Source organism: Nerophis ophidion, linkage group LG28, assembly GCF_033978795.1.
Source record: "Nerophis ophidion isolate RoL-2023_Sa linkage group LG28, RoL_Noph_v1.0, whole genome shotgun sequence".
Classification (NCBI taxonomy): Eukaryota; Metazoa; Chordata; class Actinopteri; order Syngnathiformes; family Syngnathidae; genus Nerophis; species Nerophis ophidion.
In genome coordinates, this window is record NC_084638.1 from 22,168,053 (window position 1) to 22,290,552 (window position 122,500).

At 40.2% G+C, this 122,500-nt stretch overlaps 2 protein-coding genes and 1 pseudogene across 2 annotated transcripts in view; 2 read left to right on the forward strand and 1 right to left on the reverse strand.

Annotated features, from left to right (window-relative positions):
- Positions 1-300, reverse strand: part of LOC133545191 (LIM/homeobox protein Lhx8-like) — a 21,555-nt gene extending 21,255 nt beyond the window's left edge. The window contains exon 1 of the mRNA XM_061890567.1: positions 233-300. Within this exon, the coding sequence (XP_061746551.1) occupies positions 233-259 (27 nt within the window). The 5' untranslated portion in view covers positions 260-300. The remainder of the gene's footprint in view (positions 1-232) is intronic.
- A 25,854-nt stretch (positions 301-26,154) lies between these two features.
- Positions 26,155-27,962, forward strand: LOC133544935 (general transcription factor II-I repeat domain-containing protein 2-like; annotated as a pseudogene).
- Positions 27,963-32,202: 4,240 nt separating this feature from the next.
- On the forward strand, positions 32,203-101,492 carry LOC133544887 (uncharacterized). The gene is made up of 6 exons (XM_061890116.1): positions 32,203-32,336; positions 69,077-69,276; positions 82,170-82,256; positions 85,372-85,449; positions 89,762-89,998; positions 94,651-101,492. The coding sequence occupies exons 2-6, from the start codon at positions 69,087-69,089 to the stop codon at positions 95,826-95,828; spliced, it is 1,770 nt and encodes a 589-aa protein (XP_061746100.1). The 5' UTR covers positions 32,203-32,336; positions 69,077-69,086; the 3' UTR covers positions 95,829-101,492.
- Positions 101,493-122,500: the final 21,008 nt, after the last annotated feature.

Consider the following 122,500-nt stretch of genomic DNA (forward strand, 5'->3'; position numbering starts at 1 on the left):
ATACATACTGTATATATATATATATATATATATATATACAGATCTGTATATATATATATATATATATATATATATATATATATATATATATATATATATATAGATATATATATATATATATCTATATATATATATATATATATATATATATATATATATATATATATCTATATATATATATATATATATATATATATATATATATATACATATATGATGGATGTTGACTTACCGCGCTGCAGGAGATAGACTTTTGCATTTTGCAGGATGGTAGACGACAACTCCGATGGTTTTGTTGTTCTCTCATTCCAGTTTGTGTCAACCCACTCTTAGAACTCAGTTACGCCTCATCTTAAAGCTCCGCCCACCTCCCTTCATTAACATTCAACAACCACCTTCTCCGATGTACATTACTAAAATACGCAAACTAACATAGATATGCTAACATATGACATTTAGATATTATTTATTTGTTCATATGTATATATCTGTAACATTATACATATATGTAAATATATATAAATACATATATATATATATATATATATATATATATATATATATATATATATATATATATATATATATATATATATATATATATATATATATATATATATGTGTATGTATATATATCCATCCATCCATCCATCTATCTTCTTCCGCTTATCCGAGGTCGGGTCGCGGGGGCAACAGCCTAAGCAGGGAGACCCAGACTTCCCTTTCCCCAGCCCCTTTGTCTAGCTCTTCCTGAGGGATCCCGAGGCGTTCTCAGGCCAGCCGGGAGACATAGTCTTCCCAACGTGTCCTGGGTCTCCCCTGTGGCCTCCTACCGGTTGGACGTGCCCTAAACACCTCCCTAGGGAGGCGTTCGGGCGGCATCCTGACCAGATGCCCGAACCACCTCATCTGGCTCCTCTCGATGTGGAGGAGCAGTGGCTTTACTTTGAGTTCCTCCCGGATGGCAGAGCTTCTCACCCTATCTCTAAGAGAGAGCCCCGCCACACGGCGGAGGAAACTCATTTCAGCCGCTTGTACCTGTGATCTTATCCTTTCGGTCATGACCCAAAGCTCATGACCATAGGTGAGGATGGGAACGTAGATCGACCGGTAAATTGAGAGCTTTGCCTTCCGGCTCAGCTCCTTCTTCACCACAACGGATCGGTACAACGTCCGCATTACTGAAGACGCCGCACCGATCCGCCTATCAATCTAACGATCAACTCTTCCCCCACTCGTGAACAAGACTCCTAGGTACTTGAACTCCTCCACTTGGGGCAGGGTCTCCTCCCCAACCCGGAGATGGCATTCCACTCATTTCCGGGCGAGAACCATGGACTCGGACTTGGAGGTGCTGATTCTCATTGCGGTCGCTTCACACTCGGCTGCGAACCAATCCAGTGAGAGATGAAGATTCCGGTCAGATGAAGCCATCAGGACCACATCATCTGCAAAAAGCAGAGACCTAATCCTGCGGTCACCAAACCGGAACCCCTCGACGCCCTGACTGCGCCTAGAAATTCTGTCCACAAAAGTTATGAACAGAATCGGTGACAAAGGACAGCCTTGGCGGTGCCCAACCCTCACTGGAAATGTGTTCGACTTACTGCCGGCAATGCGGACCAAGCTCTGGCACTGATCGTACAGGGAGCGGACCGCCACAATAAGACAGGCCGATACCCCATACTCTCTGAGCACTACCCACAAGACTTCCCGAGGAACATGGTCGAATGCCTTCTCCAAGTCCACAAAGCACATGTAGACTGGTTGGGCAAACTCCCATGCACCCTCAAGAACCCTGCCGAGAGTATAGAGCTGGTCCACAGTTCCACGACCAGAACGAAAACCACACTGTTCCTCCTGAATCCGAGGTTCGACTATCCGGCGTAGCCTCCTCTCCAGTACACCTGAATAAACCTTACCGGGAAGACTGAGGAGTGTGATCCCACGATAGTTGGAACACACCCTCCGGTCCCCCTTCTTAAAGAGAGGAACCACCACCCCGGTCTGCCAATCCAGACGTACCGCCCCCGATGTCCACGCGATGCTGCAGAGTCTTGTCAACCAAGACAGCCCCACAGCATTCAGAGCCTTGAGGAATTCCGGGCGGACCTCATCCACCCCTGGGGCCTTGCCACCAAGGAGCTTTTTAACTACCTCAGCGACCTCAGCCCCAGAAATAGGAGAGTCCACCACAGATTCCCCAGGCACTGCTTCCTCATAGGAAGACGTGTTGGTGGGATTGAGAAGGTCTTCGAAGTATTCCTTCCACCTATCCACAACATCCGCAGTTGAGATCAGCAGAACACCATCCGCACCATACACGGTGTTGATAGTGCACTGCTTCCCCTTCCTGAGGCGGCGGACGGTGGTCCAGAATCGCTTCGAAGCCGTCCGGAAGTCGTTTTCCATGGATTCCCCGAACTCCTCCCATGTCCGAGTTTTTGCCTCCGCGACCGCTGAAGCTGCACACCGCTTGGCCTGTCGGTACCTGTCCACTGCCTCCGGAGTCCTATGAGCCAAAAGGACCCGATAGGATTCCTTCTTCAGTTGGTGTCTTCAGTTGGTGTCCACCAAGGGGTTTTAGGATTTCCGCCCCGACAATCACCAACTACCTTGCGGCCACAGCTCCGATCAGCCGCCTCGACAATAGAGGTGCGGAACATGGTCCACTCGGACTCAATGTCCAGCACCTCCCTCGTGACATGTTCAAAGTTCTTCCGGAGGTGGGAATTGAAACTTTCTCTGACAGGAGACTCTGCCAGACGATCCCAGCAGACCCTCACAATGCGTTTGGGCCTCCCAGGTCTGTCCGGCATCCTCCCCCACCATCGCAGCCAACTCACTACCAGGTGGTGTTCGGTAGAAAGCTCCGCCCCTCTCTTCACCCGAGTGTCCAAAACATAAGGCCGCAAATCCGATGACACAACTAGAAAGTCGATCATGGAACTGCGGCCTAGGGTGTCCTGGTGCCAAGTGCACATATGGACACCCTTATGTTTGAACATGGTGTTTGTTATGGACAAACTGTGACGAGCACAAAAGTCCAATAACAAAACACCACTCGGGTTCAGATCCGGGCGGCCATTCTTCCCAATCACGCCTCTCCAGGTTTCACTGTCGTTGCCAACGTGAGCGATGAAGTCCCCCAGTAGGACCCAAAAAGGGTGGGTACTCTGAACTGCTGTTTGGTGCATAAGCACAAACAACAGTCAGGACCCGTCCCCCCACCCGAAGGTGGAGGGAGGCTACCCTTTCGTCCACCGGGTTGAACTCCAACGTGCAGGCTTTGAGCCGGGGGGCAACAAGAATTGACACCCCAGCCCGTCGCCTCTCACTGCCGGCAACGCCAGAGTGGAAGAGGGTCCAGTCCCTCTCGAGAGAAGTGGTTCCAGAGCCCTTGCTGTGCGTCGAAGTGAGTCCGACTATATCCAGCCGGAATTTCTCGACTTTGCGCACTAGCTCAGACTCTTTCCCCCCCAGTGACGTGACGTTCCACGTCCCAAGAGCTAGCTTCTGTAGCCGAGAATCGGACCGCCAAGTGCCCTGCCTTCGGCTGCCGCCCAGCTCACATCACACCCGACCTCTATGGCCCCTGCTATGGGTGGTGAGCCCATTGGAGGGGTGACCCACGTTGCCTCTTCGGGCTGTGCTCGGCCAGGCCCCCATGGGAACAGGCCCGGCCACCAGGCGCTAGCCATCGTGCCCCACCTCTGGGCCTGGCTCCAGAGGGAGGCCCCGGTGACCCGCGTCCGGGCGAGGGAAATCTGGGTCCATGTTTTTTCTTCTTCATAGAGGTCTTCGAGCTGCTCTTTGTCTGATCCCTCACTTAAAACCTGTTTGCCTTGGGAGACCCTACCAGGGGGCATAAAGCCCCCGGACAACATAGCTCCTAGGATCATTGGGACACGCAAACTCCTCTACCACGATAAGGTGGCAGCTCAGAGAGGAGTATGTATATATATATATATATATATATATATATATATATATATATATATATATGTAAATATATATATATATATATATATATATATATATATATATATATATATATATACATCCATCCATTTCCTACCGCTTATTCCCTTTTGAGGTCACGGAGGGCGCTGGTGACTATCTCAGCTTCAATCGGCGGAAGGCGGGTTTACACCCTGGACAAGTCGTTACCTCATCGCAGGGCCAACACAGATATACAGACAACATTCACACTCACATTCACACACTAGGGCCGATGAGGTGGCAACTTATCCAGGGTGTACCCCGCCTTCTGCCCTAATGCAGCTGAGATAGGCTCCAGTACCCCCCGTGACCTCAAAAGGGACAAGCGGTAGAAAATGGATGGATGGAGATATATTTATTTGTATATATATATATATATATATATATATATATATATATATATATATATATATATATGAGCCTATATGCCTATATATATATATACATGAATATTTATGATATATATATATATATATATATATATATATATATATATATATATATATATATATATATATATATATGTGTGCGTATGTGTGTGTATGTATGTATGTATGTACGTATGTATATATATAGCCAACAAATTTCATATAAAGTTGCCAGAATATGAATATGATCTCAATGGTCAGACATTGATGTCCGCACTCAAGTGATTTTTAAGAATCTGCTGCAAAAATGTGAGTCCCTCACAAGTTGTTTGAACTGAACTCGCGGGCCACCAGTTGAAAAGCCCATATGAAGAAAAAGAAAGAACCGAAGAAGGAACCTTAAGAAACACCACTAGTATATACTGCATGAGAAGTATACAAGCTCCAACAACAGCTTTCTTATGTAATTCACATTACGGTAAACAACTGCCAAAAAGAAGAGGACATAAAGGGGTGCCCTGAGGAATGCCTCAATTATGTAAATCACAAGTTTGGTTAGATTTTAAAGCAAGGATCTGCCAGTGTGTTTCCGCTTGTCCAAGCTCCTCTATACCACAGGAGCACTCAGGTAATTTTAGGAATCTCCCCGGTTTTCAAATGAACCTGTGGTGTCAATCCCATGATGGATTTGACCCAGGGCCGCCAGTTGAATAATATTGCACTATAGTTTATTCATTATATTCTGTTCGAAATAAACTCAACTTGGCTAAACCAAGACAAACAATTTGGAACAATACGTTAGCGACTTAGCGTCCTGACCAGTGATAATATCAATTGACATGTGGAGGGCCGGAAAACTCCGGGCTGGTGGGGAGATCCTGCCCCAAGTGGAGGAGTTCTTGTACCTCGGAGTCTAGTTTGCGAGGGAGGGAAGAATGGATCGTGAGATCGACAGGAAGATCGGTGCGGCGTCTGCAGTGATGAGGACCCTGAGTGGGTCCGTTGTGGTGAAGAAGGAGCTTAGCCAGAAGGCAAAGCTTTCAACTTACTAGTCGATCTAGGTTCCTGGCCTCAAATATGGTTCTGAGCTTTGAGCCATGCCCGAAAGGACAAGAACAGGTATGAATTTCCTCCATTGGGAGATAGAGAAGCTCTGTTGTTCGGGAGGAGCTCAGATAAAGTGGTTCGGACATCTGGTTGGGATGCCCTGCGGACGCCTCCTTTGGGTGGTGTTTCGGGCACATCAGACTAGTAGGAGACCATTGAGAAGACCCAGGACACGTTGGGGAGACTATGTCTCCCAGCTGGCCTGGGAACGCCTTGGAGCTGGACGAAGTGGTAGAGAGGGAAGTCTGGGCTTCTCTGCTTAGGCTGCTGCCCCTGCGACACGAACTTGGATCAGCAGAAGATGATGGATGGATGTAGGAAGCCTTCATTGAAAACCTTATACTACTCAAATCTCATGGGCCAGAGACGCTGGTCAGCCAGCATGAGAGTGCGGGGCACGGTGGGGTTCATTTGAATTTTAGAAGACAGTGACCCAAAAGAGCTGTTTTCGTAAGTGCGCTAAAAGTGGATTAAAAGCGTAATTTCAACCCTTTTTTATCTTTCTTAATGTGTTCCGCTAAGGATTTGTTTGTCCGTTTGATTGTTTGACTCCATTGTCACGTCATTCAACAGAACCATTATCTCCTGGTGCGTGTCGTGTCCCTGGCTCTGGTCCACTTCCTGCTCCCTTAGCTTTTGAGGAAGCCTTCTGCCCATTACGAGGGTTGGTCGTACACTCTTTTGAAGTTACACGCTAGCGACTGTTAGCAACCAGAACTTTTCAAGGAGTTAGTCCCTTAGCCCAACCGGTCTTCAAGACAGTCATGTCAATATGCATACTAATAATGGCGGTTGGGAAAAGAGCCCGAATAGTCAAGAACTTCAAAGTAGGGCTCTTTTTGGTTTGTCCACACAGAAAATGACATAGTAGGTTTTATGTTTTATTAAAAAATAAGACAACACCAACTTGTTGCATGGGTTTAGTAACACTACTGCCAGCACCTCAACAACTCACACAGTGTTTTTGTTTTGTTTTGTTTTTTTACAGATAAATAAATAAAAACAATAAATAAAGTAATTAATGAATACATAAATTAATAAATGTGTTAATCAATAAACCCAATGAATGAATAAACACATCAATACATATAATAATAAATGAACAAATACATGAATAATATAGTTAATTAATAAAAACAATCATCAAATAATTAATAAATGATTTAATCAATTAATGTATTTATTAACAAAACAATGGATGTATACACAAATGAGCACATGAAAAAATAATGAATAGATAAATGAATACATTTAATGTATTAGTTCATTATTATTTAGTGTTTTTAAACCAAATAATACATAGACAAATTAATAAAAAAACACATGAATAAATACAGGAATACATGAATACATGAATTATATAATACACGGATGAATGAATGAATGGAGAGTTAATTGATGAAAACAATAAATAAGTAATCAAATGAGTAAATAAATAAATGTATTAATTAGTTAATTTGTAAAAACAATGGATAAATAAATACATGAATGAATACATTAATGAATTTTTTTTTTAAATAAATAAATGAATTAAATAGTTAATTACAAAAACAATGACTAAATGAAAAATCAATAAATAAATCAATAAATAAACAATATCATGTTTGCAACAGTATTTCAATTAATAAAAACAATTATATAAAAATATGGCATGACAGAAAAAAAAGGACAACCGACAGGCTTAATGCAACAGCCTTAATTGTAAGTAATTAACTCAGGGGTGCCCAAAGTCGGGACCAGGAGCAAAATTTTGCCCTCGGAGTCCCTTGATATGGCCCGCCAAAGGATGACTTCCCAAGTTTAACACACACATACTGACTTCTTTCAAGCTCACTAGGGACATCCCCATTAAATATTAATATGGGATATTAGTCTGATACCAGCATTGGATGATATCAACTAGCATCTAAAATGTGCGATACAAGCAGTCCTGCAGTTTGTTTACTTGTGTGTGATATCATGTACAAGACAAGCAATCCTGCAGCGGATTTACTGGTGTGTGATATCACGTGCCATAAAAGCAGTCCTGCTGCATGTTTACTTGTGTGTGCTATCATGTGCGATACAAGCAGTCCTGCATCGTGTTTATTTGTGCAAAGTTGAACAGTTAACATCTAAATGTTCTCCAATAAGACGATGACTTCTGTTTTGTTTGATTCCCCGTTTTACTGCCGCGTTACAGACACCGTTTGGAAACATTCAAGGTATGTAAATAAACATTCACAAAATATTTCTGTGTAAACAACTCATTTTAAAACGTATATATCTGCCGCTTATAGTCCAGTGCGGCTTATATGTGGAACAATGTTTCCTTCTAAAATTTACAGGGTCCGGTTTATATAGTCTGGAATATGGTTCTTTGATCATTCTAATTATGTATTGTTACTGTTTTTCCCCCATGTTTACACTGTGCAGTGTTCACTATCCTTATAGGGCAAAACAAGTGTGTGATTACTGCGGTCAAAGGTAAATAGTACATCATAAGTCAGTTATTGTGGGCTTGGCTTCCTCTCTTCAACCACAAACATCCAACTATTTGACAAACATTTCATTGTTTTGGTTGTTTTGAAGCTTGGTCGTGACATTGTGTGTACTGCTAATCATTTAAATGAACATTTATTAAAGTGCCGGCACAAAGGATCTTGGGATATACACGGCTAAATAAGGATCATTTTCAAGAACACTTTGAGCTAATGCAGTGGTTCTCAATTATCGAATGTTACCCCCCAACCCCCACTCGCTACACTCCCCCCCCCCCCCCCCCTCCACCTGTCCCTTGTTACTATAAATAGCATATTTTCTCACAAAATTGCTTAAGTACACCTCTGCATGACATTGTATCTTTATTAACATTAAAGAAAACAAATATACAAAATATATAAAGGTACACTTGCAACAAATAATAACTTTGTTAACATTGTTTATTTAGTCTGTAACAGAAAATATTTATTCTTCCGGTAATCTGAAGTCATTTCATGTGTTTAATAAGGACCCAATCCAAACAACCTTTCTCACTCGTGACATAACAAAACAATTTATATACATGTAATTACCTACATACATATCCATGTAGCTATATATATATATATATATATATATATATATATATATATATATATATGTATATATATATCCATCCATTTTCTACCTCTTATTACCTTTTGGGGTCACGGGGGGCGCTGGCGTCTATCTCAGCTACAATCGGGCGCAAGGCGGAGTACACCCTGGACAAGTCGCCAACTCATCGCAGGGCCAATACAGATAGAGAGACAACATTCACACTCACATTCACACACTAGGGCCAATTTAATGTTGCCAATCAACCTATCCCAAGGTGCATGTCTTTGGAAGTGGGAGGAAGCCGGAGTTCCCGGAGGGAACCCACGCATTCACGGGGAGGACATGCAAATTCCACACAGAAAGATCCCGAGCCCGGTATTGTACCCAGGACTACTCAGGACCTTGGTATTGTGAGGCAGACGCACTAACTCCTCTGTCGCGGTGCTGCCCCTACATACACATTATATATATATATATATATATATATATATATATATATATATATATTTATATATATATATGAGTGGATATACATACATACACACATATATATATGTGTGTAAGTATATCCACTATATATATATAATTTTTTGTCCCACTGTATGTATATGTATATATATATATATATATATATATATATATATATATATACACATATATATGTATATATATATGTGTGTGTATATATATATATATATATATATATACATACATATATATAATATTATATATATATTTATATATATACATACATATATATACATACATATATAATATTATATGTATATATATATGTATATATATATGAGTGGATATACATACATACACACACACATATATATATATATACACACATATATATATATATATATATATATATATATATATATATTTCAATGAATTCTCAGAGTTCTTTGCTGATCTAGTGACACACGCCGATAATATAATCATGATGGGGGACTTTAATATCCATATGAATACCCCATTGGACCCACCGTGCGTAGCGCTCCAGACTATAATTGATAGCTGTGGTCTCACACAAATAATAAATGAACCCACGCATCGCAACGGTAATACGATAGACCTAGTGCTTGCCAGGGGTATCACCGTTTCCAAAGTTACGATACTCCCGTATACTAATGTATTGTCCGATCATTACCTTATAAAATTCGAGGTTCAGACGCATGTTCGTCAAACTAATAATAATAATAACTGCTATAGCAGCCGCAACATTAATACGGCCACAACGACAACTCTTGCTGACCTACTGCCCTCGGTAATGGCACCATTCCCAAATTATGTGGGCTCTATTGATAACCTCACTAACAACTTTAACGACGCCCTGCGCGAAACCATTGATAACATAGCACCGCTAAAGTTAAAAAAGGCTCCAAAAAAGCGCACCCCGTGGTTTACAGAAGAAACTAGAGCTCAGAAATTATTATGTAGAAAGCTGGAACGCAAATGGCGCACGACTAAACTTGAGGTGCACCATCAAGCATGGAGTGATGGTTTAATAACTTATAAACGCATGCTTACCTTAGCTAAAGCTAAATATTACTCAAATCTCAGCCACCGTAATAAAAACGATCCTAAATTTTTGTTTAGTACGGTAGCATCGCTAACCCAACAAGGGACCCCTTCCAGTAGCTCAACCCACTCAGCTGATGACTTTATGCAATTCTTTAGTAAGAAAATTGAAGTTATTAGAAAGGAGATTAAAGACAATGCGTCCCAGCTACAACGGGGTTCTATTAACACTGACACGATGGTATATACGGCGGATACTGCCCTCCAAAATAGTTTCTCTCGTTTTGAGGAAATAACATTAGAGGAATTGTTACAACGTGTAAATGGAATAAAACAAACAACATGTTTACTTGACCCTCTTCCTGGGAAACTGATCAAGGAGTTCTTTGTATTATTAGGTCCATCAGTGCTAAATATTATAAACTTATCACTCTCCTCGGGCACTGTTCCCTTAGCATTCAAAAAAGCGGTTATTCATCCTCTTCTTAAAAGACCTAACGTCGATCCTGACCTCATGGTAAACTACCGACCGGTGTCTCACCTTCCCTTTATTTCAAAAATCCTCGAAAAAATTGTTGCGGAGCAGTTAAATGAACACTTAGGGTCTAACAATCTATGTGAAACCTTTCAATCCGGTTTCAGGGCAAATCACTCCACGGAGACAGCCCTCGCAAAAATGACTAATGATCTATTGCTAACGATGGATTCTGATGCGTCATCTATGTTGCTGCTCCTCGATCTTAGCGCTGCTTTCGATACCGTCGATCATAATATTTTATTAGAACGTATCAAAACACGAATTGGTATGTCAGACTTAGCCCTGTCTTGGTTTAACTCTTATCTTACTGATAGGATGCAATGTGTCTCCCATAACAATGTGACCTCGGACTACGTTAAGGTAACGTGTGGAGTTCCCCAGGGTTCGGTCCTTGGCCCTGCACTCTTCAGCATCTACATGCTGCCGCTAGGTGACATCATACGCAAATACGGTGTTAGCTTTCACTGTTATGCTGATGACACCCAACTCTACATGCCCCTAAAGCTGACCAACACGCCGGATTGTAGTCAGCTGGAGGCGTGTCTTAATGAAATTAAACAATGGATGTGGTCCTGATGGCTTTATCCGGCCAGGATTTTTATTTTTGTTGTCCTGTCCAGCTTCTCAGGCTAATCATATAGTTTATCATATTTCCTTGAATAGGTGTAATATGTAATATACACCTGCCTTGAATTACTGCCGGGTCAAATTCGCTCCCCAAATTTATAAGCGCATGCTTACTTTTACCGCTGGGTCAAATTTGTGACGTAACGGGTGACGCTTCCCCCCGCTGCCATTTTCAAAATGATGGAGGAGTTTATTTTTGCTTTTACTATGTGTAAACCAGGGGTGTTGTTCCACAGTCATACAGATCACACTGATGGTTGTGATATAAAACAACTTTAACACTCTTACAAAAATGCGCCACACTCTGTGAACTCACACCAAACAAGAATAACAAACACATTTCGGTAGAACATTGGCTCTGTAACACATTATAAACACAACATAAGAATTACCCAAAATGCCATGCATCCAAGACTCTTGGCTATATTATACACCCCCGCTAGCACCAAACCCTGTCACTTCTTCATGAAAGAAGTGAAACATAAACAGAATGTAAACTAAAAGCGATAGACAAAGCTAGGTATACGGGCAAACCTGTGAGATGCACGAGCCAAACTGGAGAGTTTGCAAGGGACGAGAATAGGATGCATGCAATGAGCAACAGCAGTAACCACAAAGTTCCGGCGCTCACAGGCCGTCAGCACCAAGGGTATATAGGCCACTCTAATCAACCTCAGGTGTGGGTGTTTGCCCAGCACCCGCTGCACGCCATACTGTGGACGAGAGGGAGAGTAAATATGGTGTGCAAAATATATACAGAAAAGAGCAAGGAAAATACATCTTACCACAGTCACGGTCATTCAATGTTGGTTTCCGGCCATGCTGCTTACGTGGAGTGATTTCTCGAGATTCTCTGAACCTTTTGATGATATTATGGACCGTAGATGTTGAAATCCATAAATTTCTTGCAATTGCACTTTGAGAAACGTTGTTCTTAAACTCTTTGACTATTTGCTCACGCAGTTGTGGACTAAGGGGTGTACCTCGCCCCATCCTTTCTTCTGAAAGACTGAGCATTTTTTGGGAAGCTATTTTTAATACCCAATCATGGTACCCACCTGTTCCAATTACCCTACACACCTGTGGGATGTTCCAAATAAGTGTTTGATGAGCATTCCCCAACTTTATCAGTATTTATTGCCACCTTTCCCGACTTCTTTGTCACATGTTGCTGTCATCAAATTCTAAAGTTAATGATTATTTGCGGAAAAAAAAAAAGTTGATCAATTTTAACATCAAATATGTTGTCTTTGTAGCATATTCAACTGAATATGGGTTGAAAATGATTTGCAAATCATTGTATCCCGTTTATATTTACATCTAACACAATTTCCCAACTCATATGGAAATGGGGTTTGTATATATATATATATATATATATATATATACATATATATATATATATATATATATATATATATATACATATATATATATATATATATATATATATATATATATATATATATATATATATATATATATATATATATATATATATATATATCACCTCCGCTCCTCCACCATGTTTACCTCCGCTCGTTTCCCAGAATAACCTGTCACTCCACAGCCACTGTTTGCAAACTTCCTCCAATAGCGTGACTGCGCTGTGTCGGGGGCGGGAGCTCAATTAAAACAGGATAGAAGGAGGAAAACAAGATGTGACTGAGAGGTGGTTTTCACAAAGGACAGGAAACTGGGAGACATGTCGAAGAGAACCACATTGAAGTTCCACATGCATTTTAAAAGCCAGAAGAAATACAGGAAGGCGACGTTAAGGGAGAAAAAAAAGGAGAAAATGAAAACATCAAGATATTCCTCCATTACCTTTGAAATGTGTCCCTGGACATGTGAGCGATTACGTATGTCAACAATGTGCGTGCATTGATGGACAACCTGCTGAAAGCTTGCTGGAACAAAAGTGGCTCCAAACTTTTGTGTCTACTGACAGAAAGTTGGATATCAAAGTTTAATTTAGTCATCTTAGCTCCTCAACTACATGACTAATGATTCTATTCTACTGATCAGTATAATATCTGGAGCTGAATCAGTCAATACCGTTTAAGATGCCCGTTTTTCATGCACCGGGTTTTTTTTTTAGCAGTATTGCTAAATGCTACCAAACTATGAATAATAATAAAGCAACCTGCTTTTTGACAACGTTTTTGCAATGTTGTGCATTACCTAGTAAAGGGAAGTTGCTATTTTCTTTTCTATGTTTTAATGCAGTAAATAAACACTACCAGGAGTCAGCTAACAATGCAGGTAATGGAAATGTGATCTATTCCGCCTAAAAATCCCTCTATAGAACGTCCAACAACGTTTTATTTACATTTAAATTAAATTAAATTTACACTTTCACCAAGTGTATACTTTTAATTTCTAGTCAAAATATGTAAACAAACTTGATACAAGTCCCATATCCCTGTCATTCTTTAGTGAGACATAAAACCTTGTTTTTCGGCAATAGACCGGGTGTTCTTCAAACTTTTTGACTTGAGGGCAGTGTTGGGCTAAAATAATTTGGCTAGGAGCCGCAAGCCGACTGGAATTTATGGACATGCATTGAATTTATGCAACAATTTATATATTTACATATCCATCCATCCATCCATCCATCCATCCATCCATTTTTCTACCGCTTTTGGGGTCACGGGGGGCGCTGGTGCCTATCTCAGCTACAATCGGGTGGAAGGCGTTATACACCCTGGACAAGTTGCCAACATACATACATACATACACACATATATATATATATATATCCATCCATCCATCCATTTTCTACCGCTTATTCCCTTTCAGGGTCGCGGGGGGCGCTGGCGCCTATCTCAGCTACAATTGGGCGGAAGGCAGGGTACACCCTGGACAAGTTGCCAACATACATACATACATACACATATATATATATATATATATATATATATATATACATATATATATATATATATATATATATATATATATATGGTCTACAAGTTTTAAAAGCTGAGCGATAAACAGATCCAGCATGTAGCAGTATTGCTAAATGGTACCAAACTATGAATAAACATTTTTAAAAATCCCTTACTGTACAATGTCTGCTCTGCCTGTGATCCTGACTGATGGGATGTTTATAACTTTCAGCATAAAACTTGTGTTCCCTGTTTAGTCGATGAATTCATCACAACTCTCACGATGTCTTTGGGATCTTAGTTGAGCATCAAAAGTGACCAACTTCTCAGCTTTTGGCCATGACTTTCTACTAAACTAGTAAGATGTATGATTTATAAACTAGCACAAACTTTGACCAACTCACAGGTGTTGCAGCAGCTCAGAATGTCCATTGCTATAGTGCATTACCTTGTGATCCAATTGTTACTAAAAGTAGTTCCTCTGCAACTACTCGGTTAATACGCAGGTCATGACATGTAAATGGAGTGTGTTGGCGGTTTTTGGAGAAAACTTGATATATAAAATATGTGTGTGTGTATATATATATAAAATACAGTATATATATGTATATATATACGTATATATATATATACCAAATATATATGTATATATATACATATATATATACCAAACGTATCATAAGTGAGACAACAGTATTTTTTTCCCTAAGAGGCCTGACGTATCAGATCAGATGCATTACACGTATAATCCACATGAGGGCAGTAATTGACATAACAGAATGATCCCACAAGATTGCCGCAAAGATGAAACCAGAGACACCTGAATTTTGAAAAGAAACTTAGCCAAATATGAAGAGGATAAGGTAAAAAAAAAGTTTTTTTCCTTACTGACACATCAGTATGAACAGATAATCTGTTGTTGCAATGTGAAATTACTTAATATTTTATCATATATTTTATGTTAAGACTGTTTTGAAAATTTGGTCCTGTGATGAGGTGACGACTTGTCCAGGGTGTACTCCGCCTTCCGCCCGATTGTAGCTGAGATAGGCACCAGCGCCCCCCGCGATCCCAAAGGGAATAAGCGGTAGGAAATGGATGGATGGATGGATGGACATCATTGGTTGGTTGGGACATTATTCACAATCCAATGTTGACTATTGAGGATTCGCACCTACTTTGTGGACGCCGTCTGCTCCACATTCCTAGTAAGTGTTTTTGCTGTGTTCCAGAATTTTGTTTCCTTCATAGTCTGTCTGTTCAGAGCATTTCCCTGTTACCCTCGCTTTTTTTTTTGTTTTATCAATAAATACCCTATTTTTTTTTACTGCAAGTTGCCACCTCGTTTGTCTGCATTTTAAAATCACTATAACCTCCGGCGTCTTCCTCTACGCCATGGGTGTCAAACTCTGACCCGCGGGCCATATTTGGCCCGCCGTGTAATTTGATTTGGCCCTTGAGGTAATATCAAATTAAGATTAGAGCTGGCCCGCCGGTATTATACAGCGGCGATGCCTCTGTAACACTGCATTCACCGCTGAGTCTCACTATTTTCCCGGGAGACTCCCAAAGTTCAGTGCACCTCCCGAAAATCTCCCGGGGCAACCATTCGTCTGAATTTCTCCCGATTTCCACCCGGACAACAATATCGGGGACGTGCCCTAAAGGCACTGCTTATAGCGTACGTTTTTTCCGCCATACAAACAACGTGCCGGCCCAGTCACATAAAATTTGCGATTTTAACATACACCAGTGAATTCAAGGCATACTTGATTAACTGAGGGTGGCCGTATAAACAACTTTAACACTTTTACAAATATGTTCCACACTGTGAAGCCACCCCAAACAAGAATTACAAACACATCTCGGGAGAACATCCGCACCGTAGCACAACATAAACTCAACAGAAGAAATACCCAGAACCCATTGCAGCACTAACTCTTCCGGGACGCTACAATATATATCCCTGCCACCACCAAACCCTGCTCCCCCATATTTTATTTAAATTTTATCTGATATGCCATTGATATTTTTTAATCATTATTATTATAATTTGAAACTTGATTTTGCATGTGACTATAAAGTTATATAAGCCTTGCTTGTTTAATACTCAATGCGAAACTTGTTTGGGTCCCTATTAAAAGTTTAATTTGTTCAACCTTGGCCCGCGGCTTTGTTCAGTTTTAAATTTTGGCCCACTCTGTATTTGAGTTTGACACCCCTGTTCTACGCATTGCTTGATAAAAACATGATTAAATAAAAATCCAGCTTGTCTGATTTTCTTTCATATTTTTCTAAAACTGTATCTTGAAAAACAAAAACTTATTTTTATTAATCCATCCATCCATCCATTTTCTACCGCTTATTCCCTTTCGGGGTTGCGGGGGGCGCTGGCGCCTATCTCAGCTACAATCGGGCGGAAGGCAGGGTACACCCTGGACAAGTCGCCACCTCATCGCAGGGCCAACACAGATAGACAGACAACATTCACACTCACATTCACACACTAGGGCCAATTTAGTGTTGCCAATCAACCTATCCCCAGGTGCATGTCTTTGGAAGTGGGAGGAAGCCGGAGTACCCAGAGGGAACCCACGCATTCACGGGGAGAACATGCAAACTCCACACGGAAAGATCCCGAGCCTGGATTTGAACCCAGGACTGCAGGAACTTCGTATTGTGAGGCAGACGCACTAACCCCTCTGCCACCGTGAAGCCCCCATTTTTTAGTACTGATAATACAATATAATATTTTAGTACTGATATTATATATTTTAAAATGTGTTTGATTTCTACAAAAGGTAATATCAGATTAATGGTATAATATTTACTATGTATTTTCAGGACAAGACCGTATGTTTACATTTCCTTTTGTAGAATTGATATGCTAACTGAAATATTTCTACAAGACAGGAAACATGATGGCTTGTAATATTCGATGCATTGAGTTGTTAAAAGGTTTTTTTGTGTGTTTATTGCTGCTGCAAGTTAATAATAAAATGTGCAAATACAAAGAATTTACAACAAACTTTGAATTATTGCGAGTGCAACTGTACATGTAATTAGTAGTATTTGTGTGTACATTGACAAGATAGTCCCACTAAAATAATGCAGTTCATGACAGTCCCCTTGTGGACAGTTGGTGCTCTTGCAACATTGTGGACTCCAACCTGGGCTAAATACGTCTTCCTTTTGCATCTCCGTGATTTTGTGCTCATTCTTCTGGTTCTCCTTTACAAAAATGCCAGTCAGGCGCTCTCGCCAGCCAACCCTCTTGTTTACCCAGCATGCTTTGTGGCGGGAAGATGTGGGTGTCGTTTTGGAACGAGAGAGGCAGATTTGGGTTTAGAATGTGTGTGACTTTTTATTTTTGTTTAGCACTGTGAGTGGAGATGAGAACTGATTACATTTTTCTAGTTCTGATTCCACTTTCAATTATGCTTAATGATTTGTTTCTTTGTTGGTTGTCTTATTGATTCTTATTTTGGGAAAAAAAAGAACAGGTGTCTTGATTGAACCTTTTTTAATTTAGAGGTAACATAACCAAGCAGACAGAAGACATTGATACAACATTGAGAACTTGTTGAATTAGGTCCTGACATTGAGCAACTCAAACATAACGTTGAAACAACATGCTTTTTGACAACGTTTAATCAATGTTGTGTTCTGACGTTGATTTGACCTTTGAAATTTGGTCATTTTCCAACCAATATTCTTTAGCACAAATATAACGCTGAAACAACATGCTTTTTGACGTTTATTCAATGTTGGGTTCTGACGTTGATTTCACCATTGAATTCTAAGTAATTTTTCAACCAATATTTTACAACACAAATACAATGTTGAAACAACCTGCTTTTTGACAACGTTTTTGCAATGTTGATTTCTGACATTGATTTGACCATTGAAGTTTGGTCATTTCCCAACCAATATTCTTCAACACAAATACAACGTTGAAACAACATGCTTTTGGACGTATATTCAATGTCGGGTTCTGATGTGGATTTGACCATTGAATTTTAAGTCATTTTTCAATTAGTATTCTATAACACAAATGCAACATTGTAACAACATGCTTTTTGACAACGTTTTTGCAATGTGGATTGCTGACATTGATTTGACCATTGAATTTTGGTCATTTCCCAACTAATATTCTACAACACAAATACAACTTTGAAACGGCATGCTTTTTGAAGTTTATTTAATGTCAGGTTCTAACGTTGATTTGACCATTGAAATTTGTTCATTTTCCAACCAACATTCTGCAACACAAATGCAACGTTGAAACAGCATGCTTTTTGACGTTTATTCAATGTCAGGTTTTAACGTTGATTTGACCATTGAAATTTGTTCATTTTCCAACCAATATTCTGCAACACAAATGCAACGTTGAAACAGCATTCTTTTTGATGTTTATTCAATCCCAAGTTCTAACGTTGATTTGACCATTGAAATGTGTTCATTTTCCAACCAATATTCTGCAACACAAATGCAACGTTGAAACAGCATGCTTTTTGACATTTATTCAATGTCAGGTTCCAATGTTGATTTGACCATTGAAATTTGTTCGTTTCCCAACCAATATTCCACAAGACAAATGCAACATTTAAACAACATGCTTTTTGACGACGTTTCATCAATGTCGGGCTCTGTCGTTGATTTCACCGTTGAATTTTGCTCATTTTCCAACCAATATTCTACAACAAAAATACAATGTTGAAACAACAGGATTTTTGATAATGTTTAATCAATGTTGGGCTCGAACGTCGATTTGACTGTTGAATTTTGGTCATTTCCCAACCAATATTCGATAACACAAATACAACGTTCGAAACATCATGATTTTTGACAACATTGATTTGACCATTGAAAATATCGTTGTACATCAACTTTGATTCAGTTTACAAATACAACTATTTTTGCAACATTGTTTCAAAGTACATGTATGTTTAATCAACATTATATCAATGTCTTGTGCCTGCTGGGAACCTTACAAATTCAACAATGAGGTCTTAAGAGACACAGCATAGAAAAAAAAAACTTTTTTTGAAAATTAATATTGTTTGTCGTCTCCCAAGTTAATTTAAAGGTGAAACCAAAGAAACTAGAATACCGTGCAAAGGTCTGTTTAGATTTAGAAACTAATATAATGCCGGCTCATAACTTGCAACACAACATATTTCAAGGCTTCCTTAGATTTTGTTTTGATGTACATGGTTTACCGAATTGAAAATCTCAGAAAATGTGGTGTTTTCAAAAACTGAAGGCCATGATTCTGAAAATAACAATAAATAATGAACATACCTCAGTTTGCACGTAATTAGTTCATAACAAATTTTACTATTTTTACTTTTTGAAGTTGAATTGCCAAAATTAATGAACTATTGCACAATATTCAATTTGTGTTTTGTTTCCGTTGTATAATTAAAACTGGTTGGAGGAAAAAATGCAACTTTTTTCTGACTACAATTGAACATTCACCTACCAAAAATTAGGAGCACTGTGGCAAATGGGCATGAGCCTTTGACCAGACCAATGAGAAGCTTAATGTAGATGTGAAGTGGAGATATTACTGCCAGTCTCGAAGCCAGTCGTAATCCGCCTCTCGTCATGTTTATCTAAATGAAAAGGCATTGATTTCAATTTAACAGGTGATAACAGCTTTGACAATGAGGCAAATGGCGCGAACATGATAGGCGGAGTTAATTAGTACCTTGTGATGCTTGGGTTGCATGATGGCGATATTTGGCATGTTCCCAGAAATGCAGACAACCCGAGGAAGGTAGTGTGCAGGTAAAAATAAGTTTAATCCAGTGATCAAAAATAAACAAAAGATGAGTGCCGCTTGAAAGGGCATGGAATCATAGGGAAGGCTATGCCATACCAAACTACAACTTACAGGCTACAAAACAACATAACAGAATGCTGGAGCACAGCAAAGACGTACATGCAGAGAAGTGCGGCAGGAGAAGCGTCTACATGGATAAACATTCATTAAGTCCCGACTAGCACCAACATTTGCATTTGCATATCACATTGCAGGTAAAAATGAGCACTTTGTACTATGTACTTTGTGCGTATGCGTTGGCACACACACAAAGTACTTACAAACAGAAACGGTGTGGGGACAGAAAAGGGAGAATGGGCACATTTTGGCTGAAAAACTACAGATAAAGAAGCTTTAAACACTGAAGCACAGCTGTGCAAGAGGTGCTTAGTTCTTGCTCTTGTCCACTCACAGTCTGATGTATTTGAGCTACTTTTAAATTACTAATCCACACCTCCACTGTGACAAATAACATTTCTTACTAGTATTATCCCTGCAGGATGAGGAATAGCTAACTATGCTTCACTCCAAACCGTAGGAGGATACAATAGCTAACCGCGAACACCAAGCTAGCGCTCCTGAATGTAAAAAAAATGCCAAAGGTGGGTCGACACAGACATCGACTGTAGGGATACCAAATACAAGAGTCGTATATAGTTGATACTACAATAATTACATCTATATTTTTTATTATTACAAAATCTTTTGTAATTTTTCATTGTTTATAAAGTCAGGAAATACTTCCCTGGATGCGGGAGAACATTAAGTATGACAAATGTATGAACCTGTAACTCCTTGAATCCGTATGTGTCTTTTGAGAGGATTGCGCCCCGCTATTTGAGAAGCCAAACCTGACATGACTTCCGATTTTATTTCTATTTTCTAACGAAAAACCCTCTATTTTTCACCCCCCTCAGTTAGGCATTCGGGTCCTGTGCCTCCTCCTCTTGCTTTAACCCAGACACCCCCTGCACAGCCTCAGCCCAAATCCCCCTAAAAGGTCCACACTCGCCCCTCTAAATCTCCTTTGATTTAGCTCCACCCCCTGGATTGTTCATCATCTCTGACTGTCAGTGAAGCCTCCAATCCTCCCCTGGAAAACTTTCCAGACTTTATTTCAGATAAACCGTAGGAAACGTCTTGGGACTTTTCCGTAATATAGATGTTTTGTAGATGTTTTTACATGTGTTTTTGGACATGTACTGTATTTGCCACGTATTACTGTGCCAATCCCGATGCTAAGCTCCAGCACTGCAGGGGTGTGTTCCTTATGTAGGTCATTATCACACAGATGAGGACCACTGGAAACTCCTCTGGATTGGTTCACAGATCTCTGGCATCTGCTGTGTGGCCTAATTCATACACTGTATAAATTGACATGATGTTTGTGCACACATGCAGTTACAGTAAATGTTACCTTAGTAAATCAGTATGATGTCACTGCATTGAGAGACATATGCTCCTCGACCAGGGGGCCCAAAATTTTCCCACTGAGGGCCACACACTGACAAGTCAAAGGATGCGGGTATTATTTTGGTAGTTTAAAACCTTCAAAACCATCCATCCATCTTCTTTTTGCTTATCCGAGGTCGGGTCGCGGAGGCAGTTGCCTAAGCAGGGAAGCCCAGACTTTTCTTCCCTCAGCCACTTCATCCAGCTCTTCCCTGGGGATCCCGAGGCATTCCCAGGCCAGCCGGGAGACATAGTCTTCCCAACGTGTCCTGGGTCTTCCTCGTGGCCTCCTACCAGTTGGACGTGCCCTAAACACCTCCCTAGGGAGGCGTTCGGGTGGCATCCTGACCAGGTGCCCGAACCACATCATCTGTCTCCTCTCGGTGTGGAGGAGCAGCGGCTTTACTTTGAGCTCCCCCCGGATGGCAGAGCTTCTCACTCTATCTCTAAGGGAGAGCCCCGCCAACCAACAGAGGAAACTCATTTCGGCCGGTTGTACCCGTGATCTTGTCCTTTCGGTCATAACCCAAAGCTCATGACCATAGGTGAGGATGGGAATGTAGATCGACCGGTAAATTGAGAGCTTTGCCTTCCGGCTCAGCTCATTTTCACCACAACGGATCGATACAACGTCCGCATTACTGAAGATGCCACACCGATCCGCCTGTCAATCTCACGATCCACTCTTCCCTCACTCGTGAACAAGACTCCGAGGTACTTGAACTCCTCCACTTGGGGCAGGGTCTCCTCCCCAACACAGAGATGGCCCTCCACCCTTTTCTGGACGAGAACCATGGACTCGGACTTGGAGGTGCTGATTCTCATCCCGGTCACTTCACACTCGGCCTGGAACCGATCCAGTGAGAGCTGAAGATCCTGGCCAGATGAAGCCATCAGGACCACATCATCTGCAAAAAGCAGAGACCTAATTCTGCAGCCACCAAACTGGATCACCTCAACGCCTTGACTGCGCTTAGAAATTCTGTCCATAAAAGTTCTGAACAGAATCGGTGACAAAGGGCAGCCTTGGCGGAGTCCAACCCTCACTGGAAATGTTTCCGACTTACTGCCGGCAATGCTGAACAAACAGAGAGCGAACAGCCACAATCAGACAGTTCGATACCCCATACTGTCTGAGCACTCCCCACAGGACTTCCCGAGGGACACGGTCGAATGCCTTCTCCAAGTTCACAAAGCACATGTAAACTGGTTGGGCAAACTCCCATGCACCCTCAAGGATCCTGCCAAGAGTAAAGAGCTGGTCCACAGTTCCACGACCAGAACGAAAACCACACTGTTCCTCCTGAATCAGAGGTTCGACTATCCTGTGTAGCATCCTCTCCAGTACACCTGAATAAACCTTACCGGGAAGGCTGAGGAGTGTGATCCCACAATAGTTGGAACACACCCTCCGGTCCCCCTTCTTAAAGAGAGGAACCACCACCCTGGTCTGCCAATCCAGAGGTACGGCCCCCGATGTCCATACGATGCTGCAGAGTCTTGTCAACCAAAACAGTCCCACAGCATCCAGAACCTTAAAGAACTCAGGGCGGATCTTATCCACCCCTGGGGCCTTGCCACCGAGGACCTTTTTAACTACCTCAGCAACGTCAGGCCCAGAAAAAGGAGAGTCACCACAGAATTCCCCAGGCAGTGCTTCCTCATTGGAAGACGTGTTAGTGGGATTGAGGAGGTCTTCAAAGTATTCCCTCCACCGATCCACAACATCCGCAGTCCAGGTCGGCAGAACACCATCTGCACCATACATTGCTTCCCCTTTCTGAGGCGGCGGATGGTCGTCCAGAATCGCTTCAAAGCCGTTCGGAAGTTGTTTTCCATGGCTTCCCCAAATTTCTCCCATGTCCAAGTTTTTCCTTTCACGACCGCTGAAGCTGCACACCGCTTGGCCTGTCAGTACCTGTCCACTGTCTCCGGAGTCCTATGAGCCAAAAGGACCCGATAGGGCGGGGGGTACTAGGATGACGGGGGATGCAAAACAATAACAGTGCAATACTTTTTCATAACATGGTCACTACTGCCTAGTTTCTCTTGTTATATTCTTATTTTACTGTTATATTTTTATTCACATTGTTGCTTTTTATTTTCATTCTTATTGTAAAATTTTTTATTTTGTTTCCATTTAAAACCCCATTGTTTACTTTTTACTTTTTAAATTGATCTCAACTCTGTACACTACTGCTGGAATCTTAATTTTCCTGAAAGAACTCTCCTGAAGGAATCAATAAAGTACTATACATCTATCTATTAGAGATGCGCGGATATACAATTATATCATCCGCCACCGCATCACTAGAGTCATCATCCACCCACACCATTTTATCAAAGCCAAAGTGGCCGTCCGTTGTTATATATCAACCCCACCCCCACCCCAAGACCCTCCCGACCCCCCCGTACGTCGGTAAGGTGGGTGGGGTTGGGGGCGCGGGGGTGTAAAATATATTCAGGAAGAATCATGCATGCAAAGGATTCTGGGTATTTGTTGTGTTGCATTTATGTTGTGTTACTGTGAGGATGTTCTCCCAAAATGTTTGTCATTCTTGTTTCGTGTGGCTTCACAGCGTGGCGCATATTAGTAAGAGTGTTAAAATTGTTTATATCACAACCATCAGTGTACTCTGTATCACCCAGTATGCCTTTCAATCTTGTATGTGTTGCTAGAATGCGAAGCATTTTGAACATGTTGTAGAAAGCGTCTAAGGCGATGGCTTCATAGCACGCCCTTGATCTCGTTGTCTAGATGTCCACCAGCAGATTTTCGTGAGAATATTTGAGGATCCTTTTGACTTCTTTACTTTATAACACGGGCCAAAATGGCTCTTGGAATGTTAAAGGCTACAGATTCCTGAACCATGTATATTAAATATTTCTGTATGGTTGTATGTATATACACATGGAAGTATATACATAAAAAACTGTATTTTCCTTTTGAAGAAAATATGTTCATACTTGGTTAATAACCAGGTCATGAGATGTTAATGGAGTGTTGTGCGCGGTTTTTTGGGGGAAGCTTTATGGGTGGAATAGGTGACACCTATTAACTAAATTATTAGCTAATAAGAAACTAATGCACAAGTAATGTTTCTTTTTAATCATTTTCTAATGTACAAACATGAAAAGACATATGTGTTTTAATTGTGAATGATAGGCAAAATCCAAAAAATCTGTGTGCCATAACACCATCTTTTGTAAGATGTTCTAGATATATTTGGAATACATACAATCCAAGAGAAAGATCTGTTTGAACAAAGGTCATAAATAGCAAATTTATTTTCTCAGGCTCTACTAGCAATCCACTTAGAACTATTCATGGACTATTAGATATTTATGAATCTATTGCAAGAATGTGGGAGATTTAAAGGATTCAACACAAGTTCAGCCAATTATTCCAAAAAAACATGTGAGAACTTGACAAAAAAAGGACTGTCGTTTGGGTGGATTGGTACAATGTTGGCCTTGACTTTACTAACTTTGTGGACAATAAACAACATTCAGTGTACCAGTGTACCATTGTAACTCATGGTTTTGACTTTTATTTATTCACATCAATGCATTATGGGTTCACAGCGACCAGCTTTGTACACATCTACAATCTGGGTATGTCTTTTACACAGTACCATTAGTCAAAGTAGCCTTGGATATAGCTGTCACTAATTACTGCCCACCTTGGTTCCCCCTAATCCCCTGAAGTCCCTAAGAGTCTACCCATGCCACGTCCAAAAGCTCTATCAGCAATAATAGTATGACCTTATACTTTTAATTCACAATAGCCTATTAAAAAATGGCGAAGAAAATTGCTTCAAAGAGATTCCTTCCGGAATTGTGGCACATCAGAGTGGATTCGCCTATAGACTAACTCCCTGTCAACAATACACAACTGCCTCTAGAGCATGGGTGTCAAACTCTGGCCCGCGGCCCGCCGAGTAATTTCATTTGGCCCTTGAGGCAATATCAAATTAACATTAGAGATGGCCCGCCGGATTTATACAGAGGCGGTGCCGCTGTAACACCGCATTCACCGCTAACATATTTGTCAACCCTCCCAATTTCTCTTGAGACTCATCTATTTTGATGATGTGCCTTATAGGCATTGTCTTTAGTGTCCTGTCCAAACCCAGTCCCAAAATATATGCCGCTTTTAAACACACCTAAGCGCACACGCACGGCTGCAAGACATACTTAGTCCACAGCCATACAGATCATACTGACGGTGGCCATAAAACATTTTTTGATACCGTTTCAATTATGCGCCACACTGTGAACCCACACCAAACAAGAATGGCAAACACATTTTGGGAGAACACCCGCACCTTAACACAACATAAACACAACATAAACACAACAGAACAAATACCCAGAACCCTTTGCAGTACTAACTCTTCCGGGATGCTACAATATACACTATACCACCAACACCCCCCGCACCCCCTACCCCAACCCCACCCACCTCAACCCCCCCCACCTACCACCTCAACCCGCCGCGCGCGCCCCCATCTCCCGAATTTGGAGGTCTCAATGTTGGCAAGTGTGCTAATACTACAAATCCCATAATGCTCTGCGGCTGTTTTGGCGTGCCAGCCATGCTCTCTCCTCTGGGTCAGTAGCGATCCGCGTTCTTGCACCACGCTTCGGCTGAAAGCTAGCCGGCTCACCCCGCCTCCCCGTGCCTCTCTCCCAGACGTGCTGCGGCCTCATTCTACAACTGTCAGTGTCACCGTGTTACCCCTACCAAAAATGGCGAAAAGGAAGAGCGAAAACAGAACTTTTCTGGACAGATGGGAGACATAATATCTGTTTGTATATGTAAAAGACAGACCTGTTTGTCTCGTTTGTGGAGCCAACATGTCGGTAACTAAGGAGTACAACATTAGGCGACACTATGAAACGAAACACCACGACGAGTACAAGGAACTGGACACGACTCAAAGGAGCCAGAAAATAGAGGAGATGAAAAGAGGTTTGCTTTCACAACAGTATATGTTCAAAAAAGCCACAGCACAAAATGAGGCTGCTGTAAAGGCAAGTTATATTGCGGCAAAAGAAATCGCCAAATCAACCCGACCCTTTAATGAGGGAGAGTTTGATAAAAAGTGCATGCTGAAAGTTTATGACCAAGTGTGCCCAGAAAAAAAGCAGGCATTTTCAAACGCAAGCCTGTGCAGGAACACAATAGTTGAGCACACATGTGATCTTGTCACCAATCTGCATGACCAGGTGATGGAAAAGGGAAAATATTTTGTTTCTTTTTCCCTTGCTGTGGACGAGAGCACTGACGCGTCTGATACTGTGCAGCTGTCAGTCTTCATCCGCGGTATCGACTCAAATATGTGTGTTACGGGGGAGCTTTTGGGATTTAAATCCATGCATGGCACAACCACAGGGAAGGAAATATTTGAGGAGGTTTGCAAATCTGTAACTGAAATAAACCTGCCGTGGGATAAACTCGTGGGATCAACCACTGATGGTGCGCCAGCGATGAGTGGTAAAAAGAATGGACTGGTGGGCAGGATTTGTGAAAAGATGCTGGAAGAGAACTGTGCAGTCATACATACACACATACATACATAACTCTGCATCATACATCAAGAGTCACTGTGTGCTAAAGCCCTAAAGATGAAACATGTCATGACCACAACAACAAAAGTTGTTAACTTTATATGAGCCAAAGGTCTGAATCACCGCCAGTTTATTTCTTTTCTGGACGATTTGGTTCGAAACAGACAGACATACCGTATCACACAGAGGTGAGATGGTTGAGCCGCGGAAAAGTATTAGACAGATTTCGAGCTGCGTGAAGAAATATGTCAGTTTCTGCAAAGCAAAGGGAAGGGAAGGACATGGCAGACCTCCGGGAGCAAAAGTTTCTGTGTGAGCTGGCCTTTCTGTGTGACATCTCAAGGCATCTTGATGCGCTGAACCTGCAGCTGCAGGGGCGGGGCCGCATCATCACAGATATGTACTTGTCAGTGAGAGCTTTTAAAACTAAACTCTGCCTGTCAACTGCTGCAAGGAAACCTTGGCCATTTCCCCTGCTGCCAAACCATAAAAACGCAGCTCTCTACCGCTGTGTCCGCACATTTTGGTGAAAAACTCAGTGTACTCGGCGTTGAGTTTAGCCGGCGATTTGGCGACTTTGATGGTCAGAAGTGTAAATTTGAACTGCTTAGTAATCCGTTTGCAGTTGACGTGGAAAAAGCACCAATTAACCTCCAAATGGAGCTGATTTGAACTCCAGTGTTATAACACGCTGAAGTCAAAGTATGATGCAGTTGGCGCCACACACTTGCCACAACTCATCCCTGACACAATGTCTCAGCTCCGCACCCAAGCTGCTCACTTGCTCTCCATGTTCGGCAGCACGTATCTATGTGAGCAACTTTAGTCCTCAATGAAGATGACGAAAACGTCTCAGGATACGTCTCACTGATGAACACCTTCTGTCAATAGTGAAGGTGGCCTCAGCTCAAAGCCTGAGCCCCGACATTAATAAACTAGCATCGAAGAAAAAAGGCCAGGTATCTGGCTTGGGCACATCAGATTAGATCAGTGTGTTGCAAACTCAGCAGTAAAAAGGTCTGAATGGTTGATTTATTCATTATTTTAATTTCAAATTTATTAGTCTGTGGATAAAGTTCATGTTGATATTTACTTCAGAAGGCTGCAAATCGAAAATAGGCATTACATGTTTTATTTAAATTGTATATAATATGCCATTGATGTTTTTTTGTTTGTTTTTTGAAAGTTGATTTTGCACTATTAAGTTATATAAGCGTTGCTTGTTCCATATTCAGTGTCAAAGCAAATCAGTGTGGAGGTTTAGGATAGGCAAATATAAACTTTGGCCTATTCCTTTTTCGGTCATTCTTTTTCTTTTCTTTTTGTGTGTAAATGTGTATCTGTACTGTCAAACTGGTCACACAAAATGGTTGATGGTTGATTATATGACCGAAATAAACTTATTTCATTCATTCATTCATTCATTGCTTTTTCCATATTCAGTGTTAAAGCAAATCAGTGTAGCAAACAGAGCAATAATTAATGTTTTATTCATGCACTTTCTCTTGCTACTTCAAGGCTTGAATGTTTGATTCAATCATTATTATTTTATTTTCAAATACATTATTAGCCTGTGGAAAACATTTATTTTGATATTTACCTCAGAAGGCTGCACACAGAAAAGAAACATTCCATTTTTATTTACATTTTATTTGATATGCCATTGATAGTTTTTAATTATTATAATTATTATTTGTAACTCAATTTTGCATTTCACTATAAAGTTATATACAGCTTACTTTTTCAATAATCAACATTAGGGCCCCCATTGTAAGGTTAATTTATTTATCCTTGGCCCACAGTTTTGTTCATTTTAAATTTTGGCCTACTCTGTATTTGAGTTTGACACCCTTGCTCTCCCAGTATCACCAACTTGTGCATAGCAGTTCAAGCTATGTTAAATTATACTTTTACTAATTGCTCACCTTTCCAAAAGTACATAGCGGGTGGAAAAGTTAATTAGATCACATTTCATCCCTAAGCTAGAGTTGTTACCAAACAGGGAGCTCACTATTCAAGGTACCATTGTAACTCATGGTTTCAACTTGTATTTATTCTTAGCACTGCATTATGGGTTTGCAACGGCCATTTTTTAGCTTTTTACTTCTCTGCAAACTGGGTATGACTTTTACATGGTACCATGATTTAAAGTAGCCTTGCTCATGTAACATCTGACAGCCCTATCGGTTTAGAAGTATGACTCAAAATTGGTGATCTAAACTAACCTGTTAAACAAAAAAGTTATGCAAATTTACCTGCAAATTTATCTGCAAAATTACTGCTATCGGATTATGTTCCAGAACCATAGCACACCAAAGGGGTTTAGCCTGCATGGTAACTTCTCATAAACAACAATTGAATGTTTATGGAGGTACTATTGTAACTCATGGTTTAGACTTGTATTTATTTGTTGCCATGCATTGTGTGTTTACAGAGGCCATCTTATTGATCAATCTATTAAGAGAGGGTTAAGGTTATGATTCCAGCTGTCCCTCAACCCCTGAGGGTCTGCAACTGTCACATCTGGTAGCCCTTCTAGCAGGATTATTATGACAATATACTATTAATCTCTAACAGCCTATTAAATAACAGTGAATGAATTTACATCTGGGAGAAGCTGTAACAGAACCACAGAACACCAGAGAGGGTTGGCGCACATGCCAACTTCCTGTAACAACCGTATGAATGCTTTATACAAGGTTAAGCTAATCTACAAGTAGCAATTCAAATCTAACTATTCGCAACCAACAAAATATTATGTATCTTTTTACAGGGGTGTTTACAATACACACCATTCAGCCAGAGCCAGAGCCATTACTAATCAGCGTACCATTGTAACTCATGGTTTCAACTTTTATTTTAGTTTTAAATAAAATAATAATAATAATACAATTAAAGTGCAAATGAAAATGCAGCATCACCACTTTGGTCATAATTGTTGCGCTTAAGAAACTACTCTATGACTTTAGCTCCAGACTTCTTCTGGTTGTTTGGTATTGTCATTACTGTCACAAGTGGTGGAAAAGTGTGTCACAACCCAGTATCGCCTATTTGGACCAAAGTTGAAAAAGCGATATTTTTTGCCACCCCTATACAAACCCCGTTTCCATATGAGTTGGGAAATTGTGTTAGATGTAAATATAAACGGAATACAATGATTTGCAAATCCTTTTCAAACCATATTCAATTGAAGGCACTACAAAGATGTACATATTTGATGTTCAAACTCATAAACTTTATTTTTTTTTGCAAATAATAATTTACTTGGAATTTCATGGCTGCAACATGTGCCAAAGTAGTTGGGAAAGGGCATGTTCACCACTGTGTTACATCATCTTTTCTTTTAACAACACTCAATAAATGTTTGGGAACTGAGGAAAACTAATTGTAGAAGCTTTGAAAGTGGAATTCTTTCCCATTCTTGTTTTATGTAGAGCTTCAGTCGTTCAACAGTCATATTTTACGCTTAATATCCGCCACACATTTATGATGGGAAACAGGTTTGGACTGCAGGCGGGTCAGGAAAGTACCCGCACTCTTTTTTTATGAAGCCACGCTTTTGTAACACGTGCTGAATGTGGCTTGGCATTGTCTTGCTGAAATAAACAGGCGCGTCCATGAAAAAGACAGCGCTTAGATGGCAGTATATGTTGTTCCAAAAGCTGTATGTACCTTTCAGCATTAATGGTGCCTTCACAGATGTGTAAGTTACCCATCCCTTGGGCACTAATGCACCCCCATACCATCACAGATCCTGGCTTTTGAACTTTGCGCCGATAACAGTCTGGATGGTTCGCTTCCCCTTTGGTCCGGATGACACGATGTCGAATATTTCCAAAAATAATTTGAAATGTGGACTCGTCAGACCACAGAACACTTTTCCACTTCAGTCCATCTTAAATGATCTCGGGCCTAGAGAAGCAGGCGGCTTTTCTGGATGTTGTTGATAAATGGCGTTCACTTTGCATAGTAGAGCTTTAACTTGCACTTACAGATGTAGCGACAAACTGTATTTAGTGACAGCGGTTTTCTGAAGTGTTCCTGAGCCCATGTGGTGATATCCTTTAGAGATAGATGTCGGTTTTTGTTACAGTGCCGTCTGAGGGATCGAAGGTCACGGTCATTCAATGTTGGTTTCCAGCCATGCCGCTTACGTGGAGTGATTTCTCCAGATTCTCTGAACCTTTTGTTGATATTATGGACCGTAGATGTTGAAATTCCTAAATTTCTTGCAAATGCACTTTGAGAATCGGTTTTCTTAAACTGTTTGACTGTTTGCTCACGCAGTTGTGGACAAAGGGTTGAACCTCGCCCCATCCTTTCTTGTGAAAGACTAAGCATTTTTTGGGAAGCTGTTTTTATACCCAATCATGGCACCCGCCTGTTCCCAATTAGCCTGCACACCTGTGGGATGTTCCCAATAAGTGTTTGATGAGCATTCCTCAACTTTATCAGTATTTATTGCCACCTTTCCCAACTTCTTTGTCATGTGTTGCTGGCATTGATTGATTGATTGATACTTTTATTAGTAGATTGCACAGTTCAGTACATACTCCGTACAATTGACCACTAAATGGTAACACCCGAATAAGTTTTTCAACTTGTTTAAGTCGGGGTCCACGTTAATCAATTCATGGCATCAAATTCTAAAGTTAATGATTATTTGTAAAAAAAATGTTTATCAGTTTGAACACCAAATATGTTGTCTTTGTAGCATATTCAACTGAATATGGGTTGGAAATGATTTGCAAATCCATGTGTTCTGTTTACAGTATATTTACATCTAACACAATTTCCCAACTAATATGGAAATGGGTTTGTAGGATGCCTTTACGGCCCCTAAATTGGCCCGGGCCATCCATCCATCCATCCATTTTCTACCGCTTGTCCCTTTCAGGGTCACAGGGGGGTCGCTGGAGCCTATCTCAGCTGTACCCGGGTGGAAGGGGTACAGCTGAGATACTTCTTACAATTAAAGCGACTTCTTGAACAGGTGCGATAGAAAATGGATGGTTGGACAAAAATGCATGAGAATTTTTTATAATTTGAACGGTTTTTTTAACACTGTGATTACCGGCGGATTACTCAGTCATCAGAAGAGCCGCATCTGGCTCTAGAGCCATAGGTTCCCTACCCCTGCTTTAAAGAGTATGTCTAATATTAACAAAAGCATATTTCTGTGCTCTGTCTCTGATTGGCCCAGCGGCTGACGGTGGGCGGGGCCGACTCCTGAGTTCTGACACCAGCTTTTTTTTCTTATTTTATATGGGCGAGCAGAGAGAAAGGTGGAGACATATTAATCGCACACTGACTGGCGAGACAAGCACTCAATCCACGAGACAGCGACACACATCTGCACCGTGAGTGATTTTAAAAACACGAATTTGGACAATTTTTTGGGTGTTGTCACGCGCATCGTTGACCGTCCTCCCGCCGCACCAACCTATATTGAGTGATGCAATGTCTATTGTGCGGCACTCCGGTACGTCGGTGCGCACATGTGCATTACGATGCATTTATGTCCGGTGGACGACGTGCAACATATCATTGCAGTGCATATCGGTATGGTGGGCGTGTGGGAGCGGAATAGGGCCGGGGGGCCGCAGAGATCCATGGATTCGTGCTTCTTTGTTACAGTGATGCTGCAATCGCGATTTTTGCCCGGGGAAAAAAAAATCACAAACGACCTGTGCTGACATTTAACTGTGAGACATGTCGTCATGCCGGCACGATGTATGAGACGACGGTTTCATCAAGGTGGGCTCGGAGGCCTTCTTATATAAAGCCTAGTTTTCCTACCGAATGCAGCCGGTAAAGAGTTCCGTCATAAGCACGGCTGTTGTTACATCGCGATATCCCTCCAAGCACACAGAGGATTAGTGGATGTGAGCATTGTTCTGCCTGGGCCCAGTTCTGTCCAGTGGTGTCTCCTTTTGGACTAATGTTTGCTTGGGAATGTCAAAATGTGTGGGAGATGACTACTGTTTATGTGTAAAAACAGCATTTTGTGTGCAGGGATGCAACCATTACGCAGTCTGAATGTGTCAGTATAGGCTGAGTAATATCACGGTGTCAAAGTTGTTGCTTACGAAACAGAAATTAATCTACGACATTCTCCATTTTTCTGCCACGCCCCCGCTCCAGGGAACATAATTTTTTTCCACACCCAACCCCCGAAGTGAATGTTTATTTATTGACAATATTCTCCAGACTATATATATAAGCCACACCCACAATATTTCTGAATAATGATTTTCTTCCATATATTAGCCGCACCAACCTATAAACCGCAGTTATCAACGTTGCAAAATTAGTTATTATGCAGAAATATTTTGTACATTTTTATTTATATACCTTAATTGTTTCCAAATAGTGTCTGTAAGACAGCAGTAAAATGGCTGATCAAACAAAACAGAAGTCTTCATCATGCACCCAATCGCTGCGCAAGCTAGCTTTCCAATCTGCTAAACGCACCCAATAACTACACGGTGATGTTTTGGTAAATTTACTGAGGAATTTGTGAAACTGAAACAATATAAAAAGAATGCAGTTGTAAGTTGATTACACTAACACAGACACTAAACATGATAGCATATTAGCTAATGTTAACGACACTAGCTTCATTACATTACGATGGCTCGTACAAATATGCATTAAAGCACCTCTATAGACATCACACATGCGACATTTTAGTAAGTAAGAGTTGTTTTAGTTGTATTGTAAAACATACAAACGTTTGGAGTGATGCATGAGTGATGATATGGACGGCTGAAAGACTTCTACTTTCGTCGGAAAATACTGAATGGAAGGACACAGCAGCACCTGCAGTGAGCAAACTCGTCCAAAAAATGGCACCATAGCACATACATTTACACAATATTTAAGTGTCTTTGTTTTTTTTTATTTATTTTTTTTAAACTTTTTGTATTGTAGCAGTCAGCAAAGAAAAATCCACTAATGACCAGCACCGTCTTATAAGCCGCAGGGTGCAAAGTGTAGGAAAAAAGTAGAGGCTTATAGTCCAGAATTTACGGCAAATGTGTCAAGATACTAGGATAGAAATGCAATTTGGTAGTCAGAATCTCAGACAGGAACATTTGTAAAATATTTTACTAAGCCCAAAACTTTGTGACAGTATTTAAAGTAAGAATTAAGTGCACATTTTCAAAATGTGCACTTAATGTAGTAAGGTAATGTAGTAGACACACTCATGAAAAACTTAACTTAGAGCACCATTTAAATCTGCATTGCCTGTTCTTTAATTTAAACAAACAACCTTGTTTGCCTTTTCAGATGACAATGCTGATCTGTTTTTTTTTGGTACAATGCGACCCCAGCTTATTGTGATTATGTATTCAGGTCCAATGTTCTCCAATATGCACAATAAATTCACATTCAGCCAGTAGATGCAACTTGATGCTCTGTTTAGTACAGTTGGTTTATCTTTATACCCTCATTGTATCCATTAAACCAGTGGTTCTCAACCTTTTTTCAGTGATGTACCCCATGTGAACATTTTTTTAATTCAAGTACCCCCTAATCGGAGCAAAGCATTTTTGGTTGAAAAAAAAGAGATAAAGAAGTAAAATACAGCACTGTCATCAATTTCTGATTTATTAAATTGTATAACAGTGCAAAATATTGCTCATTTGTAGTGGTATTTCTTGAACTATTTGAAAAAAAAAAAAGATATAAAAAAACTAAAAACTAGTTGAAAAATAAACAAGTGATTCAATTATGAATAAAGATTTCTACACATAGAAGTAATCATAAACTTATTTTCACTGTCTTCGAAACCACTATCCATTTCCCTGTGACGTCATACAGGGCTGCCAATACAAACAACATGGCGGTTACCACAGCAAGATATAGCGACATTAGCTTGGATTCAGACTCGGATTTCAGCGGCTTAAGCGATTCAACAGATCACGCATGTATTGAAACAGATGGTCGGAGTATGGAGGCAGATAGCGAAAACGAAATTGAAGAAGAAATTGAAGCTATTGAGCGAATAGCTATTGACGCTATTCGGCCATAGCGTGGGTGTACCTAATGAAGTGGCCCATAGCATGGCTGCCTTATTAGCATCGCCGGTAAAATGTGCAGACCAAACGATCAGGACTTTCGCATCTTGTGACACTGAAGCAACTTAAATCTGTCGATTGGTAAGTGTTTGTTTCGCATTAAATGTGGGTATTTAGTTTCAAATGTACATACAGCTAGCGTAAATAGCATGTTAGCATCGGTTAGCGTAGCATGTTCGCATCGATTAGCTGGCAGTCATGCCGTGACCAAATATGTCTGATTAGCACATATGTCAACAACATCAACAAAACTCACCTTTGTGATTTCGTTGACTTAATCGTTGCAAATGCATCTGCAGGTTATCCATACATCTCCCTGCCATGTCTGTCTTAGCATCGCCGGTCAAATGTGCAGACACTCTGGTACATTCAATGGGGGTCTGACGGCAGATTTCTTGCCAGTGGTGCAACTTGAATCCCTCCCTGTTAGTCTTGTTACACCCTCCGACAACACACCGACGAGGCATGATGTCTCCAAGGTTCCAAAAATTAGTTGAAAAAACGGCAAATAACAGAGCTGAGACCTGGTGTTTGTAATGTGAAAATTAATATGGCGGGTGTGTTACCTCGGTGACGTAATTTTTTGACGTCATCGCTAAAAGACCGATAAACAGAAAGGCGTTCAATTTGCCAAAATTCACCCATTTAGAGTTCGGAAATCGGTTAAAAAAATACATGGTCTTTTTTCTGCAACATCAAGGTATATATTGACGCTTGCAGAGGTTTGGTGATAATGTTCCCCTTTAAAGTGTCCTCTTTGGGGATTGTAATAGAGATCCATGAACTTAATTCTAAACATTTCTTCACAAAAATTATGGAACATGTCCACAAAAAAACTAGCTGTCAACACTGAATATTGCATTGTTGCATTTCTTTTCGCAGTTTATGAACTTACATTCATATTTTGTCAAAGTATTATTCAATAAATATATTTATGAAGGATTTTTTAATTGTTGCTTTTTTAGAATATTTAAAAAAAAATCTCACGTACCCTTTGGTATACTTTCAAGTACCCCCAGGGGTACAGGTACCCCCATTTGAGAAACACTGCATTAAACCATATCCAATTGTATTTACAATCTGCAAATATGTGAAAATACCATCCAAAATGTCACAAAATGCACAAATTCCGTCAGTCCTTTTGAATATACCACGCCAAACACCTTCAGTAATTTCCGCGGATTCTGCACTCAGACCATATTATTAGATCAGTCATACTGGAAATACACAAACTTTGGAAATAGATGTGTTGTTTATCATTCACAATCCTTATGTAAGACAAGAGCACATATGCTTGGCTTTTTTATGCATTCAAAATCCTAAATAAAAAGCTAACAATTGAGTCAACAGATGGAGGGTCCTCTCATTATACTCTCTAAAAACATCCAGAAAGCGCCAACAAGACTCCATTTATGTGTCCTGACCTGAAAATTCACCAAATATGAGTGATATTGTTATTATAAGCGCTGACGCAGACAAACTATTTTAGCAGTGCATTGATCACAGTGTGCTTATGCTAGCTTACGCTACTATTGTTGACACAGTGAGCCGATGGCTGCGTCTGCTTGGTCTCAAACGTGTTGAAAGTGAATTCTAGATTACAATTCATGCATCGCTCACCTGCTAGTAGACAAGTGTGACCATGGACCGACTGGCTGGTCAATTTTCACAACCCCTGGGATGGTGAAAAAAAAACCCAAAAAGAGACTTGTTGTAGGAATTGTTTTTAACCCTTTGTGAGGATTGTGATTCTTCCTATAAACGGGATTATGTGAGCGTCCCATTAGTCGGCATCCCAGCGAGAGTGGAAATATTACTGTAAATGTTTGTTTTGTTATGATTTGTTTTGTTATGATTAGTTTGTATGTTTAGCACCTAACCGTGCTGCCCCTGCTAGTGTCACAATAACGCTCCATCCGTTTAGCACTCGGCTTTTAAAACTTATTGCTCATCCTCTTTGTGTTCAGGCTCAAAAATATAAGGTTCTACATCATAATTTTCCCAAAGTAATCATTGTTGGCTCCCACAAAGTCTGCTTGATTAGCATTGTTGTTGATGGGGAAGGTATCTGTTTTTCTTCCTCTATGTCATGGATCACGTGATTGTCTTCCTCATTAGCTCTCAAAATGGCTCGAGGATCTCCATGAAAATGATACTATTTTGATCATACAGTATCTGTTTACTTGGAAGTAGGGCTGGGCGATATATCGATATACGTGATATACCGCGGGGTTGTCTCTGTGCGATATAGAAAATGACCATATCGTGATATTCGAGTATACGTTCTCACTTAAAACTCTGAGTTTGAGAAACCCTGATTTATGGTGATTACAGAGCTCAGATACTTATGGGGCAACACATGCCAGGAGTAGGTGTTGTAAATTGTCGTCATCAACAGCATCAGTGAGTAGAAGAAATGTTGGAAGGATGGGGATGATGAATGTGTTTAGAAAACTATTTTGTAAAAAAATATATATATATACTGTAACAGGAGATGATGTTTCTGCCTGGGTTGTCTTGGAAATAATAACTTTCATGGTTGCTCATGATTTTTTTTTTTTTCTAAATTAAAAAAGTTACATAACACGAGGAGTTCTGCTGTTGTCGTTTATCTAAAATTGTTGCATTTGCATGATCCAGTGAAACAGCTTAAGAACTACTTTTACAGTTTAAATTGTAATATTTGTTTATTGTATTAATGTATTCCTAACAGTCAATTTTTTTCATTTTGTGGCATTTCTCTTGGCTACACTAATTCCAGTAGGCTACATGTACAGTATGTTGTTGTTTTTTGTCCAATCATATTCCAGCGTCTATGTAATTCCATGTCAATGATAACAAATAAGATTTCAGATTTGTTTCTTAATAACTGCACAATAATGTAAGCGTTACCCGGACTTCAAAAATATTAGTCTTATCAAATTTATTTCCTTGAAGAAAAGTTGACATATGAAAAAAACATCACTAGGGGAATACAACTGTTTACATACCTCACTTTCTTAATTTTAGTTGATACAGGCAAATGTAGTTATATTAGTTTAAGTATGACATCTGTTAACATTCTTGTGACTATCCAATAGCGTTCATCCTAATGACAATAATACTGGCATGCTGTTAAGCTATTTCCTTAGACACCCTCAACAACTTGTACAACCCAATTGTTGGTTTGGCAACATGTTGTGTAAAGATTTTGCAATTTCAAGTACAAGATTGAAAGGCATACTGGGTGATACAGAGTACACTGATGGTTGTGATATAAACAACTTTAACACTTCCTAAAATGCGCCACGCTGTGAAGCCACACAATACAAGATTGACAAACACATTTCGGGAGAACATCCTCATCCTGATTATATTTTACACCCCCGCGCCCCCAACCCCGCCCACCTTACCGCCGTACGGGCGGGAGCTGGCGGGGTTTGCTGCTAGCGGGGTGTTTAAAATAGTCAGGAACTGTCATGAATGTAAAGGATTCTGGGTATTTGTTGTGTTGCGTTTATGTTGTGTTACTGTGAGGATGTTCTCCTGAAATGTGTTTGTCGTTCTTAATTGGTGTGGCTTCATAGCGTGGCGCATATTACTAAGAGTGTTAAAATTGTTTATATCACAACCATTAGTGTACTCTGTGTCACCCAGTATGCCTTGCAGTCGTGAGCATAATGCTGTGGAAGCTACACACAACATGTTGCTAAACTGACAAGTAGATTGTACATGCTGTAGAAGGTGACAATGCTAATGACTCCATAGCATGCCCTAATACTTATTATCTGGGTGAGTGCTTGCAGTCATTCAAGAGAATATCAGTGTCTTATTCACTTTATGGCAGGGGTCTTAAATGGCTCTTTGAATGGCAAATGATGCTGATCCTACATTCATGTATTTCAAATATTTCTGGATGGTTCAATCACCACCCGCCTGAATCTGATTAAAATGTATTTGGTCCTCATGTCAACCGCCCGATCCGCGGTTTGTCCGCGGACTCTGCGCATGAGACCGCAAACCGCGCATCTCTAATATATATATATATATATATATATATATACATACATATATATACATATATATGTATGTATATATATATATATATTTATATATATATATATATATATATATTATGGCTGTGAATCTTTGGGTGTCCCACGATTCGATTCAATATTGATTCTTGGGGTCACAATTCGATAATTTATCGATTTTTTCGATTCGATTCAATTCTCGATTCAAAAACGATATTTTTCCGATTCAAAACGATTCTGTATTCATTCAATAGAGGATTTCAGCGGGATCTACCCCAGTCTGCTGACATGCTAGCAGAGTAGTAGATTTAAAAAAAAAAAAAAGCTTTTATAATTGTAAAGGACAATGTTTTATCAACTGATTGTAATAATGTCATTTTGTTTCAACTATTAAACGAACCAAAAATATGACTTATTTTATCTTTGTGAAAACATTGGACACAGTGTGTTGTCAAGCTTATGAGATGCGATGCAAGTGTAAGCCACTGTGACACTATTGTTCTTTTTTATTATTTTTATAAATGTCTAATGATAATGTCAGTGAGGGATTTTTAATCACTGCTATGCTGAAATTATAATTAATATTGACACTGTTGTTGATAATACTAATTTTTGTTTCATTACTTTTGGTTAGTTCTGTGTCGTGTTTGTCTCCTCTCAATTGCTCTGTTTATTGCAGTTCTGAGTGTTGCTGGGTCAGGTTTGGTTTTGGAATTGGATTGCATTGCTATGGTTTTGCTGTGTAGTGGTTTGTTGGATTGAAAAAATAAAATTAATAAAATGAAAATGAAAATAAATCAATTTTTAAAAAATGAGAATCGATTTTGAATCGTACAATGTAAACGATTCGTTTCGTATTCGAATCGATTTTTTCCCACACCCCTAATATATATATATATATATATATATATATATATATATATATATATGAATATATATATATATGTATATATATATATATGTATAAATATGTATATATATATATATATATGTATAAATATATATATATATATATATATATATATATATATATATATTAGAGATGCGCGTCGTTGTCCACCCAAACCAACATTTTATCAGAAGTCGGCAGCTTTTACCATTCATAGATCTATATTGACCCGCTTCAAAGAGAATGGATAATAATGAGAGCTGCAAATATTTTCACGGCTGTTTGCAGGTGCTTATTCAGATAACAAGATTAAGGGCGTGCTGTGACGCCATTGACTTTGACACCTTCAACAACATGTACAAATTATTAGCCACTCCAGTAACTTGTTGTGTGCAGCTACTGCAGAATCTCATACAAGATTGAAATGCAATACTGGGTGACACAGAGTACACTGATGGTTGTGATATTAACAATTTTAACACTCTTACGAATATGCGCCACGCTGTGAAGCCACACCAAACAAGAATGAGAAACACATTTCGAGAGAACATCCTCACAGTAACACAACATAAAATGTTTGTCATTCTTGTTTGGTGTGGCTTCACAGCTTGGCGCATATTAGTAAGAGTGTTAAAATTGTTTATATCACAACCATCAGTGTACTCTGTGTCACCCAGTATGCCTTGCAGTCGTGTGCGTGTGTCCGCGGAAACCACATATAATATGTTGCTGGACTGGCATGCTGTTTATACATGTTGTAGCAGGCATCAAAAGCAAGGGATTTATAGCATGCCCTACTTCTTGTTAACCGGGTGACCACCATCAGACATTCGTGAGAATTTTTGCGGCTCCTGTTGTTTCTTTGCTTTGTGATGCGGAACAAAATGGCCCTTTGAGTGTTAAAGGATGGCGATCCCCGGGCCATATATATCAAATAATTCCGAATGGTTCACCCGCCTGAAACTATTTAAAATCAAATTTATCGTCATGTCACCTGCCCGACCCGCGTTGAGACTCCAAACCGCGCACCTCTAAAACATATATATATATATATGTATATATATATATATATATATATATATATATATATATATATATATATATATGTATATATATATATATATATATATATATATGGCAGAGTCTCTGCCAGGTGTTCCCAGCAAACAGGCCTGCCAGGTTTGTCCGGCATCCTCCCCCACCATCACAACCAAGTCACCACCAGGTGGTGATCGGTAGAAAGCTCCGCCCCTCTCTTCACCCGAGTGTCCAAAACATGAGACCGCAAATCCGATGACACAACTACAAAGTCGATCATGGAACTATGGCCTAGGGTGTCCTGGTGCCAAGTGCACATATGGACACCCTTATGTTTGAACATGGCATTTGTTATGGATAATCTGTGACGAGCACAAAAGTCCAATAACAAAACACCACTTTGGGTCAGATCCGGGCGTTCATTCTTCCCAATCACGCCTCTCCAGGTTTCACTGTCGTTGCCAACATGAGCATTGAAGTCCCACAGTAGAACGAGGGAATCACCCGGGGTAGCACTTTCCAGTACTCCCTCGAGTGAATTCAAAAAGGGTGGGTACTCTGTGCCGCCGTTTGGCGCGTAAGCGCAAACAATGGTCAGGACCCGTCCCCCCACCCGAAGGCGGGGGAAAGCTACCCCTTCGTCCACTGGGTTGAACTCCAACGTGCAGGCTTTCAGCCGGGGGGAAACAAGAGTTGCCACCCCAGCCCGTCGCCTCTCACTGCTGGCAACGGCAGAGCGGAGAGAGTCCATCCCCTCTCGAGAGAACTGGTTCCAGAGCCCTTGCTGTGCGTCGAAGTGAGTCCGATTATATCCAGCCGGAACTTCTCCACCTCGCGCACTAGTTCAGGCTTTTTCCCCACAGTGAGGTGACGTTCCACGTCCCAAGAGCTAACTTATGTAGCCGAGGATCGGACCGCCAAGTGCCCTGCCTTCGGCTGCCGCCCAACTCACATTGCACCCGACCTCTATGGCCCCTGCTATGGGTGGTGAGCCCATTGGAGGGGGGACCCACGTTGCCTCTTCGCCGGTAACAGGCCCGGCCACCAAGCGCTCGCCATCGTGTCCCACCTCCGGACCGGGCTCCAGAGGGGGGCCCCGGTGACCCGCATCCGGGCGAGCGAAATCTGGGTCCTTCATTCGTCTTCTTCATAGTGGTTTTCGAGCTGCTCTTTGTCTGATCCCTCACCTAGGACCTGTTTGTCTTGGGAGACCCTTCCAGGGGGCGTAAAGCCCCCGGACAACATAGCTCCTAGGATCATTGGGACACGCAAACTCCTCCACCACGATAAATTAGCAGCTCAGAGAGCTGCCACCCTGTATATATGTATTTGTGTGTAGAAATGTGTGTATGTATATGTGTATATGTATAAATATGTATATGTATATACATTGAGAATTTATTTTAATAATAATAACGTATAATATAATAACAATATTCAACATAATAATTGAAAATATAATAATTATAGATATATAAATAATTGATTTATAATTTAATTGTGAGGTGCGCAAAGACTTAAACCTCTAATAAGTTATTATTTGTTAAACAAATGTTCATGACAAAACACTTGCTGGAAACATGATGAGGCTTGGATAATCAGAGATGTAGAGACGCATGATGTTGAGATCATGGTGGATCATTTCTACCGGGGGGGGGATTGCTGAGATTACGTTTAATCCTTGCAGATAGACAGCCAAGCGGACAGGAAGTCAGGCCTGGGAGGTCTTAGAGTCCGAAGCGGCCCACAATTTATGTCCCTCTTCCATCGAGCCAGACAAAGTCGGGTATCGAAGCAGGAAAACGAATTTGGAGGACATATTTGGAGTGTGAGGGGCGGGACTTGGAGGGTTGATTGATAGGAGTCATACACGGAAAACTAATTCTTCAGTCATGTCTTTTTTGTCTACGAAATAACATAATCAGCAGCTTAAAATATGTAACTATTACTCGTTTCTTTTTTTTCAGTTCAGTCTTTGTTGAATTTAGTCTTCTGTTCTGCACTAAAAGATTTTATTAATGTAAGTATTTTACTTATTATGCACCAGCTGTTTGATTGTAATGAGCATCTGAGTTGTAGTTTTCATTAACACATTTGCAGGTGTTGAAACCGCCATGTTAAATCGCTAATGCTATTCAGTAGCATGTCAATAGCAAAGCCAATGTATTATAGCATCGAGCTAGCGCATTTAAAAAAAGTGGAGCCATACTTTATTCACGTTGGAGCGTTTTGTAGTCACTTTCTTCGCTGCATTACCGAGAGGTAGTTTGGCTGGTTCTGCCCTCAGTGCTGCTGGAGTGATCGCCAAGTGCCAAAGTGTGGCTGAGTCTTTAACGCCCAACCCAGGTATTGTAAGATGGTACCTCGGCCTTGGCCAATAACACATTTTGCTCGAAGACATACAAATTATTGCCGATAAAACATTATATTGCCATTATTTTTTTGCGACCAAATGCACATAATAATAATGAAAGTATACCAACTCACCAAATGCAATTAAGTTGTATTTCTTGTATATTTTAACATTGTAATTGAAATGTCATTTTTTGTATACCAAGTTAAATTAAACAAAATATACTGACTGTAAGCACAAATTTGCTCTTAATAAAATTCACAACCGAAAACAATAAAGTAGGTGGGGACCTTCAAATATACATAATCAAAACAATCAATAAAATGGCTCCATAAAGTTATTGTGACCAAAATGATCACAGTTATCATTATTGTCGTGGTATTGCTGAATGTGTTTAAAAGGTACACACACTAAAATATTTTAAGCAAGTTGTATTTTTTTAATAACTTTAAATAAATACACACAATAAACTTACTTGACAAAAAATATTATTATTAAATGTGTTTATCTTTTTCTATTTTAAATTGAAAAGGGTGATTAGTTGTTTCACTTCCTGTTTTTCTGAGGTCACTTCCTGGTTTAATTTGGCGAGTTTATCGATAACTTAATGCAAAAACAGCACATCCTTTATTTTTAATGCAAATACTGTGAGTTAGTTGTTAAGAATGCAGTGAACAATGTTTCGTAATGGGGGAAACACCTTAATGTCTGTTATTTACATGTTAGCATTTAAGCTAGCTAGCAAGCTAGCGCCAGTCCGTCCATATCAAAGTGGAGTTATGAAATACGGTGTTCCGACTTTTTATATTTAATACGGTAAAAGTACCCATTAAAAGTTTGACAGCGGTAATAATAACCACCGTTTATTTGTAGTACAAACACCCTTAGCCGCAGAAACCGATGCAAAAGAGTGACCGCTCTTGAATGCACACGGCGCTGGATAACTTACCAACTTAATTTTCATTCCTCGTCGGTGTATTGACTTACCGAATATTGGGTCAGGCCTATTAGTACCTTTTGGATTTTATGGGTATCGGTGTCCAGTAGGACCGGCGATTTTGAAAGAACCAGATCCGGTACCCATTCCTAGTTTTGATTTATATTGGTGTTGAAAAAAGATGTGATTGCTAATGCCGACCACAAACGCAGATCCGCTCTGGCTAATATTGTATTTATTTCAAGTCCCCTGGCTAACAAGCTAGAAGCTAAATATGTGTCTCCATACATATTGTGGAGCCACCCCCCAACTTAATCATAAGTGAATGAGAGGAGCATAGTTTGATTGCTAGTAAGAAAAGTAGAGGCATTAAACAGACCCACTACTGTGAATCACAGGACTTGAAGTCACTACTTTTTTCCTGCGCTTTGAACCGTGCGTCTTAGAAAATGATGCGGCTAATTTATGTATTTTTCTCCCCTGAAGGCCATAATGCAAATATTTTGTAAAAAAAACAAACAAACAAGCAGAGAAACTAAATAGGTGTTTGTGCTATGACGGCATATTCTGTGGTTGCCAGTGTTCTGTTCTACATGGTCGTGTGCTGGGGGGGCAGTACATCTAAGAAGGACAGCTCCAGACTTGAGAAACTGATCAGGCGGGCCGGTCTACAATCGGAATGAAACTGGACACACTGGTGACGGTGGCAGAGAAGAGGACTGTTGACAAACTAGTGAGCATCCTGGATGATGCCAGTCACCCTCTGCATAGCGTTATCAGTAGCCAGAGGAGCCTGTTCAGTTCTAGACTGCTTCATCCCAAGTGCCGGAATAATAGACTCAAAAACTCCTTTGTCCCACACGCCATTAGACTGTACAACTCCTCTCTGGGGAGGGGGGCGGGGGGTACAAGGATGACAGGGGATGCAAAACAATAACAGTGCAATACGTTTTCATAACATGGTCACTACTGCCTACTTTGTCTTGTTATATTCTTATTTTACTGTTATATTTTTATTCCCATTGTTGCTTTTTAGTTTTTATTCTTATTGTAATATTTCTCTATCTTGTTTCCATTTAAACCCCCATTATGTACTTTTTACTTTTATTTAAATTGATCTCAACTCTGTACACTGCTGCTGGAATTTTAATTTTCCTGAAGGAACTCTCCTGAAGGAATCAAAAAAGTACTATCTATCTATCTATTTTGGTTGAGTCCGCTCACTGCAGGTGGAAGTAGAAGTGCCTTTCCGTTTTCGATTCGTCCATAGCGTTTCTTTTTTTTTTTTTGGCCTTTCCAGCTTCTCAGGCAAATCATATAGTTGATGTAGATGCCCATATCGGCTGTTCAGATTTACTTTACAAAAGAGAAGCGTAGGATACTTCTCTTGTTGCCTTATTTAAATTTGACTTTATTAAATGTATTTATATTATCATTTGGTGCAGCCGGGCCGGAGCAGGAGGGGATAGAAAGAGAAAAAAAGGAAGACAGAGGGTGAAATTGTGGGGATAAGAGGGGGATTAGACAGAGAGACAAAAACAACAACAGCAAATACAACAATAACAAGAACAATAGAAGAACACCAGCACATACAATATCACAAATATGATCGTAAAATTGATAGCAAATAAGCAGTTAGTGAAATAAATAATATAGTAATGACAATGAGCATTTTTACACTAAAACTGGAGCAATACAAATACCAATAGAAAAAGCGCTATTGATCATGAACAAAACCAATAGTTTACCTCTATTATCAACAATACAGTTGTTCAAATGCAACGATACGTATACATAATGATAGCTAGAAAGACAATAAAAAAAAATATATATAAATGAAAAAAAAAATAAGAAAGAATAGCGAAAGATGAAAGGGAAGAGAGAGAGAACCTATATTAATCTTGTAGATTGTTATAGTAACAATGGGTTAAGCTCTGTCAATATGCCTTGTGTTATCCAGTTTACTCTATGTCAACAACGTTGATATATGTTTGATGAAACATGATTATGTGCATGAGTGTATGTATATGTACTTGTATATGAACAGAATGTGTATATGAATGTTTGTACAGTAAATGTATATGTACAGTATATGTATGTTTGTTTGTACAGTGAATGTATATGTACAGTATGTGTATGTTTATACCGTGAATGTGCGCGTGGATGAACGGACTTGGAGTATGTAGGTATGTAATGTATGTGTGTATGTATGTGGGAGCGTAGGTACCAATGTATGGACGTTTGTATGTATGAATAACGGTGTGTGTGTGTGTGTGTGTGTCTATGGTGTTTCTACTCGTATGCATTCTTAATTCATCACTCCAAGCAACGTTTGTACGTTTTACAATATGACTAAAACAATTCTTACTTACTAAACCGTCCCGTGTGTGATGTCTGTAGGAGTGTTTTGATACATATTTGTACATGCTATGGTAATCAGTGTTGGGTTATTTACTGAAAACCAGTAACTAGTTACAGTTAATAGTTACTTTATTTCAAAAGTAACTCAGTTTCTAACTCAGATACTTACACCAAAAATCTAATGTGTTACTGTGAAAAGTAACTATTTAGTTACTTCTTTTTTTCCTTCTTATTTTTTTTTTAAGGCTCCCATTAATGCCCTTTTAGCCTTCATTTCAGTACTGTTATTGCACTGGGGAATAATACAATCTGTTGATCAACTTGACATGCATTTGCATCACTGAACTCTGCTAAGCAATGTGGTCTACGTACAACACACAAAGACAAAGATATGTTTCAAAAGGGCCAATTTATTTCAGTTTGTTTCAAATTGACAAAACTATTTTAAATAGCTGTAACATAACATACATAAGTAAAAAACAGCACAATAACAATATAGCTGTAAACCTGGCTTCAACCAAGGAAGGCACACATGACATACACAAAGCCTAACCAGGCATTTTTTCTCTCTCAAGGAATTCGGAAATAAAATCACGTCTTTAGGAGATCAACACTGTACTTAAGCCCAGAACACTCTATGCATTTCTCCAGTTTTAGTTTAGAGATAAGGACAGATTGGCCTGGGCCACTAGAATCCCTCTTTATGTTTGTGAACTTTATAGTCTATACATGTTTAGAATGAAAGATTATGTTACGGCTACTCCTGCATTTCAAATAGTTCCAAAAAATTAAAATTAAGATAGCTGAGTAGTCATGAGGAGGAGGTCTATGACTTACTAAATTTCTTAACAAGCACTCGCGGAAATATTTCTAGTTTCCAAATGATTATAATTTATTTTCACAAACAAAAATATTCCCCGTGGTTGACTTCAAAATCATCAAATTAACTTGTTTAGCGGTAAATTAACTGTCTCACTCCTCACTCCTTCAACATGATAGACACACAAAAGGAGCACTCGGCTGTCCTCTCTCCTTAATTATAGGAGGAGGAAGCTCTCACCAGGAGGATTACTGTGAGCAGCTGAAAACAATCAGAGTCAACCATCCATCCATCCATTTTCTACCGCTTATTCCCTTTTGGGGTCGCGGGGGGCGCTGGCGCCTATCTCAGCTACAATCGGGCGGAAGGCAGGGTACACCCTGGACAAGTCGCCACCTCATCGCAGGGCCAACACAGATAGACAGACAACATTCACACTCACATTCACACACTAGGGCCAATTTAGTGTTGCCAATCAACCTATCCCCAGGTGCATGTCTTTGGAAGTGGGAGGAAGCCGGAGTACCCGGAGGGAACCCACGCATTCACGGGGAGAACATGCAAACGCCACACAGAAAGATCCCGAGCCTGGATTTGAACCCAGGACTGCAGGAACGTCGTATTGTGAGGCAGACGCACTAACCCCTCTGCCACCGTGAAGCCCAGAGTCAACCATAATTCATTTAAAATACTCAAAAATTAATCAACATCCTCATTGGTATTATTTGATTGACCATTGTCCAAAAAATAATATATAAATAATATAGATAGGCTCCAACAGAGTATATAAGAGAATTGACAGAGTGTGTGTATCTTCAGTGCTGAATAATGAGCAGAGGCAGAGTTTGGAGTGTCTTCTTTAGCTTGCTTTCCATGTTTATGTACTCACTGTCCACTGTGTCCAGCTGCTTGAAATCGGGTGACTCCGCTGTAGAAATAGCCTGCATGTCCTGGCTAGCAGTCCCTCTGTTAAAATCCAGCCCGAGGTAAAGGTGAAGTGTGTCTCTCTTTACTAGCTTGGTCGAAGCATGTTGTTTTTGTAGCTGTTTTAGCAGATTTGAATTGCTCTTTTGGGCAGTAGATAGGATTTTTGATCCAAGACACAATTTACATTTAACTAAAATGTTCTTTTTGCTCGACAAAAGAAAACTATTGAGAATATCTCCATGTTAAGAAACTCTGCTTCTGGCTCCGCAATGATGTCCTGTCAGACAAGAACAATCAGCCAAACCGACTCAATAACGACATTGTGACGTTTCGGGGAATTTACTGAGCAATTTTTGAAACTGAAACAATACAAAAAGAATTAAGTTTTAAGGTAATAACGCTAACACAGGCACTTGTAAACGTCTTAGCATGTTAGCTAATGCTATTGACGCTTCATTGCATTACGATAGCACGTACAACTATGCATAAAAACACTCCTGCAGCCGTCACACATGGGACGGTTTAGTGAGTTCAGAATGGTTTCAGTTATATTGTAAAACTTACAATCGTTGCTTGGAGTGATGAATGAAGAACCCATATGAGTAGAGACGCTATGTGCAGCTCGAAGACGGAACAGCACTTCTTCTTTTGATTGAAAGCTCCAAAAAGAAGAGTGCTGCAGCACCTGCAATGAGGAGACTTGTCTAAAAGATGGCGCCATTGCACAAACAATAACACACCTATTCAGTGTCTTTGCAAAAAAAAATGGTAAATTAGTCGCACCGTTTTGTTAGACGCAGGGTTCAAAGAGTAGAAAAAAAGTAGTGACTTATAGTCCGGAATTTAAGGTAGTTTGGATGCCTCATGCCTGAAAAAATAGAGCCAGGACGCAGTGGAGGGATTATGTCTTCTGACAGCTGCCTTGGTCTTTCTCAGGTCGAAATGGAAGATGTTGTAGCCCAGGACGGGGAAGTCTGGACTACTATTATTGTGACTGTTGCCCCCGTGGGACCCAGATATGCGGATGCAAATGTCCATGGTTTTCAAGTCATTCCAATGAAAAGCTGGCTTCAGCGTGATGCCGTCTCACCAAGGCGGTCTGCGTTTTTTGTGACAATTTACTTCCTCTAAGTCCGTCAATGTCGTCCATTTCTTCTTCTCATCTGGACTTCAGTTTTAAGGTCCTTGGCACGGTGTAGGCTGAAGACCCTTTGCTCCAAACCTGTGTATGTACCTGTCAGCATTAATGGTGCATTCACAGATGAGTAAGTTACCCATGCCTTGAGCACTAATACACCCACTACCATCACAGATGCTGTCTTTTGAACTTTGCACCTATAAAAATCCGGATGGTTCTTTTCCTCTGTGTTCCGGAGGACACAACGTCCACAGTTGCGAAAAACAATTTGAAATATGGACTCGTCAGACCACAGAACACGTTTACCCTTTGCATCAGTCCATCATAAATGAGCTCAGGCCGAGCGAAGCCGGTGGCGTTTCTGGGTGTTGTTGATAAATGTCTTTCACTTTGCATAGGAGAGTTTTAACAGGCACTTACAGATGTATCGACAGACTATACTTTCATGTGGTGATATCCTTTACACACTGCAGTCGCCTTTTGATGCAGTATCGTCTGAGGGATCGAAGGTCACAGGCATTTCATGGAAGCTGCTTTTATACCCATTCATGGCACCCACCTGTTCCCAATTAGCCTGTTGACCTGTGGGATGTTCCAAATAAGATGTTCCAAAAAAGACTTTTTCAGTCTTTTTTGCCACTTCTGCCAGCTTTTTTTAAAACATATTGCAGGCATCAAATTCCAAATGAGCTAATAATTGCAAAAAATACCGAAGTTTTCCAGTTCGAACATTAAGTATCTTGTCTTTGCAGTCTATTCGATTGAATATAGGTTGAAAAGGAATTGCAAAACATTTACACGATTTACACAATGTGTCAACTTTACTGGTTTTGGGTTTTATATTAATATTTGCTATCAAATATTATGAATAAGAAGGGACTTATAAAAGTGATGACCAATACATTTACATACAATTATGCAGTACTAAAATAAACAGACTATTAATAAATAATGTTATATGTTTCTGAAATAAACTGTTTAAGTATAAGTGCCAAAAATATAATTTTCATTAAAGTGCAAATAAAAACTTAGCGTTAAACCTTAGTCCTCATTTTTGCGCTTAAGAAACTTCTCCAAGACTTGAGCTCCAGACTTCTTCTGTTTGTTTGATATTGTCATATTGTCATTACTGCCACAAGTGGTGGAAAAGTGTATTACAAATGAGCACCACTGAGGCCCATACAACTGAGAAACAGATATTTTGCGGCCCCATGGCTATGAAACACAATCATAGAAGATCTCGTTGTATACTGAAATATTGTTTATTTTTTACAGAACATTGATTAGTGATTGATTAGTTGCAATTAGGTAGTTATGCTACCGATTTTGATATCGATCATCCATGAGTGAGATCGGCTGATATCGATCGAATGTAATAACAGTAAAAAAAATGATATTTGCTGCGATGAGGGTGTGCCTCGCCTTCCACCCGAATGCAGCTGAGATAGGCACCAGCACCCCCCGCAATCCCAAAAGGGACAAACGGTAGAAAGTGGACGGATGGAATTTTCTATTTGTTTATTTTGAGTAGGGCTGGGTATTGTTGACATTTCAACCGATACGGTACCAGAAATTGGTGTCGGTACAAGTACTCAATTTTTGTGAATACATTTATATTGTTTTTGGTCAAAAAATAGCTGTGGTCTTACACAAATAATAAATTAACCCACACATCGCAACGGTAATGTCAGGGGTATCACCGTTTCCAAAGTTATGATACTCCCGTATACTAAAGTAATGTCCGATCATTACCTTATAAAATTCGAGGTTCAGACTCCTGTTCGGCAAGCTAATAATAATAATAACTGCTATAGCATCCCAAACATTAATACTGCCACAACGACAACTCTTGCTGACCTACTGCCATCGGTAATGGCACCATTCCCAAAGTATCTGGGCTCTATTGATAACCTCACTAACAACTTTAACGACGCCCTGCGCGAAACCATTGATAACATAGCACCGCTGAAGTTAAAAAAGGCTTCAAAAAGGCGTACCCTATGGTTTACAGAAGAAACTAGAGCTCAGAAATGATTATGTAGAAAGCTGGAAGGCAAATGGCGCACGACTAAACTTGAGGTGCACCATCAAGCATGGAGTGATGGTTTAATAACTTATAAACACTTGCTTACCTTAGCTAAAGCTAAATATTACTCAAATCTCATCCACCTTAATAAAAACAGTCCTAAATTTTTGTTTAGTACGGTAGCATGGCTAACCCAACAAGGGACTTCTTCCAGTAGCTCCACCCACTCAGCTGATGACTTTATGAATTTCTTTAATAAGAAAATTGAAGTCATTAGAAAGGAGATTAAAGACAATGCATCCCAGCTACAACTTGGTTCTATTAACACAAATACGACTGTATATACGGCGGATACTGCCCTACAAAATAGTTTCTCTCGTTTTGATTAAATAACATTAGAAGAATTTTTACAACGTGTAAATTGAATAAAACAAACAACATGTTTACTTGACCCACTTCCTGGGAAACTTATCAAGGAGCTCTTTGTATTATTAGGTCCATCATTGCTAAATATTATAAACTTATCACTTTCCTCTGGCACTGTTCCCCTAGCATTAAAAAAAAGCGGGTATTCATCCTCTCCTTAAAAGACCTAACCTCAATCCTCACCTCATGGTAAACGACCGACCGGTGTCTCACCTCCCCTTTATTTAAAAAATCCTCGAAAAAATTGTTGCAGAGCTGCTAAATGAACACTTTGCGTCTAACAATTTATGTGAAACCTTTCAATCCGGTTTCAGGGCAAATCACTCTACGGAGACAGCCCTCGCAAAAATGACTAATGATCTATTGCTAACGATGGATTCTGATGCGTCATCTATGTTGCTGTTCCTCGATCTTAGCGCTCCTTTCGATGCCGTCGATCATAGTATTTTATTAGAGCGCATCAAAACACGAATTGTTATGTCAGACTTAGCCCTGTCTTGGTTTAACTCTTATCTTACTGACAGGATGCAGTGCGTCTCCCATGACAATGTGACCTCGGAATATGTTAAGGTAACGTGTGGAGTTCCCCAGGGTTCGGTCCCTGTAGTATATACATGCGGCCGCTAGGTGACATCATACGCAAATACGGTGTTGGCTTTCACTGTTATGCTGATGACACCCAACTCTACATGCCCCTAAAGCTGACCAACACGCAAGATTGTAGTCAGCTGTAGGCGTAACTTTTTGCAACTCAACGCCAAAAAAACGGAAATGCTGATTATCGGTCCTGCTAGACACCGACCTCTATTTAATAATACAACTTCCACCCGATTGTAGCTGAGATAGGCGCCAGCGCCCCCCGCGACCCCAAAAAGGGAATAAGCGGTAGAAAATGGATGGATGGAACTTTAACATTTGACAAACAATTAAACAAGGCGACTCTGTAAAGAATCTGGGTATTATCTTCGACCCAACTCTCTCGTTTGAGTCACAAATTAAGAATGTTACTAAAACGGCCTTCTTTCATCTCCGTAATATCGCTAAAATTTGCTCCATTTTGTCCACTAAAGGCGCCGAGATCATGCGTTTGTTACGTCTCGTCTTGATTACTGTAACGTATTATTTTCGGGTCTCCCCATGTCTAGCATTAAACGATTACAGTTGGTACAAAATGCGGCTGCTAGACTTTTGAGAAGAACAAGAAAGTTTGATCATATTACGCCTATACTGGCTCACCTGCTCTGGCTTCCTGTGCACTTTAGATTTTACTACTTACGTATAAAATACTACAAGGTCTAGCTCCAGCCTATCTTGCCGATTGTATTGTACCATATGTCCAGGCAAGAAATCTGCGTTCAAAGGACTCCGGCTTATTAGTGATTCCCAGAGCCCGAAAAAATTCTGCGGGCTATAGAGCATTTTCCGTTCGGGCTCCAGTACTCTGGAATGCCCTCCCGGTAACAGTTTGAGATGCTACCTCAGTAGAAGCATTTAAGTCTCACCTTAAAACTAATTTGTATACTCTAGCCTTTAAATAGACCCCATTTTTAGACCAGTTGATCTGCCGTTTCTTTTCTTTTTCTCCTCTGTTCCACTCTCCCTTGTGGAGGGGGTCCGGTCTGGTGGCCATGGATGAAGTACTGGCTGTCCAGAGTCGGGACCCAGGATGAACCGCTCGCCTGTGTATCAGCTGGGGACATCTCTGCGTTGCTGATCCGCCTCCGCTTGGGATGGTTTCCTATTGGCTCCACTATGGACGGGACTCTCGCTACTGTGTTGGATCCACTTTGGACTGGGCTCTCACGGTTGTGTTGGATCCACTATGGATTGAACTTTTACAGTATCATGTTAGACCCGCTCGACATCCATTGCTTTCGGTCCCCTGGGGGGTGGGGGAGGTGCCCGCATATGCGGTCCTCTCCAAGGTTTTTCATAGTCATCATTGTCACTGTCACCGACGTCCCACTGGGGTGAGTTTTCCTTGCCCTTATGTGGGCTCTACCGAGGATGTCGTTGTGGCTTGTGCAGCCCTTTGAGTGATTTAGGGCTATATGAATAAACATTGATTGATTGAAAATCTCATTTTTAATAAGGAGCTGAGAAATGATACCTGCTGTCCAGAAAATAGTTCGATACTGATTGGTGGCGTTCGATAGGTGTATGAATTAACTGCATACAAAATCCATCTAAAAGTTTTCAATGGAACAACTTAATATGATTTTTTTCTCCTGCCAAGCTACCTAGCTGTGTGTGTGTGTGTGTGTGTGTGTGTGTGTGTGTGTGTGTGTGTGTGTGTGTGTGTGTGTGTGTGTGTGTGTGTGTGTGTGTGTGTGTGTGTGTGTGTGTGTGTGTGTGTGTGTGTGTGTGTGTGTGTGTACGGATGAATGCATCCAATGTTGTGAAAGATGACATGATTACGTAGCCCGGAGTCGCTTGGGTTCAGAGAGGGAGAGGTGGCGGATGCTGGAAGCAAAGGATTGTGGGTACAGGGATAGTTTTTAATCCCTCAGAGCTCAGCAGCTGTCTCATCTCTCTCTCGCTCTCTCTTACAAAAGCATTTTGTTGGCCACCAGTTACATCATAACATGTATTAAGAACCTTGATGTCACTAAATATTTTGTATCTTGATAATTTAATAATTTAATATAACGTTATCACGTTTTTTGATATAATTTCAAATACATTACTGTGATAAAGTTGTATTGCCTTGTTGGTATTATTATTGGTATTAGCGATAGAAACTGCTATGTTTCTTGTGACTAACATTTAATTGGGCTATGATTTTTTACATTTTTTTCATTGTAACTTTTTGTGCTTTAATTAATTTTAATGCAGGTTGTTTATTAAGAATATAATCATTTTAATAATGATAATATGATAAACATTTATCTATTATGTGTTAATTAAACGAAATGTAAATATTTAGTCAGAAAGTGCCCCGTATTCCTTTAAGACTGCGTTTACTTAATTGCCAAGTAAACATATTGGCATTCACACTACACTGTCAATATATTCATTATTAAGCCCTTGCTACTCGTTTCCAGCATGTGCAGATGGTTAACAGTATGAAGAAAAAGAAGCTCCAGTTTTTGTTGATGTTCCTTCTTTTGAATGATTTTCCTTCCCTATTTTTATTTCTTGACACTTTTTATTTCATTTAGGGCTGTAAATATAACCATAAAATAAACATTACAAAAGTACAACATCCATTGTGTATTTTACAGAAACAATGTCCATTGTGTATTTTGTATAAAGTAGAAGGTTTAATGGTAATCTATTCGCACATCCATCCATAAACTACAAATGTTTACAAACATAGAAATTACGCAATACTTACTCACCAAACATTGCACGCCCAACAGGGGACTTATCGCAATTAGTGTTGTCGCCCTCTACTGGTCAAATTTAGCCCTGCATGTATTAAATGTGGTTTGCTCGGCAGAGTGGCTAAAACAGCACGACCACAAATACAAAAGACCACACATAGTCAGAAATTTAAATACAAAACAAACAAAATATCTTTATGCACAAATGATATCTACTTAAAAATGTCTGACCAAGTTTTGTGATGAGGCTTACACGCTGGGATGTCTATCTTTGTTCCTGCTTGTCTGGATCAATGTGTCCGTCGCCTAAAAGGTCTGACAGGAGACAATGAATCGAGCCCTTGTTCTGGGCAGAACATTCATACTTTGTAGTCCGGTCGTGGTTAAAAGTCAGATTTTTGCCATTTATTTAGATTTTTTTTCCAGAGTTGAATCGGTAGTCTTTTACTCAACCCAGTGCTGCTTCATCCTGACACATGCCTCGCTTGTTGCCCTGCGGGTCGGTGGGAGTACTGCATGCATGATCAACACTTATTTGAACACTTTCTTTAAGCCTATTTGGGTTATGTTCGTCGGGCCAAATGGAAAGCTTTGGCTGCCCGGAAATGGCCCGCTTTCCACCAGTTGAATAAGCCCTGTAATATAGTATATAATGTATATATAATGCGTGTGTGTATTTATATATATATATATATATATATATATATATATATATATATATATACATATATATATATGTATGTGTGTCTCTGTGTTTACATATTATAATAATATAATGAAAATATATTTAATAAATATTATAAAAGAATGTTAAAAGTATGTGAAAGTTCAACTCCTAATTTGTTCATTTCTTTTAAATAATATCCACAATGTTCAGTGAGCAGGTTGTGTTATATGGGACCGTGTGTGTTAACTTTGTGTGCTTGTAGAATTTTTTTTTTCCCTGCACCACGACTAGGAAAGGTTGTTTAGATTGGGTCATACATGTAATTGGAGTGCTTACATTGATAAGAAAGTACATAGCATGGACATTGAGAGCATTCTCACATTATCCACAAGATGGTGACAATTTGCTACCTGTTAGACCCTTGGGTATTTAAATTTAATATAAAACGCACAGCCAGGTTGCTTATTGAAATTGAAGTAGTGTGGTTGTCCCCATGGGCCGGGGTTTGGACACTCCTGACCTAGAGGCAGTTTGGCTTGGTCCGCTATCAGTGACACTAGACCGAGGTACTGTGTAATATAGCACCATTGGATTTTAGTGAATTGGTGCCTGGTAGGACAGACTGGATACTGTCTGTGCCAAAAAAGTACCGGATTTGGTACCTATGCGACTTGTACTCTTTTTTTTTTTTGTTTGGTAGTACACGTGTACATTAGAATAACAAAACCTGCATGGAATGGACGGAAGACAACAAAGAGCTCTAATTCAGGTCAGTGAATATTTTGGATTATGAAACTACTCCAACAAAGCAAAGGTTTTTTGGGACAAGCATACACTCAGGATTATAAGGTGCCGATTTAGATCTCCTTCCTTGTAATCATGAAATTGTTTCGGGAGTAATGATTATCGCATGGCTTTCGAAGAGGATCGATGAGGAAACGCCGTGAAAACAAAACAAAGGAGGGTAGAAACGGTGTCCACTGTACCGCGTCCTTCCCTTGGGACAATGGCCTACAGTTCCTTGGACCGCATGCCCTCATACTGGCTGCTGGCCATGGTGTGTGGATGTGTCTGTATGGATGTCTTTGATCATGAGCGAGACAGTCACTTGTTGTGCTGGGGGGATCGTCAGAGCTGAGAACAAAATAGGTTGTTTTTGTGATTCAGTACAATCATTCTGCAGTATTTGTTAAATAAACACAACACCAGGCGTTTACTAGGTCGTATGACATTTTTAAAAACAAGACATAGGTGTAAAAAAATGATTATAACATGGAGGGAAAGAATATAACTTTATTGTCAAGAGTGGATCGTGAGATCGACAGGCGGATCGGTGCGGCCACTGTATCGATCCGTTTTTGGTGAAGAAGGAGCTGAGCCGGAAGGCAAAGCTCTCAATTTACCGGTCGATCTACGTTCCCATCCTCACCTATGGTCATGAGCTTTTGGTTATGACCGAAAGGACAAGATCATGGGTACAAGCGGCCGAAATGAGTTTCACAGGACACTTTGGGAGGACTATGTCTCCCGGCTGGCCTGGAAACGCCTCAGGCTCCCCCGGCAGGAGCTGGACGAAGTGGCTGGGGAGAAGGAGGTCTGTGCTTCCCTGTTTAGGCTGCTGCCCCGGCGACCCGACCTCGGATTAGCGGAAGAAGATGGATGGATGGATGTCATTTCACTTAAAAATTTGTTTTCAGGACAACCCGTCCAAGAACAGACACACAGTATACAGGGGTAGACAGAACATGAAGACTGATGGTTCGCAATCAAGACGCACCCCATAGAGAGGTAGGGAGTAAAGTTAAACATGGACCCAAACTCAGCTTATGTTGGGGAATGGGCTCAGTTTTAAACCAGATAAAAAAACCTTAAGTGACATAAGCACAATTGAGCATGTTACAACATACAACGCGGACGGCGTGGCACATTTGCCAGAGTGGCCGTGCCAGCAACCTGAGGGTTCCTGGTTCTATCCCCACCTTCTACCAACCTCGTCACGTCTGTCGTGACCTTGAGCAAGACACTTCACCCTTGCTCCTGATGGGTCGTGGTTAGCGCCTTGCATGGCAGCTCCCGCCATCAGTGTGTGAATGTGCGCATCTGTATAGAAGTAGTCCATGGCTCCGTTCAGCTTTGACATCGCAATAACCCAGCTGGTTACTATAGGGGCGTCTGAGAGCTAGTCCAACAACATCCCAACCTCCCAGGTGTCCTTGAATAAAAGGGGATAGGGATTTTAGAGCAATGGTCTCACTGGGTGCGTTTACAGCATGACCTTGCCAAGGCCAGTGCCGAGTGAGCCGGATCGTAAATAGGGATTGTTTTGGTTGGGGCGAGCAGACGCACTCCATTATGTTTGTCTGCTCGAGTTGTCTGTTGATCATAATTTTGTCTTGTAGAGCGGAAAGCTCCTTCAAGATGTTATCCAGTTTGCGATTCAGTCTGAGTAACCGCAGATCTGTCCACCCTTTAAGTCATTTGTGGCTCCCTTTAATGACTGCCAGCCTCTTCCGAATTTGGCGATATACTAGGGCAGGGGTCGGGAACCTTGTTGGCTGAGAGAGCCACGAAAGCCAAATATTATAAAACGTATTTCCGTGAGAGCCATATCATATTTTTTTAACACTGAATACAACTAAATGCGTGCATTTTTTACGTAAGACCAACATTTTTAGAGTATAATAGGTCTCTAATTCATTTTTAATAACATTGTTATTTTTTTAACAGGTGCGGTAAAAAACGGATGGATGGATTAAAATGCATGAGAATTTTTATATTTTGAACGTTATTTTTAACATCGTGATTCCCAGCGGAATTATTCATTACTTATCGTGTTAAGCAACGTCAGCTAAGATTTATCTGAGAGCCAGGTGCAGTCATCAAAAGAGCCACATTTGGCTCTAGAGCCATAGGTTCCTTACCCCTGTACTAGGGCAACGGTTACTCCAGGCAGCAGATGTTATATTACCATAGGCGCACTTAAAATTCTTTCATTTTCCCAAAACTCGACAGTACGCCTTATAACCCTGTGCGCCAAATGTACGGAATAATTTTGGTTGTGCTTACCGACCTCAAAGCTATTTCATTTGGTACATGTTGAAATGATAAGTGTGACCAGTCACACATAAGAGATACTAGACTGCAATATGATGGCAGTCACACGTAAAAGAAAAGTGTAGACTGCAATATGACTCAAGTAAACAACACCAACTGTTTATAGGTTCCACGGCGCTCAAATATCAATCAACATGTTTTAGTACGACTTTTGTAAGCTATGAAGCCGCACCGCTTGATAAATTGTACTGTGCTTCAACGTGCGAGTATTTTTATGGTGTGTGTATAAGGTAAGACATATTGTCTGCCGTTCTGTTACGCAATATTATGCAAAAGCAATTTGTTTCAGGTCTTTACACTATGTTGCTGTTTTGCTAGGTAGCGTATAGCTAACAGTGCAGCAGAGTTAAGCGCGGTAAATGCTTATAATTCTTATGATGGTGAAACAAACAAGTGCTGTACACTCACCATTCAGATGTGTGCTTATTGTTCTGTCATTTACTTACAATCGTAGTTTACGGATATCAATAAAGAAAGGCTGTTACTACATAACAGAAATGCTTATGACAAGATTTATTTTAAAGACGGAAAGTTACAGAAATGTACACCTTATCCCATGCTTACATCTCATTGTGCAACATGTGAATGTCTTATGGTACCAGTGTATTGCGAAAAATGCCTGCAAATTGAAGCTCTTATTGTATAAATATACAAAACCTTTTTTTTTTCGCTAATAATCGTTAACTTAAAATTTAATGACAGCAACACAGTTAAAAAAAAGTTGGGACAGGGGCATTTTTGCCATTGTGCTGCATGGCCTTTCCTTTTAACAACACTCAGTAAATGTTTGGGAATTGAGGAGAACAGTTTTTGAAGCTTTTCAGGTGTCATTCTTTTACATTCTTGCTTGATGTACAGCTTAAGTTGTTAAATCAAAGTTTATTTATATAGCCCTTAATCACAAGTGTCTCAAAGGGCTGCACAAGCCACAACGACATCCTCGGCTCAGATCCCACATCAGGGTAAGAAAAAACTCAACCCAATAGAATACAATGACAAAACTTGGAGGGGACCGCACATTTCGGGACTTCTCCCCTGAGCGACCTGTGCAATGGACGTCGAGTAGACCTAGTTAATAATGTGAGAGTCCAGTCCATAGTGGGGCCAGCAGGAGATCATCTTGAGTGGAAACAGCTAAGCAACGCAGAGACGTCCCCAAATGATGCACAGAGAAGTGGTCCACCTAATAACTGGAGAGGGAGGAGAGCAGAAAAGAGAGGGCAGATCAACTGGTCTAAAAGGGGGTCTATTTAAAGGCTAGTGTATACAAATGAGTTTTAAGATGGGACTCAACAGTCCAAGTTCTCTGTTGTCGTATTTTACACTTCATAATGCGCCACACATCAATGGGAGACAAGTTTGGACTACAGGCAGGCTAGTCTAGTACCCGCACTCTCTTACTATGAAGCCACACTGTATTAACATGTGCAGAATGTGGCCTGGCATTGTCTTGCTGAAATAAGCAGGGACGTCCATAAAAAGATGTTGCTTGGAAGGCAACTTATGTTGCCCCAAAACTTGTATGTACCTTTGAGCATTAATGATGCCTTCACAGATGTGCAAGTTATCAATGCCTTGGACACTAATACACTCCCATACCATCTAAGATGCTGGCTTTTTAACTTTTCCGCATGGTTGTTTTCCTTTTTGGTCCGGGGGACACAACGTCCACAGTTTACAAAAATAATTTGAAATGTGGACTTGTCAGACCACATAACACTTTTCCACTTTGCATCAGTCCATCTTAAATGAGCTTAGTCCCAGTGAAGCCGGTGGCGTTTCTGGGCGTTGTTGATAAATGGCATTCGCTTTGGATAGTAGAGTTTTAACTTGCACTTATAGATGTAGTGACAAACTGTAGTTACTGACAGTAGTTTTCTGAAGTGTTCCTGAGTCCATCTGGTGATATCCTTTACACACCGATGTGGGTTTTTTGATGCAGTACTGCCTGAGTGATTGAAGGTCACAGGCATTGCCACTTACGTGCTGTGATTTATCCAGATTCCCTGATCCTTTTGATGGTAATACGGACCCTAGATGGTGAAATCCCTAAATTCCTTGTGATAGCTCTTTGAGAAATGTTGTTCTTAAACTATTTGACAATTTGCTGACGCATTTGTTCACAGAGTGGTGACCCCCGCCCCATCCTTGTTTGTGAATAACTGAGCATTTCATGGAAGCTGATTTTGTACCCAATCATGGCACCCGCCTGTTCCCAATTATTCTGTTCACCTGCGGGATGTTCCAAATAAGTGTTTGATGAGCATTCCTTAACTTTCTCTGTCTTTTTTACTACTTGTGCCAGCTTTTTTTAAACATGTTGCAGGCATCAAATTCCAAATGAGCTAATATTTGCAAAAAATAACAAAGATTCTCAGTTCGAATGTTAAGTATCTGTTATGTCTGAGATGGGGAAAGGCGACGACACAACAGTGGAAGCTCAAACTCAGTGTATTTATTGAGTATTTAATAATTACGTAGGGTGTGTATGCTACTATGTGTTTGAATGTAAAACTATGTGCAGGAATTAATATACGTAAATACCGTAAGCGGAGTGTTGTAGTGTGTGTTGAATGATGGCGTCCAAATCAAGAGGGGAGAGGCAAGGAAGTCTGAGGTCCAAGCGGGGCGTGAGGCATGAGAAAGGGGTCCAATGTCCATGCAGGGTGTCGGTGGATCAGAAAAGGCATTTTGGTTCCAGGGAAAATGGCAGCAGAAGCTGAGACATGGGAATGTGGGGAAAAATGAGAGACGAAGAGAATCAGGACGAGACACGAGGGAGACAAGAAAGCAGGAGAGTGCAGGTGGGAAGTCAGTGACGTGAAGCATACTGTGAATAGGGCTACGTTCCGACGAGGAGTAGTCAGCGGCGAGGCTCTTTATCCTGTCGCCTGTAATCACTGTCAGGTGTGTTGATAGAAGATTTTGGGGGTGTGCCTGGAGGCGCTCACAATGGAGCAGCTGAGTGATCCCGCAGTATAGGGAGAAACAAACTGTGCCTACGCTGTAACAGTATCCTGTCTTTGCAGTATATTCAATTGAAGATAGGTTGAAAATGATTTGCAAATCATTGTTTTCTGTTTTTATTTACGATTTAGACAACGTGCCAACCTAACTGGTTTTGGGTTTTGTATACAAATCCCGTTTCCATATGAGTTGGGAAATTGTGTTGGATGTAAATATAAACGGAACACAGTGATTTGCAAATCCTTTTCAACCCATATTCAATTGAATCCACTACAAAGACAAGATATTTGACATTCAAACTAACAAACTTTTTTTTTTTTCAAATAATAATTACCTTAGAATTTCATGGCTGCAACACGTGCCAAAGTAGTTGGGAAAGGGCATGTTCACCACTGTGTTACATCACCTTTTTCTTTTAGCAACACTCAATAAACTAATTGGGAATTGAGGAAACTAATTGTCGAAGCTTTGAAAGTGGAATTCTTTCCCATTCGTGTTTTATGTAGAGCATCAGTCTTAAGTACCCGCACTCTTTTTTACGAAGCCACACTGTTGTAACCTGTGCCTAATGTGGCTTGGCATTGTCTTGCTGAAATAAGCAGGGGCGTCAATGAAAAAGACGGCGCTTAGATTGCGCTTAAGAGTCAATGAAAGGGGTCTTGTGCAGTGCTTGATAGGACCCAAAGGATGTCCATCAAGGGCCTTGGTGGAGATGAATGTGTCAAGGGAACTAAGGGAATTCCTGCTTGTCGGGCATACTCCAGGTCGATGAAGCTTTCATCGCACCCGGAGTCCAAGTAAGCCCCCACAGATAATGTCCTAGCATCACTTGTCAAAGTTGCGGGAAAAATAATTCCAGGGTTCTTCTTATTATGTGTTGTGGGGAGGGTAGTATGGCTCACCAGGATGCCCTTGACTGGTGAGCCCGATCTTTTGCCCGTGAGGGGCAATTGTGAATTATGTGGTCTGCGAGGCCGCAGTAGAGGCAGAGACGATGTTGGAACCCCCTTTCCCGCTCTTCAAGTCAGTTGGGATCTTCCTATCTGCATCGGTTCTGGGGAAGTGACCTCGAACGAAGTTGATGTGCCTGTCGGTCTCGTGGGATGTCGGCCGGTAGGACAAGGAAGGTTTGATGACAAGCAGCTATTCGAGGCAACTTCTCTATCTGTCTCTCGTTCTACAAGTCTTTGGTCAAAGGGCAGGGCTAGCTCGATGAGCTCGCGGCAGGAGGACGGCTTATCCCGCAGCAAGGTGTTCTAGATGGTCTCACTCAGATCTTTCCTGTAGGCGCTCTGCAGTGCCTTGTCACCCCATTCACCGTCTGCCGCCAGGGTGCGGGACTCCAGAGTGTAAGGGACCACAGAGCGGGGACCCTGTCGGAGGGAGTGAAGTCTGGAAGCGGCGACTCTCTGTTGGCAGGGTGCTCAAAGACAGCCTGAAACTCTCTTCGGAAGGCAGCATAATCAGAATTTAACCCCAAAGTCTTTCTAAGGGCTGCCGGCCCACCTTAAAGCAGGTCCCGAGAGTAGGGAGAGCATGGATGTAATCTTGGCCCCATCATTAGGCTGGTGTTGAAAAATTAACTCACTTTGAACAAGGAAGCCACGACAATGTTCAAAATCCCCCTCAAAAGCTCTAGGGCTGGCTATCTTGGGTTCCTGGAGTTGAGTCTGACTTCCGGTGATGAGTGTCGCCGAGGCACCCAGGGCAGGTGTGGGGGGTGTCACCTGGCCGGGACCAAGGATGTCCAACCAAGTCAACAGGCTGGCAAAGGCGATGTCCAATTTGTCCTCCAGGTTGGAGAAGCGGGTCTGATGTTGTTGAGGACAGATTGAATGGCCGTCAAGTCAGCAGTTGGAGAAGCTTGGGAAAGGGGGTGGACTGGGACCTTGTCATACCGTCTGGTTCCATCTTAGTCAGAATGTACTGTTAAGTGTCAACAAGGGGGAGGGAGATGGCACGACAACAGGAGGTCTAGCTCGACGGGTTTTATTGCGCACTTGATGATTACATGGGGTGTGTATGCTACTCTGTGTGTGGATGTAAACTACTGTATGTGTGGAAATTAACCGAATGTAAATACCGGAGGTTTGTTGAAGTGCGTGTTGGAGGTGGCAGTGACCAAGTCAAGATGGGGAGAAGCAAAAGAGGTCCGTGATCCAAGCGAGGTCCATGGGGCAGGAGAGAGGCTTCCAGAAATCCAAGTCCGAGCGTGGGGGTCAAGGATCGAGGAAGGCAGTCCTAGTCCGGGGGGGGGGGGGGGATAAGCAGCAGAAGTGCACGGCTAATGCTGAGACACAGAGGACTGTGGGAACAGATGACAAGAACAAATCGGACAAGGCACGAGAGAGACAAAGCGAGCGAGCGAGAGAGAGACACAGGAGAGGAGCCAGAGATGTGAATCTTACTGTAACCAGGGCTACGTTCCGTCAAGGAGTAGTCAGCGGAGAGAGTCTTTATACCGTCGCCACTAGTAATGTCAAGGTGTGTAGATTGCAGATTGCCTCCGGCTGCGGCAAGTGCGGGCGCGTGTCCTGCGGTGCTCCCGCCGAGGAGGGAGAAGCAGACTACGCGTGCGCTGCAACATATTCCCCATTAACAACAATGCTTGAGTCAATCGGACATTGGGAATAATTTGGGGGATCAAAAGGATCCAGAACCTTATATTTTTGAGTCCAAACACAAGTTTTAGAAGCTGACTGCTGAACCGATGTTGCTTTATTGTAACAATTAATCTTTAGCGGCATTGCTAGTTGCTAAACATAAAAACTAAGCATAATAAAACAAAATTGTCCGTACAATTTCTTCTCTCCCTGGGATGCCAACCGACAGGACGATCACATAATCCCGTTTAGATGAAGAATCAGTCACAATTCTCATGTAGAATTAAAAAAAAGTTGTATAAAATATCTTCTTTTTGTGTCTTTTTCGCCATCTCGGGGGGATGTGAAAGTGGACCAGCCTGTCTGTCCATGGCCACACTTGTCTACTAGCTGGTGAGAGATGCGTGAATTATAATCTAGAATTTACTTTTAGCAAGTTTGAGACCAAGCAGAAGCAGCCGTCGGCTAAGTGTGTCAACAATAGCTCACTGCTATGAATGCGCCGCTAAAATAGTCCGTCTGCGTTATTAAAATTTGGTAAATTTTCAGGTCACGACGTGTAAATGGAGTAATGTTGGCGCTTTCTGGATGTTTTTAGAGTATAATGAGCGCAACAGAGGACCCTCCATCTGTCGACTCAATTGTTAAATATTTATTTATGATTTTGAATGCATTACATTGTACAAAACGGTGTCGCTGGAGCGTATCTCAGCTACATTCATTTACAGTAATATACCGCAGAAACAACCATAGATTTTACGGTAGAAAGACCGGCCGCTTATTTGCTAGAATTTTACCGTAAAAAATAGTGGTTCCATTTTTTTGTAAGAAAACATAAAAAAAACCAGTAAATTCTACGATAAAATTAAAAGAAAGATACACTTTTTGTTACGGAGTATGTAAAAAAATAAAAATGTGTGTATATATATATATATATATATATATATATATATATAAACATATATATATATATATATATATATATATATATATATATATGTATATCTCTCTCTCTCTCTCTCTCTCTATATATATATATATATATAGTATCTCCGTGAATAGCCGCCGGGGCGCTAATTAATCTAAAACCTCTTCTCACTCCTGCGCTTATTCAAAGCATGCGGTAAAAGTAAGCAGGCGCTAATAACCTTAAAACTTCTTCTCACCCCTGCGCTTGCCAATGGCATGCAGTAAAAAATTGAGTGTGAAAAAAAAAATACTTAAAATTTATTCTGCGTCTGCGTCCACAGCATGTCATCGCGCTCACTTTTACACCATGCAGTCTGCGTGCCAGCCGTACGAATGTATTTCGCTGCTTCTCATACGAGATTGCAATGCATACTTGGTCAACAGCCATACCTTTTACACTGATGTTTGTGATGTGGACGGCTTTGGGGCTCTTACTAGTGTGCATGCGCCGCACACTGTGAACCCTCACCAAGCACATTTCTGGAGAGCATTGGCTCTGTGGCACATTATAGGCGCGGCATAGGGATTACCCATAGTGCCGTGTATCTGTGACGCTGGGCTATTATACACACCCCCCCAACCCCGCCCACCTCAACCAACGCACGGAGGGGAAGGGAGGGGAGGGGGGGAAAGGGGGGCGGGGTTTGGTGCCAGCGAGTGTATGGACCAGGGGTGCCCACACTTTTTCTGCAGGCGAGCTACTTTTCAATTGACCAACTCAAGGGGATCTACCTCATTTATATATATCATTCATATTTATTTATTTATGAAGAGACATTTTTGTAAACAAGTTAAATGTGTTTAATGATAATACAAGCATGTGTAACACATATAGATGTCTTTCTTTCACGAAGACAAGAATATAAGTTGGTGTATTACCTGATTCTGATGACTTGCATTGATTGGAATCAGACAGTAATGATGATAACGCCCACATTTTCAAATGGAGGAGAAAAAAAGTTGTCCTTTCTGTACAATACCACATGAAAGTGGTTGGTTTTTGGCATCTAATTCATCCAGCTTCCATACACTTTACAAGAAAAACATTGGCGGCAAATTCCGTAGCTTGCTTGATTGACATTCACGGCACCCGAGGGTCTTGTGAGATGACGCTGGCTGCTGCCAGTTCATTATTATGAAAAAATGACAGAGAGGAAGGCGAGAAACACTTTTTATTTCAACAGACTTTCGCGCCGTCCCTTCCGTCAAAACTCTAAAGGCCGACTGCACATTTCCTATCTTCACAATAAAAGCCCTGCTTCATGCTGCCTGCGCTAACAAAATAAGAGTCTCGGAAAGCTGGCGTGCACAAGTGATGTGCACGCCAGCTTTCTGAGGGATCGCTTGTGCACGCCAGTTTTCCGAGACTCTGTATTTAGTTAGCGCAGGCAGCATGAAGCAGGGCTTTTATTGTGAAGATAGGAAATGTGCAGTCGGCCTTTAGAGTTTTGACGGAAGGTACGGCGCGAGAGTCTGTTGAAATAAAAAGTGTTTCTGGCCTTCCTCTCTGTCATATTTTAATAATAATGATCTTGCAGCAGCCAGCGTCATCTCACAAGACCCTCCGGTACCGTGAATGTCATTTAAGTGACGTCTTGGTGAAGATTGATGATCACTAATTTTTAGGTCTATTTTATTTAAAAGCCTGGCTCAAGATCGACTGACACACCCCCCGCGGTCGACTGGTAGCTCGCGATCGACGTAATGGTTTTCCCATCTTAGCAACATACTTGCCAACTGTCGCGATCTTTCCGGGAAACACCCGAATATCAGTGCCTCTCCCGACAATCTCTCGGGTCAATCATTCTCCCGATTTTTACCCGGACAACAATATTAAGGGCGTACCGTGATGGCACTGTCTTTAGCGTCCTCTACAATCTGCCGTATTGTCTGATATTCCAATGTACAAACAGTGTGCCAACCAAGTCACATATTGTATGAGACTTTTGCAGACCCACGGAAGTGACTGCAAGAAATACTCGGTCAACAGCCATACAGGTCACACTTCATCACTGTTTCAAATATGCGCCACACTGTCAACCCACACCAAACTACAGTAGGAAGCGAGGTTGGGGGGGTGTATATTGTAGCCCAGAATAGTTAGGGCTGCATGGGATTCTGGGTATTTGTTCTGTTGTGTTTATGTTGTGTTACAGTGCGGATGTTCTCCCAAAATGTGTTTGTCATTGTTGTTTGGTGTGGGTTCACAGTGTGGCACATATTTGTAACCGTGTTAAAGTTGTTTATACGGCCACCCTCAGTGTGATCTGTGTGGCTGTTGATCAACTATGTCTTGCAGTCGCTTACAACGTCTATAGAAACCAAATACATCATGTGGCAGGGCTGGCACGCTGTTTGAACAGGTTTTAGGGGACTCTAAAGGCAGTGCCTCCACGGTGCCCCCTTAATATTGTTGATTGGGTGAAATTTTGGAGAATGATTACCCCTGGATGGGCACTGAAAATTGGGTGTCTCCCGGAAAAATCGAGGGTATGCAAATGTGACTCTGTAAAGCGCCATTCATGTAAAACTCGTGGGCTGCACCAACATAACATTTTCATAATGAGGTGCGGGCCACAAAATAACGTCTCGCGGGCCGCAATTGGCCCGCGGGCCGCGTGTTTGAGACCCCTGTTTTAGATGTTTAAGATGGAAAGTGTAGCTGCCATTATGATGTGCAGTGATGTTTTCTAATGACCGGAAACCTTCAACTGTACTAAGTCTTTGAACGCTTGGAATCTGCATCATATACTAGTTACTATGGTCATCTAATTAGTTACTATGGTCATCTAATAACTAATTATGGTCACTATGAGATATCTCAGATTGTAGTTGGTTTTTTTTTCACTATGTTTGTTGCATTTTGGTTGTGTTTCGGTTGATTGTAAAATATGTTGTCAATAATCAGTGTTTTATCATTCATAGTTAATATTGTAAATCCCACATTCTTTATTTTGACGTACAGTTTGGGTGTCTCATTCAGTCAAGAAAATTTCAAATTCCATTCTGTTTTTTAAGGCAGTCTGTCATATCGTTTTAGCTTTTTAATCATTATTGCGAGGTTTTTTATTAGTGTTCTTAAAATTAGATATACCGGCCCCCAGACACACTTTTTTTTATCTAAATCTGGCCCCCCGAGTAAAATAATTGCCCAGCCCTGATATAGATCAAAGCATTGGAAATGGTATAATATTATGATGAAGTAAACCTTGTTTATATTTATGTTCATTAATTCCTCACTGTTACAATGGGCCTCTGAGAGTAGCCGTAACTCCAAAGGGGAAACCAGTTTGACACCCCTAACTAGAGTGAGTGTGGACCTCTTTCATTTTCTATGGAGAACGTGGTGTGTGAGAGTCGGACAGACTATGTAGTGGTTTGACGAGGAAGGTGACACCAGTCTTATTCTGAGTCCTATTCTGTCTCCCTTTTGTTTCCCCAGGTAGACAACCATGGACTTGAGGCTGACAGATGCTCTGGGTGGCAGTGGAGGTGCTGTACCAGGTGGAGCTCCTGCCGATGCTTTATTGAAGAGGGACTTTATGAGCGCATTGGAGAAGGAGAGCTATGACGACAAGGTGGGAGAGAAAATGTCCAAAAGTGACTACCGACCTCTCTTAGACGGAAAGGACAACAAAAGTGGTGAGTGGCTAGGAACGTAAATTTATACGACTTGAAGAAGAAATTTGATTACATTTATTTAATTTATTTATTTGTTAAATGGAACACAGCTCATGAATAAATATGTACTGTATTTTCCAGACTGTAGAGCGCACCGGTATATAAGCCGCAAAACTTAAGGGAAAACAAATATTTTTTCATATATAAGCCGCACCGGACTATAAGCCGCAGATATATACGTTGTGAAATGAGTTATTTAGACATCAATATTCTGTAGATGTTTTTTTGCATACTTTAACTGTGCCTGTAACACGGCAGTAAAACGGCTGATTAAACAAAACAGAAGTCATCGACATGGACCCACTACCTGCGGAAGCTGGCGCTCCAATCAGCTAAACAGACTCAATAACTCTACGGTGACGTTTTGGTGAATTTGCAAAACTAAAACAATGCCGTTGTAAGTTAAAAATACTAACAGAGACACTCGTAAACATGTTAGCATATTAACTAATGGTTATGACTCTAGTTTCATTGCATTACCATAGCACGTACAAATATGCATGAAAACACTTCGACATACATTACATATGGGTCGGTTTAGTGAGTAAGAATTGTTTTAGTTATATTGCAAAACAACGTTGCTTGGAGTCATGAATCCATCCAAGTAGAAATGGTATAGACGGCCAGAAGACAAAACGGCACATCCATTCTGGTTGAAAGCTCGAAACGAAAGGACACTGCAGCACCTGGAGTAAGCAAACTCGTCCAAAAGATGGCGCCATGGCACAAAAAATAACTCCCCATTTTATTGTTGTTTGCAAGTTTTTATTGTTGTTTGCATGTTTTTTTTATTAAATCAACTATTTACATCATGGCTGCTAGTGAAGAAAAATCCTTAAATCTTTAAAGCGTAGGAAAAAATTAACCACTAATTGTCCGGAATTTATTATAAATTTAAATGTGCCAAATTGTAGCCGTGGGCTCATTTCCAACTGCAGTCCCCGGCAGGTTGATGATATATAAAGTATCTGATACATGTCATGTTTGTGAAGATGGTTTTGATCTGTTGCCCCGAAAATCATCACTGTATATAGGGCTGGGCGATATGGCCTTTTTTTTTAATATCTCGATATTTTTAGGTGATATCACGATACACGATATATATCTTGATATTTTGCCTTAGCCTTGATTTAACACTTGATGCATTTAATCACACAGCAGTATGATGATTCTGTGTCTACATTAAAACATTCTTGTTCATACCGCATTAATATATGCTCATTTTAAAGAGAGGGACATCACAAGTAAGTCAATTGACCAAAACTGTATTAATTAAAAAGTTATTAAGCAGTGGCACAAACATTCATGTCATTTCAAAACAGAAAGTGCAAGATTGTCAGAGACATTTTAAAACAAGCTATTAGTGCACTTTTGTGCATGATGTCACTAAGATGACATATCAAAACAACACTAAAGTGCACTTTTTGTACAGAACGCCATAACAATAGTTTAAAACAAATAAAGGGCACTTTTGTGCATGATGTCACACAAGATATTTCAATAACTGTCAAAAAATATTAGCCGCATTATAGGAAATCAAATCGCTATGTGGTAGGTTACTGCAGAGTAGAGATGCGCGGATAGGCGATTATATTATCCGCATCCCCAAAATCGTCATTCACCCGAACTAACATTTTGTCGGGACCGTACCCGCCCGCTGAATTACATCAGAGGTTGGGCTCCTTTACCACTCATAGAGCTATTTCAACTGTTTCATAGAGAAATGTAGTCAGTTGGAGCCATTGACGTTCTCGCAACTATGCACAAGTGTTCATCCTGATGACAAGGATACGGGCGTGCTGTGAAACCATTGACTTTGACACCTTCAACAACATGTATGAATCGGTTGCTGGTCCAGCAATATGTTTAGTGCAGCTTCTGCAATCACATGTATGAGATTGAAAGGCATACTGGGTGATACAGAGTACACTGATGGTTGTGATATAAACAACTTTAACACTTACTAATATGCGCCACGCTATGAAGCCACACAATACAAGATTGACAAACACATTTCGGGAGAATATCCTCACAGTAACACAACATAAACGCAACACAACAAATACCCATAATCCTTTGTATTCATGACACTTCCTGACTATTTTATACACCCCAACCCCCGCCACCTCCCCCCTCCGTGCGTCGGTAAGGTGGGCGGGGTTGGGGGCGCGGGGGTGTAAAATATATTCAGGTGTGTCATGAATACAAATGATTATGGGTATTAGTTGTGTTGCGTTTATGTTGTGTTACTGTGAGGATGTTCTCCCGAAATGTGTTTGTCGTTCTTAATTGGTGTGGCTTCAAAGCGTGGCACATATTACTAAGAGTGTTAAAATTGTTTATATCACAACCATTGGTGTACTCTGTGTCACCCAGTAAGCCTTGCAGTTGTGTGCATATTGCTGTGGAAGTAACACACAAGCAGATCTTACATGTTGTAGAGGGTGACAAAGTCAATGACTTTGTAGTAGGCACTGATATTTAATGTCTGGGTGACTACCGGCAGTCATTCAAGAGAATAATAGCGTTGCCTATTGACTTCTTCGCTTTAAGCCACTTGTTGTAAATGGCTCTTTGAATAGTAAAGGATACTGATCCCAGAACCATATATATCAAAATGTCTGTGGGCGGTTCAACCTCCACCTGCCCGAATCTAATTAAAATCTATTTTTTTGTCATGTCAACCGCCCGACCCGCGGTTTACCCGCGGACTCCGTGGATGAGACCAGATGAGACCGCAAACCACGCATTTCTACTGCGGACGTTATCTCCTTATGTTGTTGACTATTTTTTTCATAGGGTGTTTATGTGGAAGTGGTTGCTTTGGCATTTTGTTGCTGTGGCACCAAATGGAGATGTTGACATGCGGAGTAATCGCTCTTCAATCTCTAGCAGGTGACTTTTCAAATGATGCTACATATTAGCAGTAATGCTACTTTTTGTAGCAACGCTTTTGGCCCACATTTGACGAATTACGGTTGTCTGTTCGACATATTCCCACTTGAAGCCATACCACCGCCAGACAATGGACCCCCTGCTATTTTTTGGGGAATTAATTCTGCCTTCATTTGTTACCAGATTTGTACTTTCTTTCTCTTGTATTACCACTCGCACCACAGCTAACGTTCCCCATGCTGCTCCACGAGAGCGTATACATATGTGACGTATGTAGGAAGGTGCGCTTGCTGTCTGTGAGAAGGAGAGACAAGAAAGAGTGAAAAAAGCCTGAATTGTAACGCCAGCAGGAAAAAGCAACTGCGTGAGAATGTATACTCGAATATCATGATATAGTCATTTTCTATAGTGCACAGAGACAAACTCGCGATATATCAAGTAGCCCAGCCCTAACTGTTTATTTGAATTGTCATTACACATGTTTCACTCCCGTCACGCACAAACTGGTGTTGTCCAACAGTCGGCGACAAATGTTGTAGTTCTGGTTTGATTAATTTGGAACATATACACAGTTACAATATGGCACATCACATCCACTATGTGCGAAAAAGAACAGGCCAAAGCACTATTTTTTTCATTTCACAGTAAGTCCCCTACTTCTTGGAAATTGAACAATTTTGGTCCCGGTATTGATCCCTGGGGTATGCCTAAAGATATATTTAGTGTTGACTCAGCGTTTATGGCCCCAGAACACCAGACATAATAACCATGCTGGTTGTCCACAACTGTTTCATTTTTATTCGTGAATGTATCCAATCTTTTGTTGAATAGTTTGAAACTAAGGAAAAATGTGTATAGTTTGCAAATTATTGTTTGTTTGCAGTCGTATACCTTATACTTACATGGTAAAAATAATGAGGAAAATGACAGTATTTTAGTAGCTTAGTCTTTTATTGACCTTACTGACTGTTTTAATCTCACCCAGTCTGGATCCCTTAAAGTGGGGGTCGGATCTTTAGCGCCACCCTAGTGGCTCCCTGGAGCTTTTTCAAATATGTATAAAAATGTAATGTAATAAAAGAATGAAGAAATTCTACTTGTCAGAAAGCCCACTTTTTACATTAAACATGCTTCACTGATGAGCGTGGCGAGCGCCATTTTGTTCTTCTAATTTCGGCTGTCCTTGAACTCACCGTAGTTTGTTTACATGTACAACTGTCTCCGACACTGCCACAGAAAGACGTGTTTTATGCCACTTCTTCTGTTTCTCATTTTGTCCACCAAACATTTTATACTGTGCGTGAATGCACAAAGGGGAGCTTTGTTGAGTGTTGAGTGCTATTCCGGCATATTTGGTCAGTGCATGACTGCAAGCTAATCGATGCTAATATGATATTTAGGCTAGCTGTATGTACTAATGCATCATCATGCCTCGTTTGTAGGAATATTTTAGCTCATTTAATTTCCTTTACCTATGTCCTCTGTGAATTTGATTTATATTTGCATGTCTCATGACACATTATCTGTATGCAAGATTGGCTGCATATCTGCATTGTTTTTGTGCCATCTTGTTCCAGACTACGGCAAACGTTAGCTAGCTTGCAAAGATTGTAATAAATTCATTAAAAGAAGACAGCCTGTTGTTTACTTTAACTTGAGCACACACGTCTATACCTTTGGCTAATCTAAGTCAGTCATTTCCAGGTGTTATCTCACCCTCTGAGAAGCGTCCGTTGTACGAATGTTTTCCAATGTTGTAAAAATGTGTAGAATAAATATTACATTTCAACATTTCTGTCAACATAGATTTGCTTCAGCCTGCGACACGTAGTAATTTGTTAGCAGGCTAATATAGCTAATATAAACACATCATGTGTTGCCTTCATAGTAACACTTAAATATGGCTTGTAATTTTTTTGTATTTCTGGTCCAATATGGCTCTTTCAACATTTTGGGTTGCCGACCCCTGCTTTAAAGGAACACTTGCTGGACCGTGTGTTGCCGTTTGGTTAAATCTTATATACATTTTGATGCATGTAATTTTGATTGCTCTCTTCTTCAGCTCTCTGGTATGCTGCCTTAAAGTAGCAGTAGAGTGGAAAAATAAGTTGCCTCTGTATTGAATCTATTGTCATATATCTCTGATTTATGACACAAAAAGACTTCCAAATAAATAGATATGATCAAAATAGTATAGATCTCACGGAGCTTCCCAAGCCATTTTGAGAGATAATGAGCTAACCGGACACGTGATCGGTGACGTAGAGGAGGAACCACAGTCCTCTTCCCCATAAACAACAATGCTAATCAAGCAGACTCTGTGACAGCCAACAACGATTACTTTGGGGAAAATGATGATCCAGAACCTTATATTTTTGAGCCCTAACAGTGAACCGAATAATGCATGCAGTTTTATTGTGACACTATAGCATTAGCAGCATTGCTAGGTACTAAACATACAAACTAACCATAATAAAACAAACACTTTCTGTAATATTTCCACTGCCGCTGGGATGCCGACCGTTAGGATGTCCACACATTTACGTTTAGATGAAGAATCAATCACACTTCTCATGAAGGTTTAAAAAAGTTGCTGCAACAAATTACATTTTGTGTCTTTTTCACCATCTGGGGATGTGGAAGTCGACCAATCTGTCAGTCCATGGCCACATTTGCCTACTTGCAGGTGAGAGATGCATGAATGCATGACACATTGAGCCGGCGGCTCATAACATTACACCGGTGACGTAGAATCCACGGAAATTACAGATGGTTTTCGGAGAGGAATATTCAAAATGCAACGAGTAATAATCAGTGTTGTTGCTGAAGGGAAACATTTGAAATTAATGCGCCGCCAGATGCTTAAAATGATCAAATTATTACATGTTATTATAAATGTTACTACATTACAAATATACTTACATCATGTCTATAAAACCTTGATGGAGGTGTTTGGATGTGTCTTTAAGGGCTTCATAGGCAGGAGAGAGCAACTCCCGTAATCTCCATTTTGATGTCATTTATTTACTATTTAAAATGCATTAAAAAAAGAAAACACATGTTCCCATCTTACTTAAGCATTATTAACGATAGGTACGGTACATGCCAGCATGTACCGTACTTGCTGCTCGCACGTTGCAAACATCTTTTGATACAGAATGATATCACGTCACGGTTATTGACTTGGAAGTGAGTCGTTAAAAAAGTCAGTGGCGGTGAAGTCGCTACAGATGCTTCAGTTTCTTTCAAGGTGAGTTGGAGCGATGTTCGCTGATGCATGGTAACACTTTACTGCAGTATATTCACGCTGTGGGTGTGTGTGGGTGCCTTTTTTCTCCCTTTAAGGAAGAACTGCACTTTTTGGAATGTTGCCTATTGTTCACAATCATTTTGAGAGACAAGAAGACATGTCCTTTTTTTTTCATTTTTAAAGTTGATAAAGGAACCAGCAGTAGAAAATGGATGGATGGAAGATGAAGATAAGAAAAACGCTTAAAAGATAAAGGGAGTCACCGTAGTAGCATTCAAATCCCCTAAAACAACTGCAAGTTTATATATAATGTAGTAACAGACACCTTCATAACATCCATCCATCCATTTTCTACCGCTTGTCCCTTTCGGGGTTGCGGTGGGTGCTAGAGCCTATCTCACCTGCATTCAGGCGGAAGGTGGCGTACACCCTGGACAAGTCGCTACCTCATCGCAGGGCCAACGCAGATACAACATTCACACTCACATTCACACACTAAGGCCAATTTAGTGTTGCCAATCAACCTATCCCCAGGTGCATGTTTTTGGAGGTGGGAGGGAGCCGGAGTACCTGGTGGGAACCCAAGCATGCAACATGTAACATGCAAACTCCACACATTGTAAATATATATATAATGTAGTTACAGACATCTTCATAACAAAATATAATATGTGCAAAATACACAGTTTAAGTATGTATCTAATGTTGTAACAGACACCTTCATAACAATATGTCACATGTACAATATACACACTGCAAGTTAATATATAATGTAGTAACATACACCTTCATAACAATATCTAATATGTTTTATATACACACTGCAAGTATATGAATAATGTAGTAACATACACCTTCATAACAATATGTACTAAGTACAATATACACACTGCAAGTATATATACAATGTAATAACAGACACATTAATAAAAATATGTACAGGACAATATACATACAGCAATTATATAAAAACATGTCGTAACATACACCTTCATAACAATATGTAATATATACAGTACAATATACAAACTGCAGTTATATGTCTAATGTCGTAACATGAACCTTCATAACAAAATGTAATATGAACAATATACACACTGCAAGTGTATGTATATATATATATATATATACATATATATATATATATATATATATATATGTATATATATATATATATATATATATATGTATATATATATATATATATAGTGTATGTATGTGTATATATATGTGTGTATATGTGTGTATGTGTGTATATATGGATGTGTGTGTACATATGTATGTAGGTGTATATATGTATGTGTGTGTATATATGTATGTACGTGTGTATATATATATATGTGTGTATATATGTATGTACGTGTGTATATATATATGTGTGTATATATGTATGTATATATATATATGTGTGTGTGTATATATATATGTGTGTGTGTGTGTGTGTATATGTATATATATACATATTATATTTGTATATATGTGTGTATATATAATCTATGTATATATGTATACATATTTGTATATGTATACGTGTACGTATGTATGTATATGTATATATTTATGTAATATATTTATATATATATATATATATATATATATATATATTACATTTATATATATTATTTTTATGTGTTTATAATGTGTGTGTGGATGCTGGCGTGCCGGACCTTTAGTTTAGGGATCCCTGGATTAGAGGAAAAAAAATGTGTCATGAATAAAGTAATAAAGATCAAACATGTAATATGTTGATGTACATTTGCTCAAGTTTAGGTTTATGTGATATTTAACTCTGGTTCTATTATAATAGTTAAATGTTTTTATTTTCACAGTACTTTAAAGGCCTACTGAAATGAGATTTTCTTATTTAAACGGGGATAGCAGGTCCATTTTATGTGTCATACTTGATCATTTTGCGATATTGCCATATTTTTGCTGAAAGGATTTAGTAGAGAACATTGACGATAAAGTTCTCAAAATTTTGGTCGCTAATAAAAAAGCCTTGCCTGTACTGGAAGTAGCAGACGATGTGCGCGTGACGTCACCGGTGTGAGGGCTCCTCACATCCTCACATTGTTTATAATGTGAGCCTCCAGCAGAAAGAGCTATTCGGACTGAGAAAGCGACAATTTCCCCATTAAATTGAGCGAGGATGAAAGATTCATGGATGAGGAAACTTAGAGTGAAGGACTAGAAAAAAAAAGGTGATTGCATTGGGAGTGATTCAGATGTGTTTAGACACATTTACTAGGATAATTCTGCGAAATCCCTTATCTTTCTATTGTGTTGCTAGTGGTTTAGTGAGTTAAATAGTACCTGATAGTCGGAGGGGTGTGTCCACGGGTGTGTTGACGCCAGTCTCTGAGGGAAGTTACGAAGCTGCAGCAGGACAGAAGCTCCGCTGATCTCCGGTAAGAGGCGACTTTTTACCACAATTTTCTCACCGAAACCTGCCGGTTGACAAGTGGTCGGGAATCATGTTCGCTTGACCGCTTTGATCCATAGTAAAGCTTCACCTCCGGGAATTTTAAACAAGAAAACACCATGTGTTTGTGTGGCTAAAGGGTAAAGCTTCCCACCTCCATCTTTCTACTTTGACTTCTCCATTATTAATTGAACAAATTGCAAAAGATTCAGCAACACAGATGTCCAAAATACTGTGAAATTGCGCGATGAAAAGAGACGACTTTTAGCCGTAAGTGGTGCTGGGCTAATATGTCCCCTCCAACCAATAACGTCACAAACACGCGTCATCATACGCGTCATCATTCCGCGACGTTTTCAACAGGAAACTCCGCGGGAAATTTAAAATTGTAATTTAGTCTACTATTGGCAACACTAAATTGGCCCTAGTGTGTGAATGTGAGTGTGAATGTTGTCTGTCTATCTGTGTTGGCCCTGCGATGAGGTGGCGACTTGTCCAGGGTGTACCCTGCCTTCCGCCCGATTGTAGCTGAGATAGGCGCCAGCGCCCCCCGCGACCCCGAAAGGGAATAAGCGGTAGAAAATGGATGGATGGATGGAATTTAGTCTACTAAACCGGCCGTATTGGCATGTGTTGCAATGTTAATATTTCATCATTGATATATACACTATCAGACTGCGTGGTCGGTAGTAGTGGGTTTCAGTAGGCCTTTAAACAAACCGCTCGGTGCCTGCCTCATACAACAGCTGTTGCCATGCCGGTGACTCAGCTATATGTTCCAGAATGGTTGGATTTATGTGCTCAGCCATGACAGAAAATGGCTGACTTGACTTTCAAGAGCCTTTGAGTATGTGAGTACAATTAACCTAAAAGAAAAGGTCAGTTTTCTATCTTCAGAATATTGCAGTATCCCCCCCACCCCCCAACCCGGCACATTTATTTTTATTATTTATTTTTGGGCTGCCCCCCCCCCCCACTTTGGAGGCTTTTACTGGCAGCAGAGCTCTCAGTTTAGTGATGCAGAAACTCAGTTTGCTTCTCAAGAATAAGTTTGACCTTGAGGCTCGAAATGGAGCGCAGTCATCGGAGGTCTGACTGCTGTTCAGCCTGCACACGTCACATAAAGCATTTATAGCAAGATCTACCAGTGTTATTTATTGCTAACAATTTGGCATCTGAGTGGACTACGTGTGTAATCATCAATATCCATCCATCCATTTTCTACCGCTTATTCACGTATCTCCTGTCTCATTAAACGGGAGATACCAGAATTTACTTGACAGACTGACTTCATAAAGGAGAGTGTGGGATATTTTGCTAACTTGCTGGGTTGGCTGCTAACCGGTAGTTTTTAACTGTTTGTTTCTGATTTTGTCTCCTTGGCTAACTCTCTCACTTCCGTTGTTCGGAGGGCAGCATTGTGTCGGTCTCTGACTGCAGGATTGTGTCTATCTGTGGCTGTATGATTGTGTCGATCTCTGGCAGTAGGAGTGTGTCCATCTCTGGCTGTATAATTATGTCCATCTCTGACTATAGGATTGTGTCCATCTCTGGCTGTTGGATTGTGTTAATCTCAGGCTGCAGGATTGTGTCTATCTGTGGCTGTGGGATAGTGTCTATCTCTGGCTGCAGGATTGTGTCCAAATCTAGCTGTAGGATTGTGTTCATATTTGGCTGTAGGATTGTGTTGATCTGTGGCTGTATGATTTTGTCAATCTCTGGCTGTGGGTTGTGTCGATCTCTGGCTGTTTCATTGTGTCCATTTCTGGCTGTATGATTGTGTTCGTCTCTGGCTGTAGGATTGTGTTAGTCTCTGGCTGTAGGATTGTGCCCATCTCTGGTTGTAAGATTGTGTCCGTCTCTGGCTGTAGGATTGTTTCCATCTCTGGCTTATGATTGTTTCCACCTTTGGCTGTAGGATTCTGTCAATCTGTGACTGTAGGATTGTGTTGATCTGTGACTGTAGGATTGTGTCGATCTCTGGCTGTGAGTTGTGTCGATCTCTGGCTGTGGGTTGTGTCAATCTTTGGCTGTGGGTTGTGACCATCTCTGGCTGTGGGTTGTGTCCTTCTCTGGCTATGGGTTGTGTCTTTCTCTGTCTGTGGGGTGTATTCGTCTCCGGCTGTGGGTTGTGTTCTTCTCCGGCTGTGGGTTGTGTCTATCTCTGGCTGTTTGAATTTGTCCATTTCTGGCTGTTTGATTGTGTCTATTTCTGGCTGTATGACTGTGTCCATCTCTGGCTGTAGGATTTTGTCCATATTTGGCTCATAAGTGAAATTTGCCGGAAGAGTGCTGGTGGCAACAAATCTACCACATCTATTGTCGCATCCATCCATCCATCCATTTTCTACCGCTTATTCCCTTTCGGGGTCGCGGGGGGCGCTGGCGCCTATCTCAGCTACAATCGGGCGGAAGGCAGGGTACACCCTGGACAAGTCGCCACCTCATCGCAGGGCCAACACAGATAGACAGACAACATTCACACTCACATTCACACACTAGGGCCAATTTAGTGTTGCCAATCAACCTATCCCCAGGTGCATGTCTTTGGAAGTGGGAGGAAGCCGGAGTACCCGGAGGGAACCCACGCATTCACGGGGAGAACATGCAAACTCCACACAGAAAGATCCCGAGCCTGGATTTGAACCCAGGACTGCAGGAGCTTCGTATTGTGAGGCAGACGCACTAACCCCTCTGCCACCGTGAAGCCCTCTATTGTCGCATGTGCTATTCAAATCTTACACAAGTTGTGTGAGTGAACAAGTGTGAGCGTCACTTCAACGTCCACATGTGATCATTCTCGAAGACACCACTGCAGGAACCAATCGTGGCCTGAGGGGCCACAGATGTTGTCGTCCTCAACGGACCCGACGGCAGCATGTTTTGTCTGCTTGTGTCATTGTCAATGATATGGAAAATATTCACACCATTGGAGAAAGGGAGAGAGAGAGAGTGCCGCCAGTTTGACGGACTCACATCATGTTTGGTTTTTGCCAGCGGATGTGTTCAACGAGGAGAATGGAAATGATGTGTACAAAAATGACAACCATGGATTTTTTCTTTTGCAATGATGACAATGAGTAAATGCTTGTCAGAATTTGTAGCTTCTTGATTTGTTATTTGTAACCATAAAGGTTGCTTCACTACCTTGGACAGAAAAATGGCATGCAGAGTTTTTTTGTATTTTGAGAGAAGCCCTTTCGTACAGGTTTTGGACATGCATTGCCATCAAATGTGCTCTTGAGTTGGTTTTAGGGCTGGGTGATAAAAAAATATTAATATATATCGCGATAGGCATGTTATCGTTATCAATAAAAATGCATCCGAGAAACATTCATTATTATTTTACTTTCTTTGTATTAATAGCGTGGGAGTGACACGCTAACAGCCAATCAGTTAACAGTATCTACTAGAGGTGGGAATCTTTGAGTACCTCACGATTTGATTACAATTCAGGAGCTAAGATTTGATTAAAAATCGATTATTGCTGCATCTTTAATTTATGTACATAACATAACAACATAAGTGCCCTAAAATAAAGGAACCGGTCTGATCTATACGTGAGGTGGCTCACTGCAGTCAGCCAAATTTTAGAACTGTCTGTATTATTTTATTTACAATAAATAAATCGATTATTGACATTTTCTAATCAAATTTATAATCGTTCATGCCCGAATTGCGATGCCTCTAAAAATCTATAATTTCCCCCCACCTGTAGTATCTACTTATCTTATTTGGTTGATTCTTTGCCTGGAGTGAGAAGAGAAAGTCAAAATTAAGAAATTGTGGATGAAAGAGGAAAGGTCACCTGGACAATATGGCACATTTTTGGATTTTAAAATTTAGACAGTAGTCAGATCAATGTGTTCTGTTAATGATGTTCTTAGCCGCGCTCACCCTTTATATTATAGCCATAACTTCCTGGCACTAAACCTGTAGAAAATAGTTATTCTCAGGTTTCTCTATGTTTACATTTTCACACATTGCAATATTTTCTTACACTTTATAAAACATGTCTTACATATTTTTTCATTTTAAGAGTTTATTGTTAAGTGCTCAATTGGATTTTACTATTTTGTTTACATTTTGTGAGTTTTTTTCCATGCATTTCAAATAAAAATGTTTACATTTAATATATTTTTCTCCTGGTCTTCATTTTCAATATTGCTCGATATAAAACACTTATATCGTGATACAGTTTTTAGTGTGTTTGATGAAATGTACACCAACACCCACACTGAATAATTGTATTCACTTTGTTGATGATGTGTGTTTTTATTGCTTCAGGGTCCGCCATGACGTCATCAATGATGCAAACAGGTGGACGTCCAAACCCAGCTGGACAGCCAACATTCACCTCTGACTACTTATCTGGTGAGTTTGCGGGTTGAAAAAAAATGTTTTGTTATTCACAAAACATTTCCCAAGTAGTGATGATCAGTTGGATTTGGTCCATTTGCAGTATTTTATGCTTGTCCTGTACTATATATGTTCATGTAAAATGTTGACTGGACATTCTTGATGCAGATATATACACGTATGTATATATATGTATGTATGTATATATATATATATATATATATATATATATATATATATATATATATATATATATATATATATATATGAATATATATATATATATGAATATATATATATATATATATATATATATATATATATATATATATATATATATATATATATATATACATACATATAAATATATATATATATACACACACACACAAACATCGTTTCCATATCAGTTGGGAAATTGGGCTGGATGTAAATATAAACAGTATACAATGATTTTCAAATCATTTTCACCCCATATTCTGTTGAATATGCTACAAAGACAACATATTTGATGTTCAAACTAATAAACATTTGTTTTTTCAAATAATCATTAACTTTAGAATTTGATGCCAGCAACACGTGACAAAGAAGTTGGGAAAGGTGGCAATAAATTCTGATAAAGTTGAGGAATGCTCATCAAACACTTATTTGGAACATCCCACAGGTGTGCAGGCTAATTGGGAACAGGTGGGTGCCATGATTGGGTATAAAAACAGCTTCCCAAAAAATGTTCAGTCTTTGACAAGAAAGGATGGGGCGAGGCACACCCCTTTGTCCACAACTGCGTAAGCAAATCGTCAAACAGTTTAAGAACAACGTTTCTCAAAGTGCAATAACAAGAAATTTTGGGATTTCAACATCTATGGTCCATTATATCATCAAAAGGTTCAGAGAATTTGGAAAAATCACTCCACGTAAGCGGCATGGCCAGAAACCAACAATGAATGACTGTGAGCTTCGATCCCTCAAACAGCACTGTATAAAAAACTGACATCAATCTCTAAAGGATATCACCACATGGGCTCAGGAACACTTCAGAAAACCACTGTCACTAAATACAATTCGTCGCTATATTTGTTAAAGCAAGTTAAAGCTCAACTATGCAAAGCGAAAGCCATTTATCAGAAACGCTGCCAGCTTCTCTGGGCCCGAGATCATCTCAGATGGACTGATGCAAAGTGGAAAAGTGTTCTGTGGTCTGACGAGTCCGCATTTGAAATTGTTTTTGGAAATATTCGACATTGTGTAATCCGGACCAAAAGGAAAGCGAACCATCCAGACTGTTATCGACGCATCCGACAGCATCTGTGATGGTATGGGGGTGTATTAGTGCCCAAGGCATGGGTAACTTACACATCTGTGAAGGCACCATTAATGCTGAAAGGTACATACAGCTTTTGGAACAACCTATGCTGCCATCCAAGCGCCCTGCTTATTTCAGCAAGACAATGCCAAGCCACATTCAGCATGTGTTACAACAGCGTGGCTTTGTAAAAAAAGAGTGCTGGTACTTTCCTTGCCCGCCTGCAGTCCAGACCTGTCTCCCATCAAAAATGTGTGGCGCATATATACAGGTATGTATATATATATATATATATATATATATATATATATATATATATATATATATATATATATATATATATATATATATATATATATACAACACCAAATTAGCCCTAGTGTGTGAATGTTGTCTGTCTAAATGTGTTGGTCCTGCGATGAGGTGGCGAATTGTCCAGGGTTTACCCCGCCTTGCGCCCAAATGCAGCTGAGATAAGCTCCAGCGACCCCCAAAAAAGGGTAGAAAATGGATGGTTTCATATGGATGTATACAAGATCTTTTCTTGCAATAAATTACTGACGCTGTGTCGTGTTGTTAAACGTATGAATAGAACCCAATTGGCAAATTCACACAAATTTTTTGAACACAGTGTGCAAAAAAGTTGAACCAATTAAGTACGCTTTGAATGACTTCCAAAACATGGTTAGTGAAGACTATTAGGGTTACTTTTCATTTTCTGTAATGTTTAAGGTTTATTACCGGTACTTGATCATTAGAATTGGCTATGAAACAGCTCTGAAATATGAATATTTCAAATACATTTTTATACTTAGACACAAATTTGAAAAAATCCTTCTCATTCCCATTAACATTTTTCTACCATGTTTTGAGGTTGTGGTGGGGGTCCTTAGAAAAGTGTCTCTCCTGTAAGGGGTTTATGGTCCCATAATGTTTGAAAACCATTGATGTCTGAGCTTTTCTATGTACAGTATTTAAGGGTAAAAATGAACAATTTAGAAAACTGTATTGCGGTAATTCTCAAACCACTACTGGTACGCGGGCTCCTTCTAGTGGTACGCCAAATAATCACTCGATTAAAGGATAATGTTTTATTTTCCTATCGTCAAACATAGTGTTACTGTTCAAATTATGTGAAATGTAACAGTGGACACAAATATTAAATATACTTGAAACTTCTGCCTTGTATGTAATGAATACTTAGGCTTACTATGGTACCGTATTTTTATGTTGGTCATTATGGGTGAGGTGCTACCTGATTCAACAGTTTGAGAACCACTGCATTCAAGGATGCGTACCGTTCACATTTGAACCGATACCGGTACCACGGAATTGATACCGGTACTCTACAATTTTCAGTAATTTTGTGTGTGTCAATAAATGCTTTTTTTTCCCCAATAAAATCTTGTTTTATTATCTTCATGTTATCATTTGCAAGTAGGATATTTAGTTGCAATAGCAGTTGCAAGTCCAAGATGTTAGACGGCAGTAGTGTATGGTTTATGGTGTTTTGTTTTGGTTGCGCCCTAAAAAGTGTTTATTCTATAAGTATTGTACTTATACGATCCAGCTGTGTGATTACAACGTGCATCTTAGTTGAAATTTTCAGGAACAAACGCAAAGGTTTCAAAGTCACCGTGTAAAATCGTGGGATTCGGTTGGTGCCAAAAAGCACCGGATTCAGTCCCCCTCCCTAATTGCACCAGTGTGTTGCGTGTTAGAATACATGTGAGATACTTTTTTTTGTTGCCATCTTCTCCTGTAAGACTACAGTACCTGACAGTGAGAGTAACGTTCTGCTTTCTGCCCTCTGTCTTGCTTTCCTAGGTCCTATGGTCGGCGGAATGACGGATCAGTGGGGACAGAACAAGACCAAGGATAGCAGCATGCCTGACTCGTCTTTAGGTTCACTTATTTCCTTTTTGATACATTGTTTGGTTTGATATGGTGATAACCTTCAGAGATAATTTTCACTGTACAGTATCTAAAGATGAATGTCCGGGGAGGTTCTCGGACTCATGCAGCGCACTATTTTGAAGCACCACTGCTGGAAAATTGTATTCAGCATTTCAAAGTAGCATGGTATTGATTGTACTAATTGATTGGACTATTAAGAGCTGTTTGGCACCGTGTTCATGGGAGCCCAGGTTTTGAGTCAGAGGCCTGACGAGCTGCAAGTGAGGAACAGGAAGTTGGAAATCTGTCATTGCGTACGTTCGAAAAGTAACTCAACACAGCAGAGCATCGTTGTCCAAAGTGGGACTTGGGGGGTCATTTTCGACCGACAGCTTGATTTTATTGGTCCTTAGGCTTTTATTAAACAAAAGCATTGTTTGTGCTGCAAAAATGTTTGTTTGTGCCTTAAAGGACCCACATGTAAAAATCTGGCTAGAAATGGTACTGCAATCACGGTGGAAATTCTGTAGTCCCTCCCCCTCTCTTTGACCGTGGTTGCCAGCCGAATTCAGCTCGATCGACTGGGCTACTCCAAGGAACTTCAATCTTCCACTACCTGTTACTTGAGGTTGAAGTGCTGGGACTATAATAGCTGAATAGACAAGTGTTTTGCCATTAACAAATCTCAAACCAACACATTTTACACAGAAATTTGACTATTTTCAGGAAGAAGTAAGTCATGCATGTGCACAATATCACAACAAATGACAATCATATGGTTATTGTCAGTACTATCAGAAAACAAAGCGTAAAACAAACTACAATAGTTGTACTGGTGAAAATAAGAACAGCATGCCTATCAGCAGCCTAATGTACACCCACAACTAAATAGGAGACTTTTTACCAAGGTATGCCTATAGGCTACTGTTTCAAACCTTTCAGATTGTCATAGAACTTGGCACATGTATCCCACAATTTGCAAACACGAATGAGGAATTATTTTATCACGTCATTTGGCTGTCTCCATACGTTTTGCATTGCAATGATGACAGCCGTCCTAATGTTGGAACCCATTTCCTCGGTGTATCAGCATATTGACAACAAAATAGGCACTGACACTACCCATATCCACATAGGTTTTATTTATCGAAAACATATTTTGCCCAGTCATTTCGAATACACATCGATATCCAGGCTAACAAGCATATATTTCCCCTGTTAGCCAATATGTCGACGTGTCATTGACCGAGCTAGCATGCTAAGCATTACAGTAGGAGCAAAGAACCATCACACTAAGCATTCCTTGCTTTTTTAGCCAAGATCACAGACTGTATTGGACAATATAAGAAAACGTAAATGCCTGACTTACTTATCAGAAAATTAGCAATTTTGTCTTCTAAATACAAAAACATATTCTGCGTTTTCAATCGTCTCCATCTTTCAATGGCAAACCATGGTTTTGTTTGTGGCTTTGTCGTGAATAAGTTGAAAACTGTAACAAGGCCTTTTAGATTTACCAAGATCTGACATGTTTAGTGACTTTACCAGTGGCAGTAGCTCGACGATGATGGTGGGGCAAAACTGGCAACCTGGATGTGACACACTCACTGACTTTTAAATCGGTAAAAAGGTGGAGGGCGGGGCATCGAAATGAAAACAATAACAATATTTCGGGGCTGTAAATCTAATTTTGAAATGAGCATATTCCGGCCAAACTACTGTTATCCGTTATAAAGGTATTCAAAAAGAACATAATTTATTAATGGCTTTTGACAAATCAGGGCCATTTAATTGTGACTTGACATTAAATTAGTACATATGGCTCCTTTAAGGTTTTTAAGATATTCTAAAATATATTGTCTAAGTAGTGATGTCATCCAGCAGGCACCCACCCCGCCTTCCAGTTTTTAATTCATCAAAGTTTTATGGTTTAATGTTTTTAACGTGTAGTTAACACATTGTTAATAACAACTAGACCCCAACTATGTCAATATCTTATTATCGTTTTAATATTCATTAAACCCCACCACCGTCACATAGAACAACTTGTGTCTAAAATTTGAATTACATTTTTTTTTTTAAAAAAAAAGCAAGTCCTGTTTTTCCCTATAAGTTAGTAAAGGCTTAATTCTGACCACGTTTATGCCTTTGCTAGATGATAGAGGCTTACTTAAGGTAAAGTTACGTTAAAGTTAAGTTAAAGTCCCAACGATCGTCACACACTCAATGGGTGTGGTAAAATGTGTCCTCTGGCCGCGCTTGAGGATCATTCGGTATTTTAACCCCCAATTCCAACCCTTGATGCTGAGTGCCAAGGAGGGAGGTAATGGGTCCCATTTTTATAGTCTTTGGTATGACTCGGCTGGGGTTTGAACTCACAACCTCCCAGTCTCAGGGCGTACACTCTAACCACAAGGCCACTGAGCTGATACTTGAAAACCTGGATACTGTATATCACGGTGCCTTATGTTTTATTGCTGGTTGTGGCAACCTTGTCCACCATCGCACTTTATATGCAGCGGAAAACTGTCCATCTTTGTCAGCACTGATTTTCTCGATGGATGGTTTTTATATCATCAGTTCTTGGTCTGGTTCCCCCTTATTTATGTTCTTTTATGCGTAGGGACTCCCGTCGCTACAGTTTAAGTTCACAGGACATCCTTGGTCTGTTGTTTCCTAGAGCCAACACAAGTCTCGATAAAAAGCCTTCAGATTTTCTGCTCCATGGTCATGAAATGAATTACAAAAGGATCATATGCTACCTGAACTGATCCCTTTGGGGGAATTTCAGGCCATTTTAAAGGATCAAGAAGCTGTTTATTTTGGGCATTTTACTTGTTTTTGAAATTGTTTTATTAAAACGTTTTATTTTTTGTTTATTGCATGTTTTATGTTTATCTTGTAAATAACTTTTACTTTTAATTGATAATGATTTAGTTTTTGTTCTATTTATTTATGAAACCAGTTTGATCATCAGCACATTTCACTTTGGGCCTTGGATGCGAAATGTTCAGGCCCCCGGAGCCTCGACATCAGAACCTATTTTTTTAGCACACAGAAGGGTCCCTTTGCATATGTGCGTTGGCATGATCCAGTTGCAAAACATGCCTGTTGCCAAAAGTTATGAAAAAATGAATGCCGTTTAAAGAACACTAGCATAGGCCATAATGAATCAACTAAATTCTATGAGTCAGCTCGTACCTCAAAAACCTCCGAAACAAGTCTTCAACATCATTATAATTATTCAGTGCTTGGCCCCAGAAAAAAAACCAGCACAATTTTAACATGTAAAATGCCTTTTAAAAATAAAAAACTAACTTTTCGATAAGAAATATTGTGTGAAAAACAATACAATAGCATCTACGACAAAACAACAGTACCTTAGTGAAGTGATTTAATGATAGCGCAGTGGGAGAGTGGCCGTGCGCAACCCGAGGGTCGCTGGCTCAAATCCCACCTCGTCACGTCCGTTGTGTCCTGAGCAAGACACTTCACCCTTGCTCCTGATGGGTGCTGGTTGGCGCCTTGCATGGCAGCTCCCTCCATCAGTGTGTGAATGTGTGTGGGAATGGGTAAATTTGGAAGTAGTGTCAAAGCGCTTTGAGTACCTTGAAGGTAGAAAAGCGCTATACAAGTACAACCCATTTATCATTTATCATAATGTACAGCATTTATTTGGAGAGCGGAATTTAGGGATATTGCCTTTGTGCTGCTTCTCTCTCGGACACATTAAACAGCTTTTCCAAATTTTCATGAACACATGTATTCCTTTTAGGTGTTATTTTAACGTCCCTAGCAGTGTGTTGCAGACTGCTATATGCTCGAAGTGCTTTGCCAAGTTGGCTACATGGTCAGTCCTGTTTTTGATACCGTATTATGGAGCGCACCAGTATATAAGCCACATCCTATAAATTTTAGGGTATTTTTATTCTTCATATATAAGCCACAGATATATTTGTTGCGAAATAAGTTATTTACACAGAAATATTTTCTAAATGTTTATTTACATACCTTAATTATTTAGAAACGGTGTCTGTAACAGGGGAGTAAAACGCCATGGATGATTAGAACACTGAACGGCATGTCTACTTCCGGATGAAAGCCCTGAATGGAAGGACACTGCATCACATGTAGTGAGCGAACTTGTCCAAAAGATGGCACCATAGCACAACCAATAAAGCACCTTTTCAGTGTTTTTGCTGGATTTTTTTGTAAACTATTTGCTTTATGGCCGTCAGCGAAGAAAAATCCAAAAATTGGCCCCATCCGTTTTATAAAGCGCATGGTTCAAAGTGAACATCTCTGTTTTCTCTGCCTGCAGGATTCCCTTCATCTGGAATGAGTGGGACCATTGGGTCAAGCATGCCACCACCGTTTCAAACTGGTGTCAACTCGGCTCTTGGCGGGTTGGGCAAAGCTTTGGACACTCAGAAGACCGCCGGTCTGGTTAGCTCAGAGCCCCAAAACATTAGTAACACCAGTGGGAACAACCCGTTCAAAACCAGTGATCCCTTTTCTTCTGGCGCTCCCGGGAACCAAAGTTTGACTCACAGTCCAGGTAAGAGACTGGGGGTTGGTTGGTCACACTGGGTTTGGCGGGGTTACACAAAGATGATAAACTGTATGACCAAACCTTTTTTAGACTTGTCTACCAGTTGCAAACCCGACACGTGGTCTGCGAATGTCTTTCTTTTCTACGGACGGTAGAGCAGTGTAACGTGATGTCACAGGTTTATTGCTATCTTTAGATTCCCTGCACCTTTTTATTTATTCATTGGAGTTACACAACTCAGTAGTTACTGTGGCTTGACACACACTCGGGTTAATGCATGTCTTGGTACTGTGCCAATCCTGGAATAAAGACACACACCCATTAAACACAATCCTCTTTGAGCTATTCATAGCGAGAGAATAAGGCAGCACGCTGATAACATAGCAACCAATCAGGTAATGAGTGGTGAGAAGTCAGTTTTAGAGTGAAATGCAACTTTATGTCACTTTTCAGTTTTTCTTCCCAGGCATGCAGGAGATGATAGAAAAAGAGCTATTTTTAACAAATGGATTATTTTTTTTTTTTACATATTTAATTGATCATGGTGGCTACTGCAACCCGTGGCAAAATTATAGATCTATAAGACTTTAAGGATGTTCATGAGTTTATTTAATTTGTAGAAAAAAAACAGCTAACAGGCATGACACTATAGTCATTTCGTCCCAGGGCATCTAAGATTAGATCTGACCAATCCGAGTTTTAGACTAAATCTGATCAATCTAAATCCAAGACTAGATCTGACAAATCCAAGTCTAAGACTAGATCTGACCAATCTAATTTTGAGACTAGATCCGACTAATCGATGTCTAAGACTAGATCTGACCAATCCAAGTCAAAGACTAGATCTGACCAGTCTAAGGCTAAATCTAGAACCAATCTAAGTCTATGATCATGAACTGATGAAGCCACCTCGGATGAGAGGCGAAACGTCTTTTAAGACAAACCGAACAGTCCAGTTGTGATTGATTGAATGCCTTGAGATGACAATGACCTGATAAATGAGACCATTCATGAACAAATGGTCATTTCGTGGTTTTAAAAAACACTATAAGAAATCAAGAAAATAAATTGAAGTAGTCAATAGTTTAACTTTTAGATCCAGCAGAGTGAAAAATGTATAGACTCCCTAAATTCTGAAGTAAAATTATAGAATGAACACCATCATTAGTACTTTGTTGCACCACCTCTAGCTTTTATACCAGCTTGCAGACTCTGAGGCATGGACTTAGCGATAACGCTTCATCAGTCTTGTTTCAACTTTCTCAGATCAGCCTTGCAGGTTTTCAGTCTTGTCATCCACCATTTTCTTCAGTTTGCACCAAACATTTTAAACAGGACTAAGATCCGGACTATTTGCAGACCATGACATTGACCTTATACAATTTTTTCAAGAACAGTTTTGACATATTTTGCTCCTTGGTAAGATGCATCATCATGTAGAAAATGATGTCATCCACGCCAAACATATTTTCCATTGATGGAATAATAGACATACAGTCAAGGTGTGCATTTGTTGAAGATGTACTGACAGCTATCATTAGCTGTCAGTACAGAGGTGACAGAGTACAGAGGTGACATGACTGCATGTCACCTTTGACATGCAGCAAAAAGTATCAATGACTCTCGAGATGTTTTCTTTAGGCAGTAGTTTTCATAAATCTCATTGTAACCAAAATCAAACCAAAGTTCCAGCATCATCACCTTTCCCGTGCAGATTTCCCCATTCATCACTGAATATGACTTTTATCCAGTCATGCATAGTCCATTATTGATTTTCTTTAGTCCTTTGGAATCTTGTTTTTGCTGTTTAGGTGTCGATGACCACTTTTGTTAAAATTTTCTATATTTAAATCTCACTTCTTTTAGGCGCTTTCTTACAGACCATGACTCCAGTTTTGTTCTTTATTTGTTTTGCTGAGCATCTTCTGTTTTCAAAACACATTGCTTGAAGTTTTCTGATGTTTTCCTTGGTCTACCAGTATGCTGGTCTTTTACAACCTTACCATATTGTTTGTACATGGTCCAGACTTTAGACACAGCTGACTGAACAATCAGTCAGTCTCTTACAACATTGCATGATGATTTACCTTCTTATAGAAGTTTGATAATCCTCTCCTTTGTTTCAACCGACATCTCTTGTGTTGGACCCATAATTCATGTCAATCTACCTGCTGCAACAGCTCTCCAAGGTGGGAACACTCCTTTTTGACCACAGACTAATGACCAGATTTATTCTGATGCAGGTGTCAGTTTTGGAAATTAACATTTACAGGGTGTGTCCAACATTTTTCCCTCAGAATTAATAATTTCTCACTCTGTTTGATCTAAAAATTAAATTGTCACTGACTACCACAATTTATTTTCTTGGTTTCTTTTAGTGTTTCTTAAAGCCAGAAAGTTCGATTCCAGTTTTGTGCATGTCCCCCGTCATCTTATTTTTCTACAAAATTAACAACTGAATGAATATCCTCCACATCTACTGATTCCATCATTTTTTTGTAGGGTTTTTTTTTTCAGTATTGGACTTTTTCTGCCTGTCATTCTGTCATAACTCACATTTGATATAATATGATGGAGTGTATGTATTTTGCCATTTGCCTTTTCTTTATGTTTTATGTATTGATTGATTGATGCATGTGTCATAATGGTTCATTGTATTCAGTGATTTATCCAGCATGTTTTTATATAATGCATGTCAATCTGTAGTCACAATGCTACTAGTATCCAATTACAGCCTGATAATGTAATATGACATGATTAGGCGCCTTTTCTCAAATAAATCTCAATAGAAATAATCCGTTGTTGGCTGTCTGGTTACATAAAAAAACTAACTAATAATAATAATAATTTGTTGCATTGGTATTGTACTGTCAACTTATTTTTGACTTACCTATATTGCACTAAGCAGATGGGGCAGAGACGATTGTTTTGTCATACCACTGACCAAGTTACATTCTTCACTTATGTTATTATGCTTTGCTTTTGAAGATGTTTTATTTCCTGACATTATTGGGTTGTACCAATGTGGTGGCAATCACGTTTTAAAGTTACACTGTACTGGCAAAGGGCGTTTCTGAAACAAGATGGATTGTTATTAATGTTTTTCTCACTTCCCTCCGAACAGGTAGAAGTGTCGTCATGCATGTTTCTAAAATATAGTGCGATAAATACTTTAGGAAATGCTTCGTTTACAGTAGGTACGGTTGTATGTTTGCCTCATTTGCTTAAAGAGAAGCTGCACTTTAAAAAAATGTTGCTTATTTTTTGCAATCTGTATTAAAGACATTGATTTTTTTTGTTAATGCATTCTAAATATTAAATACATGCGATCAAAACTCCGCAAAGCCAATGGGAGATCCTCTATTTTGCCCTTAAAATCCAATGAATTCCCATTCAATAATCACCAGCAATACTCCATTTTCATTTCATGACTTGAAGAATATCAACAAGTATCGGTGATATTGTTATTATAAGCGCTAACACAGACAAATTACTTTTAGCATCGCCGTGATCAGCTTGTGTACAGTTTCGACATGATCGAATGGTGGTGTTTCCTCGCATCCTTGCTCCACAGAAGTTTATTCTAGATCTTAAATCGTGCCTCCTACCTGGATAGTAGAAGAATGAGAATGCAGTTAGACAAGTTGGTAAACTTTGACAGTCAATTTAATGGAGAAAACGACATGAAAAAGACACTTGGCTCCACCCCCCATTTCTTTGCTAGGATTTTGAGTCATTCTTCATCTAAACAAAAATATATGAACATCCTAGCAGTCGGCATCCTAATGACAGCAGACTTTGTAAAGTAAGTGATGTTTTATTATGTTTGCTGTTAGCAATGATCAGTGATGAAAAGAAAAAAAAAGTTGTTTTTTTTAATCAATGCTTGAAATAATTAAAGTACGTAAATATTACATTTTATTATAAATGTTACTACACTACATATATACTTACATTATCTATATAAAACCTTAATGGAGGCGTTTGGATGTTTTTTCAAGGGCTTTTATAGGCAGAATAGAGTGGCAGACTTTTGATTGCATTTATTTAATATTTTGAATGCATTAAAAAAACACATCCATCATCATGTTTTTCATAGTGACTGTGAATGAAAAATGAAAAAAAAGGCAGTTCCACTTCAAAGTTTGAGTGAAGAGTGCACTACCGACCTGATACGTCCGCAAGAGAAAGAGATGATAAATTATGATCTGCTCACAGACGTGGTTGTTTGAGCCCATTGCAGCTGGTCCTGGATAGTCCCACTTCTCACATGCAGGATTCTCACCGGAATGAGGCAAAAAATACAACCTTACCTACTGTATACTTGTGGGTTTTTTTTGTAACTTTGTCATTAAAACCATCACAACAGATGCATACGCAATATTTTGAGAAATATAATATGTGGGGAAAGTTGAAGACTGAGCTTTGAATAGCATTAGTTGAATGAAAGCAAAAACAGGAAGCAATAATGTGACACAAATAAAACCCCATCTTCAGACCCTCAGCCATTCTTACATTTTGATTAGATGTCTGTAAGAGTTAAACCTCGTAAGGCAAAAGAAAGACAGCAACACCAATTAGGTTCACTTTTTGGGATTTATTTTCTGACAGAGTATGTGAGTGGTTCCTCCTCTTATAAAACCTTCCCCCCTCGGCAGCTCCCATCCTCTCTCCCAGCGGCTCAGTGGATGACAGCAGCCCCACCTCCTCCACTTCCGAACACCTCAGTCCTGAGCACTTTGGGGCGGGGTGTGAGGCCGGCAAGCAACAGCAAAGACGGAAGAAGAAGAAGAGGAAGGACAGTGACGAGGTGCACAGCATCTTGAATAGCCGGGACAATAACGGCCAGTACGACAAACATGGGTCACAGGATAAGGGGGAACAGTGGGTGGAGGATGATGAGGAAGAGAACTGGGAGTGGGGAGTCAAAGACGGTGGAGCAGGGGGTCGAGTCAGAGGCAGGAAATCTAAGAGTCGGGCAAGACTACCGGAGGAGTGGGGCGCGCCGCAGAAAGCAACGTCTCTTACTTCCGATACTGTGGCTCCTACCTGGGCTACAGTAGCAGACAAAGGCCCTTTGGACTCCGACGCTCGGAATTCCAACAAAAGTCAATGTTTTCCCTCCATGCAAATACCGACAAGTTCCACTGATCACTCCCGCAGTGTTCTAGCTACAGAGTCATCGTCACGCTCCAATGACTGGCAAAATGTGACCAGCAAACCTCAACCTGTTATCAGCTCAGCTGGCAACACTCCCAGCAAGAGTAGCGTGGCCGGGGCTGTTAGGGATGATTTAGCATTCTTGACAGGGGACAATCTGAGCCCAGTCTCCCAGACATTCTCTTTTCTCGATTCAGTCCTCCAGACCCCGCCAGATTCAACTCCTGACTCACAGAACCCCACCCCTATCACCAACACCCCCTCTCTTGCCTCGGCAGCCTTGTCCACATCAGTGGAAGCAGATGTCCCTTCTTCACAGACTACAGTTGTTTCACCCTCACCTGTCAAAGAAACCCATCGTCCCAAAACTACGTTTGAATCAGTCCTCAACGCTGATGCTAAGCCCTTTGTCCCCTCCGCCTCACTCATGTCCTCCACAAGCTCTTTACCTGCAGCCACTACGGTCGTTAGTGCATTACCATCCTCCGGCACCGGTGGCACTGAATTTACACAACTTAGTTGTCCTCCTATCACAAACAGTGAAATCCCTAAACCTCCGTCACCAGACACTGTCCCCAAAGCTGCCGGCACTCTCCCTTTTTCCACCACAGTCTCTCCCTCTCTCCTTGCACACTCCAAGAACCAGGAGTCTGCATCACCACTGGAAGGTTGGTGAACTACAGGAAAGACTAAATAACATGGGGCTATAGCAAACAATGCTTCATGCTTGGAAAGCTTCTAATATGTTTTTTATGTATTTATTTATTTTATTTTGCATGTGTTTTTTTTCAATTGAGTACCAGACTCCCTTGGTCCTTGCTCTATTTGTAATTATTTGCAGGGCCCAACAGTTGAAACAAGCTGTGTTTAAGAAATGTAGTGTAGAACATGAAGTACAGTGCTAGTACTCAGAGGTGTGGACTTGGACTCCAGTTGCAATTTTAAAGACTTTGGACTCGACCTGAAAATATCACCATATACTTGCACTCGACATCAATTGCTGCATTTCCATTGCAGTTTTTTGCTAAATAAAAGCGATATTTCTAAAAATTTCGACAAAGTGTTTACAATAACGCTGTAATCCTGGTAAATACTCATCCCGCGAGACTCTATTTTGAGGAAGGTATTGCAGACACCCGTGCCGTGATGTCAATAGATTACGAAGGCTGCGAGTGAAGGCCCCTTCGACACTGTTAGGGCAAGCCTGCGGGTCAGCCTCTATTGCTGGGAAGGGACCCGCGAGATGGCTCGGTGCAGCGGTGCCGCCTCGCTCCCTTCCAGCTGATCGATTGGAGTCTTACCACCCCCTCGACATTGTCCGGGTAATGTGGGTCTCTCCAAGCCTGCGGGTAGGCCTCCATTGACGGGAAGGGACCGCGAGACGGCCCGGTGCAGCGCTGCGCCTCGCTCCCCCCCAGGCGACCGATTGGAGACTTACGGCCCCCTTGACATTGTTTGGGCATGTGGGTCTCTCCGACCGAGCCTGCGGGTCAGCCTCCACTGCTAGGAAGGGATCTGCAAAACGGATGCCCGCTTCCCCAGGGTGACTGATCGGACGTGAAACAAGACAACCTGTGTGCCATAGTTGTCCTGCGTTGGCACCCCTCCAGTTCGGTGTTTATTTTTGAAAAGTGATTCCGTCGTACTTTTGTGAAACATTTCAATATCAAAACGTCTCAAAAACCCCCTCATGAGAGCGCAGAAATGTTTCAGCAATATTTGACGTTTATCGAAATATGGGTGCTTCCCTCACCAGTTTCTTATTGAGATCTTTAGGTTTTGCACATTTCTCAGTTTGATGGAATGCAGCCACTGACAACTTTAAAACTTTATAAGATTTGAGTGATTATGTGAGGGTGTCCAGTAATTGTGTCCCCGGTTGTAATTCCCATCCATCCGTCCATCTTCTTCCGCTTATCCGAGGTCAGGTCACGGGGGTAGCAGCCTAAGCACGGAAGCCCAGACTTCCCTCTCCCCAACTACTTTGTCCACCTCCTGCCGGGGGATCCCGAGGCATTCCCAGGCCAGCCGGGAGACATAGTCTTCCCAACGTGTCCTGGGTCTTTCCCTTGGCCTCTTACTGGTCGGACGTGCCCGAAACACCTCCTTAGGGAGGTGTTCGGGTGGCATCCTGAGCAGATGCCTGAACCACCTCATCTGTCTCCTCTCGATGTGGAGGAGCAGTGGCTTTACTTTGAGCTCCTCCCTGATGACAGAGCTTCTCACCCTATCTCTAAGGGAGAGCCCGTCACCCGGCGGACGAAACTCTTTTCAGCCACTTGTACTTGTCCTTTTGGTCATAACTCAAAGCTCATGACCATAGGTGAGGATGGGAACGTAGATCAACCGGTAATTTGAGAGCTTTGCAGAGGAAGAGTTCAAGTACCTGGCTGTAATATAAAAAATATATTTTTAATACTACTAGTCATGGCCACCCTTCCTTTCGCCATCTGTGTTTGAATGTGATGTATTATGCAAAACACTTTTGGTATCAATCTAGGTATGGTAAAGTGTATAAATACAGACCATTTCCCATTTGAATATCTTGCCTATGTTACAACTTTGCATTGCAGTATAATCGCCAAGGACATGATCCGGAAACCACGACTCGGTGTCAAAGATATTGTAGCATGCAAGACTAATGCGCAAGGTCTCCTTGTAGCAATTGATACAAGATACTGTTTTATTTGTCATTTCCCTTCAAGATCTCTTTACAGTCAACCCGTAGAAAGTGGCGAGGTGTTCCATCAGAGGCAACCAATCAAATTGGGATAAGGACGATTGGGTTCAGGCGAATATATACATTCCAATGTTTGTCAGCTATGATTGCCTGTTCCATTCCGCCTTGCCGCATTGTTATGCACTTATAGATTTAGTTCATCCCATCAATCGTGACGGGAAGCCTCTGGGTACCCTAAACTGCAGCCGTTATCGTCCCAAAGGAAAACGCTCAATCAAATCAGCAGACCCTGTTATCATTGTTCCAAATAGGTAGATACTTCGATGTCCTCAAAGAAAGAATCCCCAGGCACAGGACCCTCCACTTCTTCAACGTGCTCATGGATGCTCAGGATAGGGAGGTTTCCCCAAACCCGAGCTTCTCGTTGAGACAGACCTTGTCGACTGCGTTGAGAGACCAGAGTATCACGTCTGCTTTAGGTTTGGAGAACAGTGCGGTTGTGTGTCTCCAAATAAGTTGAGATGAAGAAGTAACAAAGAAGGGAAAGATAACGGAGAGGGAAGGGAAGTGACCGGCTTCATTGAGAGCAAGAATGGAAGTGCACCCTTTGTAGTAAGCTAGTCCTTTCACGTTTACTACAAAACAGGCCAGGAATTGACTACACAACAAGCTATCCAAACATACGGTCCCATAAGATTAAAACAGCACAGGCATGTGGCGGCCATCTTAGTCAGGGCAACGTTCAAATTATAATGACAATAAAACATAATTTGCTCATTTTTCAACCGATTTTCATGCGGTTAATTTAAATTCAACGGTGACTTAAGACTTGACTTGAACCAGGGATCAAAGACTTCGGACTTAGTTTAGACTTGCAATTCATTGACTTACTCTCACCTCTGCTAGTACTTAGCACAATACTGGTTTAGTTGGGCCCTAAATGAGTAAACCGTCAGGTGCTACATTTCATGTCTAATTGCTTGTTGTCTCCTGCCTGATGCTGTGTGTTGCTCTACAGAGTCATCCATAACCTCTTTTCACTTGATATACCTCCTCTGATGTCCTTCCTCCCCGCAGTGGCCTCTATGCCATAGAACAAGGCTGTCCAAACTTCTTCCAGCGAGGGCCGCGTCAATAAAAACTGAAGACATTTTGTACATTAACTATACTAAAACCAATACAATATAGGTCAACCAATATATGCTAAACCATCTGAAGACAACATCCATATTTTAGCTTTTGGATATTGGTATCAAAGCACATTCTATGTTATTTTGCCCTAATTTAAGAATTTTCAAGCACATAAATGTCCAAATTACTTAGATACCAGACAGTAGTATTGGCCACGAAGCGAGACAAAAACTATCAAACTGCGCTGTTCAGTATCGTGGCCACTGATTGGCTCAGCCTCAGCCAGCATTATCAACTCCAACATGCTAACTTTTACAGCGAATTTTGCAGTGGAATGCCTCAAATGAATGTAACTTGGCTTTTGACATATGCTAACTGTTAGAATGCTAGCATTATAACATTAGCATGCATTTTTTTGGGCCAAATTTGTAGCCGAATTCCTTACACTCATTTAACTTGGTACTTGACATATGCTAACATTTGCGTGTTAACTCGTTTAGCCAATTTTGCAGCCGAACACCCAAGACTCCTAGGACTTGGTACTTGACACATGCAGAATGTTAGCATGCTAGGATAGGAAATTTTCATGCTAACTTTTATTTAGCCAATTTTGCAGCCAAACACCTCAGTCTCATATAACTTGGTGCTTGAAGATGTTAACTGTTACCATGCTAGCATTATAAAATTAGCATGCTAACTTATTTTTGTACATTTTGAAGCCAAACATCACAGACTCATAGGACTTGGTATTTGACACATGCTAACTGTTAGAATGCTAACTTTACCAGTCTAGCATGCCAACATTAACATTCTCACATGCTAATGTTACCATTATAGCATGTTAACATTAGCATGCTAACTTTTTTTTAGCCAGCTATGCAGCGGAACTGCTTAGTCATATACCCCGGTGCTTTGAATATGCTAACATTAGCATGCTAACTTGTTTTTTAGCCAATTTTGCAGTCAAACACCTCAGACTCATAGGACTTGGTACTTGACACATGTGAATTGTTAGCATGCTAGCATTATAACATTAGCATGCTAACTTTTTTTTGCCAATTTTGCAGCCAAACACCTCAGACTCATAGGACTTGGTACTTGACACATGCTAACTGTTAGAATGCTAACTTTACCAGTCCAACATGCTAACATTAGCATTCTGGCTGGCCAACGTTGGCATTCTAGCATGCAAATTATAGCATGCTAACTTTTTTAGACAACTATGCAGCGGAACACCTCAGTCATATAACTTGGCATGCTAACATTAGCATGCAATTTTTTTTTGGGGCCAAACACTTCAGACTCATAGCACTTGGTATTTGACACATCGTAACCGTTATCATGCTAACGTTACCATTCTGACATGCTAAAATAAGAATGCTCTCTTTTTTAACTAATTATGCATTGGAATACCTGAGAGTCATACAGTTGGTACTTGGCACATGCTAACTGTAAAGATGTTAACGTTTGTACGTTAAAATGCTAACATTAATGTGCTAACTTTTTTCAGCCAATTTTGCAGCCTAAAACCTCAGACTTATCGGACTTGGTATTTGATACATGCTGTTAGCATGTTAACTCTTTTAGCTAATTACGCAGCAGAACACTTCAGAGTCATATGACTTCGTACTTTACACATGCTAACTGTAAGCATGCTACCATTAGCATGCTAATCTTTTGTTTTACTCACGGACGCTTCAGTCATATGACGTCGTACTTGGCGCACTCAAACTGTTAGCATGCTAACATTAGCATTTGACTTTGGCTCTCACATTTCAGCATTCACTTACAATTTCTGCTAAATTTGCAGTTGTTTTATTTGTGTCATGTTCTATTCCGGAATGTTTTTATTTTTTCTGTATAATTTGTCGAGGGCAAATCAAATAAACACAGCCGCCATAGAAAAACAGACATTACCTAGCTAGCATGAAACGTCAGTAAGTCACAGCTGTCGTTCTCTAAAAGCTCTCTGAACCTTTATGTGATTCACAGCTGTCATATATTAGGTTGTGCTTTGTTACACGATGGACCAAAACAACCCACCATCTTTGGTGCAACAACCCTGTGCTGCGTTTTGTTCAGTAACCTCTGAGTGATCTCTACTCAGTCTCTGGCCACCTGTGGCCTCGGTTCGTTCAATATCCTACGCAGTTTGTAGAACAGAAACCTGACCAGTAAGTGCCAGTGATTGCAAAATATCATTCACTCTATAGGAGGGGCATTCTATGGGGGTGGCATCGCTATCTACATTCTTGCACTGTTTTCCAACATGAGTCAATCGGAAGCCATCTGAATAATGTCATCTGCGACCATACTGGACAGGTTTAACACTTCCTATAGTTTTTATTGTATGCTAACCAGTTAGCAAAAAAATAATAAATTTCTAACATTGTCCTTCTCTCTCTCTCCTTTCCCTCTTTCTCTCTCTCTCTCTCTCTCTCTCACAATGCTGTCAACGACGTACAGCCCCAGGTAAGTTGTATTTCTATAAGTCATGCGTGTTGTGCACATTACACAGGTTTTAATGTAAACATTATGCTCATATTACAAAAGTTTGTAATTAGTTTGACAGAGGTGTCAAACTTGTTTTCATTGAGGGCCACATTGCAGTTATGTTGGCCCTCAGAGGGCCTCTTGTATTATTACACAAATCAATGTTTTTAATGTCAATGTAAAAATACTGATCTGTAGATTTTACGGTAAAAAACTGGCAGCTCAGACGCAATCATTTTACCATAAAATTTACAATGTTTTCACAGCATATTACTGTAAATGGAAATGTTTACTGCTGTTTTTTTACTGTAAAAGAACTGCTGTAATTTTTTATATAAAATGTTTGTGTATTTTTTACAGTACATATAGAACTGCTTTGTTACAATAAAAATCTGGCAGCTGAGCTGCCAGTTTTTAATTATTTTAATTTTTTTTTACCGTAAAACAAAATGTAGATTTTACAGTGTATTACTGTAAATAGCATATCGATACCAGTTTTTTTAATAGTAATAACTGGCAGCTAATTTGCCACATGTTTTAATCATAAAGAACAATGGTACTGTTTATTGACTGTTTACAGTAAATTGCTGTAAAAACCACAGTAAATTTCACAATTGTGATGTAAAATCGATATAGACGGATAAAAAGTATTTATTTATATTTTAACCAAAATGGTTGAAATGTATGATACTATATTTGTTGTATTATTATGTAATATTTATGTTTAAAGATATATACAGTATATATATATATATATATATATATATATATATATATATATGTGGCGCTTAGCTGGCATCGTGGTGTGGGTTCGTTCTCTCTATTATGCAGGCGGATTGGACACAAGGTAAGAAATTATGATTTATTTATACTATAAAACAGACAGAGGTGGGTAGTAACGCACTACATTTACTCCGTTACATCTACTTGAGTAACTTTTGGGATAAATTGTACTTCTAAGAGTAGTTTTTATGCAACATACTTTTACTTTTATTTGAGTATATTTATAGAGAAGAAACGCTACTTTTACTCCGCTCCATTTATCTGCAATCAGGTCGCTACTCGCTACTTTTTTTTTTTATCGATCTGTTAATGCACGCTCTGTTTGTTTTTTGTTTGTCAGACACACATTCAAAGTAGGAACTACGCATGCCTGCGTTTCACCAATCACATGCAGTCACTGGTGACGTTGGACCAATCAAACAGAGCCAGGTGGTCACGTGACCGTCACACGTAGAACCCGACATGTTGAAAAACTTATTGGGGTGTTACAATTTAGTGGTCAACTGTACGGAATATGTACTGTACTTTGCAATCTACTAATAAAAGTTTCAATCTATCAATGAATCAATCAAAAGTGTAAACGAAAAAAGACACTTTTTATTTCAACCGTACATCCAACCCTAAACCAAAAACTGATCGCACAGTTCCTGTCTTCACAATAAAAGTGCCGCTCCATCGCGCCTGCGCTAACAAAATAAGAGTCTCCGAAAGCCTGCACTAACAAGCGAGCAAGCTACGGAGTTTGCCGCCAATGTATTTCTTGTAAAGTGTATAAAAACGAATATGGAAGCTGGACAAATAAGATGCCAAAAACCAACGACTTTCGTGATGTATTAGACAGGAAGGAGGAACTTATTTTCTCCTCCATTTGAAAACCGGGACGTTATCAGCACTACTGTCAGGTAATACACAAACTTATATTTTTGTCTTCATTAAAGATAGGAATCTATATGTTAAACATGCATGTATATTCATTAAAACACCTTTAACATGTCAACAAAAACGGCAAAATAAATAAATACAAATTATATACTGTATATATAAAGGTATGTATATATATGTGTGTTTATGTATATGTATATATGAGGTAGATCACCTCGACTTGGTCATTTATTAAGTAATTGATAAACGTTGAAAATCTTATTGGAGTGTTACTATTTAGTGGTCAATTGTAGGGAATATGTACTGTACTGTGCAATCTACTAATACAAGTTTTAATCAATCAATCAATCAATCAATCAATCAATGCCTACTGAGCCTATGGTGCTGTTAAGTTATTGTGGCTCAATTTGCCTTAATTTTTATTTTGTTTTAATGTATTATTATTTAATATATAATATTGTTTTAGTTGCTTAAGAGATATTCCTGGCTGTGAATTTGCTCATTGCTATTTTTATGTTTTTGTGCATTATTTGTTGCCGTAATCATTAAACAAACAGGTTACTCATCAGTTACTCAGTACTTGAGTAGTTTTTTCCCAACATACGTTTTACTTTTACTCAAGTAAATATTTGGGTGACTACTTCTTACTTTTACTTGAGTAATAAATCTCTAAAGTAACAGTACTCTTACTTGAGTACAATTTCTGGCTACTCTACCCACCTCTGAAAACAGACTAAGAACAAAAACCCTTGCACAAGGCACTAAAGGCAAAACGAACAGAACTAGCATGGGAGCTACAAAGAACTAAAAGCGCTAGCATGTGAGCTAGGGAACAAACAAAAAAACATAGTGCGGAAGCTAACAAGTACAAGAAATAGATTTTTACCACAATGGGGAACAGCGTCGTCACCTGTTGCACGGAACAGAAACTAGAATGCGAGAGCGAGTAACGAAAAAGGCAGGCTTAAATAAGGAGAGTCATTACGAAGCAGGCGCGCGTAAAAAAACACTAATACGTAACTATGACAACAGATCAAAACAGGAAGTGCTACCAGGAACTAAAGAAGTCAAATACTAGAACACGATACAAAGACGGAACAAAAACACAATATGACATGATCCAAGTAGCAGATCATGATTTGCCTATTTTTTTTTTTTACTGTGAATGGAAAACTGTTTTTTTACGGTAAAATTCTAGTAAAAGAGCTGCCCAGTTTTCTGTAACAACTGTAGATTTTACGGCGGATTACTGTATTTGCAAAACAGTACGAGTTTTTTTACAGTAAAAAAATGTAAGCACAGTTACCTGAGATGTTTTGTAAAATGTCCTTAGTTGTATTGCCTGTGATTAGAAAACTGTATTTTTACAGTAGAATCCTGATAAATGAGCTTCTCGTTTTTTATCCGTCACAAATGTAGATTTTACGGTGTAATGCTATCAATGCAAAACGGTGCCACTGTTTCTCACAGTAATTTTACTTTAAAAACAGTGATATTGTTTTTTTTTTTTCAATTACAGAAAATGCTGTAAAATCACAGTACATTTCACAAGTTTAACAGATTATCAATATATATTTTTACAGTGTACAATTCGATGGATAATTTGTTTTGAAATCATAAGTGGAGCAGATAAAAAAATATTTAGTAGTTATTATTTAGTAGTATTATTCGATCATCCATCCATCCATCCATTTTCTACCGCTTATTCCCTTTTGGGGTCGCGGGGGGCGCTGGCGCCTATCTCAGCTACAATCGGGCGGAAGGTGGGGTACACCCTGGACAAGTCGTCACCTCATCGCAGGGCCAACACAGATAGACAGACAACATTCACACTCACATTCACACACTTTTATTTAAAAAACATTTCATCCATGCTTTGATGTTGTGCACAAAATGAGAAAAAAAAAATGTAATAAAAAAAACAAAAACGTTTTCATTATCGATGGTATATTCGAGTTCCAAGTGGTCCCAGCACGGCTGTTGTTGCGTCACAGTGCGTCTCTTTGTCTCCCTCGTGAGTCTGCACGATTAACTGCAGCCCACTGAGGTCGCGGGTCTGTGTGCACGTGCGCGTGTTGACTGGATTTTTATTGGACTGACACTGAGGTGGAAGTAAAATGGGATTGGATTTGAATGATTGAGTAATTATGTGACGTCATGAGCACATCTAATGGAACACATGTCTTGAATGACTTTGTTTATTGACTGTGTGTAATTAGTAACTAATTTGTTTACTTACTGCATGTGATTAAGTACTTGTTTGTTTACTTACTGCGTATTATATAATACATATTACACTACATTATGTTATGTTTAATTATTACATTATATTATACTCCATTGATTAATTGATTGAAACTTCTATTAGTAGATTGCAAAGGAATACAATACATTATATGAAACAGTACAACTTACACAGTACAGTACACATTCCGTGCAATTGAACACTAAATGTTAACACCCAAATACGTTTTTCAACTTGTTTATGTTGGGGTCCACGTTAATCAATTCATCCATCCATCAATCTTCGTCCGCTTATCCAAGGTCGGGTAGCGGGGGCAGCAGCCTAAGCAGGGAAGCCCAGACTTCCCTCTCCCCAGCAACTTCATCCAGCCCCTCCCGGGGGATTCCGATGCGTTCCCGAGCCAGCCGGGAGACATAGTCTTTCCAACGTGTCCTGGGTCTCCCCTGTGGCCTCCTACTGCTCGGACTTGCCCGAAACACCTCCCTAGGGAGGCATTCGGGTGGCATCCTGACGAGATGCCCGAACCAACTCATCTGGCTCCTCTTGATGTGGAGGAGCAGCGGCTTTACTTTGAGCTCCTCCCGGATGACAGAGCTTCTCACCCTCTCTCTAAGGGAGAGGCCCGCCACCCGGTGGAGGAAACTAATTCCGGCCGCTTGTACCTGCAATCTTGTCCTTTCGGTCATAACCCAAAGCTCATGACCATAGGTGAGGATGGGAACGTAGATCGATCGATAAATTGAGAGCTTTGCCTTCCTGCTCAGCTCCTTCTTCACCACAACAGATCGATACAGCGTCCGCATTACTGAAGACGCCGCACCAATCTGCCTGTCAATCTCACAATCCACTCTTCCCTCACTCGTGAACAAAACTCCGAGGTACTTGAACTCCTCCACTTGGGGCAAGATCTCCTCCCCAACCCGGAGATGGCACTCCACCCTTTTCCGAGCGACAACCATGGACTCGGACTTTGAGGTGCTGATTCCCATCCCAGTTGATTCACACTCTGCTGCGAACCGATCCAGTGAGAGCTGATGATCTTGGCCAGATGAAGCCATCAGGACCACATCATCTGCAAAAAGCAGAGACCTAATCCTGCAGCCACCAAACCAGATACCCTGAACGCCCTGACTGTGCCTAGAAATTCTGTCCACAAAAGTCATGAACAGAATCGCTGACAAAGGGCAGCCTTGGCGGAGTCAAACCCACACTAAAAACGGGTCCGACTTACTGCTGGTAATGTGGACCAAGCTCTAACACTGATCATACAGGGAGCGGACCGTCACAATGAGACAGTCCGTTACCCCATACTCTCTGAGCACTCTCCACAGAACTCCACAGGGTACATGGTCGAATGCCTTCTCCAAGTCCACAAAGCACATGTAGATTGGTTGGGCAAACTCCCATGCACCCTCAAGGACCCTGCCAAGAGTATAGAGCTGGTCCACAGTTCCCCGACCACGACGAAAACTACACTGTTCCTCCTGAATCCAAGGTTCGACTGTAGCTTCCTCTCCAGCGCACCCGAATAGTCCTTAGGGAAGGCTGAGGAGTGTGATCCCACAATAGTTGGAACACACCCTCCAGTTCCCCTTCTTAAAGAGAGGAACCACCACCCCTGGTCTGCCAATCCAGAGGTACCGCCCCTGATGTCCATGTGATGTTGCAGAGTCTTGTCAACCAAGACAGCCCCACAGCATCCAGAGCCTTAAGGATCCAGGCGGATCTCAATAGGAGATATAGGTGGAGTAATCATTTCATGGTAACATCATATTTTATTATGATATTAGGGACGGTGTGGCGCAGTGGGAGAGTGGCCGTGCGCAACCCGAGGGTCACTGGTTCAAATCCCACCTAGAACCAACCTCGTCACGTCCGTTGTGTCCTGAGCAAGACACTTCACCCTTGCTCCTGATGGGTGCTGGTTGGAGCCTTGCATGGCAGCTCCCTCCATCAGTGTGTGAATGTGTGTGTTTGAATGGGTAAATGTGGAAGTAGTGTCAAAGCGCTTTGAGTACCTTGAAGGTAGAAAAGCGCTATACAAGTACAACCCATTTATCATTTATATATTATATTGTATTACAAACCCTGTTTCCATAAGAGTTGGGAAATTGTGTTAGATGTAAATATAAACGGAATACAATGATTTGCAAATCCTTTTCAACCCATATTCAATTGAATGCACTACAAAGACAAGATATTTGATGTTCAAACTCATAAACTTTTTTTTTGCAAATAATAATTAACTTAGAATGAGAAGTAGTTGGGAAAGGGCATGTTCACCTTTTCTTTTAACAACACTCAATAAACGTCGTCCATGAAAAAGACGGCGCTTAGATGGCAGCATATGTTGTTCCAAAACCTGTATGTACCTTTCAGCATTAATGGTGCCATCATAGATGTGTAAGTTACCCATGCCTTGGGCACTAATGCACCCCATACCATCACAGATGCTGGCTTTTGAACTTTGCGTCGATAACTGTCTGGATGGTTCGCTTCCCCTTTGGCCTGGATGACACGATGTCGAATATTTCCCAAAATAATTTGAAATAGGGACTTGTCAGACCACAGAACACTTTTCCACTTTGCATCAGTCCATCTTAGATGATCTCGGGCCCAGAGAAGCCGGCGGCGTTTCTGGATGTTGTTGATAAATGGCTTTCGCTTTGCATAGTAGAGCTTTAACTTGCACTTACAGATGTAGCAAAGAACTATATTTAATGACAGTGGTTTTCTGACATGTTCCTGAGCCCATGTGGTGATATCCTTTAGAGATTGTTGTCGGTTTTTGATACAGTGCCGTCTGAGTGACCGAAGGCCACGGTCAGTCAATGTTAGTTTCCGGCCATGCCGCTTACGTAGAGTGATATCTCCAGATTCTCCGAACCTTTTGATGATATAATGGACCGTAGATGTTGAAATCCCTAAATTTCTTGCAATTGCACTTTGAGAAATGTTGTTCTTAAACTGTTTGACTATATGCTCACGCAGTTGTGGACAAAGGGGTGTACCTCGCCCCATCCTTTCTTGTGAAAGACTAAGCATTTTTTGGGAAGCTGTTTTTATACCCAATCATGGCACCCACCTGTTCCCAATTAGCCTGCACACCTGTGGGATGTTCCAAATAAGTGTTTGATGAGCATTCCTCAACTTTATCGGTATTTATTGCCACCTTTCCCAACTTCTTTGTCACTTGTTGCTGGCATCAAATTCTAAAGTTAATGATAATTTGCTAAAAAAAAAAAAGTTTTATCAGTTTGAACATTAAATATGTTGTCTTTGTAACATATTCATCTGAATATGGGTTAAAAAATATTTGCAAATCATTGTATTCCGTTTCTATATACATCTAACACAATTTCCCAACTCATAAGGAAACAGTGTTTGTTTATTATATTACATTATATTATGTTATATTGTATTATATTATATTCTATTACATTATATTACATTATATTATATTATATTACATTATATTATGTTATATTGTATTATTTTCTATTACATCATATTATATCATATTACATTGTACTACATTATATTATTTTATGTTTTGTTATGTTATAATACATAAAATTATATTTTGTTATTTTATATTACGCTGTATTATTGTGGTGCCATGGTCTGTGACTTTTTGTCCATTTTGACCAAATTTGACCACTACAATAAAGTGCAATTGCACATCCACGACAATAGGGAGCAGTGGCGCTCTCTTTGTCACAATAGAGTATTTATCAGGAGTAAATTAACCCCAATAAAAAAATTTCAAAGGTCATAATTATGAGATAATAATTTGAAAATATGAGATAAAAAGTCATATTCATGAGATAAAAATTCACAATTATGCGATTAAAAAGTCATAATTATGAGATAAAAAGTCTTAATTATGAGATAAAATTCAAAATAAGGAGATTAAAAAGGCATAATTATGATATCATTCGAAATATATGAGATAACAAGTCATAATAATGTGATAAAAAGTCCATATTTTAAAATAAAAAAATGTTGATGATATGAGGTGAAAAGACATACTAATTTAATAAAAAAGGCATAATTATGATATTAGAAACACTAAATTGTGAGATAAAAAGTCACACTTATCAGACAAAAATTCGAAATAAAAATAAAAATAGTCTTAAATAAAAAGTTTTAACTATAAGATAAAACGTTGAAATTATGAGAGGAAAAGTTTTAATAATAAAAAGTCAAAGTAATGGAATAAGGAAGTCGAAATTCTGAAAAATGAAGTAATTATGAAATAAAAAGTTAGAAATATATGAATTAAAAAGTAATCATTAGGAATAGAAAATCAGAAAAATGAGAAAAAGTCATCATTATGAGATTCAAATGTGAAATTATGAGCTAGAGAGTGATACTAATATAATAAGAAGTGCAAATATTGAAATAAGAATGTCAAAATTATGAAATTGTCCAAATGATGAGACAGATGTCATAATAATGTGATAAAATGTCAAAATATTGAAATAACAAAGTCAAAAAATAAAAGTCATAAGTTTGAGATGAAAAGTAAAAATTATTATATAAAAAGTATTAATCATAAAATAAAAAGTTTAAATCATGAAGTGAAAAGTCATATTAAGGAGGTAAAATGTCAAAAATTGAAATAAGAAGGTCAAAATTATAAAATAAAAAGTCATAATTTTGAGATATAAAATTTTAATTATGACAAAAAGTTATGTGACAAAAAGTCAAAATAATAGGATACATTTTGTAATTAGGAATACAAAAAGTCATAATTATGAGATAAAAAATCCAAAAAATAAAATGATAAAGGTTGCCGCATGATGCTGAGGTACACGTAGTACACATGAAAAAACAATTTAAATAGTATAGTTATTAGTTGCGCATACAGCCAAATAAATCACATGCCCACACAGTTGTTTTGTTTCCACCTGGATTTAAATTTCCTATTTGGCATCATAGTAGATCCTGACAGCCTGCCGCTGCGTAGCCGAGATCACAAAGACGACTATTTGGCAGTCGTTTTGGCCTGTGCTCATTAGAGGCCATCGGACTCTGTGAGCCCTGAAGTTGTCAGCGACATCTGTGGAAGTCACTGTGGGGCATGGTGGACATAATTGGTGGGTAGGGCGGCTACACTGCGTGAAAACCATTACCCAAGACAGAGGCGCAGCATCTGTCGAAGCAGCTGTCAGACTGGATATTTGGGGACTGCCAGTGGGTTTAATCTCTCCACTCGATACTTGTGAGTCGTCGATGCCAGGTCCAAGACGGATCTCATTTGTGCCAAGGGCCTGTTGCGATTATTTGGCCTTTGCACTTCCTCTGCCACATTTGAGAGACTTGTAGAAAATATTTTCACTGGCAGTCCCTACCCAAAGTACACCTTAAAGGCATCATGGTGCACTGTGTGTCCTATTGCACAGCCATGACAGTTCTCAAAAAGGTATCGGAGTGAGGTGTCAGGACTGAAACCATACCTGTTATCAAAGTTAATTTACATAGCCCTTAATCACAAATGTTTCAAAGGATTCACAAACTACAACAGCATCCTTGGATCTGATACGGGCATGCAAAAACTCAATGGAACAGATAATTTACCGGGCGACTGGTGCAATGGATGCCGAGGGGTTACGGTTAATAATGTGAGAGTCCAGTCCATAGGGAGGTCAGCAGGGGGATCCTCTTGCATATACTGTAGACAAGTCGGAGTGCAGAGAAGTCACTGACTGATGTAGAGCGTGGTCAACCCCTGGCCTCGACTTCATAATGTGAGAATCCAGTCCTTAAGGAGATCAGCAAGTGATCCTCTCGCATATAGACAAGTCGAAGCGCCGAGAAGTCACCGACTGATGCACAGAGTGGTCCACCCCTGGTCCTGACTTCATAATGTGAAAGTCCAGTCCATAAGGAGGTCAACAGGGGCCTCCTCTTGCATGTAGACAAGTCAGCAGCGCAGAAACGTCCCCGACAGATGGACAGAGGAGCGATCCACCCCCGGGTCCCGACTTAGAAGAGCTTGGTGATCCATAGTCCCCGGATAGGAGAGGTGAGCAGAGAAGAAAAGAGAGGCGGCAGATCCACTGGTCTAAAAAAAAAGGGTTATATTTAAAGGCTAGGGTGTATAAATGAGTTAAAGATGGCACTCTATAACACTTCTTGAGCTTGAGCTCACAATTCTCGGTGACAAACTCAGAGGTGCCAAGGAAGGTGCATGCTGACTCATACAGGACCTGGAGAGTTTACCCCTCTTGGTCTTACTCACTATAGCCAATTACTAAAGTGGTTCTACTGCATAGCCGCATAGGGAGGATTTTCTTTGACTGAAGTGTTCCAGGCAAAGTTCAGCTGGCAGAGAGCCCTCAAAGAGGCCTGTGACCTCGCCTGTGTTCTAGACACGGATGCAATGATGGCTTTCTAGTGACCTAGACCTGCTGTCTCGTCACTGCAACGTGGCCAGTAGACCGTGTAACCAGACTAAACGCCACTATTTCCTACTTGAGTATTATCTGGTGGCATTCCATTTAGGGGTCAGAGTTAACTGTGCAGTGGCTCATTTCTTCAGAGAGTCAGAAGGCTTGCTGGGATGCTGCATTAAGGAACTGTAGTCCACTTGCCAGGGGGGCAACTTACTGGAGCGACTGCCAACACGTTGAGAAAAGGGAAACGCTGTAGTCACTCCTTGTAGTCTGTGTGCCAATTAAAAACGGCTTCTTTGAAGGACGTATGAAGGAAAGCAAAATTGTTTTATAAATATATCCCCAATGCCTCCATTGTTTGATTTTGCATTTTCAGGATATATGTAGATCCAAAAATACCGAGACAAAGAAGGGTACCAGTGGGTAAACAAGTTGTTTTGCACAATAGAAGTTAAAGATATCATTAACACACATTTTGCATAGTTTTTTCATGTCAAACTATTGTTAGTCCCCATAAAAAGGGTGTTGTGTTAACATTTGTCGACTTTTATTGTTTCTGATGGGAAAACGTATTCAGGTTTTGATTTAGTTTGGTTTTCCACTGTCCCTTTGGAACAGATTAATGGAAAAGTTAACACAGCGTAAATATATATATTTTATTTTGTATCTCCTCCATTCACATCATATCTGCCTTTGGCCGCCCAGATTCTTTGCTTCTCTCTAATAATCTGCACCGCAGGGGGTGGGGTGCGCGTAGAGGGTGTTGGGGGAGAAGGAGAGGCGTTGTCAGGGAGACGTGGGAGGCAGTTGCCGTAGCAACTAAACCGCTCGGCAAGTGAGGGATGGAGGAATAGAGACGGAGCGGACTGGGTATGACATTCACTGAGGTTGAAGATTTAAAAATAGAAACGCTGTGACAAGATCCCCGGCCCTCTGCCCCTCCTACAGGCCCCCACCCACCGTCTCTTCCTCTTAGCCCGCACCACAGGCGGGCAGCTGTGACATCCTCTCCGTGTCTCCTTTCAGCTTCCTTTTCTACAGCTGCTCAGGAATATGACCTTCCAAAATATGCAATTACCGCTGCAATTCTGTCTGTAGAGAAAGACACTTGAGTCTCATTTGATGTAGAGCCGTACATGCTTAATACTTGTTAAAACATGACTTATTCTTTTATGCTTTTTAAATGTTTGTGTTAGGATCCGTTCTTTGTCTCGTTTTTAGGTGATTTTTACTTTTTTTCGGTTCATTTTCTGGAGGATCATTTTTTTTTGTCTCTCTTCTTTTGGTGGAATCATTCTGTTATGCTCTGTCTTGGGGAACCCAAGACAACACTAGCAAAGGTACACAGCAAAAAGAGCCTCAGACTTGGTTACGACAACAAAAAGAGAATGTTCCATGATAAACAATACAAACTGGATATGAAGCTAGCGAGGGGCGCCAGCAAAAACAAAAGGTGAAACAAAAAACAATGCCACAAACTAAGGAAATACAACTGAAGGAGGTCTTCAAGAGAAGATGGAATGAATGCAATAAAATACAACTAAAATACAAAAATAATTAAGCATAAGAATGTTTAGCGGGCATACTAGGGTTGTCCCGATACCAATATTTTACCACCGTTACCAAAATGTATTTCAATACTTTTTGATACTGTTTTTAAAGCTTTATTTTAACAAAAAAATCTTATGGCATAAAAATATGTTTCTTATTACAATCAATGAACAATTTTGTCCTTAAATAAAATAGTGAACATACTAGACAATTTGTCTTTTAGTAGCAAACAAAGGCTCCTAATTTGTCTAGTGACATATGTAGTAACATATTGTGTCATTTATTATTCTATTATGTTGTCAAAATTATGAGGGACATGCCGTAAAAATTGATTATTAATGCGCTTGTTCAATTACTGTTAATATCTGCTTATTTTCCGTTTCATCATGTTCTATCTACACTTCTGTTAAAATGTAATAATCACTTATTCTTCTGTTGTTTGAATGCTTTACATTAGTTTTGGATGATACCACAAATTTAGGAATCGAACAGATATCAAGTAGTTACAGGATCATACATTGGTCATATTCAAGCTCCTCATGTATCCAGGGACGTACATTTCCTGAGTTTATAATCATGATATGAATTTTTTTAAAAAGGAAAAATTATTTTGTTACGGTAAAAAAATGTTGATGTAATCATAGTAGTATCAACTAGATACGCTCTTGTACTTGGTATTTTTAAAGTGTATGTCAGGTGTAGCTCCATTCAGGAGCGCTATCTTTTGTGAGCGGTGACGCTGGTGAGCTATTGTATCCTCCTACAGTGTGTAGTGAAGCATGTTAAGCTTCATTAGTCATAGAGGGATGATAGTTGTAAGAAACCTACTTTATTTGTCACCATGGAGGCGAGGATTAGTTATTTAGAAGTAGCTAAAACACTGGTGACTGCGGTTGTAAGTTAGCCGCTAGCTAGATAACCATGTCTTAAAGCACCTCTTCCTGAGGGCGTTTCACCTTTTTCGTCAGTTTTTAGGCCAAAATGCGTCCGTTCTCCCTTTCTGTCACACTAAATCTGCTTGTAAGTACTCCGTGATTCTGTGCTGCTGAAAATCCCCCTTTGCTCGTAAAACTAGCAATGTCATGCCCGTTAAAAAAAAATGGGGAACCGGTACTTTTCAAACAGAGTGTAGTACCGTTTTTGATTAATTAGTACGGTGATACTATGCTAGTACCGGTATAACGTACAACCCTAGGGCTTACTCAAAACTACTGACAGTGGAAAAACTCCAAACTGTGTACATACTCCAAGCAATGCATACCAATGATCCTACATTGGTATGCATTGCTTGTCTTGTCTTATATGGTGCCCAGGTAATGCCCTGCAACAGGTGAAATACAGAATCACTAATCACCCCCAGGTGTAGAAGAAGCTTATGGCTACACGGTCGGCACAGACTACAATGGCGCACATTTTCACAGATCCCAAATACACATTAGCAGGTACCAGAAGGTAAGAAAAGTTGGTTTTGCATAATATTGCGAAACAAAACGCCATGTCTGCTAATAGGTGCCATTTTGCGATCCTTATGCACACACACTATAATAATACTTGCATGTTTAATGCACCGACAATCCATCAAGCGGTGCGGCTTCCTAGCTTACCGAAATCGACAGATTTTTGAGCGTTGTGTGTAATGTTCTATATTCTCAATGAAACATTTAACATTTTGTTGTTGTTTACTGGCGTCATGTTGCAGTCTACTCGTATCTCTTATGTGTGACTGCCATCTACTGGTCACATTTATCACTACACTGTGTACCAAATAAAATTGCTTCTAGGTCGATAAGCACAAGGTTGAACAAATTAACCTTTTAATAGGGAACCAAACAAGTTTTTCATTGAACATTGAACAAGCAAGGCTTGTATAACTTTATAGTGACATGCATTACCGAGTTTCAAATAATAATAATAATATTAAAAAAATATCAAGTGCATATCAAATACAATTTAAATAAAAATTGAATGCTTCTTTTGTATTTGCAGCCTTCTGAGATAATATCAATATCAAAATATAAATATCAAAATAACATTTTTCCACAGGCTAATAATACATTTGAAAATAAAACAACAATATTGAATGAATCAAACATTCAAGCCTTGAAGTAGAAAGAGAAAGTGCATGAATAAAACCTTAATTATTGCTCAATTTGCTACACTGATTTGCTGTAACACTGAATATGGAACAAGCAACGCTTGTATAACTTAATAGTGCAAAATCAACTTTCACAAAACAAACTAAAAAACATCAATGGTATATTAAATACAATTTGAATAAAAAAATTATGCCTCTTTTCTATTTGCAGCCTTCTGAGGTAAATATCAATATTAACTTTTTCCACAGGCTAATAAATTTGAAAATAAAATAACAATCACGTGGGCGGGGTAGGGTGTAGCGGGGGATGTATATTGTAGCGCCCCGGAAGAGTTAGTGCTTTAAGGGGTTCTAGGGATTTGTTCTGTTGTGTTACGGTGCGGATGTTCTCCTGAAATGTGTTTGTCATTCTTGTTTGATGTGGGTTCACAGTGTGACGCATATTTGTAACAGTGTTAAAGTTGTTAATACGGCCACCCTCAGTGTGACCTGTATGGCTGTTGACCATGTATGCCTTGCATTCGCTTATGTGTATGTATAAGCCGCATATATTATGTGACTGGGCCGGCACGCAGTTCGTATGGAGGAAAAGCAGACGTGGCGACAGGTTGTATAGAACGCTAAATGCAGTACCTTTACGACACGCCCCCAATATTGTTGTCCGGGTGGAAATCGGGAAAAATTCGGGAGAATGGTTGCCCCGTGAGATTTTCTGGGGGGGCATTGAACTTCGGGAGTCTCCAGGGAAAATCGGGAGGGCTGGCAAGTATGAGTATTAGCGGTGAATGCGGTGTTACAGCGGCACGGCCGCTGTATAATACCGGCGGGCCAGCGATAATGGTATTTTGATATTGCCTCGAGGGCCAAATCAAATTAGACGGCGGGCCATAGCCCGCGTGCCAGAGTTTGACATCCATGTTATAAGGTGTTCTGTTGTTTTTTAAGAAAATGACATGATTTTTAGTCCGCCGTATAGTCCAAAAAACACAGTACTTCTTTTTAGTTTTTGTATTTTCATGCCTACACATGAAGTCCAAGTGTCCTTGCACACTCTCCAATACGACTATTGGTCATAGGCTGGTGCCTCCCGTACACTGGGGGGGGGCGCCTATTTCCTTTTAGCCTGACTAAATGTAATGCTTTCCGGATAACCTATGACATCACACCAGTCATTTGGAACTCCCATGTAAACAATTTAGCTCTATAGTACTTGACGTCGGCTGTAATATTGGCACATAATATCTAATGGCTTTGCTAATATTGGCACATAATATCTAATGGCTTTGCTGATCATTTTCGATGCTGACAGCATCAAAAATTATCTTAGATTGTGCTAAAAAACATGACGCTACTACCAAATGTATTGGGGTCCAAAGCAAAGAAAGACCGGCTGGATAGAGTTGTTTCAAAATAATTTTCGGACGAAGAATCGGGAAAACATAACTTTGGAATGTCTAAGAGTTCATTCATGAGGCTCCGTGGATTGACAGAAGGAGTTTTAAATCCGATTCCGTTCCAGATGACGGTCGCTCTTGTTCTGGACCAGAGGTGTGTAGTAACGCGCTACATTTACTCCGTTACATCTACTTGAGTAAATTTTGGGATTAATTGTACTTCTAAGAGTAGTTTTAATGCAACATACTTTTACTTGAGTATATTTATAGAGAAGAAACGCTACTTTTACTCCGCTCCATTTATCTACATTCAGCTCGCTACTCGCAACTGATTTTTATCGATCGGGAGATTCTGCAGAATGCTTGCCCCGGGAGATTTTTGGGAGGGGCATTGAACACGCTTTGTTTGTTTTGGTTTGTCAGACAGATCTTCAAAGTAGGATCTATCACTTGCCTGCGTTTCACCAATCAAATGCAGTCGCTGGTGACGTTTGACTCCGTTTCACCAATCAAACAGAGCCAGGCGGTCACATGATTAACTGCACACTTTTTTTTAAAATAAACCTTTATTTATAAATTTCAACATTTACAAAGTTGAAAATAATAATCAAAGTAAGTACAAAAACAGTACAAAACAGGTTGTAAATTCAAAGTAACTAAACTAGAATGCAAAAAATATATATATATAAAATAAACAAAGTGCAAAGCCATAGGCTCACTCAATCTCAGTAAATAACTTAAATTTGGATTACAGCAACATAGTTTTCACAGCTTTTTGGTTGTTAGAGGTAGTGTTTTAATGTAGAGTTCTAAATCTTTTTTAAAGGCACAAAAAACAGGTCGGGTATTGAAAAACTTACATTAATGAATATAAAACTTAGCCAATAGTATAATGAGGTTGCAAAGGTAAAATTCATTTTCAATTTTTTTTTCAATACAGTGTAAAACCAAATATATATTATTTAATATATATTATTGTTTTAGTTGCTTAAGAGCTATTCCTGGCTCTGAATTTGTTCATTGCTATTTTTATGTTTTTGTGCATTACTTGTTGCCGTCATCATTAAACAAACAGTAGTTTGTTTACAGTAGTTTTTTCACAACATACTTTTTACTTTTACTCAAGTAAATATTTGGGTGACAACTCATTACTTTTACTTGAGTAATACATCTCTAAAGTAACAGTACTCTTACTTGAGTACAATTTCTGGCTACTCTACCCACCTCTGTTCTGGACTATCTTGCCAGTTGGGTGGAGTACAGATTTATTGTTTATTAGTTATGAATGCACAAATGCAGCATTAAGAGGTTTGTGTTTGTTTTATTATTCAACTTTAATATACCTGCTCTGGTTTTCAATCGTATAATCCAGGTGTCTATGTCCGACTTTTCAAAAAAAACAAACACGATCGGATAAAGGTGTTTCCATGGGATGTAAATGCTTATTTAGAGCCAAACTATTTGAGAAATCTGACTAATTTAGTGCATGGACACGTACGGAGTGGTAGCGTAGCGGTTAACTCGGTTGACTCAAGTGCAGTTCCCCAACCGGATTTGATCCACTAAAGTTTCCATCCATCCATCCATCCATCCATTTTCTACCGCTTATTCCCTTTCGGGGTCGCGGGGGGGGGTTGGGGCGCTGGCGCCTATCTCAGCTACAATCGGGCGGAAGGCGGGGTACACCCTGGACAAGTCGCCACCTCATCGCAGGGCCAACACAGATAGACAGACAACATTCACACTCACATTCACACACTAGGGCCAATTTAGTGTTGCCAATCAGGTACTCCAGGAAGCTGGAGTACCCGGAGGGAACCCACGCATTCACGGGGAGAACATGCAAACTCCACACAGAAAGATCCCGAGCCTGGATTTGAACCCAGGACTGCAGGACCTTCGTATTGTGAGGCAGACGCACTAACCCCTCTGCCACCGTAAAGCCTGCACTAAAACACAAGAAAACTTGATGGCATACGCAATGCTCTCAAGTGAGCAGACTAAGGACTACAATCCATTCTGCCTCTGCGTCTCTATTAATACGCTAGATATATGCTGATCATCAAAAACACCCACAATACTGGGAGGAGAAAATACAAGTATAAATATTTGGCACGCGCAATGTGATTTATCAACGCTCATCACCGTCTTGCGAGCACTATTTATTTAGCACGTCGGAAAAGGACGCACAAACTGACACACGGCTGCACAGACAGACGAGACACCTTTGTCGTACGTATGTGTGCCATCAAGTTTTGACGGTCAGAAATTTAGAAAATATATATTAGACCCATCGTCTATTCAGCAACATCATTTTACAATTTTATACTGCATCATGGATGACTAATGGGGCGGAATATAACATTTATTTTTTTCTAATGAAGGTTTTTTTTTTTTTTTTTACACACGTACGCAGAATATATATTACTATAACATATTTCTGCTATTAGGTGCTCTTAACCTTTTTGACTTTTCCACTACACAGGGGGCCGGGACACACTGAAATATTATACATACACTGAATTTGTCATCTTACTCTTGATTTTAATCATAATAATCAATAATTATATCTAACCTACTTACAGTTCCAACCTTGTCAGATGATATAAACGCATGTATCAATTAAAAAGATTATTATCAAGGATTTGGTCAGGCTGATTACCAAAATAAATACTAATCAATCAATCAATGTTTACTTATATAGCCCTAAATCACAAGTGTCCCAAAGGGCTGCACAAGCCACAACGACATTCGCGGTACAGAGCCTAAATAAGGGCAAGGAAAAACTTACCCCAGGGGGACGTCTGTGACAATGACTATGAGAAACCTTGGAGATGACCGAATAATGTGGGCAATGATTGGATAAACCACTTGTAAAAGACATGCTACTTCAACCACTCACATCGAAATCAACCCGGGACGCTGATGAGAAGACGCTGTGAAATCCAAAACAAAACAGCCTACATATTGGATAACGACAGAGCGAAATGTTAATAAATGCCTTCAAAACCATTCTCTGTTGATATTTTAAAGAATGAATATTCAATAGATTCGACAAAACAGTTGCAATAGCAGAATTAATGTCAGCGCACGACTCCTCGCTGTGACGTTGCTTGAATCAAACAGTCGCTTTGGCGCTACGTCACATCTATGAAATCCCGCCCGGCGATCGTGATTAGTTCATTATTGTTTGCTACCTTGAAGGAGTTTGCATTGCCCTCGATCCCAGATCCTTGTGTGGAGCTCAGCGAACTACAAGGATCTGGCGAGAGTCAGGTTAATTAAATTTTGCCCCCAGTGTGAATATGAATCTGTTAGGAGTGTAACGGTACGTGTATTTGTAATGAACCGTTTCGGTACGGGGGTTTCGGTTCGGTTCAGAGGTGTACCGAACGAGTTTCCACACGGACATATTAGGTAGCACACCGCAGGCTGTGTAAAAAATGCAGAGCAAGACACAACACACGGCGGGCTAGCAGCGACCGGGCTAGGACAACATGAAAAAGCCAGAGCTAGAAGACCCTCCTGCCTCGTTAACATCTCCCGTTTGCGCGGTGCAATACAACAATGGAGGGCGTAGGTTTGCCGAAATTGTTCAGCAGCAGTAGGGTATGCTTCTGCCAACACGTCAAACATGCTAACTCCTTTGAAGCGTCAACACCGCATTCAAGCAGCCTCTCCTCGGCGAGTCAGGCAGGTCTGAAGCAATAACAAATGTTTTTATAGCAGCAGATTTAAACAGATTTAAGATGAACGTGGACCCCAACTTAAACAAGTTGAAAAACTTCTTGGGGTGTTTGCATTCAGTGGTCAATTGTAGGGAATATGATGTAATGTACTGTGCAATATACTAATAAAAGTCTCAATCAAATTAATCAAAAAATTACTTTATATGTAGAAAGGTTTTGTTAAAGGGGAACATTATCACAATTTCAAAAGGGTTAAAAACAATAAAAATCAGTTCCCAGTGGCTTTGTTTTATTTTTCGAAGTTTTTTTCAAAATTTTACACCTCCCGGAATATCCCTAAAAAAAGCTTTAAAGTTCTTGATTTTCGCTATTTGCGATGCGGACTGTCCATTTCCCTGTGATGTCATACAGGGCTGCCAATACAAACAACATGGCGGTTACCACAGCAAGATATAGCGACATTAGCTCGGATTCAGACTCGGATTTCGGCGGTTTAAGCGATTCAACGGATTACGCATGTATTGAAACAGATGGTCGGAGTATGGAGGCAGATAGCTAAAACGAAATTGAAGCTATTGACGCTATTCGGCCATTGCATGGGTGTACCTAATAAAGTGGCCCATAGCATGGCTGCCTTATTAGCATCGCCAGTAAAATGTGCGGACCAAACGATCAGGACTTTCGCATCTTGTGACACTGGAGCAACTTAAATCCGTCGATTGGTAAGTGTTTGTTTTGCATTAAATGTGGGTATCTAGTTTCAAATGTACATACAGCTAGCGTAAATAGCATGATAGCATCGATTAGCATAGCATGTTAGCATCGATTAGCTGGCAGTCATGCCGTGACCAAATATGTCTGATTAGCACATAAGTCAACAACATCAACAAAACTCACCTTTGTGATTTTGATGACTTAATCGTTGCAAATGCATCTGCAGGTTATCCATACATCTCTGTGCCATGTCTGTCTTAGCATCGCCGGTAAAATGTGCAGACACTCTGGCACATTCAAAGGGGGTCTGGCAGCAGATTTCTTGCCAGTGGTGCAACTTGAATCCCTCCCTGTTAGTGTTGTTACACCCTCCGACAACACACCGACGAGGCATGATGTCTCCAAGGTTTCAAAAAATAGTCGAAAAACCGGAAAATAACAGAGTCGAGACCCGGTGTTTGTAATGTTTTGAAAATGAAAATGGCGGGTGTATTACCTCGGTGACGTCACGTTCTGACGTCATCGCTAAAAGACCGATAAACAGAAAGGCGTTTAATTTGCCAAAATTCACCCATTTAGAGTTCGGAAATCGGTTAAAAAAATACATGGTCTTTTTTCTGCAACATCAAGGTATATATTGACGCCTCCATAGGTTTGGTGATAATGTTCCCCTTTAGGAAACAATTCTAAGCCTTATCTTATTCAGTTTTTATTTTATATATGTTGACCACATTAACTTTGGCAATGGACCCTGTATGTATATGTATGTTATGGCATTGTTTACAAATTTGGTAAATAAATAACCAAAAAATGTATATTTTGTTGTTTTCTTACTGTACTGAAAATGAACCGAACCGTGACCTCTAAACCGAGGTAGGTACCGAACCGAAAATTTTGTGTACCGTTACACCCATAGAATTTGTGTACTTTTTCCCCGGACTGGCGACCAGTTCCGAGGGTTCGCAACCGAACTGTTCCGATTGTCTTAGTTGACGCTCAGCCTTCTTAAATTAATGCGTATAGGGAGTTGATAGGACAACCTTAGTATGAGAGCCTGGTGCCAGGTCCAAATGAGTCATCCTCTCAAAGCCAGAAGGCTTTCTTCTATCCACTGAACTGAATGGCGTGCTAATGAGGGTGATTGCATCCTAACGACTGTTGTTGTGCCGGTGGAGGTCTATCTTCTTTGTTTTGCACCACATAGAGCAAACCCATTCTGTCGTAGGGGATAAAGATTCCTCGGACATTGGCTGAACAATCCGGTTGTGACCGACTCAATGCCCTGAGAAA

Coding starts and splice junctions, on each gene's coding strand:
- LOC133544887 (XM_061890116.1), top strand. CDS start 69,087: ATGGACTTGAGGCTGACAGATGCTCTGGGTGGCAGTGGAGGTGCTGTA. Junction 69,277..82,169: donor CGGAAAGGACAACAAAAGTG/GTGAGTGGCTAG, acceptor TTATTGCTTCAG/GGTCCGCCATGACGTCATCA. Junction 85,450..89,761: donor CATGCCTGACTCGTCTTTAG/GTTCACTTATTT, acceptor CTCTGCCTGCAG/GATTCCCTTCATCTGGAATG.